General features: G+C 41.6%; 1 protein-coding gene across 1 annotated transcript; it reads right to left on the bottom strand.

Annotated features, from left to right (window-relative positions):
* Window positions 1-25229: 25229 nt before the first annotated feature.
* On the bottom strand, window positions 25230-107281 carry FAM20C (FAM20C golgi associated secretory pathway kinase). The gene is made up of 10 exons (XM_084641545.1): window positions 105627-107281; window positions 103063-103241; window positions 92722-92800; window positions 47779-47871; window positions 44713-44828; window positions 34710-34890; window positions 33947-34056; window positions 28435-28516; window positions 27552-27611; window positions 25230-26362 (listed from the first exon to the last, which is right to left on the bottom strand). The coding sequence occupies exons 1-10, from the start codon at window positions 106181-106183 to the stop codon at window positions 26110-26112; spliced, it is 1710 nt and encodes a 569-aa protein (XP_084497671.1). The 5' UTR covers window positions 106184-107281; the 3' UTR covers window positions 25230-26109.
* Between the last annotated feature and the right edge of the window lie 36898 nt (window positions 107282-144179).

Raw genomic sequence — 144179 nt, forward strand, 5'->3', positions numbered from 1 at the left:
CACACTCTTGCTGTTAATTGCCCTGTGCTAAAACCTCTCGCAACCCCTTGCAGGCACTGAAGGCCTTAAATGGTGTGTGGTTTGTTCAGCTACAGAGAGACAGACCAGCGAGACTGCACACCCTGGAAGGTAAGTTTGGGAGCCGTCTTGTGGCTCATTTCATGGTCTTTATTAGCAGCTGCATTGGTGCTCCATGGCCTGTTAAGGAAATGTGTCTTTGCATAAAGTCCATTTAATGTAGGCTCTGTGTGGTGGCCCAAGATTTGGCCCTGTGCACAAAAGCCAAATTGTTTCTTTTTTATTAGGCGAACTCCCATTTGGGGTAGCAAAGTGATGCCTCCTCCATGCAAACTACAGTTCCTCCTGCTGAGAACTTGGGTTAATACAGATGAAAAATGTGTGCGATCACATAACAAAACAAAAACCCCTTCTTTGGAGCTCTACAACAGCTGCAGGCGAAGCTTGTTAGAGCTTGCTCACTTTCCGAAATTTTGTTCCTCCAACATGCCAGAGGAAGACGATGTTCTGACTTCAGGCTGGAATAATTGCACTCAAATAAATCAGAAAAAGAGTTTCTGGCTTTCTCTTTCCTGGATGTGGCTCTGGCGTCTAGTTTCAAACCGTTCCTCGATTGTCACTGATTTTACATGGGAGTTTTGCTTTGACTGGGAACAGGCTGTTGCTCTTAGTCATTACGATGTGCTCTGACATGAGCAGAGTCCCTTCAGTAATCAGACAAAACTTTGATAAATAATTGGAGGGTTAAGGAATAGATACCTATAGATAGATATTAACGCCTAATAATTGTGTCCCTGTCATTCCTATCACCACTTTTCCTGTATATTTTATCCTTTTGCTCCACTCTGTGTTTTTTGCACTTCGTCAACTCTTTGCGATAGGGCCCATCTCTTCCTAGAACATGTTGTACTCTACCAAAACAGCCAGAAGGTAAAGGATTGTTCCTCATTGCTCTCTCGAGTTCCCCAGTGCTCAGCTCAGCTGCTTGGTCCTTGGTCTGGGAACTGGATTTGCCCATTTGGGTTCTAAATATTGTTGAGCTGTCCCAGCACTTGCCGTATTTCCCGATTCACAAGTGACCTCAGCTTTATCCACGATTTCATAGTTCACCACTTATCCCTCAGCTGAAGAGCACATTTATTAATAAAGTAGCCTATGCTAATAGCCTAGTAATAAACTGATTAATAGTTTGATACATCCATTGTCACACAGCAAACTGGGAAATGCTTCCCTGCTGACTTAAAGTTTGCTGTTGAGCTTCCTGCGAATATGAAATAAGTGAGCCCAAGAATCTGCATGCAAGTGCCGGCTCCATTTCTGTCTGCTCAAACGCAATAATTAAGCTGAAAAAGTCTTGTGCTGGGTTATGTAATTAAGAGATCGGCAAGGAAAGGGTTAAAACTCACCCTGCCCCAATTGCTGGGCCTAAGTAAAGGGGCTTCCAAGTACTGGGGTTCAACCTGCTTTGGGAAATGCATCAATTTTCCTCACTGGATTTTTTGAGAGGGATGGCTTGCAGGAAGTAGGGCTGTGAAGGTCAAGGAGGATGGATCTTTCTAGAAAGATAACGGGGGTGCTGTGCTGGATGGGATGGTGGGAGATTCTGGTTGCTGGAGTGGGTGGCGTTCAGCTGAAATGAACCTCACTTTTGATTTTTGCTTTGGACTTGATTGTGGAGATAGAGGTGGTTAGGGACTATTTAGAAAAGCTGGACGTGCACAAGTCCATGGGGCCGGACAAGTTGCATCCGAGAGTGCTTAAGGAATTGGCGGCTGTGATTGCAGAGCCATTGGCCATTATCTTTGAAAACTCGTGGCGAACCGGGGAAGTCCCGGATGACTGGAAAAAGGCTAATGTAGTGCCAATCTTTAAAAAAAGGGAAGAAGGAGGATCCTGGGAACTACAGGCCAGTCAGCCTCACCTCAGTCCCTGGAAAAATCATGGAGCAGGTCCTCAAAGAATCAATCCTGAAGCACTTGCATGAGAGGAAAGTGATCAGGAACAGCCAGCATGGATTCACCAAGGGAAGGTCATGCCTGACTAATCTAATCGCCTTTTATGATGAGATTACTGGTTCTGTGGATGAAGGGAAAGCAGTGGATGTATTGTTTCTTGACTTTAGCGAAGCTTTTGACACGGTCTCCCACAGTATTCTTGTCAGCAAGTTAAGGAAGTATGGGCTGGATGAATGCACTACAAGGTGGGTAGAAAGCTGGCTAGATTGTCGGGCTCAACGGGTAGTGATCAATGGCTCCATGTCTAGTTGGCAGCCGATATCAAGTGGAGTGCCCCAAGGGTCGGTCCTGGGGCCGGTTTTGTTCAATATCTTCATAAATGATCTGGAGGATGGTGTGGATTGCACTCTCAGCAAATTTGCGGATGATACTAAACTGGGAGGAGTGGTAGATACGCTGGAGGGGAGGGATAGGATACAGAAGGACCTAGACAAATTGGAGGATTGGGCCAAAAGAAATCTGATGAGGTTCAATAAGGATAAGTGCAGGGTCCTGCACTTAGGACGGAAGAACCCAATGCACAGCTACAGACTAGGGACCGAATGGCTAGGCAGCAGTTCTGCGGAAAAGGACCTAGGGGTGACAGTGGACGAGAAGCTGGATATGAGTCAACAGTGTGCCCTTGTTGCCAAGAAGGCCAATGGCATTTTGGGATGTATAAGTAGGGGCATAGCGAGCAGATCGAGGGACGTGATCGTTCCCCTCTATTCGACATTGGTGAGGCCTCATCTGGAGTACTGTGTCCAGTTTTGGGCCCCACACTACAAGAAGGATGTGGATAAATTGGAGAGAGTCCAGCGAAGGGCAACAAAAATGATTAGGGGTCTGGAACACATGACTTATGAGGAGAGACTGAGGGAGCTGGGATTGTTTAGCCTGCAGAAGAGAAGAATGAGGGGGGATTTGATAGCTGCTTTCAACTACCTGAAAGGGGGTTCCAAAGAGGATGGCTCTAGACTGTTCTCAATGGTAGCAGATGACAGAACGAGGAGTAATGGTCTCAAGTTGCAGTGGGGGAGGTTTAGATTGGATATTAGGAAAAACTTTTTCACTAAGAGGGTGGTGAAACACTGGAATGCGTTACCTAGGGAGGTGGTAGAATCTCCTTCCTTAGAGGTTTTTAAGGCCAGGCTTGACAAAGCCCTGGCTGGGATGATTTAACTGGGAATTGGTCCTGCTTCGAGCAGGGGGTTGGACTAAATAACCTTCTGGGGTCCCTTCAACCCTGATATTCTATGATTCTATGATTCTATGAAACAAGCCGCTTGTTGCCCTTGATTTTGCAAGACATCCTTTGCAGTAAAAACCACCAGGAAAATGTGTAAGCTTCAAGGTAAAAGTGCAGAACCCTTTCCTGCTTCAATCAGCCTGTAACTGGCCTACAAAACTAAGACTTATCTGAGGTATAATTTGCAAGAACAACAATGCTGCTTGGTCCTTCTAGTGGAAATGTGTTGCTCTATCAATCAGGCAGCATTTCTTGCTATTAAAGGAAGCAATTTCACCGAGTGGATGGGCACTGGATTAGAACTCAGGAGACCTGGGTTTAATTCCTAGCTCCTCCCCTGGCCTGCTGAGTGACCTTGGGCAAGTTGCTTTCCCTCTCTGTGCCTCAGTTTCCCCCATATTATTGTAAAATAGGAATAACGATACTGACTGCTTTGTAAAGCACTTTGAGCTATGAAAAGATAAGAGATAAGCGGTACTATTAATTATAATTAAACCATCTCATCCAGAACAGACACAATCTTCAAGCAGCAATATGAGCCACTGGCAGGAACAGATTTTTTTTAAAGAAGGCTAGACTGCTACAGCTCGATATGTAGAACAGCTACCAGGCTGTTTTTCTAGAGTAAAATGGCCTCTTAGTCAATGTAGAATCAGTGACCATACGCTAGATGTGGATCTACACAGTATGGTGCAAACTCAGAAGAGATTGATTTTGCAACCAGTGTTTAAGGAAAAATTAAAAACTATGAGTCCATTTTTAAATATGCAGGAGTGTGAGAAATATATTTCCTCAGACAAAAGTGTTTAACAATGATCCAATGGCTAGAAGATGAAGCTAGACAAATTCAGGCTGGAAATAAGGTTGAGATTTTTAACAGCGAGGGTGATTGACCTTTGGAACAATTTACCAAGCTTTGGGGCAGATTTGCCATCACTGGACATTTTAAAATCACAATTGGATTTTTTTTTCTAAAATATCTGCTCTAGTTCAAACAGGAATAATTTCAGGGAAGTTCTCTGGCCTCTGTTATACAGGAGGTCAGATGAGATGATCACAACGGTCTCCTCTGGCCTTGGAATCTATGAAACGTATGAAAAATGACCAAACACTTCATGTAAAAATGACAAGGAAAAACTGCAAGACAGGAGGAGAAAGGAAAGCGATGGCAAGAACAACAGCGTCCTATACAGAAACTTGTCATTTAATCAGAAGCGGACAACAACGACAAATGGACATCAACCAATATTGTGAAGTCTTAACCTTGTGTGAGCCCTGAATGTAGTGTATGGAGTTTATGCCTTTGTACAGTTTGGAAACTCTTCCATAGCTGTCATGCCAGTAAAGTCTTCTGAACGTGCACATTGCTTTGAAGCTGATGAATGCTCTGCAGTATTAGTGCTCTCAACAGAACAGGAAGACAGTGACATTTTATAAATAGCGTATTTTCTGTGTTTCCATTCTTTCAAATCAGGTGCAGTAGAATCCAAATGATTCTCACCCTTTTTTAAACTGTGATTTATATTGATAGTGATACCAGTTCGGCACTCAGATTGTATGGAGGTAGGAGCCCTAAGCAACCCAGATTTGAGATAAAGTCATGCTATTCCTTTATTCTTCTCTAGATGGCACACTCTGACTAAGAATTCAATGGAGGCCTATGTATTACAAAGCATTAATCGGGGTGTGTGTAGCGAGGGAGGTTTTTATTTGCAGGGGCAGAAGGGCATATTGTTTGGAGCTGAGGACCAGAAAAGCCATTATTTTGAAAACTTCCTAGTTAGAATGAGAGCCAGGTTCTGTATCTTTTGAGTGAACATTTCTTAAGACACAATGCCCTAAACTGCATTGAACCTTGAACTATTTTGCATGCCCAAGATTCTCCCTTTGCAAATTTTTTTTCCTCCCAGAGTTTGAATGCTCAGAATTTTTCCGACAGTTTTAGAACCCTTCCATGGGGGAAGTTGGAAAATATCACAAATGTGAGGGAATTTTTTTGAACAAAGCTGGGTCCAGTTTCCAGGTGAAAATAGCTTTTGAATCAAATCATGCACAGATTTATATTTTCACCAGTTTTTGATGCAACCCTCTCGCCCATTTTATACAGCCTTAAAACAACATTTATCAGGCTGCAAAATCATAAAATGAAAAATGGTGAAATAGTCCATGGGAAGTCCTGTGAAACAAAACTTATTCTTTGCAAAATTCTAATCAGGATTTACATTCTGGTGTCAAAAGTAGGTTCTGCCCTTTGCAGAGCTCCTTAAAGCACATCAGCCAGAGATTACTAGGTTCCTTCCTAGATCCCATTGGTCAGTCGTATCAGGAATCATCCAGAGGTTGTTTCTAATTCACCTCTGGACGAGTAAATGCTGCTGTTCCAAACACAACTGTCTGGCAATGAAGGTGAAACTGATGATGACTTGGAAAAATTGAGGCTGATGGTATTATTGAAAAGAAAAACACGACAGACATCTCTGAAGAAAGAAGGGGAGAGAAAATGGCTGTGCAGGAGAGGATAGGTGGGATAAATCAGAAATTTACTTTTCCATCTTGCTCATATAGTTTGAATTTAGTTACTACTAAATTCAGGTCTGGTACGTTTTTAACTCCCCTTTTAAATGACAGGTTTCAGAGTAGCAGCCGTATTAGTCTGTATCTGCAAAAAGAACAGGAGTACTTGTGGCACCTTAGAGACTAACAAATTTATTTGAGCATAAGCTTTCGTGAGCTACAGCTCACTTCATCGGATGCATTCAGTGGAAAATATAGTGAGGAGATTTATATACACAGAGAACATGAAACAATGGGTGTTACCATACACACTGTAACCAGAGTGATCAGGTAAGGTGAGCTATTACCAGCAGGAGAGCAGGAGTGGGGGGAAGGAGGGGAGAAACCTTTTGTAGTGATAATCAAGGTGGGCCATTTCCAGCAGTTGATAAGAAAGTCTGAGGAACAGCGGGGGGGGGGGGGGATAAACATGGGGAAATAGTTTTACTTTGTGTAATGACCCATCCACTCCCAGCCTTTATTCAAGCCTAAGTTAATTGTATCCAGTTTGCAAATTAATTCCAATTCAGCAGACTCTCGTTGGAGTCTGTTTTTGAAGTTTTGTTGTTGAAGAATTGCCACGTTTAGGTCTGTAATCGAGTGACCAAAGAGATTGAAGTGTTCTCCAACTGGTTTTTGAATGTTATCATTCTTGAAGTCTGATTTGTGTCCATTTATTCTTTTACGTAGAGACTGTCCAGTGCTTAAATGCTTAAATGTCCAGACATTTAAATGCTTAAAGGTCTTAAATGCTATCACTGTGCTTTGAAAACATTGATATTTTTACATTGACTTCGATGATCCATTTGGAGGCGATAGAAGGTAATACGTGCCCACCAGTATGATAAAGTTTAAGGCTGCATAAGTGACTGGAAAGTCATGAGATTTAAGTTCCATTCCCAGGTCGGTTGCAGAGTTTCTGTGCATCTTAGGGCAAGTTGCTTAACCTCTCTGTGCCTCAGTTTCCCCACCTATGATACTTACCTCTCAAGGGTGCTGTAAGATTGAAATAGTTAACAGTGAGCTGAGATCCTTGGATGAAATGTGGGATATTAGCATGAGTGAAAATCAAAATTAAGTGGAAGTAAAGGGCCAGATCCTTGGCTTCAATGGATTTAAGCCTATTTACACCAGCTAATGATCTGTCCCAACAGGTCTGCTTCAGAATACCTGGTGGCACTCTGTTGCTGGGATATTCTTTGTTTCGGATTCTAAAAACACTTTAATTCCTTGTAAATGATGATGATATGCCAAGCCAAAAAATGTTCATTTCCTGCACTTCCAGTGACCTCAGCCTGGACCTGTTAGACCTTTCTCTACCTGGAAGAGACATGGTGAGAGGAGTTACTTCACCAAAGCAGCTGGGAGTCCCTTCAGTGCAGGGAATACCAAACATATGGTTGTTTTTGCAAAAGACTGTGGACTTCAGTCCAGTAGGTTTAAAAATATGTTATCAGAAATGACAGGCTGCTTTTAAAAATGGATAAGCAGAGGCTCGAAGCGCTGCGTGCTGTCATTCATAATTCACCTGTGCTCATTTCCAAAAGAAGATTTGATATTTTTATAAGGTAAATGTATTTTAAATCCATTCTTTAGTTCGCAGTGAATATGTGATTCTCTGAGCTTGCCAGAAAGAGGGGGGCTGGAAGGAGGGCAGACAGAGAGGGATTGATGATTTTTTTGTAGTTTAACCAAGGGTGGGCAAAATTTACCATGTTTGGCCCCATAATTTAGTTATATATTTTGCATCCCTACAGCAACTTTCCTCCAAGGATCCAGTGGCACATCAGAAAGGTGGATGGGTGGATGGGTGTTATTAATCTCATTGTACGGATTTACCTGTTGAGGAAGTGTGTGGAGGGAGTGGAGGGCGGGTGCATTTCCCAGCAATGCAATAGCCCACATGTTCTCTTGAAGCCAAGACAAGTTACGGCCAATCACAAAGTTGCTCCAGCATGCACCAAGGCCTAAACTAGCCCCCAGCAGCTGCCAGGATAATGGCGGCACAAAATACAGCACCCTGAGTCCCTGGGCCAGGCTCAGCTCTGAATAACTCCCCCGAGAGAGTCTATAGATATGTCTTCCCTGCAGAGTTAACTTGTCCTCTTACTTGGGTGTTGCCCTGAGCTGGACCTCCTCCCTCATCCACACACAAATCCGTCTTATCTGAGTTTAGTAGTGTTTTCAACCCAGGCCTGCTGGGCTGGCTGAGCCTGTAGGCTAAAATCCCTGTGAGCTCTCACTCATGCCAGTAATCTGCCCACTTTGTAGTGAGGCCCCCCGCCAGGCTAACTCACTTGAGTGGTGATAGCCCTCCAGTGGCTTTCCATAATTCCCCCTGTATGCCAAGGATAGACAAGTTCTCCCACAAATTGCTGTGAAGGAATCATAGAGCAGTTCATCTTACTGAAGAACAAAAGAAAAATGGGATATGTCCCCCCAAATCCTAACAATACATGTAGGGGAATGCAGCTCCAATCAGGTGGCTGTAACTTGGGTAGCACTTTGCAGGGGGCTGCTCACACCCAGGCTGTGCTAAGCCAGGTGTCCAGACTAGGTGCTGATTACCCGAATGAACTCTGCAATGAAGACATACCCTGATTTATCCAAGGCCGCTTTCAATAGCAGAGTCAGGAACAGGACTACAGTCTAACCAGGACCTGGGCTCCACCTGGTGTGTTGTAAACCTTATCACAGCACACCACCCACCCAGCAGACCATCCGCCTTGGGAATGGGGTGCGAGTGGAAGCGTAGGGTCAACATGATGGACAAGTGGCCGATCCTTTGCTGTCATCCAGGCCTTGGGGATCGGTTCCCAGAATGCTAGTCTCTTTCTTGGGCAGTGTTATGAAACCTGATGTGATGGTGCTTCAGTGCTGATGTCAGCATGTGATTATCACCGCATCTGCTGAACTCAGTCATGTAATGTGAAGTCTGTCTGATGGTGCAAACCAACCTGGATCAGATATGTTGCTATGAGCATTCAAACCATTCACCCAGCCCTAATTTTAGCCTTGCTTATCAATGTGAACAGTGTGTGTGTGTGTGTGTGTCTGTGAATGATGTTTACTCTTCAAGAAAGAGCCCCATTGTTTCAGCCCCCACATAATTAGCGGTAAAGTACTATTAGAGCACCTTCCCTGCACCTATTACATAGTCACAGTGTGAGGCGCAGCCATTAATCAGACAAACTGCTGGAGAGAACTACTAATTGAGAGAGATTTGAGTCCCTGAAGTTCCTTTCCTTTTTCTCCCAGGGTTTAAATATATAATCAGTTCTGTATCATTGGCTCTCATTGGTACATCGGGAGTTTGTATTGTTACACTTCCATCCTGTGGGAGGCCGAGGGGTGTTTTATTGTTTGCATTCGTTGTGTTTACAGGAGTTGTGCACATAGGGTAAACCTTCATACATCCATGAAAGGCTATCACTGCTGTGGGGTTTGCATTCAGTTTGGCTGGGTCCAGTGAAAAGTGGGTGGCTAATATTTCTGGGGGGCAGACTGCACATCCCATTACTCTCATTGGTGACTACACCTAAGGTGCCATGTAGAAGAACAAAGAGTGAGTTCTCTTTCCCCCTTGTTCCTCTCCACTGGCTTACAGTCCCAGCCACAATCAACCCTCTTTTCTTTGTTGGGGAGATAGGCCTGAACACAGCTCAGCACAAATGAGGACAATTGGAGGCATTGGGTGTAAAAAAAGCTGGTTCCGGTTTGATCTCCATACTTGCTCTTTTTTTCTGCTCTGCTCATTTCCCCGCCCCCCCTTTAGGCATTGTCTAGAGCTTAATGATGAAAGCCAGCTTCGTTCCCTCGAAGGATCCAGTGCTCTTGGCCTGTTTAAGCTTGATTGATGTTTATATTTATTAATTGTTCTCCTGAAATCCTACTGATCTCACAGAAAACTCCGAAGAAAGAAACCTTTGATGGAGAGCAGCACATTTCAAAGGATGACATACCCACCTCAAAAATCGGCAGATAAATAGAAGATTGAATGTGTTTGGGTTGGGAAGCTGTTTGTTTTGATTTCAGATATCATCCAATTTAGTTTTTTTTTCCTCCATGCATTTTAAAGAGTCTGAGTCCAGGCATGAGGCTCCTGTCTTTTTGGCTTTAGATATTCCCCTTTCTTCTTTAGGCTCTGTTCAGGTCTTGTGGGTCCTGCTAATCTTGGCTTTAATTAACTTTAATTTTCGGTGTCCAGTGTGACAATTCTTAACATTCACATTGTGCTTTGCAGCTTCAGAGCGCTGTCCAAGCATTAACTAATTATTTCTCCCCTTTTCCCTGGTAGGCAAGTACTGCAAGTATAATGCCCATTGCATTGATAAGCAAACCGAGACAGAGAAGTTTCAAGTGACAAAGCCAGAGAGGGAGAGGGGTGACTGCTGGCATTAGAACTCATAGATTCCAAGGCCAGAAAGGAACATTGTGATCACCTAGTTTGACCGCTGTATAGCACAAGCCACAGAACTTCCCCAAAATAATTCCTAGAGCAGATTTTTTAGATCAAACATCCAATCTTGATTTAAAAATTGTCAGCAATGGAGAAGCCAACACAACATATGGTAAATTGTTCCAATAGTTAATTGCTCTCACTGTTAAAAATGTATGCCTTAATTCTAGTCTGAATTTGTCTAGCTTCAACTTCCAGCCATTGGATTGTGTTATACCTTTCTCTGCTATACTGAAGAGCTCATTATTAAATATTTGTACCTCATGTAGGTACTTATAAACTGTAATCAAGTCACCCCTTAACTGTCTCTTTGTTAAGCTAAATAGATGGAACTCCTCGAGTCTATCACTATAAGGCATATTTTCTAATCATTTAATTATTCTCGCAACTCTTCTCTGAACCCTCTCCAATTTATCAACATCCTTCCTGAATTGTGAGCACCAGAACTAGAGACACAGTATTCCAGCAGCGGTTGCACCAGTAAAATAATCTCTCTGTTCCTACTCAAGATTCCCCTGTTCATGCATCCCAGGACCACTTTAATTGTTTTGTCAGCAGAGTCACTCCGGAAGCTCATGTTCAGCTGATTATCCACCATGACCCCAAAAACTTAAAAGGCCCTGGCTTCCAGTCCATTGCTCAGAGATGCTCACTCCCAGTCAGTCTGGTTCCATTCAAGATACCAGCAAAAGCTTTGGTAACGGTCAATCACTTTTCAATATTGTTTGGGTTGGGGTAAGCACATGGATTTTGCACAAAGCCAAATTGTTATCTGGCACATCATGTGAGTCATATAGGAGACCTACATCAAAAGAGAGTTTTCACTTCCTTAACAAATTGAGCCCCTTTTGCTAATCACTGATAAATATCTTCCCTGCCTTCTTTTGGTTTCCTGTCATGTCTTCCTTATTCTGATGTCCCAGTACCCACAAAATAGCATTTTCCAGTTAGTTTTATGTGCCAGTTTTAGATTACAGCCCTTTCCATTTCCTCTCTCTCTCCTTCATGCTCCCTTCTGGCAATATTCTGTCCTACTTATGGATAAAGCTCTGTTTAGCTCAGTTGGAGAATGTCTCTCACACAGGCTATTTAACTGAAAACTTAGGTCATCTTGCTTTTGTTCAAATTAATGTCACATTTTCCATTCTTAGAGTTTCGTTTTTTTCCATCAAACTCCTGGTAAATCAGGAAAATACCCTCCTGTAATTTCCAGTAGAAAAATGATTTAAACTGCACTACCCTCTCCTCCTGCCTTTAGTAAAGAACCAAATTCTTGTTCCGATACTTGTAAGCATGCTTCTCCCATTGTGACAAGCTCCGCCCATGTGCATACCTGTGAGGCGAATAGATTTGCACAAATGTAAGCCAGGGTAGAATTTGGTCCAGGATATACAATGGGAACTGCACATAAGATTTGACCCAAACCTTTAGACATATTAGTGGACAAAGTGGATGCTTCTCTTCACAGACATCTAGATCCAATGAAATGCTGCAGATGTTTCCATTCCCTTGCAAATCTTTCATGTGTCTCAGGGCACTGGCAGTTTTAATTCATCCCCCCCACCCTCACCTCAGGGGCTTCTGAGAAGACTATGAATGTGTAGACCTCAATAAGTCTCAAGTGTCACACTATACTCCTATCTAAGCTATGTCTTCTCTGGGTCTGGAAGCAGATGACTTCACTCTGGCCTTTATTCTTTATAGTGCCTTTAAGACCATTGCCCTACACAAAAAAGTAGCTCATTAAACATTGGAAAGCAGAGGGAGTGAGGGACCTTTTCTTTGACATGTCTGAGAGGATGAATGAGATTGCAAAAAAGTCTTGCTTGGAGAGAGAAAAACACCACTGTAGTAAAGACACAGTTCTTCTTTTTCGTTTTTTGTACATAGGCTGCTCTGCTAAGCACTGCAGCTAGCTTAAGCAGGCTCTTTTACTCATATAATTCATTAATGCTCCTCTTCGGGTTCTTTTACCAGGTAGATCACCAGGGCCTAAATACCTCTTGTAGCTCTGTTAGGCAGGCCTTTCTTGTGTACAGTGTGTCATGCCAAAGCTTGTTTTGTCTGCTTTTAGTTTGAATGAGTGTATTTTGTTCTCTTTTCACATTTATGTTTCTAAAAAAATAAATGCATCCAGGAATATGGAATTATTGGACAATTTTACTGATACCATGACTGCATATGTCATTATGTATTTGTGTGTCTGACAGAGAGTGATTTGTTAATGTTACTGCAAAAAGAGTCTAGAAGAAACCCTGGCATCAGATTACATGTATGTGCACATCCGAAAAATCTTGGTCAAGCGGGAAACTGCAATGCAAAGTTGTTTTCCATTGATTCTGATTCGCAGATCTTCAGCTGGTGCATATTGTCATAGCGCCACTGAAAGCCGGAGTCGACAACTCAGCATCTCTGGCAAAATGAAACTTTCTAACATAAGGGCAGTACAGGAGGCAAAGCCTTCTTGGGGGCCAGTCTGAGTCTGTGGAATGAACTCGCACAGGAGCTAAGGACCACAGCAGATATCATTACCTTCTGCTCCCAGTGCAAGGGGCACTTTTGTGACTCTGCCTTCTCCGGTATAAACATAGAGCAATGTGTACGCTTAAAAAAATCCCCCAAACCAAAATCCTAACAAAATAAAACACTCCACTGCACACATAATTCTCCCCCTGCAGAGAGGATAAGAGAGAAAATGAGCCACACAAGAAAAATGTTAGTCACATCGCTTAATGCATTACTAGAAGGTGTTCAGATACTACAGTGGCAAGGCAGTATAAGAACCTGAGTAGAATAGAAGAACTTGCCGAGCAGAAGTGGTTGAAATTTGCCATTTGAAGAAAAAAATTGTAATGATGTGGCCATTTTTTGAAACTGGACATTTTTGTAAATAGGCTCGACATTTTCTGTTTTTTGATGAAACTTTGTTTTTCACTTTTTCATTGACTACTTTGGCTTTTGATTTTCATTCTTCGTTTTCATTTTGGAGTTCTGCTTTCAGAGAGGTTCATTGCCAGTTTGGAGTGGCTTAGTGGCTGGGTGGGATTTAGGGAAATCAAACACCATTTAATATAAAAAAGAGATAAAAATAGATTTTGGAATGATTGTTTTTGGGAGGTTCATCGGTACCGCTGAGCACCCGCTGCAAGACCTTCCATGCATCAGCCACATCTTGAGCAGGAGGTGGAGACCTAGATTGCGTTCCATGCATTTTCCTGTTCTTTCCGACATTCCCTCCTATCCACCCTTGCAGTTTCAATCCTATGTCCCCACCTGTACCCTCGCTCTTTATATTTTCAGTATTGGAGGTGGGGTGAGGGTGGGGGGGATGAATTAAAACTGCCAGTTAAAGGGGTAGTCATGGACACAGCCAGGATCTTTGTTTATACTGAAGTGATTTGCAAAGCTTTGAGGTCCGTCAGCATTTTTCAGAAGAGTGTAAACGACCGTTTTTTTCCCCCATTTACAGACACTGCGCAAATTACCATAGCAAGGCATGGAATGACTCTGTCATGACCAACCCTTATTTTCATCATTATTCATGCTGAATAAAGATTGACTTCTTTCTCCACAGTAGAATACTTATCTGATCTATTTCAATGTATGAAAGGACCCTATCCGATGCTCTAGGCACTGTGCAATCATTATGAAGACACCCAATTATCAATGCATCATTTTCGTCGTGATTAAATAGTGGTAATGATGAATAGCCCTATTTATATTATGTACCAGCCCCCCTTGTCATCTACTTTGAGGTCCTCAGATGGAAAGGGCTGCAAAAGTGTAAAATGTAACTGACAAAAATCACACACTCAGCAGCTAATGGTCATGAGATCACCAATAAATTTAGGGTTTGATCCAAAGCCTTTGGAAGTCAATGGAGTCTTTCCAGTGACTTCAGTGGGTTTTGGCTCAGTCTCCACATTTGAAATGTCAAAGAATGTAGCTTTAATAGCTTGCTTTTCCAATCACAATAGACTCCATACTTCTAGATACAGCCAGATTAAGCAGATACATATTCAAATAAGAAGATACCATCGGGGGAGGAAGAAAAATTATAATCATACCCAGTTTTGCTGTTGCATTTGTCCTCTAGGAGCTAAAACAAGATTTCTAATATATTTATTATGAATATTTGCATCTGCTTTGTTGTTTTTGCATAATGAGCACATTCCTGATATTTAAAAATTCTCTCTGTCTCCATGAGATAGACAAAATGAAGCATGCTGTTATTCATGTATTTATTTATTCATTCATTCATTATTTTTACTTGAAACATACTGGAATATATATCTAGTTCCCAGGAAAACCCCAGGGGATCAGAAAAGACTTGGCATTCAGTTGTGAACTCAATTACCACACATCTTATCCCATAAATTAGAACATATTTTCAAAGCCAGGAGAAAATGAAACTCCCAATTTCTTAAGGGTTATAAATTCTGCAAGAGAGAGAACAAAAACACTTAAGGATGGCAGCTTTGTGAAACACAATAGGAGAAATTTAGGGAAGATCCCCTCTATCATTGCTACATCAAGATGAGATGATGCTAGGGGCAGTTCCAAACACATTTTGCCATGTCATGATTTGTTACATCAAGCTGAGATCAGCATGGCAGCAATAAGCATGCTTGACATAGCTCAACATTGGCACTAATATCTGGGACACAAATACGATCCTAGCATGTAAGGACAAGAATTTGGTTTGCTCTTGAGAGATCTAAGTCATCAGCTTTGCTTTTTCTAGCTAGCACAGAACGGTCCCAAAAGATGTTATTTTCAAATGTAATTCAAATGATAAAATTCCATTAGGAGATCCTGCATTCTGTTAGGTTGAGTGTAACAGCCCTGGTGACATCTTGGCACAGAGCCGCCGCTCCCCCCGCCCCCCACATGTTGCATCCACGTTTGTTTGTTTGTTTATTGCCTGAAATATTAGCACATAGGCCCAAGCTCCATGCTTGCTGCTCCTCCCACCTTGTTCTGTGATCCCCCTCACCACCACAGCAATAGGGGTCATTACTTTAATCCTAGGCTTTGAAAAGTTGCATTGGGGGCTTTCTGTCCCTCTTGACTGAGCTGTGCAGGTGGGAAACATGATCTGCCAGTGCCAGGCCCAGCAGCTGCATAGATGAAGGAATTAGGGGTGCTGCAGCACCCTGAGGTTTTATGTGGGGTCCCGGTTGCCAGCTCTGTACCCTGCTCCCTGGCTGCTGGCCCCGTGCCTCGGGCTCCACGCCTGGCCCTCCACTCCCAGCTCTGCACCTGGGGCTCTGGCCCTGGCCCCGGAGCCCCGCTTCTGGCCCCATGCCCCACTCCTGGGGTTCCGCTCCTGAGGCCCTGCGTCCAGCCCCCAGCTCCTGGGGCTCCACTGCTGGGGTCCTGGCCACTGGCCCTGTGCCTGGGGCTCCGTTCCTGACCCTGTGCCCGACCCCCTTGCCCCTGTATGGGTTCCCCCTCCCAGAGACATGGCCCTCAAAGTTGGGGCCATGGGGGTGAGGGGGCTTGGACCGGGGCAAGGAGGGGGCATGAGGTAAAAGGCTTTCAGCACCCCTACTATTAGAAGTGTTCCAGCGTCACTGAGCAGCTGTGTCAAGCAGAGTCCTCTCTGCCTCGAACCATCTGGCAACACACAACATGGATTTTACCTTTTTTAAACCTCTCATGTTTGGGGGGCTGCAAATCCACTTTTCCAGTTGGTGTTGGAGAGCGTGTCACACAGCTGTGGCCCATTCACGTTCAGTGCCCTGTGCTTCTGACCAACATACCCCAAGTCAGGAACTCCTCATTCAGTTCTTCTCATCCCTCTCTGTACTTCTAGTGGGCCCATCCCGAGAGCACCATATACCTGAGGAAAAGACCACATGCATTCTTTCCAAAGATAAGTCAGCTCTTCAGCTAGTGCCGCTCAGCATAGCTCCTATCATCAACCTCCAGTGAGGTCTCAGATCTCATGTTAGCTACTCAGCTCAGTGGTGTCTGTTTTGTGGCACACTTCCAGGAAAATAATAACAACCCATGTTTTAGTTCTGTTATTGGGGGAGGCAAGAGGTTCTTATGCCTGATTCTACAGTTATAAAATCAGCATTCGCTGACAGACATGATGGTATCTAAGCTAACCAGAATTTCCCCCTATAACTGGAGAAATCAGTGGCAAGTGTGCAGCAATGGGTGGCAAATATTGGCTTTTTAATGGCTTAACGAGACCTGGGCACACAGTAGTCTCTAGTGATAGTGAATGTCACCCCTTAGGGACGTCAGTCAAGAGCACCACGTGTCTGTTCCCGAAGTGTCTGTTCCAGTCAGTCTCCTCTCCCCTATCTATAATATCGAGTGTGGCCACGGAGGAAAGACTTGCCTTTGAGACCATTCCACCCTTGCATATTCAGGGCTGTGAAGATGAGGCCAGACATCACTCAGAAGTGATGAGAGGCAGTGAAGAGCATGGAGAACTATTGTATGCTCTGGTGTGATAAGCCTCTTCTGGTCCATCCTCCGGGCTGGCAAAATGCATAATGAATATTAAATTAATGAGTCCTATCATTGCTGCAGTGATGGGGTGCGTGCGTGCGTGTGTATGTGTGGGTGTGTGTGAGAGAGTGACATGGAGGGAAAGGTTTCAATACAGTGACACTAAAGATCTTCCTTTTTAAAATAGCAGATATCTCTAGGTTTTGTTTTTTAAAAAATTAACTCTATTTTGCTTAATCTAAAGGATGTTGCTATTTATATATATATATATATATATATATATATATATATATATATATATATTCTAGTTTTATTACCGATGGTTTCATTGCTTAAAATTATTTGAATCAAGCTTTGTAGAGGGTCAGTTATATCCCTTGTTATGCTGGAAGCTCATTATTTCTTGGGTGCTTGCAGCTTAGAGTAGAAGGCTGAGGACTGAACAGTGGACCCAAGAGATGCGAACAATACCCCAGCACGGCATACACCAGGCTGTTTCACATTGACTTAGACCACTCCAGGGTCCACTGCAGAGGAGTTTGTCCGCTGATAGATAAACAAGAAGTGTGTTGTTTGGAAGTAATGGTGCCTAATCAGTCAATTCACCACAATTTATAGCAAAATAGATGAATGCATAATGCCTAGGCTGTCATGCTGGCGTGGGATGTTGTTAGACAGGAAACATACCCATGAGTCCTCTGCACTGAATGTCTGAATTACCCATTTTGTGGCGCAAAGGGTGGAGACCGGATAAATAAAGGTCTGAAGCTTTTAAAATGCTAATCAAACATGACAGGTCAGAGTTAGGGTTCTGTAATAAGAAGAGAGAGGACATGTGCAATGCTCTAATAAATATGCAGTAGCCTGTTAGTCGGTTTGTATTCTCTTTCCAGACTACACAAGACTAGATGCCTTATTTCTTTTGCCTCTGACTTCTTGGCCTCATTGCTTGATGCCTATTTTATTTATTCTCACCTGTTGCAACACTCTGAACCCCATACAACTAGCTAAAGGGTTATTTCTTCACTTGTAACTACAGAGAGAAACATGAGAGCAAATAAAATGCTGTCACAAACCACTGTTCCCTCTAAGCTGTACGCGTGCACCCAGATCCTAAACCCCGTGCGCACGGCGAAACACCGCACGCACGACAATTTGCACAGAAGAAATTTTTTGCGCATGTGGCCTGTCAAAAATTAGAGGCAACATTGGTCACAACCATCGACTCTTTTAATTTTCAGTATGATAATTTGAAATGTGTTTTCTGAAGGCTCATGCAAGAACCTCAGTTTCACTGATCCTCACAGTCACTGAGGGCCTGATCCAAAGGCCTCTGAAGTCAATGGGAGGTTTTCAATTAACCTCAATGTGCATTGAACCAGGTCGTAAAATGAGAAAATCCTAATGTTCTTCTCTAGGACAGTTCTCATTCACAAGGGATGTGGCAGGATTTGGAAGGGCCATGGAGGGGGAGTTCACATCCTGTCTTCCATGGAAGTAGCCTGTGCATCAGAGAGAAGTGCGCATTTTAAGAGTGGGCCAGGTGAGAACTTGGAGATCCCATAGTCCTGTCTCCACCCATTTCAGAATGAGTTTAGGCTGCTGTAGGTCATCTCTAAAGCCTGCGGGAGGTGGATTTTTCCCTCTTAAATCAATAGGAAGCCCACAGGCTGCACTAACTTGTGCTGCCTGCCAACAACCCTACAAGGCCATTAAGGCAGCCAGGAATCCTTGGAGCTCAGGGACACTCCACCCTCAACTCCTTTCCCATGGCTGTCCCCTCAGTGCTAGCCAGAGGAAGGAACATGGCATATGAGTCTCTCTGGCAGCGTCACATCACCCAGTGATCTTCTGACACTGGAATAATCCCAGAGGTTCACAGCAGTTTCAGGCCATCTTTGCACTAGCGGAGCAGCCCAAAGCTGTGCAGTGGTTTCTTGTGGTCTGCTAGTATTGCCAGGGCGTAGGGAGAAGTCCATTCCAATAGTGCTCACAGCCTCTGTCATGGTGGAGAAGACAGGCCTGCACCATCCTTAATGCCAATGGACATTCTTCACTGGGGCTGTCAGACACACACAGACCCTGTCGTTCTCCCTGGGTCTTTAGCCTGTCCTGTGCGGTGTTACTGTAAATTCTGATCTAGATGAATCATTTATGGAATACAGGTTTCAGAGGAGCAGCCGTGTTAGTCTGTATTTGCAAAAAGAACAGGAGGACTTGTGGCACCTTAGAGACTAACCAATTTATTTGAGCATAAGCTTTCGTGAGCTGTAGCTGTAGCTCACGAAAGCTTATGCTCAAATAAATTGGTTAGTCTCTAAGGTGCCACAAGTCCTCCTGTTCTTTTTATGGAATACAGTGATTTGTTGATCAGATACTTTTTTTTTGATACACCCAGTTCTAATAAGACTTATCTACCTCAGAGATTTTGAGAGGCTCACTTCATTAATGTCTGGAAATTTCTTTGAGATTCTTAACTGGTAGGTGCTACAGGGGCACAATTTATTATTATATATAGACATTTTCTCCTGTAAGGGAGATCTAATCAACTTGTCCAAAAGTGACTTCCTTTCCATATGGGATCAAGATACAGAAACTTGTTGTGACTAATTTCTTCTAAATGCTATTGTCATCCTTTAAATGAAGCTGCAATTACAATGCAGTGACTCTGCCATGGATGCCTCGATTTATAAAAATGAATTTAGGAAAGCTTGTTCAGGCCAAAAAAGCATCCTTTAAAAACGGCAATGCAGTGAAGCAAACAGGAGAATAAATATCAAAGATATATAGAGAGAAGACAAATAATCATAAAATCTTTAAGCATATAACTAAGAAGCCCATGAGAAAGGTCAGTGAGATCATTCGTCTGTGAATGGGCAGTCAAGGAGGAAACTGGGCCTAATCCTGCTTCCATAAAACTCCCATTGACTTTACTGATTAAGAAGGAATTATTTGAAATCAGCAGAAAGGGCCATTTATATGGAGAATGGTACAAACTTCACTCTACGGACTGACTGCGAGAGACTTTTAATTTAGTTATTTGTAAAATTCTCCCAATAGCAGAGACTCTGTGTGCAAGGATAAGACTTAAACCATCCTACCATCAGCATTCAGGGAGGCTCTAAAGAAAATACCACTGGAGACTATGTTTCATAAAGCCAATCTCTGACCAAAAAATATACATTTTTTCAGCTTCTGTGCAGTGTGTCTAAGGTTAGAGAAATAACACCAAGAAACTTGACATCTTGGTATTACATATTTTTTCTCCATCAATGACTTGCATATCAAATTTGCTCAATTTTCAAGTCAAAACAAGATTTGTTTCTAACTGCCAGGGCTCAGTCTGAGATCAGGGCTTCAAGCTGTGTTCCTGGCTCACACCTCAGCCTGTGATAAAAATCCTAGAATGAGCTTGCCATGCTAGTTTTTATTTCTGTTCGGATCTTCCACAGCTGTATATCTTCTGTGGTGTTGACAGCTTTAACATTAATCTTTTGTCCACTATGCACTATTCAGCCTTTGATCTATGCACATAGGGCTGAGAAGATGCACACAGAGTATATGTATTAAGTGATATATAGAGCCTTTTGCAAACATCCAGGTGCTTCACAGAACTGTACATATATAGAGAGCTTCCTCCACTTCAACATGCAGCCACATCTGGAGTGAGATGCAGCAACCATTAGAACAGCACCAGTCCGGGGGTTCTGAGCTTTTAAATGGCCTGGCTTACTGCTAGTGGGTTATCTTGAATTGCACTGCTTTTACTATGTATTTTTAAGCTATGTTAAGGTTACCTGTATGGTTAGGCATCCTTTTTAGCATTTCAATAAATGTAATAAATCAATCAATAAATATCTTACCTAGCTAAACTGGAAGGGGAATTTAAGCAAGCAGAATATGCCTGTCCTAGCTGGAGTGTGGCAAAGACACAAATATAAGTAAACCTCCCAGATCACAACAGTCATACACTTGGAGATTTCAAATCCAGATCTGATGCTTTCCAAATTTTGGGGTGTTCTGATTCAGCCTAAGCTACCAACTCCAATCTGAACTGGATCCAGAGCTGAGATTTTGAGTTTGGGTCTACCTCTAGCTGAGACCCCACTGGCTAACAATCCTGTTCTTGTGTTAAATGTAAATTGTGTTAAATGTAATTTTACTGACGACAGCTATTCAAGGTTTCAGTAATAAGGCTTGGCTGAAAGACAGCACCTCTAGCAGCCTGCTCGTCCTTTAGCACAAGCGTTTTCAACCGTTTTTATAACGTGGAATACATGTGAATACAGACACTGTCTAGAGGGCCTACCTCCCCTACCATTCACCATTCCCTAACGTCCATGGGGTGACTACATCAGCTGCATGAATGGGGAAAAAAAAACCCAGGAAAATATTTAACATATTTTAAATGCAATTTAGCAGTTGGAAATAAGGCAGAACCAATAAAACACATCTTCAGAGAGCTGTGTGGTCACAAGTGGCTCCCAGACTATAGTTTGGCAACCTCTGTCCTAGGACCAGGCTAGCAGATCAGTTCAGTAATGGAGGAAAGAGTCACAATTACTAAATCAGTGCCACCATTGCCAACTTGCACGTAGGTTTCCCCCTGGAGGTCTTCTAACCAAGCCCTGACCAGGTCTGACCCAGCTTAGTTCTTTAGGTCTCTTGAACTATCAAACTGAATAGCTTATATTTTTTCCACACAGTCCCCTGAGCACTGGATGGGTGTTTTAGCGATATAAATACAGAAGCAAATAGTTAATCCAATCTGACAAGTCCACAGCCTGAGGTGGCATAGCTGTAGGCTACCAATGTGCCATTCTTACAGGCACATTTCTGTTTGTAAAAAATACTTGCAAGTAGATCCAGAATTGTCTAATAGGCAAAAAAAATCAAAGACCCTGATGCTAACTTGCCTGGTGCTGCTAAAGTGTTTCCTCCTATATCCATTTTACATTTTAAAATGAATTTGTTTAGACTATGTTTGTGTCTGCCTAGCAAACAAGTGCACCAGCAGGAGTGTTCATGGACACAACATTTTAAGGCAACATTGGAAAAAAATTTATGGGAAGTAAATTTTTAATCTGCAAATGTGTTAGCGCTAGAAATCTGATGCTAAGAATTACGCTTATTCAGGCCCCAATTCAGCAAGGTACTTAAGCATGGGTCTAGCTTTGAACAAGTGAAGCATCCCACTGACTTCAGTTGAAGGCCTCAACACACATGAAGGGCTCCAGTCACAACAGCGAGAATGCTCATGGTGCTTATTTGACAGTCCTCCATCTCTTGTATCAAGTCTCACTTGAGCTCAGCTGCTGCCTGCTCATCCAGAAGGAGACTGGGAGACAGTCTACTGAGTTACCTCTCATTTCCAGCCATTGTTTATTTCCCACACAAGAAACACCTTGTGCTGTTATTACACTGCAAACTCCTTAAGGTAGGGATCTTAGCTACCCCATGCTCTGACCGGTGCTGACCAGGTTGGCAGCATGCAACAAATACTTACTTCACACTAGAACAGTTTATTTGTGAATTTTCTTAGGCGGTTAAATAACAAACAAACAAACAAGTCTCTCTCACATCTTGATTACTCAAGAAAACAGCATCACTATTCCAGGCTGTCAGGTAAATTTGCAATTAGGCATTTTAAAAGCCACACGATGTATCTGTTCAAATATTTACTGTGAATACCACATGCACTTTGCTGAATATGTTAGGTCCCTGAGAGACTATAGAAGCTTCTTTGGGTGATATTCTTCACATATCTTGTGTTACACATTCTAATGTGTGGTATTTTGAATAAAACTGCATTCAGGTACTTTTTTCTATAGTGAATATTTGGCCTGATAGATGTGCAGGACTCCTAAAGAGACGTTCCCCTCTATCATATTAATCCTCCTTAGTTCATGGATTATTGACCTAATCAACAACGACAGCCCCTTCAGAGCAATTGCATCTCATTGCACTAATCTGGCTGTCATACATGTTTGATAAGGTGAACAGCCTCTACACAATGAGCATATATACTTCATCAACCTTAACAACAGGTACACAAGACCACCCCGGTGAAACCCACCCTGTGCAAAGGGACAGCACAAAGCCTAGGTGCCAGTTAAGTCCCCAAAATAGACTTTAAACAGGAGTTAAGTGTTTAACAGACCTTGGGCTGGCTCTTTGCATGTGCGTGGATTTCACCACAACATAGCAAATCCCTTTGTTTGAATGAGGAAAAAAAAACCCGTACATATTTTCACTGTTGAAAGACAGGGACAGATCCTGAACCCAGACTTCTGTCCACGTTGCACCACCAGTAAAGAGGCAGAGAGCTATCCTAGCAGGGCACTGAGTCCTCCTTAGGCTGCTCTGAGCTACGGGGGGAACTGCTTTGGGCCAGAGCATCAGAAAGGTGGCTTTGAGTCACACCCCTCCCCCATGTGCATGTGCAAAAAATAAATAAATCAAAAAGTCAAAACAAGACAAGACAATAATTTGATGAGTTTCCCTCACAGAAGCAGCAAAAGGAAAATTAACACAGGCCAAAATTCTAGTTCCTAGCTTCAGCTCCTACACATTGGTGTGAGCTTCTTGCAAGACATGGACTAAGGAAGTCATCCAAAGCCCATTAAAATTAATTAATAAGAGTCTTTTCATTGATTTCAAGGTGCTTTAGCTCACGTCAGGAGTGCCCTCAATTCCCACTGAAACAAAGCCGAAGGTGCTCAGCAACTTGATGGATTCTAGCTGAGGTATTTGTATGCCCTCTGTTACCAGACCATTTGATTTGAGTATCACAGACTCTGTAATGTACTTATCCTCACAATACCCTTAGGAGGTAGGGTAGTGCTGTTACCTCCATTTGACTGATAAGGAACTAATAGACACTAAATGACCGGCTGAAAAAGAAGGAAGCCTGTCAGGTAGCAGGGAATTGAAACCTGGTCTCCCAAGTCGCAGGCTAGCCACCTGACCATGGGCTAGCCTTTCTTTCATCTAGGCTATTGATGTATGTATCTTAAAAAGGTAATGCTATTCTGAAGGTTAAAGCAGAAGGGAAGCACTTCTGGTTTTTATAAATGTAATAGGTTTGGAAATGAAGCCCCTTCATCCCCACCCCCTTTTTGTTTTTTTTATTTCAAACACAGGAACGCATTTTTTGGGTTAATTACAGAGCTGCAGCATTGTCACACTATGGTCATGCCATATGGTCAAAGTGCAGGGCAGGAAACAGAGAGCAAAGAGTCAGGAGTCTATTGAAATATAGGAATAATGAGTGAATTTTAGTCTAAGATCCCATAGGAAGGCTGTTAATTTAACTTACAGACCAGCAGCGGCTTCATAAAAAATAAACATCCCTCTATAGATTCCCCCTATTATGACTAAGAAATCTTTAAATGGAAGCCCTTAACTGGAGTAGGCTCCTGAGCTACTCCACACTTTCAGGAAGAAGAGACCTACTCTGTTTAGCTATTCCCCAAGGCTAAACTTAACTCTTGAGGTGTACTAAACTTACAAGCTGGAATGAGCTTTTTCAGGACCAGGGGCAGACTTCTGACACAACTGAGCTCCATGTTGGAGAAACCTATCTGAGCTGGGGCAGAGGTGTAACCAGACAGGGCTCTGTAACTGAAATCAGCTCCTTCCCTGTGGAGCGGGCTTTATAGTCTGTTAGTCCCAGGTTCTAGCCAACTGGATTCCTCCGCCTGACTCAAAATGAAGTCTCACCGCTAACAACAAACACTGCAGCTTCTCCTGCTCCTAGGAAAATCCTGCCAATGCACTGTCTACCTCTCTGTTACTTCAGAATAAAGGTAATTAAGAGAAGGAAAGTAATAAAATAACAGTAGTAATAAACCCTGTAGACTACACCCTGTGTTTGCTCTCCTTAGCACTCATTAAAAGATTTGAATACACACAGGTTCAAGGGGAGAGAGTATAGAGCCTTCTGCACCTTGCCCATTGTGGGAATATTGGCATTTTGTGCTTGGGAAGAACAAAGGACTGCTTCCTCGATGCACTCCTAGGCTGGCTGCAAAGGGCAGGCAGGGGGAAGAGGTGGGGATACGGCTCTGTTAAAACTTCTTTACCAGTCTATAGACCTAGCCCAGCACACAAGGGAAAGCAGCTGCACTGTGTCAAAGAGGACTTGGGAAATCAAGGTGCCACAAGTACTCCTGTTCTTTTTTCAAGGAAGCACAGTGGTTCTAGGAGTCATGTTACCTCCCAGAGCTCTTCCTGGGCCAGTAACCAGCTGCATGCGCCTGTATTCAGGGCTATTGCTAAATACCACAATTGCGTGCACAGTAGCAAAGCTGCTGCAGAATTTCAATGTATATTACCCATCTGTTGTCTGCTCTGACACAACCAGCTCTATCTAGAACTGCAAAATGTGATTGCAAATTAAACATGTACTTCCCAAATATTTAGTTAGTGTATACTTTTCCTTTGAAATATATTTGCAATTTAAATGAATCCATGCAGACACTCTGGCTACACATTTGCCATATCTTTATTGCACTTTTACCACATTGCAAACAATTCCACAAAAATGCTGCAAAAGTAAGCCTAGAAGCTGCCGAAAGCAGCTTTTACTCATATATGTATATATTTACACAAAACTATCAAAAGCAAAGTTGGAAAAGTAACAGCCCTACTACGATAGTCTAGAAAGATCAGAGCTGCTACTGTCTGATGGATAAATAGTACAACTTGTCATTTTACATCACTCTGTAAAACCAACATTCAAGTATTCTTGTCAATGCACAGTTATCGAAATCCCCTTCCAGCTAATCACTGTACTTATTATTGTTGTGGCTGTTATTTTTGCTTTTAAAAGTTCACCTGTCTTAACCCTTTAAATGCTGAGTAGTTGAAAAACAAAGCATTCAATTTAAAGTAGGTACAGTGAATGAGAGCACTTAAAGGGTTAACACAAAATACTAAGTGGACTGTCACCAAGAATAAATTGTGAATCACAAAACTATGCTGTCCCTCTTTTGTTAAATTTGGTAGTAGGTATCTGTGGTTTTCATAGATATACCATATATAAATACAAAATATTAAATAAAGGCCTCCTTTCTATACAAAAAGAGCAGGAGGTGTTTTGCCACCAGACTAGAGTCACCTGTCAGTGACTTCAATATTTTCCAAACCTTTTCATATTCTGATTTAGGAACTATTTAAAAGCATCACATTAGACTTATTTTTGTTAATTAACTAATCCTTCACAGAGTCTACACTTTACCTACTTTGGGAACAATTATATCTCATTTTTGAATTCATTGAATTCACAAAGTTGCATACACAGTCTTTTGCAAGACTTTTTTTTATCTTCTTTACTTAGCTAGTAAAAATGCAGTCATATGATTTCACTACCTTTTGGTTGTAATAGTGTTAACATCAGTGTCAAAGTCATTTTCAACCACATTAACATAACCATCTTTTTCTATACAGTCACTAACAGCTTTCAGAACAATCCGTAGCCTCCTGTCCATTGCCTCTAGGTGTAGCTGATAAAGGATGGGTGCAACCTTATCTTTTAATAAAGATTCCTCCATCAAGTGACTTAGTTTGTATTCCTCCTTGGCTAATAACTGTAATCGTAGATAGGTAGACTTCCTTATTCTAGGAATGAAGGGAAAAGGGTAAATCAATATTTGAGTTTCGCTTTATTACATGTGGCATAAAAGACAGAATTGAAATAACCCTTCTCATGATAACGTGGAAGACACTGACATAAGAAAACATGGTACATATGTAATATGTCAGGCACATATTCTTAACGAGTGGCCAACATTTTCAAAATTCTTTAGTCGTTTCAGGTGGCTCAATTTTTAAATGCCCTCTTGAGATGTATTTAAAAGGCCTGATTTTGAGACAGTGCTGATCACCCACCATCTGAAATCGGAGTCCCCTTTGAAGTTTCTCAGGTTGGGTACCCCAAAATTAAGGCACCCAGTATCATTAGTCACATCTGAAATTCTTGGCCAGTGACATTAAGGATAAAATTTTTCAAAACTCTCTAAGTGTGTTAGGAACCTAATTCCCATTTTTCAAAATTTACTTAGGCCAAAGAGACTCGACAATCACAAAAAGTTGAAGAAATCGGAAGTTTGCGCTGGACGTAACTGAAATAGTTTTGCTGAAAATCTCTTTCTACTGATGCAAATGAGGTATGTACATTAAAAAAAAAAGACTTTGAGTAACATTTCAAAGTGCTTACATGACTTAAGAGCCCAAGTCTCATTTTCAAAAGGGACTTAAGTGCCTAACTGTCTCTAAAATCAGTGGGATTTAGGCTCCTAAGTACCCAAAGAGCATCAGTGCAGAACTTTTTAACAAGAACATACTGCCCATAGCTTTTAAATGAAATTGCATGGAAGACTAAACCCAACATTTAGAGACAATTTCTGTGCCCAATAAACAAGCATTTAAAAAAAACCCCAGAAAACAATTAAGCTGGAAAAACATGCATATGAACTTCTCAGGCAACTACAGTACATGGGTAGTGGTGTACAATCTCTATCTGAAAACTCGTCTTCTAGGTCAAGCTCAGCATGGTGCACATCTCGATGGGAAATCCATAGACAGAAAACCTCTTTTGCATCTGTTTTCATCACATTTGACTGCTGTCACTGCCTCAGCTTTGTAAGCACCAATTCAACAAACAGATCGCGTTGGTCAACACTAGATGTCCAACAATACCCAGAGCACCTTAAATGAGTGGTTTATGCAGCACATGGCTCACTCCTGAGCATTTCAGTCCTGCCAGCTGAAAAACAGGGCTCATTACAGATACCAAAATAAGACATACCTGCAGCACTGGGTTAAAGGCACCAATATTGAGAGCTCATCATGGGAATATTTTCCAAACCTATTGAAAAATAAAGGATGAAATGACAAAGGGTATTTCAATGTCTAACCCACAACTGCATCTTTTCATTCCAGAAAATGAAAAACAATCTTTAGGAATATAGGGCCTGATCAGTGAAGGCAATGGGAGTTTTGCCACTGGGCGCATGATCAAGGACTGACAAGATGGGGAGACAATGGTACCAAGTTCCTGAGCTTAGCCCCCCCACCCAAATATCTGTAATTCGGGTCAAATCTGGGTGAAGTGGGAGCGGGTGGGGCCCCAGCGAAAATGTACCCGGGCCTCAAAATTCTCTCAACCGGCCTTTTCAAGCCAAAGAACAAAACAAAGATTGTGTCTTAAATTGATGGGGATTTACTATTCTGGGTGGAAATTGAATGCAGGTAATTATATTACAAGAGCAGAAGAATGGTCTTGTGATTAATGAACAGGACCGAGGCTCAGGATATCCGGGTTCAATCCCACCTGTACCACAGCCTTCCCCTATCAGCTCAGGTAATTCATATAATCTCTCTTGGTCTCAGTTCCCCATCTGTGAAATGGGGATAATAATACTTCCTTTCTCACACTCTTTGTCTGTCTTATCTATTTATATGAAAAGCTCTTCAAGCCGGGGCTGTCTCATATCTGTGTTTGTACAGCATCTAATCCTACAGATCGCTGATTTCAGTTAGGGCCTCTAGACACTGCTATAATACTAATAAATAATAATAATTAATAATGTATACATTTAAATATATAAATTATCTCCATAGCTGTGTTGTCATGAAGTTAGTCTGGCCAAAATTATTCCACTGATCAATAAAATTATTAACATATTTACCCTCTTCCATTATCTAAGTGGATAATAAATGTTTCATTTCCAAACTTTTCAAAGGTTTCGTAGTGATGTCGATCCATGTTTCCTAGAGAATAATAAATCATAATAATAACAATAGCGATAATAATGATAGAACAAAACAAAATAACAACTCTACACTGTTATTCCTAAATGCAAATTGGCAGATAGTCCAGAAGCTGCTTATTTCAGCCATGATCCGAATATTTCTGACTTTCTTAGTTATCTGTGAAAAATTATTGTAGTTAGTCATTATTAGCTATGAAAAATGCTAAAAGATGTGGCAAATTACAGAAGATATTTTTGTTCAATACTTTTTAGCTTGATTCTATATTATCTTCCAACTGAGGACTTAGCACATTAATTGGGAATGCTTTAATATTTATTTCTTTTGATTTATTAAAAATATCACTATCCTTTCATTTGGGAGCTCTTATATTATTTACAATATACATTCTCATATAACAACAGATGATAAATTTCTCATACCATTTTAAGGGCTAAATTATGGTTTGCCCTGTGAAAGTCACAGCGCATAGTTGCTGTAAAAATCATGATCTGGTTTCGAGGTCCCTCTCTCCTGACAGTCCTATCTCTAGTGCAGGCTACTTCTAGTATTCTGGCTGGCTGGCACATTTATGAGAACGAGGCTTGTCTCCGCCCACTCCCACCCTTGCCTGCCCATTCTCCACCCACATGTGGAAGTAGCAGCTCTACAGAGCCCACTCTCCCCCACATGCTGGAACCCACCACGCATGCAGCCCAAGGGAATAGGAGATTTTTGTGCTCCCTTATTCCCCTGTGCAGGTATATAGGGCAAGCTACAATCTTGCCCTAAATAATTAACCTCCCAGCAAACCCTGTGAAATCTCCAGCATCCTCCTCAGAATTCTTCATCTTCAAAAGGCTTGGAGAAAAGATGAGCTTTTCAACCTGTTTGTGATGAACATATCCAAACTCTGGAGGACCAAGTGAGAGGAAGTGAATTCCCTCACTGAGAATGCCCTGCCAGCTATCCTGTCTCTGTTATAATGAGGGGTCCTGCTCAAGCACCTCAGCTGACCTCAACTTCACAGGGAGACAATCTCTGCAATAACCAAATCCTAAACCAGTAAGACCTTTTACAGTTAAAATCAACACTGACACTCCACCTCCCAGGCAGCCAGTGAGCTCACAAAGCACCAATATTGTATTCTCGTGGTGTGACTCTCTACTCAAGGAGCCTGTGTTTACACTGGGCAAAATGTATCCTGTTAGAAAAGGCATTAACTAACATGACTTAACTCACGTGATGGTAAACATGACTTAGTGTCCAGGATTAACCATGACCAGCTAAACCCAGTGTCCTTATCTATGCTAAGGGTGAAATCATATTTAATGTCGTGCTAGCCAAATTTAGGCTGGTAGGTAAGAGATTGAAGTCCAGGACCTCCATGGTAGCATTCTCTGTTCCAGTTCCACACACAGGGCCAGTCAGACAGGCAGAACTGCAGGGTCTGAGACAATGGTGTAGGGAGGAGGGGTTTAGATTTATTAGGAACTGGGAAAACTTTTGGGAAAGGGATAGCCTGTCCAGGAAGGATGGAACCAGATTGCTGGCACTTAAAATTAAAAAGGTCATAGAGCAGTTTTTAAACTAAGGGCTGGGGGAAAGCTGAGTGGTGCAGAGGAGCACATGGTTCGGACAGAGGCATCCCTTAGGGGAAGATCTATTAATGGAGATTCTCTATGTCCTAGTAAAGAGGAGAGGATGGATGATGATAAAATACAGGTAGGATCTGATGAGAAACAGTCAAATGAAAAAGAGTCCCATTCAGTTACAATATGTAATGGCAGATAGCTAAAAAGCGACAAGTTTTTGAAGTGCTTATATACAAATGCTAGAAGTGTAAATAATAATATGGGTGAACTAGAGGGCCTCGTATTAAATGAGGATATTGATATAATAGGCATCACAGAAACTTGGTAGAATGAGGATAATCAATGGGCCATAGTAACACCAGGGTACAAAATATATCAGAAGGACAGAACAGGTCGTGCTGGTGGGGGAGTGGCACTATATGTGAAAGAAAGTGTAGAATCAAATGAAGTAAAAAGCTTAAATGAACCAAACTGTACCATGGAATCTCTATGGGTAGTAATTTCATGTTCGAATAATAAGAATATAGCAGTAGGGATATATTACAGACCACCTGACTAGGATGGTGATAGTGACTGTGAAATGCTCAGGGAGATTAGAGAAGCTATAAAAATAAAAAACTCAATAATAATGGGGGATTTCAACTATCCCCATATTGTCTGAGTACGTCACCTCAGGACGGGATGCAGAAATAGTTTCTTGACACCTTAAATGACTGCTTCTTGGAGCAGCTAGTCCTGGAACCCAAAAGAGGAGAGGCAATTCTTGATTTAGTCCTAAATGCAGCACAGGATCTGGTCCAAAAATGAATATAGCTGGACTGCTTGGTAATAGTGACCATAATATAATTAAATTTAACATCCCTGTGGCAGGGAAAACATTACAGCAGCCCAACACTGTAGCATTTAATTTCAGAAAGGGGGACTACACAAAAATGAGGAAGTTAGTTAAACAGAAATTAAACGGTACAGTGCCAAAAGTGAAATCCCTGCAAGCTGCATGGAAACTTTTTAAAGACACCATAATCGAGGCTCAGCTTAAATGTATACCCCAAATTAAAAAACATAGTAAGTGAACCAAAAAAGTGCCACCATGGCTAAACAAGAAAGTAAAAGAAGCGGTGAGAGACAAAAAAAAGCATCCTTTAAAAAGTGGAAGTTAAATCCTAATGAGAAAAATAGAAAGGAGCATAAACTCTGGCAAATGAAGTGTAAAAATATAATTAGGAAGGCCAAAAAGAAGTTGAAGAACAGTTATCTAAAGACTCAAAAAGTAATAGCAAAATTTTTTTTAAGTACATCAGAAGCAGGAAGCCTTCTAAACAACCAGTGGGGCCCCTGGACAATCGAGATGCTAAAGGAGCACTCAAGGATGATAAGGCCATTGCGGAGAAACCAAATAAATTCTTTGCATTGGTCTTCACGGCTGAGGATGTGAGGGAAATTCCCAAACCTGAGCCATTCTTTTTAGGTGACAAATCTGAGGAACTGTCACAGATTGAGGTGTTACAGAGGAGGTTTTGGAACAAATTGATAAACTAAATAGTAATAAGTCACCAGGACCAGATGGTATTCACCCAAGAGTTCTGAAGGAACTCAAATGTGAAATTGCAGAACTACTAACTGTAGTCTGTAACCTATCATTTAAATCAGCTTCTGTACCAAATGACTGGATGATAGTTAATATGATGCCAATTTTTTAAAGGGTTCCAGAGGTAATCCCGGCAATTACAGGCCGGTAAGCATGACTTCAGTACCAGGCAAACTGGTTGAAACTATAGTGAAGAACAAAATTGTCAGACACAGAGATGAACATAATTTGCTGGGGAAGAGTCAACATGGTTTTTGTGAAGGGAAATCATGCCTCACCAATGTACTACATACAATTCTTTTAGGGGGTCAACAAGCAGGTGGACAAAGGAGATCCAGTGGATATAGTGTATTTAGATTTTCAGAAATCCTTTGAAAAGGTCCCTCACCAAAGTCTCTTAAGCAAAGTAAGTTGTCATAGAATAAGAGGGAAAGTCCTTTCATGGTTTGGTAACTGGTTTAAAAAATAGGGCACAAGGGTAGGAATAAATTATCAGTTTTCAGAATGGAGAGAGGTAAATAGTGGTGTCCCCCAGGGGTCTGTACAGGAACCAGTTTTATTCAACATATTAATAAATGATCTGGAAAATGGGGTAAACAGTGAGGTGGCAAAATCTGCAGATGATACAAAACTACTCAAGATAGTTAAGTCCCAAGAGACAGTAAAGATCTCCAAAAGGATCTCACAAAACTGGGTGACTGGGCAACAAAATGGCAGATGAAATTCAATGTTGATAAATGCGAAGTAATCCACACTGGAAAACATAATCCCAGCTATACACATAAAATTATGGGGTCTAAATTAGCCGTTACCACTCAAGAAAGAGATCTTGGAGTCATTGTGGATAGTTCTCTGAAAACATCCACTCAATGTGCAGCAGCAGTCAAAAAACAAAACAAAACAACAACAAAAAAAAGAACAGCATATTGGGAATCATTAAAAAAAGGGATAGATAATAAGACAGAAAATATCTTATTGCCTCTATATAACTCCATGGTACACCCATATCTTGAATACTGCATGCAGATATGGTTGCCCCATCTCAAAAAAGGTATATTGCAATTGGAAAAGGTTCAGAAAAGGGCAACAAAAATGATTAGGGATATGGAATGGCTGCCATATGAGGAGCGATTAATAAGACAGCGACTTTTCAGCTTGGAAAAGAGACAACTAAGGGGGATATGATAGCGATCTATAAAATCATGACTGGTGTGGAGAAAGTAAATAAGGAAGTATAACACAAGAACTAGGGCTGAAATTAAATAGGCAGCAGGTTTAAAATAAACAAAAGGAAATATTTTTTCACACAATGCACAACCAGAGGATGTTGTGAAGGCCAAGATTATAACAAGGTTAAAAAAAGAACTAGATAAATTCATGGAGGATAGGTCCATCAACAGCTATTAGCCAGGATGGGCAGGAATGGTGTCCCTAGCCTCTGTTTGCCAGAAGCTGGGAAAGGGCAACAAGGGATGGATCACTTGATGATTACCTGTTTTGTTCATTCCCTCTGGGGCACCTGGCATTGGCTACTGTTGGAAGACAAGATCCTGGGCTAGACAGACCTTTGGTCTGACCCAGTATGGCTGTTCTTATGTTCTTAGTTATGTTACTTAGCATGTTTTCTAACATCTTGCTTGCAGTGGGTAGCTGCAGTCTGTACTGGCTTCAGTTTCCAAGTGGTCTCAAGCTGTAGCCCCAGGTTCAGTACATTACAGTAGGCCTAGGATATGTTACTCTTGTCTAGTGTTTGTAAGTATTTATTTTATTTCTGAATGGGTTGCGCATAAAAAAAAATACTGTTTGTGGTGTGTTCTGCATCTTTCCTGCTTGAGAATCAATAGTCCCCTTTTTATCTACCACACCCAATGCACTAGCACACAGGTGTACAAAGATCTACCAATAATGCACAGCCTGGACATGTACATGTAGAAAGCATCCATTACGACGGAGTGAAATTCACTGTAAACTGTATTGCAGAGGCTCGAAATTTCCATGAAGAACATTTTGTGTGACTGTCAAAAAGGACATTAATCATTGTGCTTATTTACAATATAGTTCTAGAAATCTTTGTTCTTTTAATCTGCAGTGATGCAAATATGTCCAAATAAATGTGCAATATTTCACAATTACCCAGGTTGCACATACGAGTATTTGCAATTCTAGGTGTGCATTAGAAAATTGCTGAACTATACAAAACACTGTCTGGAGAACTGGTTCTTACTATAATTAAACATTGCATTTAATTTTAAAAGATCTGAAACATACCCATTAGAAAATCAAAAATTGTCATGTCCATTATATCCAAAATTCTGGTCCCACTGTCATAGGGTGGTGTTTGTTTAACTTCTTCACAATAATCCGGATCAACTTCCCATCTGGAAAAGAGATATTGTTGATCGTTTATATTCGATCTAGAAGTTACTCTGTATCACAAAACCTTTCAGAGATTTAGTTGTACTGCAGTGGGTTAGGATTAGCACATGTACAACCAGTTCTACAGGCTGTTTTAAGCAAATCAAATTCTGATAAAGATTGTGTCTGATGAATGAAGGTAAATTTTCTAGAATTTCTAGAAGAATCATGAGTTTGAGGAAAATATCTGGTTCCCAGATCCAAAAATTAGGAGATCAGGTGTGCCTTCTAATAATTACAAAGTCAGATATCTAAACTACTCAACACTTGTTTAGGACTGACTGCTTCGGTACTGGACACAGATACAGGCCTTGATCCTGAAAAGACTTATCCAAGTGCTTGTCTTTAGACATGGGCATAGTCCCACTGAAGCCCATTCAAGGATCAGGTGTTTCTTCCAGATTCTAAATATTTATTTTTTTCCAAGTACATCATTGTCTAGGGGGCCTGATTTAATGCCCACTGAAGGCAATGAAAAAGCTCCCACTGACTTCAGTGGGTTTTGGATTAGACCTCTGCAGAATTTGTGTTTATTTTTTAATTAACCACTGCTTATTTTCTACCCAGCAATACATTAGCTCTGCTGCTGGAAAGCCCTTTGGTCTCCACTACTCACTCTGCTTTCTTGCGTTTATGGTAGGAGCGCCGCCATGGATTTCTCCAGGTTTTCCTTTTAGCTAAAGACAGGTCAGGTAGGAAAGCAGCGAGAGAACCTTCGATCTGATCTGGTTTTCCACAAAGAGCATGCTCAGTTGAGCAGTAGTATGAGCACTCACCATAGAAACAGATGTTGTTTGCTGACAAAGGAAAGGAAACATCAGAAAACTTTCTCTTTTATTAGTGTTTTAGAGTACGGAAAACACATCGAAATACACAAACAACCACAAAAAAATATATGATTCTGACTCAAAGCCCACTGATGGCTGTGGTAGTCTTTCCATGGCCTTCAATGAGCAGTAGGGGCCTGATCCAGTGTCCACTGAAGTCAATGGAGAGATTGCTATTGATTTCAGTGGGTTTGAAGTGGGGCTTGGATCAGGCCCTCTGTGAATATTTCCAATTTATGTATATTCTAATAAAATAAAAAATAGTTTCCTCTACACTTTTCCAACTTCAATATGCCTTTTGAGCAATATGAGTCCCTACAGACACGGACAGTAAGCTCTAGACTTAACATAGTTCCCCCAAATACAGTACCTGAACATTAGATAATAACCAATATTGCTAAGAGTTTGCTCAGCACTTTCTGGAAATCAGGTCCCTTTGAAATGTCTCAAGTTGGGAACCTAGAAATTAATGTATCCAAAATCAATAGTTACTTTTTAAAATTCTGTCTCATTTCTTCGAACACTGACAGCATTTTTTGGTAGAAGATGTTTTCATTTTACAAGGGAGAATTGTTTGCGATACATACCCAATTTTCCAGGGAATCACAGAGCTAGCTTTGGCAATAGATATGTTAAATTTCCTCTCTGCATGCTGCATTATTCCATTAGCCAACAAACAGAATGCCTCAACAGCAACTTATCATATTTTACAGGGCCTAGTACTTTAAAATCTCACAACTACCATCATATATTTGAATGGTACTAGGAATGCCATAATCCACTTCCCAAGTGAATACACTAGAAGGCTGAAAGATGAGTACTTTATCCCATGAAAGAAACCAGATTATTAGCAAGAAAAGCAGAGTGATGTTCCTATTATTGCTGTTTTACTACAGGGCTTAAAAAATGTACTTGCACAAATGCGTAAAATATAAGTTGTGCAAGATTGTGTCCTTTCCTTACGCTACGGTGCCACGGGGATAAGGAGTAAGAATCTCCACTCTTAGTCCAACTCACAGCAAGGCCACGCAGCATAGCACTGCTGTGCTTGAGTGCTGCTTACAGAGTTGCTGCTCCTGGGGAGCAACTGACTGAAAATGGGGCAGGGATGGGTGAAGCCAGGGCTCAACACGCATCCCTTCACAGGCTGGCTTGCAGAACCTGCTGTCTGCACAGGCAGCTCCATGCTACACCGTAAAGAAGTGTGGCTAGTGACTTTCCCCCTAATGCAATAGGACAGTTCAAGGTCTCTGAGGCCAAATTCCTCCTGGAGCTTGCTTTGGGGTGGTGCAGCTCTGCATAACCATTTCATTGGAGCTTCATGCTAATGGCATGATCTAACCCTGTAGCAAAATAAAGCATCCAAAGTGGAAACAGAATAGTGTGTGTACATAAGGTACATAGTGTGTGTACATAAGGTAGGTGATACAGGAGAAAGAGTAGGGAGGAAGAATGGTCCTTGACAGAACAGTGTTAGCATATTGCATGTTTAAAGAGGACACTCCCTCAGACAGATGTAGAAGCTTCAATAATGCTGTTGTGTCCTTTTACAAAGTAAGGCTGAACATACTTTTAAATTCAGGAGACTATGAAAGTGCAGTAAAACTCGTGATGATGCCATTACTGATTGGAATTGCTCAGGTCTATTATTTAGAAGACAGACTGATTACCATGAAATTGTCTCAAACAATCAGAGTACAGGGTTGATGGATTATTACTTAACAGTTTTTCCTAGTTATTCATTTCCATACATTTTGGTTGTGGGCATCTGAATTGTGCATTATATGGTTATAATTCAGTGGTCACATATCATGCAAATCCCTGTACTCTGATAGGCTGGCAGTTATTATTAGTCAATGAGGGTATAAGAACAATTATATCATGTCCTCAATGTTTACTTACATTGGCTAAGTCCCTTCTGATTTTGTTCCGAAACACAATGCAAACAAATATATATTACATTTATCTTGAGGGCAAGAGCCTTTTTGATAAGTAGAAAGAGAGAGAGAGAGAGAGAGACAAAAAAACAGTAAAAGAAAAAATGAAGAGGTGAAATGATAATAGGAGGAAAAGAAGAGCCAAAAAGATATTTTTGAACTTGAAATAATAATAATAAAAATCTTATGGCAATTTGAGCACCCTCCCTTTAAAAAAAAAAGTTTTTCCTTTCATTTAAAATGTGAGCATTGCCTTAACAATTTCAGGATAAGAATAATAACTTCAGAAGATTTCCCGTAACTCGGAAATAACCACATCCTTGGCTGATAAACCCCTTGGGTTGATTATTTCCTATAATCACCTCAGCCTTCAGTCTTGTTGCGTGTTCAACAAAGGATATGATTAATAGGTTTCAAACAGGAATAACACTCAATTTATCCTTTAAATAACTTGAAACAGTCCTGTAATTCCTATTGAAACACTGGCACCTTTGGAAAATATCTTTCATATTGCATAGGAATACAGCTTTATCTATCTATCTAATCTACAATTTAGCTTAAAATAAACTACTATAGGACTCCACCATCTAAAATGTGAAGGGGGTTTTATTTCCTCTCTTAAGGCTCTCCTCCAAACAGCCACTGTAGCGCTAGTCTGGCTGCAGTTTTCCACAAAGCTACACATGCACTGAAGTTTTTTAGCTTTGCCTTTGATCACGACTGTTAAATCAGGAGGGTTTCATGCCTCCATCTGAACTTTTTTCATAATACATAATGAAAGGGGGATGTGGTCTGAACATTAGCTGAATGCTATGGTAAGCTGCAGTTTACTAGGAAACTGGATTATCGCATTGTACTAGGCAGTGGTACTATTGGCTAATAACTCCAGAGAAAAAAACATTTGAGATTATGCCTTTGAAAGAATTTAATCTAGACAAACTATTGCAATGCTAAACACAAAAGATGATCTGCACAAAAGCACACACAGGATCAGATTGTGATCCTTGCTGCAGGATAAAATAGGGGAGTGAGGGGACATAAAGAGACTGCCTGCATTCCTCCAAGCTTCCTACTTCCTGAAGGGGGCAGTGCAGTGGGAAGAACAGCCACTCTCTAGCTACTACTCCCCATCCTGTACTGATGGGCATGGAGTGGGGAGGGCAGGAGCAGGGAATGGGCAGAGCCTTGGCACAGCTTATTTCCCCCATGGAAAGTCAAAATTGGGTCCATGCTCTCAGGGGTGGTGCTAGGCATAAGCAGACGAAGGGTATGTCTACACTACCCGCTGGATCGGTGGGCAGCGATCAATCCAGTGGGGATCTATTTATCGTGTCTAGTCTAGACGTGATAAATCAACCCCCGAGTGCTCTCCATTCGACTCCTGTACTCCACCAGGCGGAGTCGATGGGGGAGCGGCAGCAGTCGACTCACCGCAGTGAAGACACCGCGGTAAGTCGATCTAAGTACTTCAACTTCAGCTACGTTATTCACTTAGCTGAAGTTGCATAACTTACATAGATTCCGCCCCCCCCACCCCAGTGTAAGGCTAAGCAACTGCTTAGACCAGGGCTAAGCAACTGCTTAGGGTCCCAAGCAGATTAAGTGGGCCCTGCTGAAGTACTACCCCCCCAAATACCCTTCATCTTATTTAATGGGGACTTTTAAACAAGTGTATTCATGTGTGTTGTGTTGATATATTTATTCGTTTGAGGAAATAATACAATTAGTGTTTTAGGGGGAGGAGTAAGGGCCCTCCAGAAAGACTCCTGCTTAGGGACCCCAATGGCCTAGCACCACCTCTGTGTCTGCTCCTGGGTCAGCACAACTGTGTGTTGCCCCATACGTGGGGCAGATTGTAAGATTGCCATCTAGCCCACATGTTTTTATTTAGTCAAGTGTCAGCATTGCCTGTTCATTTGCTGATGTGGATAATCCACTGATATTTGTCTTGATAGTTTAAGATACTTTCTCTATCAAATCTACATGAATCTGCTTACACCCCGGAGGGAGGAAACTTACCATCCGCTATCCTGAACCATAACTGTTTTGTAAAGAGCAAAAGACACAACAATGACACTCATCTGCTGTCATATCCGCTGTACATTTGACCTTTTTTTTTAGAAAGGAATGACATGAAATACCACACTTTGTACTGCAGGATGAATGACTTGGAATCAACTGAATGCAGTCAGCAGCTTTCCATATTTTTAGTACAAACAACCGGGAATAATAATTTGGCATTCATCATGTAGTTGTAGCTAAATAAATCCACAGCAAAGTTTATGGCATATCACCACAGTCACATCAACCGCTGCATGGGATGACAGAGCTAACATGATACATGCTGGCTGCATTGTGCTTTCCAATCAATCATTGTTCTTATTGGGGCATATCCAGCTATTGATTTTTACACAGAACTCCCAGTGACTTCAATGGTCATCCCACACATTGAAGGATGGCCGGATCTTTCCTGTTGTTAGGACAACGGATCTGAAGCAAAACCCACAAGAGTATTTCTTGGTGATAAACTACAGTCAATAACAAGGCCTTTTCTGCCCCCAATTGCACGCTCTGTTGGCCCAGACTTGTGGCCCAGGGTCCCATTGGCTTCAATAGTCTTGCGCAGGGGACTGCAGGATTCTGGCACCGTAGCTCACATTTTAGCATCATTGGAATGATAGAATTGCGTTGTGCAAATCTCTTATGAATGGGCATTTTGCCATTAAAAATATTTCTACCCCTTCCTGCATGCAGGGATTGCGGCAAGGTAGATTGTAATATTATGGTTGTAATATTATTGTAATATTAGGGTTGTAATATTAAGGTTGTAATATTATACTCTCTGAATAGCATTCTTCAAAAGGATTTCTGAAAAAAAAATTCAAAAACACGGATGCTGAATATTTGTAATAATCCACAACTCCCATTAAGATTAATTCAAATAGTTTTTTTAAAAGTCCATTTAAAAATAAGGTAGATCATCTGCATTCCCACATGACACATTTATGGACAAATCCCACCTTCCTATGCTTATATAAGACTTTAACAGGAGCCCCGTGTGAGGACCAAGGGCAGTATTTGGTTGTTTAATATATTGTGTGGGGATGCAGCCAAAGGGGGAGCACAACACATCTGCAAAGGATGCAACCCTGGTGCAAGCTGCTTGCACTCTCCTAGTGCAAAGGGTGGCGGGGTGCATCAGCACTATCGGCAGCATTGGCATCCTGGAAAGGGAGGGGATGTTTCAGATGGGTGGTTGCACTGAAATATTTCTTCTGTGTCTTGTATCAATGTGTTAACTTCCATTTCATTAAATAAAGAACATGAGCAGGAACATTTTGAGGGGCCCAAAATGATATTGCAATACATTTGTCCTATACTTAAGGCATTAAGGCAATGTCCTATACTTAAGGCAATACTCAAGTTGCAGTGGGGGAGGTTTAGGTTGGATATTAGGAAAAACTTTTTCACTAGGAGGGTGGTGAAACTCTGGAATGCGTTACCTAGGGAGGTGGTAGAATCTCCTTCCTTAGAAGTTTTTAAGGTCAGGCTTGACAAAGCCCTGGCTGGGATGATTTAATTGGGGATTGGTCCTGCTTTTGAGCAGGGGGTTGGACTAGATGACCTCCTGAGGTCCCTTCCAACCCTGATATTCTATGATTCTATGATTTGAATATGAATTGACAAGATTTGTGGGTTTTGACAAAATGCCTTGTAATCATAATCAAGTGATCGAAAAATAGGAGTATCAAGGCTCAGCCTGATTATTACAATTAAAATTCAAAATGTATCTGTGCATCTATCCATCCATCTTGTGGCTTTCATAATGTTAGCGGAACAATAATTCTGCTCAGGTAGAAAAGGAACATTTCAAAATGCTTTACAATCAAATGACTTGGCAGTACCTTTAGTTCACTGAAAGTAGTGTTACTTTTAATACTGTGCATTTAGCAATACCCTTGCAATCAAAAGTCTAGAAAGAGGATATAATCCTGAATGTTTACTACAGCAGTACATGAAAAGATCTTTAATCTACCTGCTCAGAATAATAACAGACTCAGATTTGCTATTGTTGGTTGGAAAAAAAAAACATCCACAATCCCCTGGAATTGGTTACTCTGAATGAAAGCGTTAATGCTTACTAGAACTAAAACGATGGCTGACATTAATATGTCTCTTTTTGCTACCTGAAGAAGAGTTCTCTGTAAGCTTGAAATCATGTCTCTCTCACCAACAGAAGCGGGTCCAGTCAAAGCTATTACCTCATTCACCTTCTCCCTTTTGCTAGTAAGTTACTATTCCTTTGTAAGAGTACTAGAGTTTCCATAGCTTCCCCTGCTGCAAAGGATGTAAAATTAATTTAAATGATTACTCGTCTATTTCCATGTCTCATGATCAGACCAAACTGCTTGCAAGTGCACTTTTTCTGCAATGTGCTTTCTCTTGGAATGCAGTATTGACTGACCCTATTGCTGTCCAGTTTCAGGGTTTTACATTTCTCCGCATAAGAATGAATGCTTCCCTGATGTGTAGTTCCAAACAAGAGCTGTCTGGAAGTTATTGGCACAGAAGGGCCAGATAGCCCTGTCCCATGGGACAACACTCGGAGGTGGCCTCGGGCACGGAAACTCTGTTCCATTGCCAGGATGAGGTTTGCACACTCCACACATCATAGAACAAGCTGAGGATTTGGCCCTAACACCTCTTGGAGTGATCATTAGATGCACAAGACCATTTGAGGCTCTGTGCCTCTCTCCACACCCCTACAGCTTGCTGGAAGTGTGGGTCCATTGGATCCCTGCAGCCAGGGATTCCCCTTTAAGGGGTAGTTTCCTAGTCTGGTGGGGACTCCGTGCAAAATGAATGCCACTTACTGCTGCATTGACTTTAAGGGGTGTATGTGCGGGGGAGTTATGTTTATGGAGGAGACACTGTGTCTCCACAGCCCTTAACTCTCCGCATGCACTGGGATAGAGCTGCAGAGACAACATACATTCAGCTACAGGGGGAATCCCATGGAGATCTTGAGAGCTCAATGTGACACAGAGATGTGAAGTATTCCGTGGTTTCTTATTATGTTCATATTGCATGTACTAAATCTAGTCAGTTTAGCACAAAATGCGGCAGAGGAGAAACTTCTAGAGGCAAATCAACCTGTGCCCTGAGAATAGGGGAATTTCTAACTGGGCAAGCTGAGAGCTGTCTTTGATATGATCAGATGGTTCACCACATCATATATCCTGCAGCAGGGGTATATCAGAGCTATGGAGACTCCTTCAACTACTGGGCTGAGGTAGCCCTGGCTGATATCTGAGGCTTCCCACTTGTGAAGCTAGCACTGAAATCAGTGGGATCCTTTCAAATGCGCTATTTAATCTGCTATTTGGGCTTGGTGTTAGGTCCCTGGATTTGTCCAGTAGTGCTTAATTTAGGACCTTTATTACTTCTGAACCCCACATTAATTAATTAATGCCATTTAAGGTCAGTATGAGATACAAGATGCAGGCTGTTCTCACAGTAATGTGAGTCTGGCTAATTAAACTAAGGATTTGCAGAGAATGGCTTTCCAATTCACTAACATGCTATAAGGAAGGTATATTGATTTAGAAAATCTATAATGCAAAAACACACAAGTTAAGCATTTTATTCTCCAGCAAAGCCTGAGTCATGGTTAATAAAATATTTTAATTGCGTTTATCTGAATCACATAAACAGAGGTGGATAAAGGATTATGCTTGGACCTTCCTTTGAATGTCTAAAATTGTATCATGATGAGATAAAGAACTTTATCTTAACTCGCAGTCTTTTCTCTGGAATTCGTTGCTTCAGTTGCTTTAAACTGTTCAGATATTTTAGCATTGTTTTATGATTCTACTTTCAGAAATCACACAAGGTTTCCCTTAAAACCTTGATATGTAAATTGGAAAAAACAAAGGACCATACCCTTCCAAATCTTGCTCACAAGCATGGGAATACAGTGGTTAACATTTCAAGTGAGCAAAACAAACTACATTAATTTAACATTCCCCACCAGATTTTCAGCCTAAATTTTATCTCTAAATTTTGCTCACAGTATTTGCATCCATAATTGATTGCAGTGATCATATTTTGTGCATGAAAATTCACATTTGTCACTCAAGTGCTTGACTGGATTACCCAGATTCCTGTGTGTGTACACAAAGTGGGTGCATACCTTGTTTTGTGAGCATGGTTAATTAGTTGTATATGTAAAAATGGGCACTCAAAACTTGAGGGCAGATTTAACTTTTTGCAGTTATGCAATTTATTTTCCAAGTGAAGTTACTGCTATAAATTACAGCATGTTAAAAATGTGCATATAACAATGCTGTAAATATATCATGATCTCAAAATGTAGACATCACTAATGACTCCATAGGTGATTTTATGTGCACAAGTGTGACACACACAATAAATAGCTATTTTTGTAATGAAAACCCAAAATGGAGGGTTATGGTTTTCATCTGATGCAGGCATGTAACGATTATGTTCATGGAAATTGAGGGGAAGGATTCTCTTGTGATTAAGACTTGGGACTGGGACTCAAGGAATCTGGGGTCAATTCTCAGCTCTGTCAGAGATTTCCTGAATGACCCAGTCACATAGACCCAAATTCAAATCACATAGACCCAACTCAGGAAAACACTTAAGCACACTGCACATCATGTAACATCATTTAATAGTAAAGTCAATGGGAATTAAGCACATCCTTTTTACTCTGTGTTTGCATAGGGAGTAGCCTATGGGGTGTGTGGATTATTGAACTCTTAAGAATGAGCCTTTGAAAATTCAGATGTTGCATTTTATGAGGCTACTAGAGCTGGGCAAATACTGAATAAAGCATTCAGGATCATACTGTGAATAACACCCACAAATTCGCTGCTATGATGTTCACAACCCCTTTTATTGGCTATCCTCAATGTGCAATTTTATTATTTACAAGAATGTTTAAGGAGGTTAATATTCTCCCTGGTCCAGAGGGCCAGAACAAGGGCTATGCACCAGTTAGGTCACAGTTAAACCCTATTCTGAGGATATAAATGGGACTTACATGCTGCATAGGCCTTGTGGTAGCCTTTGGAACACAGCTGATTTCCACCTGGAAGGAGTATCCTTCATACGTATTGCTCAAGTGTCACACTGCCTTGTTATTGATACCGATGTAAATATGTGTCCATGAGAATGTTTGGGACTGAGATGATTTATTCAGTTCCCCTCCCATATATAAAAGTTTCAGCCATCCAATCAGGGAGCAGAAACAATAGTATGTAACCTATAGCGATGATCAGTCATATAGCATAAATAGTAAATGTGCTAAGTGTTAGTTGTTTTGAATAATCTGCAAGTAACTGATGAAAATGCTTTACATAAAACACTTGTTGAATAATTTTCATTAACAAACAAATACACACAAATCAAACTCATTGGATTATTTGTGAATGGTAAAAGGGAGAATGTGGATGAGGTCATATCTTTTACTGGACTAACTTCTCTTGGCGAAGGGGAAGGAAGCAGAGACCTGAAGAAGAGCTCTGTATAGCTTGCAAGGTTGACCCGTCCACCAACAGAAGTTGGTCCAATAACAGATATTACATCACCCACCCTGTGTCTTTCATATTCTGGGATCAGCTCCGCTACAACAATACTGAAAAAAGGGACTCAGTTCAATACAGTATATTGTTTGCTGTCAATAGAGCATGACCTGATCCAACAGCTCCCCTGATAAACCATATTTGTTTTTATTTAAAGGTATATAAAAAGAGACCTTATATTACAATTAAACAATAGGTGTCTCCCTTGTGACGTAAGAAGAGGGCAATGTAATGCATAAAACTACCTGGTGAAATGAAAAATGTCCTCCACAGTTTCTTGTCACGAGTAACATCCCTAATTTCTCTGGTCATATTAACCAATCTACCTGCAACAGGTGGAACGCGACGAAAATCTAGGATCCTGGAAGTGAAATAAAAGGGGAAGTTTACTTTTAAGATTCTTTAAACAACAACAACAACAAAACCTCTGATAATTCCTGCCTCTAAAAACGTAATTGTGATGCAAACTAAAGAGGTACATTATACCCAGAAGGCACCATCTAAATTTTTCTGTGGCCTTCATGTTTCAAAGACCCTCATCAAGTTTAAACCAGATCATCCATGGTGTATAGTATACATGCTCAAGATGTAATGTTAAACGTTCATTGTTATGAGTCCCGATTTAGCCTTATTGTATAAAGGATAAGAACGGCCATACTGGGTCAGACCAAAGGTCCATCTAGCCCAGTATCCTGTCTTCTGACAGTGGCCAATGCCAGGTGCTTCAGAGGGAATTAACAGAACTGATAATCATCAAGTGATCCAAGCAGAATCACTATATGATTAAAAGCAAGAGGATACAATGTTTCATTAAAAAATTAAGCAATGTAATATCCTAGAAATCTAAGATACAAGAGACCTGTTTGTTAGTCCAGTCCAACTCCTCACCAATGCAGAATTGTTCTCTAAAGGACGTTATCCATTGCTTTTTCACTCATGTTTTGAGTGAATCTAGACACGGGGTTCCAATGTCTTCCATTGGTAACCTATTACCCTCATTCCAGGATATCCAGAGAGGCCCAAAAGGCCCCAATCTAACCCTTGTCTGGGTAGCCCTAAAGGCCCCAAACCTAACCCTAAGTGGAGAGCCCTAGGGGCATCAATTCTAACCCAAGAAAGGGAAGCACTGTGGGCCTCAACCCTAACCTGGAAAGCCCTACTGGCCCTAACTCTAAACTGGGGAGCTCTACAGACCCCATGTTTTACACTAGGCTGGGGATCCCTAAAAGAAGAGTTCTGTGAGCACCAACCCTAACCCTAGGTTAACTAGTTTTAGGGTATGTCTACATTACAGCTTGGAGCAAGCTTCCTGACCTGGTAGACTGACTTGTGCTAGCAGGACTCTTGCTAGTGCATTAAAATAGCTACATGGACATTACAACACTGGTGGAGGCTCAGGCTAGCCACCCAAGCTCAGATCAAGGGTGTAGGGTGGGCTTGAGCCTGGGTGGCCAATTCAAGCCTCCATTGGAGCTGCAACATCCCCACTGCTACTTTTAGCTTGCTACTGTGAACACCTCTAATGCAAATTTGTCTAGTAGGCTGGGAGGCTTGCTTCCAGATGCAGTGTAGACGTATGCCTCAGAGCCCCAAACCTTACCTTAGACTAGGGTGCCCTATGGATCTCAACCCTATCTTTAGGGTAGGGAGTTCTAGGGACCCCAACCATAATTCTAGGCTGGGAAGCCCTGGGGACCCAATGCAAACCCTAGGTTAGGAAGCGAAATGAGACTCAATCCTTTCACTAGGTCAGGGAGCTATATCAGGCCCAATCTTACCCTAGGCTGGGTAGCCCAACAGATCCAACCCTAGACCTAGGTCTGGGAGCCCTATGAGTCCCAATCCTCGACCTCGTTGGAGAAGCCTTACTGCCCCCAACCCTAACCTTAGGCCTGGAAGCCTTATGGCCCTCAATCTGTCCTTAATCCCTACCATCCACTACCATAATCTTAGGCCAGGAAGTCCTATATATTGCAATCCTAACCCTAGGATGGATAGCACTACCAGCCCCAAAACCAACGCTCTACCATCCCTGACTCAAACCCCAGGCCCGGAAGCCCTACAGGCCCTGACCCTGACCCTTGGGTGGGCAGCCCTATGGCTCCCAACCCTAGCCATAACTCCAGAATCCCTATTGGCACAAACCCAACCCTATATGTGGAAATTCTATTGGCCCCAACCTTTATCTGAGGCCTGGAAGTCCAAGAGGTTCCAACCCCAAACCTTGATTTGGAAGCCCAACTAGCTCCAATCATTACCCTAATCTGAAATGTCCGATGGGTTCCAGCAATGACTCTAGCCCAGGACAGTCCTCCAGTCTCAATCCTAGCATAAACCATGGTATCCAAATGGTCTCAAATCATCATCCAACCACTGATTGCCACTCATACCTGAACTCGGGGCCTGATGTGTCTCATGGGATCTAACTGTAACCCTTTTCCCAGGATTCCCTACAGTCCCTACCCTAACTCTGTTATGAATTGTCCAAGAGACTCCCACTCTACCCCTAGCCAAGAACGTTTTATGGCCTCCAACTCTGGCCCTCACCGAGGATGTGCAAGAAACTGCAACCCTAATCCTAATCCAGAAAATGCCATGGTCTCTAACTGTAATCCTAGATTCCCAGTAAACCCCACCCATAATCTCTGCACTGTCGGCTAAATGGGCTCCAGTCCAAAGGCTATCTTGGACACACAGATGGCTCCATCAGGGTCCAGCCCTAATCCTGTCCTAGATCAACCAATGGGCCCCATTCCTCATTGTAACTGTGGGCCTAACTATGACCCTAACTCTAAACTTTGTGCACAATGGCCCTCAGCAGCCAGTCCCAAACTCAAGCTTATTAAACCACCATCTCTTATCAACTCTCTGTTCATCATTTATTTTATTCTTCTCTGAGTGCTCTCCTGCTTCTCAATATCTATCTCATATTCACATGCCTAGAACTAATTGAAGTAGGACAGGTTCAGTTATACCAATGCCATGTATCCCCCATGACATGAGACCTCTCCATATGCAACTCAAGGTCACATTGTCATGTGTAGCATTAGACTCTTCTCTTTAATATTGCCTCTAATTCATTTTGACCTTTACTTCTTTTCAGATATCTTCCTCCCAAAGTAAACCTTTGTTTCTAATTATTATTCCCCATTTTCATTCTGTTCCATTCATTCCTTCATGTAGATTGCTCACCCTTTTTATGTTATTTTCTATTTTTAAAGTAACTAAATTTTTTTTCCAGGCAGGAGGATTTGGAATAAAATGCACATCACATTTAATTTTTCTTTTAAATATTATTTCGTTTTACTTACCTGTCCAAATGAAATGCTGCTATTTCAGCATTATGCCTTTCATAGTCTGAGAAATAAAAGAAGTCAGGTGGGGTTTCCTGTTCTCTGGTTTGCCTGCAAAGAAAAACAGGCATGACAAATAAGGATTAGTATTTATAATGAGCAATGCTCCAAAATCAAGCCCTTTGTTCAAGAGTTCAGTATTGGTTGCTTAATCGAAGGCCCCTAAAAATACTTCATGTGCGAATTATTCACCATAAAGTAATTTTATCTTTCTTACTTCTGTAACAAAGTTCTGAATTCCAAGCCTATCCTCCTGCATGAAGGCTGCTGTCACAAGTGCTGTTCCACTCAAGATGCTCGCTCTATTTAACAAGATCTGTTTTATCACTCAAATATTTCATTAGTGGTAGCAGTGAAAAGAATGTCATTTCATTAAATTATCATAAACTGTAATTATAAAATTTCCAAAAGTAATAAAATTTCGCTTTCATCTTTGGCAGTTGTGGAGTTGCTATCTAAAATATGACTCTTCTTTTGTGTTACTTGGATCCAACAATGACATGTTTTCTTCATTTCAGAAGAAATGGAACCATTTCAGTTTGACTGCAATGACATACGTCACATTTCAAAGAACATTAACAAGATTGTACTCCAGAGAAGCGTCAAGAATTGTTGTTCCTACATTTTAAGCACAAATAAAAACTGTTTTTTAAATAGAAAGATAAAGCTCAAACATCAAACTGCTAAAAATGGAAAGATCTTTACATATAACAAAGGGGCAATCTCAGAGCCCTGTGAAGCCAATGGGAGTTTTGCATTAACTTCAATGGGTCCAGGAATTGGCTATGGGATGAAATTCACCCTGTGCAGTTGACCATCACAAGACCTACGACTCCATTAAATTCCACTTATATCCTATTTTGAGGACTTAAATGTGGCTTAAGTGTTACACAGATCTTCTGTAGGCCATCTGCTTGGGGTGAATTTCATCCCAAGAAAACTACCCTATGTATAGGTATTGTTTTTCTTTCTACAGACTTTGTACAGTACAAAGTAGTCCATGCCTTAAATGAAGCATAACTGCAGACACGTAGAGACCATCAACATATTTATTTTCTTGTCACGTGTCATTCAAATTGTGGCTATTTGTGGGCCATAAGCATGCCTACTGAGGGTACAATACTTAGCACTGCAATCGTAATTTTCACACATGTGGTCCCCTGCTCAGCAGAAGTGCTGCAGTGTGGCAATCAAATAAGCAATCACTGCTCTCCATTTGCTCCTGTTGTTGCAAAAAGGCAGTAAAGGATAGAAGCTAGAAGTGAGACCAGGACAAAATAAAACTAATGTTTTTGAGATAGGAACAAGGGAAAAGGTGAAATAGCCACAGGGATGAATAAAGTTGAGTTGGCTTATGGTGCGGTATATAATAAATACAAAACTGCTAGGTTAGCTGCAGCCTCATTGTACAGTTCCATATCAATTGTATGTTGTAACCTCAGTACTAGAGAAATGAGTTTTGACTGTACATTTTGGGAGAAGGAAATTAACATATTTCTACTGGGCAGAAAAGGATTTCGAGTGCTTATTTTTTTCTGATTTTAATAAATTTCGGCAACTAATTGAAAGAGAAAAAGACACAACTCCAGTATTTTGCAAAGCTTACACCATTCACTCTATGCAGCTGATACGCTTCAGAAAATATTACTAATTAGCTAATCAGTACCATCTGCTTTTTATTTTCTCGAGAGTTTAAACATATCATGGTTGTTCCTTTAAAAAAAAATCTTGATTGAGAAAATAAGTCCCAAATAAAGGGTAGATCTTAATCCTGAAAGTGCAACTATCCACAGAAAACCATCATAGTTCCTTACTGCTGCATATCTGACATATGGGGCAGTCAATTCATTACATAGCTGCAGGAATAGTATATTTCCACAAATTTCACTTTTCTATTAGCTCCTTGAAGCTCCAGGCAAAGGTAATGGATATTATTAATTGTAGAATCAGTACTTTTTTCCTTGCAGGCTTAACCTTGTTTATATGGGTTTCTGTACTGTTATACATTTTCAATGCACCATCTGTACTGTTATACATTTTCAATGCACCATCCTCAGGGCCATGATTTTGGCTATGTAGAGGAGCAAGACCAGTAGTGAGCAACCTGCGGCCCATCAGAGTAATCTGTTGGTGGGCCGCGAGACAGTTTGTTTACATTGACCGTTTGTAGGCACGGACGCCTGCAGCTCCCAGTGGCCAAGGTTCACTGTTCCCGGCCAATGGGAGCTGCGGGAAGTCGCAGCCCACAGGCCGCAGGTTGCCCACCATTGAGCAAGACACTCATGGAAATGCCCAAACGATGGACAGGACGCTGAACTCATGGCTAAGTCTGGACACAAGAGTTACCCATACCTTTTAAATCTTGACTTGATGGCAAAAATAAACTACAGACACTAATTATTTAAAGTCCTGTTGATAGTCCAGCTCACGTGCTCTATATAGATACAGAAAAACACCTGATCAGCAGAAGTGACCAGCATGTATATTCTTTCCCTGTATTTTCACAGAAATAATCATTGGGTGCTTTTTGAATTAGGTTCTGATTCAATATAAATCAGAAGGAAGATTTTTCAAGTCCCAGAATTTCTGCAAAGCTATGCAGAGTCAAGTTGGGGCAGGCATAGAAGACCCCACTCAGGGGCCTGAGAATGAAACTCCTCTCCCAAACAACCTCAGCAGGGTCTTCAAATGACCTCAGTGTCCTCACTAGCATCAGAGTTCCCCCAAGATCCTAGCATTCTCTAGTGATCTACTAGCACTTTATTGACCCTAGCTTGAAAGCAATTAGAAAACCCAAGCATCCTTTGGGGCCTGATCCCAAGCTAGAACCCACCTGGCATCCTGAAGCCTTCATCTCTGGTGACCTATTGTAATGTCCCATGGTAGGAACTGACTACTGAAACTTAAGAAGGAAATGACTACCATGCATATTGTAAACAGTCTCTTGGGTTGACTTTGATATCCCACAATGTTATTTAAATGCATGTTTACAGCTAATTGGAGTACACACTGGAAACTGAAAGATTTGTTGACAACTCCTCAGCCACCAATGAGCTGGATGCCACTCTATGTATCTAAAGCAAGGTGTAAGAGGTGCGATGTGCGTGGCACTAGGTACTCTACAGAATTTAAAAGGCCATCTGGAGCTTTTTTGACACTATTTTTTGACAATGCTTTCTTAAGAACCAATGATCAGTTCCCAGGGATTGTGTTTATCTGTGTTATGAAGGCACAAAACAACGACAGGTGCCCACAATTTAAATATTCTCCTTATTCAAGTTTGTATGATTTATATTTGAATTTATTTTACCAAAAATTCAAAACCAAAACCCGTTTGACTATTACCTGGTGTGTGCAGTCAAAGTGCTTGGCAGTGTGGTTAGAAGAGAATTCTCTGGGCCAAATTCTATTTGGATTTGTACAAGTGTAGAGTCAAAGGATCAAATTCAGCTCTCAGTTACACTGATGAGACCCCATTTAGTCCTATGGATTTACTCTGGTTTTAGATAATTGTAGATGAGATCTTAATTTATCACCCAATCTCTAACTAAAGTGTTGGGAAAGGAGTCCTGATTTTTGAATCCATTCCAGGTCAATTAGAATAGTGCATGAAACCACTTAATCCCTCCTGTAGCATGTTTTAAAGCAGAATTGCATTTTAAAAGAAGAGAAATAAAGCCTATTGTTTCTGGTTTATTAAGTGATGGCTATTGAACAAAGACTAGCTCATTAAATGACTAAAGCAATTAGATATTTGAGCAAACAGACCAAGAAGGTAAGACCGCTGCAGAAGTTTAGACCTCTTCCTGATAATAAATTAAGGACAATGGTAGGAGCTGCTCAGTGCCAGCATTAAAATCGCACACCATCCACTATTTCAGGATCTACTGGTTGCGAAGGGTGGGAGAGAATTTCTGGCTGGTCTTCCTATTTTGCAAACAGTTGGAATCCAGTACTCCTCTCCTTGGGGGAAGCTTTGACAGATTTCTATAATGACAAAATGGGAAGTTCTGGAGGAGAGACAGCTGGAGTTCTGCTCAGATTGCATGCAGTTAAAATTTGTTCAATGGCACAAGACCAAGTGAATTACAACACTAGTAGAAGACAAATCAGAACTAGCAACCTTTGTAGAGGAGAAACAAGAACTACCATGAAAAACCAAAGCCACTGAAAATCCTGAACATAACTGGGAGAAAAATAAGAACAAAGCAAAAAGTGGAATTTTAAATTAATGGGAACACATATGGTTTTACCTAAGATGAGCTTTATCAATCATCTGACCTAGCAGTTCACGCTAAAGAAGGGAATAACTAAAACCATTCAAATTAATGAATGCTTTCTGGGATAATGATGGAGAGCTGACTCCATTTTCATTATTATTCCCACACGATTTGTTGTTCAAGAACATTTTGACATTTGACACGACGATTTATGTGTGAAAATATTTGCAGATCCCCCCCAGATTTCAAAAACATTAGCATACTCTTTTTTCAGTCCATAATTTTACACCTTAACTGCAATATTCATTGTTTCCTGTTCATTACTGGCAAGTCATGAATCTCATCCACACATTAAGATCATAAAGCAGTCTCTGGCTCTTTGGCATTTTTCAGAGAAAGCTGCTATAGAAACTAAGTCTTTAGCCTGGTAATCTAAGGCGAGTTTCCAGGACCTCTCTCCTACGCCTGCCTGTTATCAGTAATACCAAAATGTAGGATGCCCGTGGGTTCCTCCTCACCACTCAATAGAATTCCATCTAGATGTCATACTTCTTCAGCACAGGTTTCAGAGTAGCAGCCGTGTTAGTCTGTATTCGCAAAAAGAAAAGGAGTACTGGTGGCACCTTAGAGATTAACCAATTTATTTGAGCATAAGTTTCCGTGAGTTCTTGTTAACTCCTGGAAATGTGCTGGAAATGGCCCATCTTGATTATCACTTCAAAAGGTTTTCTCTCCCCCCACCCCACTCTCCTGCTGGTAATAGCTCATCTTAAGTGATCACTCTCCTTACAATATGTATGATAAACACCCATTTTTTCATGGTCTGTGTGTATATAAATCTCCTCACTGTATTTTCCACTTTATGCATCCGATGAAGTGAACTGTAGCTCGCAAAGCTTACGCTCAAATAAATTGGTTAGTCTCTAAGGTGCCACACGTACTCCTTTTCTTCTTCAGCACAGACTGCGGTAAGTTTCAAATCATATGCATTAGCAGTCAAAAAGCAAGTTAGACATTACTGATATATATAAGGACATACACAGTTTGCTGGCAATCCAGAGACATTCCAAAAGCATCTTTGTATCCAAACAACTGTATTTTAACTAATCAAATGCCTTGTCGTTGGTTTATTATTATGGATTCAGAGGCCCTTTCTTTTTAAATAGGCCATGCTTCCTACTTTTTTTTTTTAAAGGAACACCCAAGAGGAATCAGCAGGATCAACTAAAAGGATTACAGAGGACCAATGAATTACAACAGCATACATGCACAAGGTATCAGTACGGTTGACTGGATGAGTACAACAAACAGGTGTCTATCTCCTTTTGTGTGTCACACTCTGGTTTCAGATGAGAATCTGAGCTCTCTAAGGGCAGCGACTATGTCTAGCTGTTGTAGACCCTTTAGCACAATGGGGCCCTCATCCTAATTGGACATTATCACAATACACATAACAACAATAAGTATTTTGGCAGCAGAGAATGGGATTGTTTGGGGAGGAGCAGTGTTAATTCTACAGCAGCAGGACCAGTAAGAGACTTAACAGGCCAATGAACATTGATAAGAAAGTAGTTTGGGCTTTCTAAAAGATAATTGGAGATTATCAGGGTGTACCCACAGGTATCACTTGTTATGTTCCTTTGATATGTCTATTCCCATTCCCTGTGAAATATTCAAGATGCTTAAATCTTGTTTTCTCTTGACTGAAGACACTTTGGCATAACATAAATACAATAAATAAATACAATGATAAAATACAATTAATATAGTACTAAAATGTGTCACTTAGTACTAGCTTGCAGTTTGACTAACCATTTTTCATGAACTTATTCTTCTGACAGGTTTCAGAGTAGCAGCCGTGTTAGTCTGTATTCGCAAAAAGAACAGGAGGACTTGTGGCACCTTAGAGACTAACAAATTTATTTGAGCATAAGCTTTCGTGAGCTGAATGCATCCGATGAAGTGAGCTGTAGCTCACAAAAGCTTATGCTCAAATAAATTTGTTAGTCTCTAAGATGCCACAAGTCCTCCTGTTCTTTATTCTTCTGACTAGCTGAAGAAACAGAATGGAAGGCCAGTGACGACTTGCAATTTTTTCTTTTCTTTTCTTTTTTTTTTCTTTTTCTTGTTGTTATGTCAAATTGGATGGTGCAGCACTGGAATCTAAAGTGCCCCGAGATAATCTAAAGCTTATTATTCTAAGTGAAGGAGGCAGCCGATAGAAAAAAGGAGGTCTCGGAGCAGCTGCAGTCCTTAGTAGGGCACTTAAATTTTGCATGCAGAGTCGTATCACTAGAGAGAGCTTTCTATCAGCATTTGGCATCAGCTAGAGCAGGTGGAAAAAATGCCACTTAATTTTATAATACATTTTAGGGGCTTAGTATGTCTTTAGGAAGATAAATGATGTTGCTAATGCATTGACATCTACAGTAGCAAAGATATCTGGCGCCTATTTCCAGCTCCTTATGGAATCTTGGCAGCTAATAGCTTTGGCTTTATCAAAGCATTCTGTTACAAAGAGCACTCCTAGGGACTATCTGAGCTGTTTACAAGAACAGAATATGGTCCAGAAAATGAGTGGCCAATCCCGGAATGCAAAGACGTGCAATTTAACATGCTACAAAACGGATGTTTGGCCCGCTCAATTGCTCTCATCCAAATGACAATACGGACTTTTGCAAGATGTTTAGATTTTTCTCATTTCACTACAGTTTTATGATTAGAAAAATGGAAGACTATTTACCTGGGCTGAAAGGCAGAAATTCACACAGGGATGCAACAGTATAGGAATAAATAACAAACTGCTAAAAGGATAAATACCAAGACCATGCTGCTGCATGTGGGCCTCTTTTTTTTCTTTTTACGGTGTACAGAAAAGGAAAGCTTTACAACATGCCCAAAGACTAGCTAACTTAACATGAATAGAAGAATTGCAATCAGATGAATGGTGTCCAGCTAAGGAGATAGAGAAAATTGTATATAGAAATCCTATTGTTATATACAGAAGAAAAACAAACAAACCATGAATGGTCCACTGAACCATCTAAAATGCAGTTGCTGAGATTATTTTTCCTTTCCCACTGCCTTGCCCAATACATCTTCCTTCTTGAATGTACATGCTGGCTCCACCTTCCTACCATGCTAAGTTCAAAGCTTTTCCTCATTTTCAAAGGTCTCCATGACTTTTCCCCTTGGTACATCTCTATCTTCACATCTGCCTGCCCCATTCGCCTTCCCATGTTGCTCTCCTTATTCCACCAATGCTCCCTTCTTGATTGTGCCCCTTGTCTCCTTTTCAGGTGTTGTGCCATCTTTCATACTGTCTTGTACTCAGGGCAGAACATCTCAACAGATGCTTGCCAAACTTTCAAAAGAAGGTCTACACACAACCTGTTCTCTGAAGTGTTCTAGCTAGGGGCCATGTGGTTCTTTGCTTGAGTTCTGTGCTCCACAATCTTTGGACTTGGTCTTTCAAGGTGTTGAACACCATCAGCTCCTATTGCCAAAGTGAGATTAGGTGTGCTCAACACCTTGCAGGCTGCAAATGTTTCAGACTAGGGGCTCCACTGATTCTTTAGCAACAGTTCAGCTATTGTGCAGAGCTGTGCATACTGGCCGGCCTGTATATATATTAATCCACTGGGGTTTTTTGTTTTGTTCATTAGAACAACATTCCAAAATATTAGAAATGGGACAAAGCCAGGACCATTTATTTTAACATCTCCTTCTCTCCAAACTTTAGTGGTTTGGATAATATGGAATCCAGATGCAAACAAACCCTGATTTGGGTATGCAAAACCAAAACTCATCCCAGGAGGTTTTGCAATACCTATACCTCCTCAGGCCAATGATAATAAAATGTTACTCAAATCCTACCCAAAAGGGGTGAAAAAAGAGAAAAAATACAAATATCATGCTGAATAGAACACAAGTTACTAACCCTGACTGTAAAACCCTATAAAACATAACTGGATGTACTGTCGGGGTTACTAACATGTTTCAGTGTCAGAAAAAGCTATGTAATGTTATTTAAGGGTCTCCAACAAAACAACAGAGAAAAATTAAGAGGGTCTTTACAGATGTACATTTTTCCAGCCATGAGATTTTTATTTTCTCTTGTAATGTTCTGGATTTGGGGCCCAATCCTTCCCTGATTTATATACCCTGTCCATTCCATTGACTTTATTGGGATTGTGCTGGGTATAAAGTCAGGGACCCAATTTGGCATACCATCTCTAGTCTAACACCCTATATAGTTTATCAAAGAAAGGGTCACTAAAGCAAAAGATAATTCTGTGAGACAGGGCAGTTTTTCCAGTCATTCTGTGTTGCTTTCAGCTGCACAGAAGGGAATTTTTGATCAGAATAAGAAGCATGAAGTTTGACCAGTTTGGAAAATGTGATTCTATTTCAAGACCTGCCAAACAAGTAGCTGCACTTCCTCATGAGAAAAGCAATGGCAAAACATTAGTATTGGTGTAAGCGCATTAGTGAAGATGTCTAACAGATCCATCATACTTTTTGGCATGAGCAGGGCATTATTTCATTCCCATTCTTTCTGGAACCCACCTGATACACCAATGTCACACCTGCAAGATTTCAAAGCTAAAACAAAAAGTTAGCCTGATGGAAAATATATTGACAGGAAGGTGAGATTTTAAATTCAGAGCTTTTTTTTTATTATTATTGAGAAACCAACTAAAAAGAATACAAAACAAAATTAGATACAAACCATGTAAGACACACTAAACAATTACAGAAAAAGGAATGGAATATAATGATACCTAACTCTAAGCAGATGTATATGTGTACATTTGCTGTGTACAGTACATGTGCCACAAGATCAAATACTCTGCATTCTCTGGTAGCTTCTGACATAATGATATCAGACAAGTAGGATAATTTCTTAAGACTATTTGTCTATACCACCCTTCTTTTCTGCAGCAAATATTTCAGATCTAACAGTCAGGCCTACAGTGTTTAACCATGCATGCAAGTTTAAACAGTTGAGGTGAGGTGAGTTTTTCCAATGTCATGGGCTAGATTCTGCTCTGGGTTATTATTACACCAGTGCAACTCTGTGGAGTACTGGTATGACTAAGGGCAATATTTGCTTTTTTAAATTAAAATATTTAAAATATTTAAAAAATATGCTTTTTAAAATTACTATTCTGTAATTATTTAAACATATATAAAGTACCATAATAGAGGTGGTTTTCCTCACTTGTAAAGGTCCTGACTTTCCCCGCTTAGTGCATCTCTATCTTCACATCTATCTACTCTACCCTCCCTCCCATATTGCTCTCTGTATTCCACACATATATGGTTGGAACTACCAAAGAATACAGAGTATTTGATCTTGTTGTACATGTAGCATATATAGCAAATGTACATGCATACATCTGCTTAGAATTAGGCTTCATTATATACAGACACCATAGTAGAAGCTCAAATTAAATGTATACCCCAAATTTTAAATAAATAGTAAGAGGAGCAAAAGTATGCCACCAGGCCTAAACAACAGAGTAAAAGAAGCAATTAGAGGTAAAATGGCATCCTCTAAAAATTGGAAGTCAACTCATACTCAAGAAAATAGAAAGGAGTATAAACTCTGGCAAGCCAAGTGTAAAAGAATAATTAGTCAGACCAAAAAAATAATTGGAAGAGCAACTAGTAAAAGACTCAAAAACTAACGGGGGAAAAAAAAGAGGGGAAGTACATCAGAAGCAGGAACCCTGCCAAACAACCATTGGGCCACTGGATGATTGAGGTACTAAAGGAGCATTCCAGGAAGATAAGGCCATTCAGGAGAAGCTAAATGAATTCTTTGCATCAGTCTTCACTGCAGAGGATGTGAGGGAGATTCCCACACCTGAACTATTCTTTTTAAGTGATAAATCTGACAAAAACTGTCCCAGATGGTATTCACCCAAGAGTCCTGCGGGAACTCAAATATGAAATTGCAGAACTAGTAACAGTGGTATATAACCTATTGCTTAAATCAGCTTCTGTACCAAATGACCAGCGGATAGCTAATGTGATGCCAATTTTTTTTTTAAAAAAAGGCTTCAGAGGTAATCCTGGCAATTACAGGCTGGTAAGCCCAAATTTAGTACTAGGAAAATTGGTTGAAATTATAGTAAAGAACAGAATTATCAGACAGATAGATTAACATGATTTGTCGGTGAAGAGTCAACACAACATTTGTAAAGGGAATCATGCCTCACCAATCTATTACAATTATTTGAGGGAGTCAACAAACATATGGATAAGGGAGATCCAGTGTATATGGTGTACTTGACTTTCAGAAAGCCTTTGATGAGGTCCCTCACCAAAGGCTCTTAAGCAAAGTAAGCAGTCCTGGAATAAGAGGGGAGGTCCTCTCATGGATCAGTAATTGGTTAAAAGACAGGAAACAAAGGGTAGGAACAAATGGTCAGTTAACAGAATGGAGACAGGTAAATAGCAGTGTCCCCCAGGGATCTGTCCTGGGACAAGTGATGTTCAACATATTCATATATAATCTGGAAAAAGGGGTAAACAGTGAGGTGGCAAAGTTTGCAGACAATACAAAATTACTCAAGATAGTTAAATCCAAAGCAGACTGCAAAGAGTTACAAAGGGATCCCACAAAACTGGGTGATTGGGCATCAAAATGGCAGATGAAATTCAATGTTGATAAATGTAAAGTAATGCATAATGGAAAATATAATCCAAACATATAAAATGATAGGGTCTAAATTAGCTGTTACCACTCAAGAAAGAGATCTTGGAGTCATTGTGGATAGTTCTCTGAAAACATCTGCTCAATGAGCAGCGGCAGTCATAAAAGCTAATAGAATGTTATGAACCATTAGGAAAGGGATAGATAATAAGACAGTAAACATCATAATGCCACTATATAAATCCATGATATGCCCACATCTTGAATACTGAGTGAAGTTCTAAAAAAAGATATATTAGAAATGGAAAATGTGCAGAAAAGGGCAAGAAAAATGATTAAAGGTATGGAGCAGCTTCAATATGAGGAGAGATTGAATAGACTGGGACTGTTCAGCTTGGAAAAGAGGCAACCAAAGAGGAATACTATAGAGGTCTATAAAATCATGACTGGTGTGCAGAAAGTGAATAAAGAAGTGTTATTTATCCCTTCACAAAATACATGAACCGGGGTCACTCAATGAAGTTATTAGGCAGCAGGTTTAAAACAAACAAAAGGAAGTACTTCTTCACAAAATGCACAATCAACCTGTGGAACTCATTGCCAGGGGATGTTATGAGGGCTTAAAGTTTTACTGGATTCAAAAAAGAATTAGGCACATTCATGGAGGACAGGTACATCAGTAGCTATTAGCAATATGATCCGGGATGCAACCCCATGCTCTGGGTTTTCCTAAGCCTCTGACTACCATAAGCTGGGACTGGACAACAGGGGATGGATCACTTGATAATTGCTCTGTTTTCCCCTTTGAAGCATCTGGCACTGGCCACTGTTGGAAGATGGGATACTGGGCTAGATGGACCATTGATCTGACCCAGTATGGCCATTTTTATGTTCTTAATAGCTGCTATTAACAATTCACACACTCACACACCCCTACACATGAATTGGTTAAGTAATTAATGAATTATTATTAATATATGCAATGGCCACTTCTTGGTCAACACTGGGGACCTACAGTGTGACAAGCACGAGATTCTAAGGCTTGAGCTAAACTTTCAGGATGAGAGCTGAAACAAATCCTCCTTGCATCAGGCACAGAGGGCGGTGCATAACACACTTACCAGCAGATTACATGTACACACTTAAATTGTGTGTGTTATTACAGACAAAAGGGTGTATATATAGAGATTTACTGCAAATTCTCTTTCACCTTCCTTTTTTAGATGGGTGGGGAGAAGAGGATGAAGTGGGTATCAAAGCCACACAGGCTAACTGGCTATGCACGTTAGATATAAAGGATTCTTAGCCATCAGCCATAAACCGCAGTGCTTGTATGCAAAATGAAGGACTCATGGTATGAAAAGAAAGACAAGTGCTGGGAAGCTCCTGTCACTAATTTATTTTGTGAATAAGAAAAATCTTAATCCAGAAATAACATTTGATGAATCTTGGAGATAGAAACCTGGCTTCACATACAGGAGTAGGAAGATTAAGAGGCACTTGACAGCACTACAAAACAGTTCTCTGTAACCACATTAATATGGTCAATGTTGTTGCCACAGCAGGGAGAAAAGAGTCTCATAGCAATTAAATAAGCGGAAGAGATCATTAACGAGGGGCTGCAAAGATATTTTGCGCATCTATTTAATGCATCCGCATTAGGAAATTATAACAGATGCAAATCTTTTTGCCTATATAATTTACTTTCTCTTTTAAATGCTTTCATTTTATGAAGAGGGTGATGTGTGCATTTTTGCCATGACTAGCCCATGAAATCTCTCATTTCTCCCCCCCCCATCTCCTTGGAGGCCCTGGTTATATATGGTCAGCTCACCATAAACAGCAAACATGAAAAGTGATACAGCTGCAAAAAAAGTGCTTTGCAAAAAAATTGCCAGTGCAAACATAAGCTTAGTTTGTGCTCATGCAGTCTCAGACTTCCTTCAGAGAAGGAAATATAGAGTATTTTGTACAAATTACACATTTGTAGTGCTCTGGCATGGATGGAAGAAAAACACCTACAAAATCAGAGGTTTAAACTGTCCTTCAGCACAGAGAATGTTGTGTAATATGTACTGTGTCTGGGGTCACCCACGGGTAAAGATTTAAAGGAACAATAACATTAAATGAATTAGAAACACCAACTAGCTCAAGTTTCCTTTGACAAAAAGGGGGAGATATTTTGATTTTTGCAGTACAATGCATGTGCCACAGATACTCCAGATTTAAAAAGAACTACTTCTTCTAGTTCTACATATATTGCCAAAAATAAAAAGATCTTTTGAATATATTGTGAACGTGATGAACTGAAAATCAGATATATAAAGTCTGTCAACCTATTCATCAAGCTCCTAATGTAGCCCCCATCACTGTGGTATCTTACAGCATCACAAATATTAATGTATCCTCAAAATGCCTCTGTGTGACAGGAAAGTTATTCTTATTTTACAGGTGAAGAACTGAAACACAGATATTGAGGGCTCAGTTCTGCCATGAGTAACCTAATCTAGCACAGCACTTAAGATCATACTTAACTTTAAGCACCTGAGTAGTCACTGGGTCTAACCACGTTCCTTACATGCTTCAGTGTTTTGTTGGATCTCGCTACGACACCCAGTACTTTGCTAAATCAAGCCATAGGTGACTTGACTAACGTCACACAAGCAGATTTTGGCAGAGCCATAACCTAGAGCTCCTGACACCTGGTCCAGTGCCTGGACTTCAAGATCACCATGCTTTCTTCTCTTATTCATGGTACCAAATATTTTGGGTGAAATCCTGCAAACCCATGAAAGTCAGTGATATTTTTGCCAGGATTTCACCATTTAGATTTCATTCAGGTTTTTGTGCATTGAGTCGACACAGCACAACATGTACCCAAACACTCAGCAACTTCAGAATAATTAAGTGCACACGAAACTTCTCTTTTGCAATGCTATGTACTATGACTGCTTGTGTAAGTAAGGTGAGGAGAATTTGGCTATAAAGAAGTGCAAATCCTGGCTCTCATGTTTTCCCATGAGGGATACACATTACCACTACTACAGCCCATAAAATTTCTACACTGCCTTCTGACTGCCAGAGACACCTCGGATGAATAGGATGGAGCACAAGGACATGGACACTTGCCCTAACCGATAAGGTCAAGCAAACTCATCTGCAGCCTGACACATAGAAGTTCCATTAAACAAGTGTTGGAGGAAGTAGAAGTTGGGCACAGTATTTACACTCTGTACTTCTCCGATTCGCCATCGCTTTTGGGGTGTATTTCAAAATGTAGCTCAAAGTCAGAATTTCTTCCTCACTCTGTCTCTCTCTATATATATATTAAATGAAGTGCTTGTAATTCTAAGATCTAATAAGAACAGATTTCCATCTTTATTAGCTGTAACATGCAATAAGAATCTCAGTTACATTTTATGGTAGCATTGCAAAATCAATCAATAAATAATAAAAAGACCCTGAGATCCTGGTTATGAAATGGTTTAGTAGCACAATATCCATCTCTCCTACTACATGGTACCTCCATCATCGGTCAACCATATAGCCACAGGTGTGCCTGGAATGTTCCCATTCCCAGTGAGTTCCAAACAGCTGAACATTATGAAAACCAGAATACGGTGTGCCTCTAGGTGAGTGCAGTGCTCTGTATTTACAGTTTCTCATCGCAGGGATAGCTGATAACTGGGTTGTACTGAGCTATGATATTTATTCTGACAAAAGCCAAGTGCCTAAGATTTTTCAAATATATCTGTTATGAATCATTATCAAGTGTGGAACTATATGTGTGTATTTATACACACACACACACACACTGAATATAGAGTGGAATCTACTGATACACAGTAACAATTCTCCTTTCTGCAGAATGCCTCCCCAAGGTTTATTCAACACTTACTAGTAATACCTACTTCTTGTGTAGTGCTTTTTAGATATAGATTTCAAAGTGCTTTACAGAGGAGCTCAGTATTGTTATCCCCATTGTTATTCCCCATTTTAGATGGGGAAACTGAGGCGTGAGAGTGGCTCACCCAAAGTTACCCAATAGGCCACAGCAAGAAATAGAAACCAGATCTTTTAAGTCCCACTCCAGTATTCCATCCACTAAGCCATGTTGGAGCTTGCTTAAGTCCTCTTTAAAAACTCAAATAGGGCTTAACTGAGTCTTGAGTAGCTCACAGTTCTTGTTCTGGTCATCTGCCCAGAGGAGAATTTCACCCTTACAGAACTGCAAGTTTTCTTTCAAGATTGTCTTTGTACAAAATCCAGAAAAATCTTCAATAATTATGCCATAGATGAGAGCAGGCCTGTGGTTACTGCAAGATAATTGCTCCCTAGGGCTAAGCGTTTCTAATCCTTCAGAGGTGTGATTGCCCAATAAAGTACACACACCCTTGAACTTGCTTTATTAACATGCTTTAATGTGTGGCAAAGGGTGATATGCCTCTCTGAGCTGGAAAGAAGATGTAATTGCCTGTTTCAGACTCCCTGGTGGTTACAAAAGAAATGAGAATTGCTTTGATATGGTATGATATTTCATTACTCTAATAAAACAAACTGTTCCACCGCCCTCTTTTTATTGTTATTTTAGGTCTGCTGTACCATTGCCGCTCTTCTGCCTGGCAGCAGATGTGATCTCTGAGAAGGGTATATAACCTTTTCTGTGCTTTTGACTCACGCTGTGACTCAGGGCAAACTTCCATTTCTTCCACTGGGAGTTTTGCCTAAATGAGGAATGTAGATTAATATCCCCATTTACTTCATTGCATCTCCTGTCTTTGTGTGGGCTGCCTCTAACTCAGGCTGTATCTCAGCAGAAAGATGAAACATCCATAGAGCTTTAAGTACTTGTACGTGCATGGGTCATCTACTGCTATTGAAAAGAAAGCACTATTGATCGGTTAATCTGCTGGGTTTTGTTTAATGGATGGGAACACACGTCATCTACCATGGCTAAGCCAGTCTGTTCAAGGTGTTACATGGTTAGGAGTATCATGACATCACTAATTTGTCATTCTGAACATTATTTATTTAGGAGCACAAATCTGATTGACTTCCAATGGACTTGCGCTCCTAAATCATTTCAGTCCAGATCCTCAGAGGTATTTAGCTACCTAGATACCTCTAAGGATCCGGGTGTAAAGTGCTGTTGAAAATCTCGCCCCACATCCTATCTGTTCCAGGCTATCACAAACGCCACTGCTAGCCTGTACTGTAAATCAGGAGCACCACATTACTCACAAATTAGACTGGAAAGTGTACATAAAGATCCGTTCAGTCTCCTATTCTCTGGATAAATGGCTGGATCGCCCTCTGCTAGCCTCCCCAACGCCCTGTACCTGCAAGGGCCCTTGCCTTACGGGGAAGCATTATTCATCCCCAGAGAAATTCAGGCAGTATTGGCAACAGTGCCCTCCTTCGTATTTCCATTGCGGAAGGGGTACTCTGACTTCTCTGAAGGCTGCAGTTAGCGTTTTCCTAGCTCCCCAAACAGAACAATTTCCCAAGAGTCACTGGAGAATTTTTGAAAGTTTTACTAAAAGATCTCGTCTAGGAATTATTGTGGGGAAGTTCTGTGGCCCGTCTCAAACAGGAGGCCAGACTACATGATCACAATGGGCCCTTCTGGCCTTGGAATCTATGAATAGGATGGCTCTCTAAGTTTAATCCTAGTCAGTGGACATTGCCTTCATTAGCCAACTATGAAGGTAGAGAAGAATTTAAGGAGCTACAATACTTTCCTTATTAGACGGACCCTCGGGGTTGGATATTCAAAAAGTGCTCAGTGTTGGCCTAACTTTACCCCCACTGAAGTCAGTCGTAAAACTACTGAAGCCCTTTAAAATCTCACCCTACCAAGAATAAAACACAGTAGGATGCCAGAATAACTATGCTGAGCAACACTAGGTAGAAGGAAATAATCTCTTTCTTTCTTTATTTCAGCAGAAACTCTTGAGGCAATTGCTATTTTATATAAATATCTGCCATCAAGTGAGAACATGTTCAGTGAACTACTGTTCTCAAAGTGCACAGTAGTATATTTGTTCATGCTCCATGGATCACAAAATGTCTACTCCTAGACCTCAAGCAAAGAAGGGTGGGGGAGGGAGTCGAAATACTTACACTGTGGTTTTAATGCGAGTTAAAAATCAGTTTAGGCCAATTTTAAATTAAAGTGCTATCCTGTAGATTGTTTTGTAAAATGAGGATAAGTACATGTTAAGGCCAACTGAGGTAGCTAACAAAAGTAGGATACAAAAGAAAAGAAAAGAAAAGAAAAGAAAAAGGTTATGAAAGTTGTGCAGTAAAACACGTTTAAGTGAAATACCATTGTTGCCAGCAATTCTTTATTAAGCTGATTTATGATACACACTGCTTTTCAGGAGCTGCATATGTGTGGCCATTCTTAGAATATTTAAGTTTTATTAAAATGTCTCTAAAATATGCAGCTTATCTACAGTACAGTGTCATATACGTGTGAAACCCACATGAGTTCTTGATCACTGACATCCACATCTAGTGAGTTATCCTCATATTTTTATAGTACATTTAACGGACCTACCAAAATATGCACATAACAAAATTGAATGATCATCTTATTTTAATACTGTAATTCCAATCCATCCTTGTTCCTCTCCTCTAATATTTATTATTATTTCTCTGGCTCTGATCCAACACCTCTTGAAGTCAGTTGAATGTCTCCCTCTGAGTTCAAGGAGCACTGGATCAGGCTCTTTTAGAGCCATGTCTTATAGTAGGATCCAATCCTTTACACACTAACAGAGCACCTGATCTAATGCCAATTGAAGTCAATGGGAAGTTGCCCATTGATATCAGTAGGCTTTGGATCAGGCATTTGCTTAAGTCAGCAAAACTACACATGATATTAAACACTATATAAATACCATTCAGATCTGGCCCTGTACCTTTGATCAGACACTATGATAAGGCAGGGACCATGGCATACCTAAATTTAGTCATTGCATAAATAATTATTAGACCTAGTAACCATCAGGCTGGATGCCCTTAAAGTGAAATATAAACAAGAAGGGGTGAATTGATTCTCATATAATAATTAAAACTGGAACCTCAGCCCTGTCTCGCAACCCATCAGGCCCTTAGCATTTTTAAGGTTGAGATCTGTGGACAAAATATAATCCACAAATGATATTTGTATGACTTCTAACAAGTCACTCCAATACCCTCCTTCAGTGACCTACAATAGGAGGGAACTACCAGCTGCCCAGGCTAATTCCAATTGAGCTGGGTGAATATCTGAATTTTAGCATAAATATTTGTTTTAATAAAACATTGAATTGGCTCTGGATGCTTTGCTTTCCAGGCACATTCTTGCCAATGAATTTGTTGGCAGGGATATACAAGGAAGCAATGAAATTTCAGCAAATATTAGAAAACTTTCTTGGAAAGTGAATTATAAGCTCGTAATACTGAATATTTGCATTGGACACCTGGTTCTAGGGATTATGCTCATCCAGTCAGGAGACTGGAACGATACTATGTGACCCATTCCAGTCAGAACTAACCATCACATTTCAAATTCTGAACACCAAGCTTTCACAACAAATTGCTCATGTCCACTCTAACAGACCAAGGTTTATTCAGGAAAATTATATGGGAAATAATTTTTCAATAATTTACTCGACAAAGCTGTAATCTGCTTGCTGACAAATTGCAAATAGAAAAAGAGGCTAAACTCATTGAGCAAATTATCCACTGCATATTATCATCCACCATTTCAGGTCTTGACCTAAAGGTCTTGACCCCTTCTTCACCTGCTACCTACACCCTGGGGCCTTGCAAGTCTTTGGTCCCTCTCCCAGGCCCTAGGTTGGGCCCCACTGATCAATTCACACACCTTTCTCTATCAATTTCTCCTTATTGCATTGCCTGCCAGATCCTTCCCTCTCCATTAAAGCTGTTGATCCTGGCTGAAGGATGACCACCCAGTGCATTCTAGGGACATAACTAATGGGAAAGTCCAAGATCACTTCATTTTAATGTCTGACCCAGACTCCTCCAATGGAATGAGAGATCTGCTGAGCCAACAGTAAAACCCACAGAAAGCAATAGTGGTATTTAATCTAAGTTGCCACTGTCAATCCCAAAGCTTGGTCTGGGAGTGTGGCATTAAGGACTTCGTCACCTTCTGCTCCAAGGGCAAGATGCACTTCTTCAACCTCCTTTCTCTAAAATAAACACAGAGCCGTGTATATATTAAAAAAAAACAAACTCACAAAACACAATCCTACCAAAACAAACCAGTAAGATGCATTTACAATTCTTCTTCTGTAGAGAGGATGAGAAAGAGAGAATGAAGCTCTTGTGATAGATGTTAGTCACTTTGCTCAATGTCCTACTGGAAGGCGCTCAGATACGACAGTGATGAGGGCAGTATAAGAACCAATATAGAACAGAAAAGAATAGTGTTGCATGGTGCAGTGGTGGGAGCCAAGACTCCCGGCTGTTATGCACTAATTCAAACCCCTTTATAGTTCGACAGCAAGAGCTCCAGAGTAATGGTACCAAAGGGTCAATCTTTAGAAACTCCCTTTCAATAAAGTTATTTCTTAAACTTTAGTCCAGTGTGAATTGGTGTATCTGAACAAAACACTCCCTATTGATTTCCATTCATTTTTATCTGCTGTGAAGATCTTTAAGGTAACATTTCCAGACACTGGGCAAATAAGGCATCTATTTTTAATGTAGCCCTAGAGGCTAAATTCTGTCCTTAGATATGCGCACACAGCTCCTATTGACTAAAATGGGAGTTGCCTCGACAAATCAGAGCAGAGTTTTTTCTAATGGTTAATGTGATATAGTTTCATCCAGTTTAATTTAGACATTGTTTCAAATCATTGAAAAGGCAGACGGTGCTTGCAAAACAAGTTACTTGCTAGAGGGATGGAGACTCCCTGCTGAAACAAATGATTATTGCTGCACATTTTGCATTTCCAAAGACTTGGTCATACTAAATTATTTACTTTTGCCTTTTAATTTTATGCTTCTGATTGTTTTCCTTGCCCTTGTGCTTTTCCATTTGGAAGCGGAAGTTAGCTACAATGCATCATTAATGATAATGACTACGTATTACATCTGCGTTTGTATTGTTTTTGATACCTCATTCTGCAAAAGGCATCAAAGAGCCAGTGACTGAAGTAATTGATTTTAGTCATAAAAGTTAAGATGAAAAATCAGATAGAGACCTTTTCTTTAAAGCAACAAATCGTTAGGGCTTCTTGAGTCATTCTGCGAGATCCAGCAGAAACTCTTTGAAGCAACAGTGAAATTTCAGGAGGTAGTCCAAATCTCATTTTGTCACCCCTGAGCAAAGGATAGACACAGGGCTTGTGCACTAGTTAAGTTCCATTCAAGCTACAAAAACAGGTCTGTTACAAAAATACACATATAGGATTGACAGATAAGAAAAAGAGACAAACTTCCAAAAAGTGGTTGTGGTCCACTAACAACCAGAATAAGTGCATACAGGTTGGCAAAACTGGTCAAAGTGCTTTTCATGCAGCATCCAAGTAAATCACTCTACCTTGGTGATGGAATAAGTAAAGCACATGGATATATTTATCTGCCTTGTGAGGGTTTTAAGTGGATCACTGATCCACAACTCCCTTGCACAAGAATAACTATGCAGCCAAATGATGGTCAGAATTCATGTGCTCACAGGAAATAGACAGAATGTTACCCTGGATTTTGAAAATAGTGACACCAAGAAATCTCAGGGAATTGTTTTGTATGAGGGTGCCAAACAGAGGCACCGACTTCCTGAGTTTTTTGGGGGTGCTGTACCCCCACTCTGCCCCAGGTCCTGCTTCCACTTCACCCCTTCCCCCAAACCCCCACCCCCTCCCTGCCCCCTCTCCTGCCGCTTCCTATCCCTGCTCCTCCTCCTCACCTCCAGCACACCGCTGAACAGCTGATCACAGCGGGTGGGAGGTGCTGGGAGAGAGCGGGGAGGAGCTGATAAGTGGGGCCTGCCGGCGGGCCAGGGAGTTGAGGGTATGGGGAGAAGCTGATCTGCGGGGCTGCTGGTGGGTGCTGAGCACCCGCTATTTTTTTCCTGTGGGTGCTCCAGCTCCGGAGCACCCACAGAGCCAGCGCCTATGGTGCCATAGAAGAAGAGTGTTGCTTCTTTATAAATGCAGCTACTGTAATGTTATTGAACTAAAAATAACTGTCAATTCTAATGCAAAATTGATCATCCCATAAAAAGGCAGATAATTTTTTTCCTCTTCTAGGTACATAAGTCATTTGCTTTCTATTTGCCACACGCATTTAAACTCTGCTCATGTGTAAGTAATGCTCATATATGATACACTCAGTTCCTTTCTCACGTTCACTGCACTCCTAGCTAACAAATAAGATATTCAGAACTCAACTTTGTCTTTATGTGTTGGATGGTCTTTGTCTTCTTCACACTGCAAGAATTAGCAATTCTGTTCTGAAAAAAATATTGTACGTAGTTAACGAGGGGAGGGGGATTTCAACTGCAAGTTGTGTTCCTAAACAAATATATCTGTAACTAATTTATCACAACCATTTAATTTGAAAATGGTGCAATCAAAGTTTCGTTCTTATCATGGCTATTGACTAAAAGGTATAGCCAACTAATCGACTGTGCTTGCAGGTCAATATTAAAAATGGTCAAGAGACCAAATATAAAGCTCAGCCAAATGTATTGTCTAAAGAGAAAGCAATACGGTTCAGTAGAGAAAGAGTTAATACATCACCTGTCCTTCCCAAGAAGTGGAGTCATGCAGCATGTTCAGTTTACCTTACACAGAAGATGTGCTTCCCAACTTCCCCCTTAAACTAGCCATCTTTGATAGCATGGCCATCTACAAGTTACCAGACTGTATTCACATCCCTTAAAGTTTACGTTTAACTAGCCAGCTTGTGCCAGCTTTGTCTTTGGTGCCTCCCTGTACTCTCTCATCTTTCATTGGAATATTAAATTTCAAACATTAAAGGGGTATGATATTCCCTACTACAAAGCATTCATATATCTTACCTTATTTCCTGGTACCACATTGTATCTTTGTTTCATAACACTCATCCATCTAGCTTTTGACAGTTTTTGTACTTGCTTAAGCCAAGTGCTGAGCTAAACTTATCCTGGGGCATTGTGGAATATATACCTTAGCGTAAGTGAGCAAGAATAAACATAGTACAATTTAGCATGGTTACCCTATATATATATATATATATATATCATGTGCATAATACCTATTAATGTGGTGTGTATATAACCTAGATGCACTGGCTAACATGCCTATCAATTGTATGTATTTGGGATGTTGCAGGGGGAGCAGAGACATGTTTGGTTTAAGATATAAATAAACATCTCTGTTTATTTTACCACTCCAAATCCCAGTACTAGGTTTATAAATTCAATGCCCTCTTTGATGGATCACAATTTAGATTTGAACCACCATGTATTAAGTTAAATACCAGTCTCATTCCTTGCTATAACTATTGCAAACAATTTCATTGTATTTCATTGAATTGAAGCTTTATGTATTAGCTGATGCTGGTTCTGTCACTGTTCATCACACGAACATTCTTTTTACCTGCTGTGTGTGTATAGCAGAAAGAACCCTGGGATTTTTAATAGCATGATATCCTAAGAAGAACTGAGAAGCAGCACAGCATGCCTTGCATTATTTATAGACGGAGTCCTACAAATGGCTAGAAAATATTGTAGATTTCCTGGAAGATAAATATATTCATTACACTGGAGTCTTTCATATAATATACTGCATGTCACTGAAAGAATTTAATTACTATCAAGAAAATATCTCCATTTCACTAGATTTGTAACAACAAAAGTTGTGATACGACACTTTCTAATTCAAGTGCACAAGAGTCCTTGCCCATCCAGAACAAAAGAAAAATAACCCATGTTGATAGATTGAGCAGCGTGTCCCACTGGTGTTGCTAATCAGTAGAAACATCTGAGCTTGAAATAAATTGTTGGTCTTGCCAATTGGGAATACTAATGACAAGAAGCATAAACTATTTTGTAACACCAATTAAAACTAAAGGGAAAAGAGAGTTTTATCATAGAGCAGCAGAATATTTTGGTACTGTGCTTGATTTAAAAGCAGGGCTCCCGTATATGATCTGGGAGCAGATTTGCGGAAAAGGACACTCACAAATTTATAATTGGCAGTTACTTGATGGTGGTGATCGCATAATGCATCTGGGGGATACATGGTTAGCTAGGATTTGGGGTGCAAGCTCCATTTGGGTACTACTCTGGCTGAGACTGGTGATTTGTCAGATCAGGCATTGAGTGAACTTCCTAAGGCCTTCGCCAAAGTCCACTGAAACCAATGGAAAGATTTATACTGACTTCAGTGGGCTCTAGATCAGGCCCTGAGCCAGTCTGCTATATGCAATCTGGACATAAAAAGGGATCTGATAATTGGGAGAATATCTTTTTCCTGAGCCTCAGATACACTTGCTTTCCAGCCCTTACCACCCCTGAGCAGAGCAGCCATCTTGACAATGCCAAACAGCCAGATCCCATGCTAAGCAGTAATACTGCCTTCTTACCTAACAAATTACATTCTACAGCATTCATCAGAGGAAGTGGCCATTTTCTATTTTTCACAGTAAAACGTAAACTACAGTGAATTTCTGTAATTTCATCAGCCTAGTTTACATCCCTACTCTTAGGAGTTCTCATTAGTAATCTGTTCCGAAGTGCCTGTCATTTTAAAAATTCAGAGGCCAAAAGATAAACTGCAATCAGGAAGAAAAAGCACTGTAAGTTACAAAAATAAAATAAAATAAAATAAAAAAAATAAAAATAAAAAATAGACCCCCCCCTCCCACCCAAAAATTAAGGGTAAAATCATACTTGCCTTATTCACACAAATAATGCCATTGACTTATTGGGACCAACCATAAGGGGAAACGTCAGTACTGCCAACTGTTGCAAATCCATCATGAGTCTTGTGATATTTGATGAGTTACTTATAGCCCCACTGGCTGGAATGAAGAGACTGCATGAGAATCACCACTTTCTTTTTTTTCTAAAAAGTACGATTCTAGCCCCCATGGCTGCAGAGAAAAGCTTGAAAACATAAAGCTAGTGTGCTCTAAAGGCTCAGAACCAGAAAGAACAAACAAAAAGAATCAAAAATGTATTTTAAAAAAAATATCATGGTTTGTAACACAATCTCATGAATTTTGGTGGGGCTGACCCATGATTTTTGCATACTGACGGTTGGCGATATTGGGTGAAATTCACCACTGTACAGACAGCCAACAGAAGACCTATGCAAGCTTTAAAATCCCACAAAAGTCCTCATAGTAGGTCATAAATGAGGACATAAGGAATGCACGGTCCTTGTGCCAGCCGTCTCTGTAAGATTTCACCCAAGGCAAGCAACATTTTCCCATAAGTTGGTTAAAATAAATCTCTCTCTTCAATACTGAGAAAAGTTATCAGTGTTCAGCTGACAAGGTTCCAGCTAAATAGCGCTTTGCTAATGATGTCTGCATTTAGATGACAAATCACACTATTTAAATTGCTTCAGCATACACATCCTTTACAAGCAGGGTATCTAGGTAACCATTCTAATGCTGCTTCTAGGTGGGAGGGAGAAGGGAATAGCTAATTTCTTCAGCTAGGTGGAAAATTATTTCTGAAGAGATTTTTCTAGCTTGTTATGGTCAATTTGAAGAAAATCAATTTAAAATACTTATTTAAAATGTATTTAAAATTTGTGGTTATGCAAGAAGGAACAGAATAATCATCATTTTAAAAAACTTTAATTTTCAGGCTTACCCATGCAAATATTTTTAAAATCTATTTTTTCTTAGCATAAAGCCTCTGGTATTTTAAATATTTCAGTATTGGCCCCTGAATAGATAAGGGCATGCCTGAAATATTTTTATGGACGAAAGAAGACATTCAGAAACATGAATGTTGAATTTCAGGTGTAATTTTTAATCACCTTTTATTTAGTTTTACTATGCAATTAGATCTTTAAAAAATACAAGCAACCACTTTTCCTTTTCTCTAGTGACATGACAAGATGAAAGTGTTAATACGTGGCTAAAGATGTGTTTGCATTGATTAGCTACAAAGAAGCTATTTGGTTCCAGGAGAGCACCATTTGGAATTCTGAGTTACACTTGCTCCTTGCTTATATTACTGCTGGTTAAATCGTTCAGAGCTTGCCTATGGTTACATTTACATGGGTGGGGACAGCTGACCCTCTACGGTACTTAAACCCTGCACAGGGCCTGTTCATAGCTCCATTCACTAAATGATCAGACAGATAATCCTCCACACCCTTTACATACTGAAGAATAGGTCTTTCCACTGGCCATTTGTAGATCAGCATGGCAGGCCACATTGGGGTTATGTCAGGAGAGGGAAAAGGAGCTATACAATAGACCCACATCCTGGTCCTGGGTTTGAGTGGGTAGATTTCTCCTCTTCTGCACTCCATCCACATGGAGTCCAAAAACTTGGGCTTTAGGCAGGTGGAGTGGATTATAGTTGCATAATTTTTTGCTGGATTGGGCCCAATCTTACAAGGTTGTTTGTGAGTGAATGTAATAGATGTTTTTTAACTTGGCTTTCCATATAACTCCTGTTGAAATCCTTCCATCATTTTCAAAGGGAACTGGGTCATCTCCTAAATCCCTAACGGCTAGATGTCACAGCCTTTATATTCAGCCGTGTAGGCGCCTGAAAGGCGAATAAGGTCCCTGCTCAGATCACAAGTTTGGCCATGATGGGGAGAAAGGGGCTGCTCCTTCAATTCCTCCTGCCTCCCATGAGCATGTAGACAAGGAAGGGGTAGACAGGTGCAAGGAGAGGGAGAAGCCCTGGCTTCACTGCCCTCCTCCTCCTTCAGTTCACCTGCCTGAGCATACAGCAGGGAAAAAATGTTTATCAGAAGTACCTGAAGTAATCTACTCCCTCTGCAAATTAAAGCAGGGAGCTGAGGCAGAAATGTCACTCTCCCAGTCACAGTTTGCACCCATCTCTGGACCTGGATTGGTGCATTTATGCCTTGCCCCCTACTCAGGGCAGACTAAAGGTATTACGTAGCTCTAAATTTTCATTCCCTCACCAGAGCAATGATAATGTTTAGAGTCTTCCTTGTTGCTCTGCTTAATCTGACTCCCTTTTGTAATGCTGTAAAATTTTAAAATACACATGAGATCTACTGTAATATCAACCGCACAATACAAACAACTTCTGATATCCCTTTCCTTGAAAACAATTTCAGAAAAAGTGACTCATTTACTTCTCTTCTAAACAAGAGAAGTAATATTTTCCATTCCTCCCTGAGAATACATTTAACCAACAACTAAATGTAGAAACGCCTGCAAAGCTTTTGATTCTCTTCATAAAAAAGCAGCAGAGCAAGGGAATAGGTATTGTGTTTTAAAGCACTGTTAGCCTTTTGGTTGACCTTAAAATCAGATCAGATCACAAAGAAAACACAGCGTATGACCTGCTAGAGAAGGTCACATTGAAAAGAAATTCAGGTGGTCTCATGTTTAACAGCTAACCTAACAGAAGCACAAATTCTAGTCACTACCTGGTTCATCAATTGCCACGTATAATGGCTGATGAACTGAAACATCTCACTGCTACAGGATCAACTCCCAGCAGGCTATGGCTGAAGGAACAGCCACACAGTTAGGGGGAAAAATCTTACATCATTACAGCCGCCACTTATTTTATTCAGCAGAATTAAAACCTCTTTGCAGAGAAAACTAGGGGCTTTTTTTCACCCTACAAAGTAATTTTAGATTTCTATAGAGGCTTTCAAAGGCAAGCTAATTAAAATCCTGCTCCTGTTGTTGGATTCATAGTCCTCTCAGTGAGAGCAGTTTTTGAAATTCAGGGTTGTATTTGATTCCTTAGAGCTCAGAGTGCGAGAAAATTCCTACCACACATTCACAGATATTAAAATGGATTTGATAACACCAAAATACCTTGCAGGCTAGCAGGTATCAGATATAATGACCCATTGCTATGAAGAACCAATGTAACATAATTTCCTTTTTTTAAATGAATGATTCTTTTTCTGGGGATAGAGAAGCTAATAAATACAGCAGCAATACACTTAGGTAAGAGGGTTCAGTGTGTCCATCCTACTAAACTCAGAGTAATGAATGTAATGGGCAGTGGGAGGGATAGCTCAGTGGTTTGCGCATTTGTCTGCTTAAACCCAGGGTTGTGAGTTCAATCCTTGAAAGGGCCATTTAGGGATCTGGGGCAAAATTGGGAATTGGTCCTGCTTTGAGCAGGGGATTGAACTAGATGACCTATTGAGGTCCCTTCCAAGCCTGATATTCTCTACATATATGCCTTTAGATTTGCTTTTATATATAAAGTTGAGTAGGGTTAGATATAGATATAAAAAAAACCAATTTAAAGGCAGCATCCAGACACAACCTTTGTCATGGCCATGCAGGATGAAAGACAAGTGGCAATCGATGTGCTCTAATTTATACACTTTACATACAGGCTGCAACTTTATACACTTAACATAACCAGGAATACCCAGCAATAAATCCTACAGAGCAGGCCTTCATTCTTTCCTTAATCGTTTCCATCTATGTGGGAATACTGCCATCAGCCCCTCTTCCTTCCCAACGTGGTCCCAGCCAGCCCATTGCTGGGACCCCACCACCATCCCCTCATATGAGGGTTAAGGGGGACTGGACAAAAAGTAGAGGGTTGTCTCTCAGCTGTGACCAGAGGTTGGGAGACCAGGATTCTTAGGGGATGCCTCCCCTTAAATCCACTTCCAACTCCTGTTTATCAGGAAACGACAAGTACCTGCTCCTATAACGAGTACCTGCACTGGACACCTATCAAAAGGAAGTGCCAGCAATTAGCTTGTCTGCTTCCCCCCTCACTGGGTTTTCAGATAGTTAACAGTTGCCTCCCTAATATCAGACAAAAATATATCCACTCCCCAGCTGGAGCGGTATACCCCATTGTCCCTGGATAACACAGGTACCAAATATGAGATAGCCAGAGAGAGTCCCTTCAGCGTATAAGTACCCTCCCTCACCCCTTGGTGCACATGGTGAATCAGTGGTCCCACCTCGTCCAGCCCCTTCCTCTTTCCCACTTGGATCTGCACAGTTAAGTCTGTCCCCCCAATTCTCCTCCTTCCTAACCCAAATGCAGTGGGGACATTTAAAGGCGCTCCGGGCTGCTGCCAAGACAAAGGGTCCCTGCATCCAGTGGTGGTGAGTAACTCAGACTCATCTAGGGCTGAGAGCCTCAAGCCAAACGTGCCTGGAATACTAGTGTTTGTTTTGGCCCCCTCCTTACCTAACAAACGATTATTACATTTTATTTTTAAAAGTTAATTCAGGCAACTGCCAGCAATGTAGGACACCGGGAAGGTGTAAAGTGGACAGGGTTAATCTATTCAATCTGAAGCCACAGGGGCAGGGGGAATGTGGTACATGGTGCATTGTGGGTGAAGTAATGTGAGCTGAATAAAAGGAACAAGGCATGCCAAATATTCTTGCTGCTCAGAACTGCCTGTCATACTAATGCCATCTTGTACACTGGGCAGGGCTCTTCCCCTGACAGATGCTGCAATGTGGCAATAGAAGAAGCATTGGGACTACAACGGATGATGCAAATCTTGATAAAGCACTAGCTAACAACTGATAGGTGCATCCGCTGAAGTGAGATGTAGCTCAGGAAAGCTTAGGCTCAAATAAATTGGTTGGTCTCTAAGGTGCCACACGTCCTCCTGTTCTTTTTGCAGATGCAGACTAACATGGCTCCTGCTCTGACACCTGGCTATATCCGCTGATTGACACCACTGTATTATCGGTATTGGAGACTTCTCAGCTGGGAAAGCCTTTCTGGAGGCTATGAGATTTGTGGACAAGCAGATAGCAGAGGTTCTGTTTTCAGACCCTGAAGGCAACCCCCTCTACAGCCCTGAATGACTGTATTGTATATCCTTGAAAAGCAAAGGCAGGGAAGGGAAATAAGTAGAGCTACAACTGTGGTGTTCTCTGACTTATGAGACCATTCCAGGCTACTAGGCAGAGGTGTGAGATTACATGTGCAAGCTCTAAACAATTAGGGACAAGTTCGTTTCCCAGGTAAATTTGTATAAAACTTGACTGAGGTCCACAGAGTCACTCCGGATTCACACGGGTGTAGATGAAAGTAGAATTTGGCCCTTTTGTTTCAGTCCTACACAATGTTATGGTGCAAGTTTAGACAGTGTTTTATGCAATTTGGTCCAATCTGGGTGGACGGAAGCAAACCATTTTATAAACAACTTTTTGGGAAAAAATACTTTAGGTGGGCTTTTCCTGTCCGGAGGCAGGACCATACCATGTTAAAACTGAGATGACAGAGCACTAGACTGGGACTCAGGTGACCTGGCTTGCTGGATGACCTCTCTGTGCCCCATGTGTAAAACGGGGACAACAGTACTTAGCTCCTATGTCAAGCACATTGAAAGCTGCTGAGCCAGAACATTATAGAAGAGCTAGGTATTGTTATTACTAATTGTGTTGAGGAACCATGCTTATACAGAGACAATTTTATACTGTAGCTGGAACCCTTATTGCTCACACATCTAAACCCTGTATCTCAGGGGATAAGATGAGATGAAAAGACAATGAAAAAAGAGTTTTTCACCAACCTCAGCGTAATGGATATGTATAATTTGCATGGGCACGAAATCATGTTTGTATAGCGACTGCCTGGAAATGAATGTGGCAGAAGTGAGGGGCTATAAAAGATTTGCTTACTAGCTCTGCCCTCTTTATGAGCTTCTTTGGTCCAAAGGACATGCCTGTCTGAGAGGGACCTGTGGTGTAGTGCAAACATAGACTCAAAGGAACCATAAAGTCCAGGCCCACAACCACAAGAAGTTCCTTCCTCCCCGAGCCCCTCCTGACTGGATGAAAGCCAATTAGTGAGCTGTGAGTCAGCATGGAGAGCACACAATGTGTGAGAGTAACTGAGCCTAAGGAGTCTTTGACAGGTCCCACTCAGAGCGTTTTCCTCACTTTCCCTAACTTACTTGCAAGCACTGAGGCAGCGAAGCAGGTTGTGGTAGGCTGCTGCCTGGAACCGCTGTTCTCAAGGAGATCCTGAGGGGGAGGCAGGCTGGTGTCCGCTGTTCGCTGTGTTGCTGAGCCCCCTGGATGGTCTCCATCAAAATGGAAGGCAGCTATGCCTCTGACTGAAAGCGAGTGAGGAGCTTCTCTGGATTAGTGCACCCTGGGAGAAGCATCTAATTCTGAAGGAAGCAGCCCCAAGCACTAACCCTTTTTCAGTGCAAAATACCTGGGGAAAATAAAGGGAAACGCATTTCCATGAGGGAAGGAATCCCTCCTAAAAGGCTCCTCCCCATAGGGTGTGGAAGAGGAAAAGTCAGCTTTCCTCAGTGGAGAGGGAGACAGATAGCGGGGAGGGTGTGGTGGACACCCACAATTTAAAAAGCATGCTGACAGGACGGTAGGGATGGAGGGAGAGGCGCTCTTTCTGTAATGTCTCTGGTGTGATATTAGACTTGGACACAGCTAGCACAGACCATAACCCAGGAGGTTCCTTTCCATTGCTTACTCACAGATCGCTCTGCAATTGCATGTGTGTAATTGGGTCCAGCCAGCTGCACTTCGTAGTGTGGGCAATCACCCAGTCCCTTAAAGGGACAGTCCCGTACTCTCTCTCTGGTTGGATTAGCTAGAAAGCCCCATGACTATATTACTTCTGTCCAGAGCAGTGAATCAACTGCGGGAGACAAACATTTTGTGACCATGAATGCTAAAATGTTCTCCCTGAATAAAGAGCTGATGGATGAAAGACAACACCTGAACCTCTCTTATATTTAGTTTACAAATCATTCAGATTGGGTACCGGACCTGTTTAACTGGGGTTTGTGAAATGTCAGTGTGCCTGAAATTATACACTTGCCACTACAATGCCATCTATACTGCCAAGGGGAAAACCAACATAAATAACCCTAATGTACTCTGTGTCCAAACTGGATTTAAGGTGTCCTTATTTCCTTCTGCGCCTCTCCCTGTGTAACTAAAGAGAGATAACCTCAAGATGGACAGCCATTTGGACAGTCACAGCTAGAAGTTCTGCCCTCATTACCCACACCAGATGAACATGAACGGTCTCTTGGCAGCCAGTACATTCATGCCCATCTGTTTGGATGGCACTGTGCCTACTCACAAGTTGTCAGACACTTTAATGGGTGCCAGAAGAGCACGGATTTGAATCGGTAGCCAGAATATGTTGCAAGAGCCATCTCTTCTGCACTGAGCCCTGCATCTCTAACAGCACAGAAACACTGGCTGTAAACATGCCTCCTTATGCTTATGGAGTTACTCCTGTTTATGCTAGTATGAGAGGAGAATCAGGCCCATAGTACTGTACCAGTAAATGCATGGACTTTGCATCTTCTTCTGCCTGCAAACAAAGCAAGGCTCTAATGTAAAGAGTACCACAGTAATACGTAAGGAGCGGCTAAGTGTTAAAACACATGGTGGGATAACGCCAACTCATCATGGTATAATCTGAAACCCAAAGGACTGACTCTCTGAGGCTAAGACACAAGACAAGCAAAATTACTGAGAATTACTTAGTCAGTGCAGGCTATGTTAGGCAGAGCAACTAGGGCACATTTTGGGCCAGATTCTCAGTTACTGCATTCCTGTGCTTGGGGCAGGGATGGTGGAAAAAGTAGGAGTAAAAATGGTTTTAAGATATCTTTCTGCTCCCTCAATTCTGGGGCTGTACAGGGCCCTTCTCAGCACCCCTGCCATGCATGTTAGAGCAGCCTCAGGACTGCTCTAAATGATGCTCTGCTTACTAGGTCCCTCTGTGAGCCCTGAGAAATAGAGAATAGCTATAATGCAGTGCACTCTTGCCACACCCTCAACTTGCACACAGCACATCCCTATTTCTCCCCCTACATCTTGGACTGGGAACAGGTATGCCTTATGCCAGTTCTAGGGTTGCCAACTTTATACTTGCACAAAACCGAACACCCTTGCTCCACCCCCTGCCCCACTCCTTCTCCGAAGCCCTGCTTCTTCTCCGAAGCCCTGCTCCTTCTCTGAAGCCCCGCCCCCGCTCACTCCATCCCCCCTCTCTCTGTCACTCACTCTCCCCACCCTCACTCACTCACTCATTTTCAGCGGGCTGGCTCAGGCGGTTGGGGTGCGGGAGGGAGTGAGGGCTCCAGATGGGGGTGTGGGCTCCAGGGTGGGGACTAGGAATAAGGGATTTGGGGTACAGGAGGTGGCTCTGGGTTGGGGTAGGGGTTGGTGTGTGGGGGGTGGGGTGGGCGGGAAGGGCTCCAGTTAGTGGTGCGGGCTTTGGGGTGGGGCTGGGACCAAGGGGTTGGGGCAAGGGGTTGGGGCACCGGAGGGGTGCAGGCTCCAGGCAGTGCTTACCTCAGGCAGCTCCTGGAAACAGCAGCATGTCCCACCTCCACCTTCTATGCGGAGGCACAGCCAGGCGGCTCTGCACACTGCCCCGCCTGCAGGCATTGCCCCCACATCTCCCGTTGGTTCCTGGCCAATGGGAGCAGCGGAGGTGGCACTTGGGGCAGGGGTCATGCTTGGAGCCCCTTGGCTGCCCCTATGCCTAGGAGCTGGAGGGGGAACATGCTGCTTCCGGGAGCTGTGCAGAGCCAAGGCAGGCAGGGAGCCTGCCTTAGCCCCTCTGCACCGCCAACCACACTTTTAACAGCCCGGTCAGCAGTGCTGACCAGAGCCACCAGGGTCCCTTTTTGAGTGGGCGTTCTGGTTGAAAATTGGACACCTGACAACCCTTGTCAGCTCTGTGCCATCTGCATCCCTTTGTGGTAGGGGCATTCTTTGCAGAGGCTGCTTCTGCCCTCTGATTTACATTGACAGGGTCCCATAAAAGGGCCTTATTATAACAGAGAATCAGGCCCCTTTATTCTAGAGAAGAAAGATCCCTGATAGTGGGAGGCACAGCTAAATGTCAGAACAGAGAAGACTTACAGCACGGTTCTCTCTCTGAGCATGCTCTGTTGAAATGCCATCGTGGCATCACATGGATCTTCCTCCTATATCTGGGTATGGGAGAAAACGTGGCTCCTTTTTGGTGGAGCTGCCCAAATTTAAATGTTCAGCTTAATGAGAGTTGTACCGAGAAACACTTAGCTCCTAAACATAACTGAAGTCTGATAGTCTATGTAAACTCTGTGGCTTAAATGACAGGAATCAGATTTTCTGCTGAATAAAGCTCTAAAGTATCAGATGAAAAAGAATCCTTATCTAAAAGGCTTAGCCAAATCATATGATCTTCCATACACAGTAATGTAAATGACAATATAATATGTTTCCTTTTGGACGTGGGAGGGTAATGATTGGATAATATGACAATAATAATAAGCTGGATGTGAAATTTTATTACCTTGCATCACATCACAGGATTACAACAAAACCAAACAACTACAAACTAAAGAAAATATAATAATGATTAGATTTGCCCCTAAATGAGAGAATTAATATAGCATTTTCATCTCCTTTTTGTTTTGGTGGTAGCATTTCCAATAGGTCCAAAATACAAGCGATAGATATATTGACAAATTCACTTATTTCTGAAGTCAGTATTTCTGCCAACTTTTATATACGTCCTCTCTCACTCATCTCCTTAGTATTTCACTGGCCAGGTAACTATCACTGCAGCTGGAAGCTGGACCACAGATTAGCACGATTTACAAAGAGGTTTTATAATGCTGACAGAGGATCATCTTGATTCTACTTCTGTGAGTACTATCTGGCTTACGTGTGTGAGATATTTTATCATTCATACCGCACGAATGAATGCATTTATTTACAACTGTTCATATGCACACACAGAAAATTTATTTAGGGCTTCTTTTTTATTCTTGCATGCAAATTAGTTTTTCAGGCTCTCTCAATTTTACACACCCATATGAAGAACATTATCATAGGCTGTAAAATTGTAAGCAAAATTGTACTATCATTATTGTGATAGACACTTGATATGATAGGAATGTCCAGAAAGTCTTAAAGATATATTTTAACACATTACTTAGTAGGGTTATTAAATGAAATTTTTTTTGTTATGTGAGTCACTGGCAGCATAATTTGGGCAGGCACTGTGCAAGCTCTCCTAAGCTTCTCAGCTCTGCCAAAGCCCTTCTGTCTTGACCTGCATCACCCTCTTATTTCAGATCTGGGTCTCTCCTGAGTGGAAGCTACCACTCATGCTACAATTGCAGGTTGGTTTTTGTGTCACTAACCAGTGTGGGACTGTGTCAAGTAAACTCATCTGGCTCCTGACCTTTGGCAGATTTGGACTGAGGTCTCCAGAACCTATAGATGCTGCCTTGTCACCCCTGCTTCACCAACTGCTATTTATTCCCTTTTCCTCTTTTGAAAAGCCACATGCAGGATGCTGACTATTACTAAATAAATATGCAGAAATGGGAAATAAGTTATGGAAGATGGAAGTTCAAGGAACAAACATGAGGATAAAATAAACAGTTTAAAGAGCCAGATCCCCAACCCTCTCCCCGCCTGCCCTATTCCCCTCCTCCACAGCAGTGGAAGGTCCCAGATGCAGCAAAATCAATACAGTTGTATTACATGAAGGGACAGGAGGGAGATGGGCATAGTGGATTTGTAGACTCCAAGCAAGGGTGCCTGCACCAGCAAGCTCTGCTCCATGAGGATGGCCTGCACATCGGTATGAATTGTGGATGCAATGTGGCCTAGTAGATAGAACACAAGACAGGAGACGGGCGCTCTATTCCCAGCACTACCACTGGCCTGCTGGGTAACCTTGGGCAAGTCATTTCACCCTATAGGTAAAATGGGGTTAAGAATGCTTATCTCCTTTGTAAAATGTGTTAGCAATACTAAGAAATAGGTATTACTAATATGCAGAACTTGCTTACTTGAAATGAAATACTGACAGCTCATCTTTCATGGAGTAACGACTAGGGTTGCCAATTTTGGTTGGACGTATTCCTGGAGATTTAATCACATGACATCATCTTTATTCCTGGACATTCCAGGCCAATCCTGGAGGGTTGGCAACCCTCATGACAACATGGCACTAATTAGTGAATCGGGATCTAATCTCTGACAGTAAACTGTCATTCAAAGCAGCAAGCATAGCAAGTTGCAAACCCACCATTACCTCTTCACTCCCAAAGACTAATTAATTAGAGTATAAACACCTACGATGGAGAGAGCTAATCAATAGAGTCCTAAAAAAGCCAAAGGCATGCTACCAGTGTAAAACAAAGCCACCTATTTAGTTACAGCCCAGAAGGCAAACAGGTACTGTCAGTGCCTACATACTGTGGTGACTGGTGCGATATAAATGCCTTAGTTGGACAAGAGTACAAAATAGATGTTGTACTGTTCCTGGACCATTAACAGATCTTTCCAAGCCTGCTGGAGAGGCTAGGGAGAACCTCAGTTTTGTTGTAGCCACTGTACGAGGCCCATTTCAGGATGGATCATTTTGGGAAGACATTGATATCCATGGGGGTGGGGGGACAAGACCATCGGTTTGGGGACACATATACATTCTAATCCTACATCCTATAAATCCTTGTGAAATTGGGCAGCAGAGAGTTAGAAAAGGAAGTGCTTATCAGGGGGACATAAACATTTCTACCCCAGAACATCCCACTCAAATGCAAGGGATCCCAGTCCAAGACTAGGGTTCCTAGGTGCTACAATAATACAAAGAATAATCAATTATTAATTATTATTATTAATAATAATAATAAGACGTAAAAGGCTTGCATGCAGGCACACCTTTCACACAGGCACATTCCAGCCTTGACTCTGCAGATGCTATTAATTCTGCCACCTGCCCAAGTTGCCTAAGTCCCCAACTTCTCACTGCTACCACATGCCGTCTGCCATGACACCCACCTTTGTCAAGAAGTGCTCATTATACAGAGAGCATTGCCGGAAGGAAGCAAGTTGCAAGAGAAAGAAATTCCTAGTGCTTCCACAGAAAACATTCAATTTGCTGAAAACACACGTCTTGAGTGATTGTTACAACAGTCGGCTGGAATGACCCATAGGATAATCCTGAATAACACCACTATGGGTTGAGCACAGTATTGCAGGTGTGGCGAGACAGGAAAAGGTGTACCCTATTTTCCTTGTCATGGCCACCAGCCAAGTGAAATGGTCCAGTTCTGAGCTGGCCAAGTGGATTTTAACCAATGGGGCCCTGATTTCACTTAGAACCTCTAGGAGCTACAGTTCCATGACTACCACTCATAACACAAAATATATGTGCTGTGACATCATTTCAACGACATCCACAGGAGAACAGTTCAATGAAAACCCTTTCTAAAGATAATCAAAAAGAACGGGTGTATCTTGGGATTACACCCTGATGATACTATGATAATAAACACACATCAGGGATGTTTTCTTTAAACTCATTTCACTGCACTGAATAATCCTCCTCTAAGTTACCTTGAGTATGAAAATGTTTACATGGGAGTCAATATCTAATGATATTTCTAAAAAAACTTAGAACAAATTGCACTATGACTGAATGGGTCTAGACACCAGCCAAGACTTTCATTTCCAGAGGTGAATCTCCATGGCAAGGATGGAATACACGGAATGGGCAATATGGAGGAGATTGCATTCCTATTTGCAATGGTATAGAGGAATTTAGTCTGAACAGGGCTATCAACTTGGGCCCTCTTCAAAATCCCATTGAAAATACTGGAAATTCTCCAGTTCCATTGAAAATATTGGAAATTCTCCAGTTGACTTCAATGGTCCTTGGACTGGGCCCCCTCATGATTGCTAAATCCATTTAAAATTTGTATTGAGATGATTTTTATATGGAACAAGTACAGTCTGATGAAGATATGATCAGGAGAAAAAGTAACTTAACACGCAGTATGTAGGATGTTTAAGTAGAAATTCTGTTTTATGCTGCTACATGCGCTGGAGAATTTACAAGCTAGGGGCCAAATCCTGCTGTCCTTATTCAAAGTCATAGTCACATCCCACTTGTACTAGTGTAAATTTAGCATAACTCTCTCGGCTTCCTCCAGATTTACACTGTTGCAAGGGAGATCAGAATCTGGCTGTGAGTCCATACTCAGGCAAAAGTCCCAACAGGGATTGGGGAGGTTAGAACAGTGGGATTTGTCCCTACAGAGCCAGTAATCTCATGTATGGGGCCCTTGGAATGTCTGTATATTGACTGTAGCTCACGAAAGCTTATGCTCAAATAAATTGGTTAGTCTCTAAGGTGCCACAAGTACTCCTTTTCTTTTTGCGAATACAGACTAACACGGCTGTTACTCTGAAACCTGTATATTGATTGATACTTGCATACACACAATGAGGTGTTTCCTTTTCATAATTTTTTGAGATGTGATGCCTATATATTCTAAGCAGGCAGATAAGATCTGAATATTGTGATTATCAGTTTCAACCCTTCATATCAGTTTGTCACACCATATGTCCAAAATAACAGCCCCTTACAAGGTGCTAGATTTCTGCAGTGAGAACCACAGTAAAAATTGCTTCGAGCTGATTCACCAAGCAGAGTGGTTTTGTTTGTGCCTAGACCATGGATTGCTTAGTAGGGCTTTATGCAATGCATTCCAATCTGCCAAAGTGATAAATCTGACAGGCAGATGGAATAGCAGCTACTGTATGCATATCTTACTTCTGTAGCTGCAATTTGATTTAATTGCTATGTTGACTTATAACAATACAAGGACTCAGCAGGAATTTAAATTTGACCCCTTTTGGAAGGGCACGTTCTGTTCCCCTGCCATGGCCTCCGGCTAGGAGGAGCTCACTCTCCCCACTCCACCCTCCCCCCGCCTTAGCTCCGGCCCAGGGAGGAGTTCGTTCCCCTCCTCTCCCACCACCACCTTGGCCCCAGGGCAGGAGGAGTTCTGTGCCCCCGACGATTAGGGTGGGGCTTGCCCACCCTTGTGCATGCCCTGTAACAGCATGTTTATATTGGATCCCTGCCAGCTGAAATCCAACAGGTTTGCAAAATGTATTTCCTCAAAACAGCAATAGATGCAATGGAATAAGGCAAAGCAATCATGCAGTGTGTACAGACAATTGGCCCTGATTCTGAAGTTCACATAGGCCTGTGTGAATCAGAAGTCATGCCAATGAAGTCAATAGAGTAACACCAGCGTAAAATAAATCATAATCAGGCCTAGAGGCTGTATTTCACAGGTAAGTAGTCAAACTGCAACTTCAAAATCTGGACATAATTGTAGAAAATTAAAGCAATTAACATTTGTTTCTATTAGAGAGGTTTTATGTCCTATATAATGCCACTATCCTAAAATGCAAGTATTTGTATAGCACTCTCAAAGGGCAAATCAAAGAGAAATTTTAAGAATGCTACTAATTGTTTATTTGTAAAAGTGTGCAATTTAAAAGCCAGTAAAATAGCTGTCCTTTGCCAACTAAAACAACTATATTAATTTCCCTACTACCTTGGTCTGAAATAGGCCAACTTTAGTGACCTTCAGACTATGGTGCAAAGCCCCTCCCTTTGAAAGGAATTAGAGGAGGTCTGAGAAGATGGCCTTTTTAGGGAATTATGAGATGGGGATGTATTTTATTTTATTTTATTTTTTCTGCCTGGCTATTTTTTCATTTCGTGGGAACTGCCATCATTTTATTTCATCTGTTGTTACAGATAGTATCTGCAAGGATACTTAGAGCTTGTCAAAGATGAGAAAGTGCATAGTGTTAACTCAAGTGCTAGTTAAAATATGTTACTTGACAGGTCTCTCACACGACACATCTTTCTAGTAAAGACAAATCCTTAGCCGCCAGGACTCCTATTTTTAAGATTACATTGGAATAAGTAAATAATTAAAAATAATACAATTCTTGCACCTGAAAAAAAAAAGGGAGTAATGGACACTGATTAGCTACAATCTTTTATAGAGGACTATAATGATCAATCTATCCTGTATTGGTACTTACCAAAATAATGGACTTATAAGAAAAATATGTACAAAAAACATGTAAGACTTAATTTTAACCTCCTTACACCACTGGAAATCTGGAATAAGATTCTGGTTTCATCCCAGTTTAAATCCAGAGTGACATCACTGATTTCCAGGGCACTTCTCTGGATGAAACAAATAGGGGTCTACTGACATTATTCTAAAATTCACAGATTCCACAGTGAATAGTGCCCTTTGTATAGGTATTTTAGAAACAGCCTGTCAAATTGTACAGGAGAGATATAATTCTCTATGAAATTCTATAGGATGGCTCCAAAGAAACCTCTAGAAATGATATTTTATGTTCAGTTCTACCTGGGAATTTTGCCATTGACTTTGATGAAGCAGGATTTCACCCTTCAAAAAAAAAAAAAAAAAAAAAAAAAAGCCTCCAAGAGAAAAAACCTTATCTCTTTTGTTGCTAAGCCAGCTGTTTCACTCCCCCAGTTAACAACAACAAAGAGAAAACAAATAAAAAATATAAAAAATAGGGTAGTTTTTAGCCAGATAAGCCAAAAGTCTTATAAATCTAGGACTGTTCTCTCTCTCTCTGAATAAGTGACATAAGGAATCTTGACTTGAGACACTGCTGGGCATCTCAATAAATTTTGTTAACAAAGCTAATACAGTAACAGGAAGGAACATTGGGGTTGGTGCGGTTTTGGGGTTTTGTGATGATGACAGTAATATAGAACAATACAGTTGTAACAGTTACATATTAACTGTTCGACACATTGCAAGTACATTCAAACTTCCCTTAAGCTTTATTTATCACAGTAACATTCTCTTGGCAATTAAACTCCTCTTTTCCTGATTTTGCTCTGTTTGCCTGAATAAATGACCTGATGGTACAAGATTTGTGAGGCAACGTCAAACATTTAGCACAGGGGATGCCAAGAAGAGATTCTGGTTTCTCCATTTCCAAATACTGGCTGTGCTGAAGGATTCTTTCATGAGTTGGCTCACTTTATAGATGTAATCAACAAAGAATTCAGCAGCTGTGAAATGCAAACTAACCAAGGCCTGCTCATGAGTTCTCCAGGAGTTAGAACAACTTGCCAGTTACATTTCACTGCAATGCTGCTGCAGAAACCATCTCTGAAGTGCAATGGAATATCCATTTAGTTAATAGATACCTGCCTGCCTTAGTAAAGAATTAGCATGTTCTTCTCATTCCACCCCATTTGAACCAATATAATTGCAACTCTGAAGAATACTGAGCAAGTCTAGATGTGTCAAGAAGGGTTCACTGATATTACAAATGGAATCAAGTACAGACAGGGGGGCTGTCCCCTCACACACTACCTGAATCTGAGCCCTGCAGAAATAAGGGATTTAGCTTTAAACTGACTAGAATAATGGACAGATTGGGACACTTTTGATCATGAATTTTCTCTGGGAATCAAGCTCAATATCCTGCTGTCTCCAGCCCCCTCTGGTATGTTAAAGAGTAACTCAGTTCAAACTTCAAAGACAGAGTTGCAACTCTTATAGTCTTCATCCCTTTATTTGACAGCTGAATTGAGGCCATAGTATTTATTCACAGGCAAGAAATGCTATATTATTTAACTGCTGTTCAGACTGGGCTAGAAGCATGGTTGTTCACAGGGAAAGGCATATCCACTCAGACGGAGACAAACACATCACTAGTCCTCCCCACGTTCCATCTCTGCCGCTGGGAATATGCATCCCACAGGATCTTCTAAAGGCTAGAATAACTACTGTGCACATCTCCAGAAACAGAAGAGGAAATGGTCCTGGATGACCTATGGGACTTCTTGTGTTGTGCATACTCCCCCTTACGTATTGATCAATGGAATGCAGTCATGGGGCTTGTAACACAATTATGGAGGAAGAATGCAGGGGTCCATTATGCAGGTGACTTTCCTGACTGTCAAAGCGAAAGCCTCTTCAACTTGCTGATCCCAGAGCTGAGAGTCAGGGAGGTCCATAAGACTCCTTTAAAGGTCTTCCTTGGCTGTGACTAAGGTAGGGAGGAACCCGACCATTGTATTAGCACTGATGATGCCCTAAGAACATGTAGGACATCCTTTGACATTATCCACATGAGTGTCATTGCCATATGACTCGGGCTCCACCAAATCACCGGCCATGAAAAACACATCACGGATCGTGAAATCTGGTCTTTTGTGGGCTTTTACCATATACTATACAGATTTCATGGGGGAGACCGGTGTTTCTCATACTGGGGGTCCTGACCCAAAAGGCAATTGCGGGGGGGGGGGTCACAAGCTATTTTAAGGGCGTCGCAGTATTGCCACCCATACTTCTGCACTGCCTTCGCAGCTGGGGGGAGGCTAGTGGTGGCTGTTGGCCGGGCGCCCATCTCTGAGGACAACACTCCACCAGCAGCAGGGCAGAAGTAAGGGCGGCAACACCATAATAGGCCACCCTTACTTCTGCGCTGCTGCTGGCTGCGGCTCTGCCTTCAGAGCTGGGCTCCCGGCCAGCAGCCGCCGCTCTCCAGTGGCCCAGCTCTGAAGGCAGCGCACTCGCCAGCAGCGCTGCAGAAGCAAGAGTAGCAGTACCACAATCCCTGCCCCCCTGCGATAACCTTGTAACCACCCCACATCTCCTCTTTGGGTCAGTGACAAAGACCCTACAATGATAACGCCGTGACATTTCAGATTTAAATAGCTGAAGTCATGACATTTACTATTTTTAAAATCCTGTGACCCTGAAATGGACCAAAATGGACTGTGAAATTTGGTAGGGCCCTATATTTGGCACCTTGCCTGGGAAGGAGTCAGGCTTGGGTGGCTACATAAAGTCTGGACCAAAAGCGATATCCCCTCAAAAGAGGGAACAACTTAAATTTGGGGAAGGCTCCTTTCTGCTGGATAAAGCCCTTCCATGGGAAGTCCTGTAGATTTAACAGCTTGTATTTTTAAAGTTTTCGGATGTTCAGTTCCATGGAAGGAAATCACTCTGCATAGCTCACCAAACAATTCACAGGAAATAGATCATAAACTGCGGGAAATTGATATAGTCCCATTGAACTCAATAGAGCTACAGTAAAAGCTGTTTTATCCAACACTTCACCAACCAAAAAGCTCTATAAACCGGCATTTCTGATTTTCAATGAAATTCTGGTTTATAGTTGGCATGGGGCCAGCAGGGGGTGTGGAGCGTGGGCTCTGGGAGGGAGTTTGGGTGCAGGCAGGGGCATGGGGCACCGGAGGGGCTGCGGGGTGCCGGATCAGGGGGTCACTCACCTCGAGTGGGTCCCTACAAGCAGCGACCTGTCCCAGTTGCTCCTAGGCGGTGGTGTGGCAGGCAGCTCTGCCTGCTGCCCCCGCCCTGCCCCAGGCGCTAGCAACGCACTCCCATTGGTTAGGAACTGCGGCCAATGGGTGTTTCGGGGGGCAGCGCCTGCAGGCAAAGGCTCAGGCAGTGTGCAGAGCTGCCTGCCGTGCCTCCGCTTAGGAGCAGCCAGGACAGGTCGCCGCTTGTGGGGAGCCACCCAAGGTGAGCAGCCCCTGGATCAGACACCCCACACTCCATCCTGCACTGCCCCAAGCCCGCTCCCACACCCAAACTCCCTCCCTTTTAGTTAATGGGCATTTTTCACATACCAGCACCCCCAATTCCCCCAATATGCCGGATAAAACAGCTTTTACTGTATATTGATTTGCACCAGCTTAGGATCTGGCTCCCTGTTCATAATGAAAACAAATACTCGCAAATGTCCTTAATAAAAATACTAAAGCATTCTACAGCCATCATGTGAACTACAGTCGTGTTGCCACTGTAAGATGGAGTGTTTGGGAACACCGTTGTGGAATGCTGCAGTGGTTCTTGTTATAAACATGTATTTAATGCAAAATCAGTTAGAAAATAACATTTTAACACCCTCGAAATCAAGCTGAAGGGGTGATTAAAACATAGTCATTTTCTGCTATTGTCCCTGTGGATGGCAATAATTGCTTCTGTATAGGAAATTGGTTATACATCCATTGTCATCCATCATCTTGCCAGTGGTGTATATAAAGCAGTACACATAGTAAACTTTTGATTTAACCTCATTAGCATTCCCAGAGCTACAATGTCACAGCAATGATAATGATTTAAAATATCTGCATCTAAGTAAATGGAGACAAGAAGAATCTTGTACCATGTGGAAAGCCACCAAGGCCATCACTCTCTTACCTAATAATTAAAGACAGCTAGGCCCTGTCATGTTCTCAGAAATTTCCCAGGGAGGGTCAGAAATGATTTGGAATAGTGATAAAATGTGTCAGGTAAAATGTGCAAGGAAGGGAATGGGGGCAGGAGTTGAACCTCAGTTGGTATCATCCAAACCCATGCTCTGAGCATTGCTTTTATAGTTCCAGTGGTTTGGGGATGGTCCAATTAGGACATGCTTTGGCAACATCTCCCTTCAGACTTTTCTACATCATCTTACGTAGATTCCCTCTCAGAGATCTGAGCCTCCCAGCCCCACAAGAGGAACCAAGAAGAATGTGAATCCAGAGGAAGCCAGTCTGAATGGGAGGAATTTGGGAATAATGTGGAACCACTGGGCCTTTGCACAAACACCTTGGGGTTCTGTGGATGATCTGAGATCCAGGGGATTTCTTCATAGATCTCAGGACACGTATAAAGGAGGTTGATGTGAAGGAAACTCAGTTACTTGTTCCTTCTGAAGTCCATATAAGGCCTGATCTACCTTAGGCACTTATATGGCTTCCATTACTGTGCATTTCACAGTCTCTAATGCATTTATTCTCACGATATCCCTGTGAGGTAAGGCACCTCCCTTTATTATCACCATGTTACAAATGGGGAATAGAGGCACAGAGATATTAACTGAAGTGCCCAAGGTCACATAGGAAGTCTGTAGCAATGCAGGAAATTGAACTCAGGTGTCAAGCTAACCCCCTGCCCACTGGACCATCCTTCCTGTCTACATGTACAATACAAAACAAATACATACTGAAAACCATGTATTCTGTGCTGCGTTATTCCTTTACAGACCACCTTAAAGGAAATTAAGTGAACTTCCTTATAGGGGGAACAAAGAAAGGAAATGAGTTTATTATTCTAGTGATACCCACTGACACAGAGAGTGAATAGCTTCATTAAACATTCTGCAGCCTCAAGTGATTTTACTAAACCCTGTACACTAAGCACACGATGATTTTCATTATTACAATACAAACATATAGGACCTGATTCAGAGCTCACTTACATCAATTTTAAACCTGTGCAACTCCACTGACCTCAGTGGCATTACTCCTGCTTTACACAGGTGTAAGTGAGAGTAAAATCATTTCTGTTCCAGCCAAGTCTTTTCTCCTCACTTGCGCTTCTCAAAGAAACTCATTTTCACAGCTACAATACAGCCTTAGCAAACAGTAGAGTGCAGCTCTAATACCAACAGCAATAAATCAAAGGATGAAATTATAATTCATCAAACACTATTAATGTCTTCCTCTCTAATAAATCGATTCTGAAAACCTGGCCAGAACTTGCACTCTTGTGGTAACATTTCTAAAATAAGTGATGTAATACAAACTGCAAAATATCGGAGCAAGTTTGTTTTGAATAAAGCTCCACATAAGAAAGGAACTTTGAGCACATCCTGTATTTTTGTGGGTGGAAGAATTCACAGAGAACAGTGTGCATGACATGACATATGAAACCACAATATACCTGCTATCATCTAAGGATCTAATCCAAACCCCACTGTAGTCAATGCAAAGACTCCTATTGACTTCATGTGGATCAGGCTCTAAGAATGTTGAAACTCCTCATGCCTCCTCTTCTTAACATGCCTACAATTTACATTCAGTGGGAAGCTTAGATAATTAAGCACCACAAACTTAAAAGACATTCTGAGTGATCTTATAACAGCTGTCAAGACGGTAACATGCCACAGCTGTGTAGAGCAGCTTTAAAATGGAGCAAATCATTTCTTACTTACTTCATTGGTTTAAACAATGCTTGTCCATAATTTTGGAATGTCATGATCAGTTTTAGTTGGGTGCCTCCTGATTTCATTGCTGTGGGAGAAAAGTAAAACAATTAAAAATCACAGTGTACATTTCTACGTACAGTCAGCAGTACAGTACACTGAAATAGCACATCTCTCTCTCTGTCTCAATCTAAGCCTTTATATTGCACTCATCATTGTGGTGTCTGAACACCCACATATACGTTTATAGGGCACTCCAAAACATAAAGACTGAATTAGAGGATGAGTAGGGGAAATGCTGTCTAGTGTAACTGCTCAAACTGACTGAACTGGAGTGGAAAGGGAATCCTGCATCCTGCATCAGCTTTTCCATTATTGGCCCGATCCTACAAGTGCAGAAACACCACTGGCTTCAGTGGGAGTTCTGAATGCTAAGCGTGTGTAGGTACAGGTCTCTAAATTCTCACTTCCCGCACTCCCTAAGTTCTTTTGACTTGCTACCATGAAAAGGGTGCATGATGGAAGAAGAGATTGGGTGTGTCTTGGAGAACACCAGAACCTTGGCTGTACAAATGGGTGAGGAGCAACCAGCCTTTAATTAAAGGCATGAATAGATACAATTGCAACTCCTATACTATGCTGTGATTAGTTTAAGTATTTATTATTCCTGATATATATATATATATATATATATATATATATATATATATATATATATATATAATCTTTTATATTCTCCATGGGCATGATCCAAAGCCATTGAGGTCAATGGATAACTATGCATTGACTTCAGTGGGCTTTGGATCAGGCCCTGCATTAGGTGATCTGTACATAAGCAAGAGGTGACTTCAATGGAAGTTTTGAGTAAGGACTGAATAGTGACTGCAATTCGGCTCATGCTGCACATTGTAGACCATTTTTGCTTGACTCTCAAACACCAGCTGATGGTGAATTACTGTAACACTGACATTTACTGTTAGCAAACGGCACCATTTGGACAATATCACTTGAACAATTGGATGATGTTGTTTTTAATCCTGGACTGATACTTTTTTTGTGTAAGTGGGAAAAAACATGTCACTTAAAAAAACACACAGTACATGAATAAAAGAGTTCTCAAAGAGTGCATCTTATCTGATGATATGGTTAGTCAAGGGAGGTAAATATACACTTCAGCAGACCATCTGCTCTCCCACCAGCCAAAAACACTTTGAGTAAATGAAATGACCTACACCCAAGCTCTTTAATTCACTTCTGCATTGTGCAATGATGGCCATGTCAGTCATCTCAGTGTACGCAATTTAGTCCTTTTTAAAGTTTCCTCTGAATGATCAGATAATCCCCTTCTTTAGAAATCAGACAAAAAAGGTATAAATTTAAGAACTACGTAAAATGTCATATTATCTTTTTCATAAATTTTGCCTTAAAGCTGGCCTTATTTGGCATGTCTAATGTCTACATTTGCTTTCCCTAACCAATACCATTTGCTACACGTCCTATTAATTACTCCTCTCTGTGCCTTATTACTGATGGGTCACCAGCTCTCTTTCAGTGCTTGTAATCCATATATTTTTGCAACAAAATGCTATGCAAATCTGGTCAGTTTAATTACTCTTCTTCTGGAAGAAAATCCCTCCTGCATTGCTATTTTGCTGACCCCTGCCTTCTATTGCATTACTCGGCTATCCCAATGGAACAAATAAATAATTAGAAATTAAGGGGCATTAAACAACTCACACTGAACAGGTATACCAGAAACGTGTGGTTTTCATATATTAGGCTCACTCTGCTGTGCAGAGTAGGTTAGATCCTCATGTACACCAGAAGGGAAGGGGGGACGTATAGATGGTTTTCCATCCACAAACACCTGAATCCTGGTGGCAACTAGAGCCAGTTCAGTCCCAAGAATAAATTAGAGCAACCTCAGGCTGCTGTAGTATGTGCTATCAGTAACATCTCAGGATCATTGTAGACAGCTTACTCTGGTAACAGCTCTGCTACACACCTAAATTGTCATCTATACTGAGTGGTCAAGAGCATGTAGTGTATAATTAACTACCCCACCTATATACCACCCAGGAGTCCCCAGCTGGCAGTTTAAACTAGCCTTCCATCACATTTCACTGCCAGAATAGTGTAAAGGACATAGAAAGGTGCCAACGTTGTGACTCTCATTGGCCAAGTTCTATTGTCACGTACATCAGTTTAAATCCAGAATTCTCCATTGACACCCATAGCGTTGCTCTGAGTAACAGAGATCAGAATTGCATCCTTAAGCTTAGATCCTCAGCTGCTGTAGCTCGGTGTGGCTCCCTTGCCAATGGCGAAGTTGCACTGATTTACACCAGCTGAGGAGCTGGCCCCTTGTCGCTTAAGTTTTCAAAATTGGTCTTTTTTCCATTCAGTTGCTAAACAGACAAATATGGGGCCAAGTCCTGCAGTCCTGTTCACTCTCCACTTCCATGACAATGAATGAGAGTTTTGTCCAAGTCATTCTTGTAGGATTTAGACTTTTATTCAAGGAGCAGTGTTGAGCCATCAATTGTTAAGCAAAACTCCCTGTTGACTTTCATGAGGATTTCTGTTTATAAATCGATGGCACAATATAGCTATGTATTCGCAAATAAACATTTGTTCCAAACTTTATTTTAAAAAGTATTTAATTGACTGAATGTAATGCATATAAAAAGTCCCCAGCCAAAAGAGGCTGTGGAAAAGGCATCAACTACAACATGGGAATGATATGGCCAAAGCAGAATCAGTGTTTGAAAAGCAGTGTCTAGTTTCATATCCCTTCACATAAAGCCGATTTTGCACCATTTCAACAGAATATTCCTATTTTACAAAAATTCAGGGTTCTACACCTGGTGTGACCTGGACCTGGTACAATCATTAAGAGTTGTGCAGTCACATGATCAGGAAAGCCTATATTGATTGGGAGATTGTTCAAGACCAAAAGGGTGCAGAGATGGAGGAAAAAGAGGAGATTCCCTCACACCAGTTTCTAAACGCACAGCTTGGAATACTCTAAGTTTACTAGGATGCCTAGCACGGTAAAGCAGCACAACAGATTGTTATTTGGCTAGCAACCTCAGCAGACAATGACTTTGGCAACAAGAAAGGGGAAACCTTTATGAAAGGCTCATGAAAAAAATTGCTCTGATTTGTTACACATGCGAGGCCTGATTTCCAGACAGAAAGAACAGAAGAAAGAACAGAAGAAAGAACAGAACGAGGAGTAATGGTCTCAAGTTGCAGTGGGGGAGGTTTAGATTGGGTATTAGGAAAAACTTTTTCACTAAGAGGGTGGTGAAACACTGGAATGCGTTACCTAGGGAGGTGGTAGAATCTCCTTCCTTAGAGGTTTTTAAGGTCAGGCTTGACAAAGCCCTGGCTGGGATGATTTAACTGGGAATTGGTCCTGCTTTGAGCAGGGGGTTGGACTAGATGACCTTCTGGGGTCCCTTCCAACCCTGATATTCTATGATTCTATGATTCTATGAACAGGTCCATCCTTTGTGTGAGGGTGCAAGGTGAGAAGATTAAAGGTTCCCTCTGGGCTTGTCATATTCACCCACAGATTATAGCCTGTACATGCTAAATTGGCCGCAGAGCACTCTGGAGCACAAGGACGGCTGGAGTTTTGTGCCACTGTTGAGTTTAGATGTAGGACTTCACGCCTCCCAGCCGGCCCCCTGCAACGCAGGGTGGATGGACACGTTACACACTGATTGAGGGTGGCACAGCAACCGCACTCCCCTTTTGCTTCTAGGGGCATTGTGCCTTGCCAGGGAACAATCTGCCCAGGCACTCCAGCAGGAGCGATGCAGCTCCACCCTGTCCCTTACGACGGCTCCCAACAACTTTAACCCAAAGGCTATACATACAGGTGCCTACCTACATATGCAAAAGGGAGGATTGTTAACATTAATTATACAGTGCCATAGTTGTGCATGACTCGTCGCAGATGAGAAAGAGATATGGTCTGAATCCAATGTGCTTTCAATCTACGGTCTTGAGCCTGCAGACAGTGACATGTGTGCTTAACTCTGGGATTGGGTGCATGCAGAAACCTTGATTTCCATGGCTCTATGTAGTAGTGCATGTCTAAAGCACGGCTCACATTCATGGAGACTTTATCTGAACATTAGGCCTCAAGATTTTTCTCCTCCCTTTAATATCAAGCCTGCTTGCTTGGCTTCTTTTCATTTTCTGACATATATGAATCAGACAAGGAACATTCCACTTGCCACTTTTGTTTCTCAGTTCAAACATGTTTCCCTTTATATTATGCCAAGGAATAAGAGTCCAATCATGTTCTAAAGCCTTGTTTGCTTGTTTGGAGATGCCCTTGAGACTTCAGCTGCTACCCAAATAAAAATTTCATAAGGATTTATAATACACAGGATTAGAACATACAGTATTCAGAGAAGAGCACATAATGACACTAAGCCATTACAGCCTGTCACGTCTATGATCAGCATACTAAGACATTTCTAAGAAGGCCTTAAAATATAAGGCTGTTCTGACTCCAAAGATGTCCTCCAGTCAGGGTCATAATCCACATTTTAAAAAATGTCTGAATACGCCTTTATGTTACAGAGGATGAGCAGCTCTGGAAAAATTCTTAAAAACTCGCTGACACCATAAAGTACATCTTGAGTCAACTTTCGTCCAACAAGTCTCGGACATATTTATATAATGGTAAAAGTAAATTCCAGTACAAAGATGACGTTTAATCTTTAGGCAATTCAGCTTGTCAAAGAAAAAATTGAAAGCTAAAGGTTAATATACTCCAGACTTAACATCCTCTTTCATTTAAGGTATTGCAAGAATTTTATGGCCTGATTTCAAAATTTCAAGAGGCTTTGGAACAAATCCTCAGTGGGGTTGACTTTACTGGGGACATTTGGGGATAGAGGGCCTGGTCCAAAGGCCACTGAAGTCCATGAGCATCTTTCTATTGATTCTTCTGGGCTTTGGATTAAGTGTATAATGATCTTCTCCCGTGCTCACCTGTCATCCTTCTCCCATGTGTCCCAGGGGTTCCTAGTCAGTCATAACTCCAACTTCTCCCTCATCTAGTCCCTCCTGAAAACACATGTCCATGTTTTCTGCAAACCCTACACTTCACCTATGTGAAGTGTTAAAATAGTAAAACCCTCTATGGAACTTATGAGATGTATGTCACCATGATCACTCAGTCATGTTTTTGTAGCTGTCCGTACACGGTTTCCTGCACCATCCTCTAAAGCATCTTGTACGGACTGCTGTCTGAGACAGGACATTGGACTGGATGAACCACTGGTGTGACCTAGTATGTCATTTCCTGGATATTGTTGCAACCCAGCCCTCATCCTCCCAATCCATTTAGAGGTATATATTTACCTTTGTAAATCAGACCTAAGTCGAACATAAACACCTCAGCCTTGCTAGCAGATAATAGTCTGCACAGCCTAGATGCTTGTTTCCACACAAACTGTAATAAGGAACAAATTTCAAAACAAATTCAAGTCCCAGTCATTTTCTTAACTTGTTCTTGCTCAGCCACTGCTGCTGACTCATTTGTAAAGGCTTTCAAGATGATAAAAGCAGTTTTAAAAGGCGGAGAGATCGTCCCAAGTCTTTGCTGTACATTTTTAAGGTCTTCCCCTCACCCCATTCAGGCCTGTAAATTGAATCAATCTGCTGATTCTTGGCAGATTCATTGTTTTCTTATAAAGTAAATCAGTGGCGCTACATTTCATCATGTTTTTCACACATTCTTTCCTTGCCTTTTGACAAGATATTTATCATTTTGTTGAGAGCCAGGATCTGGGTTCAGTATTCATAGCACTGTCTTTTATTTTGCTGTTTAGCCAACGTCTACCTTCGTTAATTGTGCCATTGATCTACCACATCAGTAATTTTGTGCTCTAGCGTTCTAATTATTGCCTGCACAAATTGAATGCATCCTAGGCTTTAGAAATGATCTGAATCAGGTAATGTTCCCAAGGCCTTTCAACCAGGGAATTAAAAAAGAAAAGAAAAAACCCACAGAAGCCTGTTTTGCTCACATGCAAGCCAATGGCGAAACTCCTGTTGACTTTAATGGGAGCAGGATCAGGCCCACAGTCACTGAACTGATGCATCTAACTGCTCTATGCCATACAGTGCTCCTGGTTACCCTGCTCATGCTGCTGCTGTGATTATGCACATGCATAAATGTGCAGGGGAATGGCTAATTACGGTAATTTGTGCAGGACGTAATGGTAATTCTCAATGCAAAGCAGGTGTGCAGTTCTGAATGCGTATGTGGATGCATCTTTTCTGAAAACTGGGTTTCAATATTCAATTGAAAATATTAATGTTTAGGCTCCAGTCCTGCTCCCTTTTAAGTCATCAGAAGTTTTGTATTGAATTACATGAGAACAGGGTCAGGCCCTTTGCATTGAACAGAGCAAACACGTACTGATAGGTAGGGCTTTGAATATATACTTGGCTTAAAGCTATTCTTAACCCTGTCCTTTTCAAGGCCACCTCTGGGTGTCACTGTGGGAACTAGATGTAATGTTCAGATTCCATTTTCCATAGTGGCATCATCAGTGGATTTGTTCCATTTAAACTTTAACCTCAAGGAAATGTCACCTTGATGCTCTCCGCTCTTGTGAACTAAGCAGTAATTGCGTCTCTCACCATTTTCATTTTAAGGTAACTGTATGGGTTACAGAATCTTGCAAGCAGTTTTGATTGATCCAGAGCTGTCTATTTGGATGTGACGCTTTCCAATTAATAACATTAAGCAGATACAGCTGACTTGGCTAAGAAGGCAGTTGAGCTACAGTTCAGGTTGCAAACAGTATCAAAACCTGCATATCAAAACCACATAAGCCTATTAAAACCTATACATAACATATCAAAATATTACAAAACTAGCTGTAGACATGATTCCTTGCACTAAAAGGACTGGATAAGATAATAGCTTTCCAGCTAACTTCTAGGATTCTATATATTTAATTGCACTGAATGTCAAAAGAAAATGATGATTCTCAGGCAGTATGCAGATTTCAATTTGTTTTACACTTTTAACCTGGTAGTCATCTTCATAGCTGCCGTTCAAAACCAAACCACGAAAGGAACCATGCAAATTAACTTGGCAAATGTGCAGAATCATGTGAAACAATGTAGTGATCATTCATGTGTCATTTGATAATACATGTCAGACTTTATTCATCCATTCAAAAGCTTTGGAGTTCTTATTGCTTCTATGCACAAAAAGTGAAAAGTGGGCAGCTGTTAATATAATTAAAAAAAAAGCGCTAAGAATTTGCAGTGTAAGACAAAACATACTACACTCCACAAATATCAATAATATAAAATAAGGTTCTTTCTTTCTTCAAACCTTGCTATAACCTTGTTCCCAGAGGAACAAACATGGCTTGGTTGCCAGTGGTTTGGGCCGGATCCTACCATCTTGATGCAGGCAACCCTCCCACTGTCCCCAGGATTGGGCCCCCTGATTTTTATAAGCTCACTTTAAAGGGCTAGCTTGAGTTCATATCTAGGAACTAATCTTTACCTATTTTTTTGGACAGAATTTGCACTTCTTTGGTTAAGGAACATTGTCTAATGAGATGCAGTGTTTAGTATTTTTGTATATCCAAATTGCAAGGCATCGTTGGTGTAAATGACTCTTATTTAGAATTTTATTGCAGCAACATCTTGAGGCGCCAAACCCATTGTGCAAAACACCATACAAGCATATAACAGAATATCCCATATGCAATACATAATATAATAAATATGGTTTTGTGCATCTGTAGCACTTTTCCTCAGAGGATCTCAAAGCCCTAGCAAATCTTTAATTAATTAAAGCCTTACACAACAGCTGTAAGACATATAAAGTGAAATCAAGGCCACAGTGAAGTCAACGGCAAAATTTCTATTGGGCTTCATTGGAGCTGGGATTTTTCGCTTATAATTTTTATAATCATTTTGCTGGTAGGTAAACTGAGGCAGAGAGAGATTAAGCAACATGCCCAAGAGTACAGAGCAAGTCAGTGGCTGGAAGAGAAGTAAACTCTAGTATTTCTGATTCTCATTCCCCTCCTTCGATCACTAGCCAGCACACTCTTTATGACATTGTCCATTTGATAACCATTACATTTATGTTCACGTCTGAGCATGCTACAAGCCATGGTTTTCCTTTGCATAACCAACATACACTATATTTAGATCTTGGAGAAAAATATATAGTTCAGTAAATTGTGAAGCTATGCTATTCAGCAGTGCAGTATATTCAGCAGTGGCCACTTTAGTCCAAATGCATTTTGAGAGATGCATGGTCCTCTTACAGCAAATCAAAACACGGCTGGGCAAGCATTTCAGATGCAAAGTCTTAAAGGTCCTGGGGTTAAGCAAAATTGTTGCCCTGAAGCTGTGCAAGGTGATAGATCAGGGAAGTGATACCACCACTCTCCAGGGTGTAGGAGGGGTAGGAGGGGACCCAGTTTACATCTCTTTCTCTTCCATCTCCTGATCGATAAGTGAGGAGTGCCTTTAAAATCAGCATAGTAAGGAGTTGTGCCCACTCCCTAATCCAATTGCAAGATGAATATTCTGTACATCATTCTTGACTGAGTGAGTGGGTCAGGAAAGGGGATTATCGTTCCCCACCCACAAGACAAGGCAGTAAAAATCACCTAGAACTTGTTCCACTGCAAATTATCCTTGTTATCCTGAGGCCTAGACTGCAGGAAGATGAAAAGCATTCGGTATTATCTAAGACAGTGACTGCTATTTCTATTATGTTAGGTGTTATCTAAAGGGGGCATATATACGGCACAATTCTCAAACCTGGGCTCCTTAATAAAGCATCTCAATCCAGAGGTGGGGCAGAAAACCAGCATACAGGTTCATACAAATGGCATTTATTTATGCACCTTACTGTCAATTTGATCATTCAGTACATTGGTCTGGACATCCTGTTAAGGCAACATGGTTTGAAAATTGCTTTCTTTGGGTGAAATTCCCCTCTAAGCAGAGCACAAGGCCGAAGCACTATTTAAGTTCCACTTAAAGCTTTGGTGTGTCTCTCTGCATAAAGTTGAATTTCATCACATAGCATTCTCCAAATCATGGCTCCTGCTGTCTTGACTAACTAAATCAATCCCTCCTTGCTGATCAAGAATCCCACTTAATCCTAATACTGTTCAGAGAAAACTATGGTTCACGGGATGGAAAATGTAACCATTAGGCCCAGTGATGCTGATTTAGTGGGGCAAAATTCCCATTGAAGCCAATGGAAGTTTTTACTGAATAAGATTGCAGGGGCAAAGCCCGGTGATCTAATCCAGTAGTGGAAATATAGATTATCAGCAGTTTTGTAGAGCTTCTACTATTTCATCATTGTGAAAAGTTGAAGAGTACTTAGGAAGTTGGTGTTTAATAGAAATTGCCTAATTTTTTTATGTGCCTAAACCAACTGGACAATGATCAACCACCAGAAATAAATTATATTAGCTATTTAGAATGTCAGGACCATGGTTTTCTTTTCTTTTGTTGGCAACTATAAAGCCATATTCAAGAGCACTTAAACCTATCATTAACTGACCCCACAGCAAATATTTCCATGTGTTCCAGACCATTAAATGTACTGAATGGTCAACATAGTAACATCTCAATCATGGGTTTCTAAACGGAACAAACAGAGTTGAACTACGGACCCCATCCTGCTATCCTGATGCTTGTTTCACTGTCTTTTGAAATCAGTGTAGATCTGGATGTACAAACACTGCAGCTCTGGGCCTTAAAGCTACAGCAGTGCTGGAACACAATGCAGATTGGCAAGAGCTATAGAGACACTGCACTGTGTTGTTTCATTCTTTAAACACCTTCTGCAGGTGAAGATGTTGCTCTTCATCCCACCCACCCCCTCCCTCAGGATTTTTTTTTAACACCAAACTCTTTGTTCAGAAAATTCAAATAAAATAAAAAAATCAGACTGGAAAAAATCAACTTATTTTTTTACAGTTTAATGAGCACTATTCAACCATGTTGTAACTGTACCTCAGAAGTCAATAGGTTACCTCAGGGATGAATCTGGTCTAATATGCTTTGCAGCTAGAATCTTGCTAGCATCCACAGCAATACAAACGGCTTCTCAAATATTCATGCAACACGGAACTGGCAAGATATCTTTATGAAGCCTCTTTTATATTTAACAAGGAAAATAAGTGCAGACTAATGTAGCCAGGAAGCAATGTTTTAGGAACATCAAGTATAAGTAATGGAAAATACTCATTAATATTAAAACAGCAACAAGGTTTTGAATAAGTAAATAGTCATAAAAATATATGTATCTGAACCTACCAACACTGGTTATCTTCTGGGAGACCAGGTCTTGCAGCAAAGCCTCAATTGCAGGATTGTGTCTGGAATACAACTCATATCGATTAATACCAATGTGGAATTTTAACCAGTTTGGGTAGGAATCTACAGATGTTTCTGCGGTGGGTAAAAATTCTTCATCTTCATTACCTTCATTTTGCCTACCACAAAAAAAAGTAGAGAGAGAGAGAAGTATTATTATTTTTTATCTGCCGGTTCTCCTCAAAGCAACTTAAAAGAGGGCTTCAGAATGCAATGATGTGAAAAGCAAACAATGTAGAAGTGAGAGAAGGGTTTCAATTTATCCCTGACATGGATTAAAGGCCTGCTTCCACTTCCAGTGAAGCCATTGGGAGCTTTGCCATTGACCTCAATGAGAGCAGAGTTGTGACCTAAACTATTAGTGCTTGATCCAAAGACCATTAAAGTCAGTGGCAAAGCACCCATTGACTCCAATAGACATTGGATCAGACCCTTATGAAATAATAAAAACGTTGAACTCTGTGTTATACTGCATAGCACTGTCCTAAAACTCCAGAAGAGTGTTGGTTGAATTCAAAGTAGCTGTAGTATATTTTATTTTTTAATCCAGGGTACAATGTTAAAAAAACAAACCAGTGTTGTTTTTATTTATTGTACAGTTGTTGAAAACAACTTGAACAAGTTTAAGACAAAAATATAAACGTTATCCCAAATCTTTATTTAACAATTAACATGTCCTGAAGTTATTTGATAATTGCGATGTTACATTCAGGACTTATACTTCATATTCCTTTTTTGATTTTATCATTCCAAGGGGACGAAAGGCAGTGAAATAACTTTTGACTACTTCCTAAATGCAAATTCTATTTCCCATGTCTGCAAGAAAGCTTGCTTAGCTTTAAGCTATTGTCATAGCAAAGAATGTTATGAATTAATGTTAACTGCTAAATTTGATTTTAATTATTTAAACCTTGGGAGCAATAACAAGCGGAGCAGCAGTTATATTGGAGATCCCATTGCTATCACATGTCTTGACCGTCAATTGTACCTTTAGCCATCTCTACATTCCGTACATTATTGTCATATGCTGGTGACAGAGATTTTCCAGAGAAATTGGAAGTTTTCTAAGCTAGTGCGCTTTAAATTTGATTTTAATTATGATACATTGAGGGCCTTTGTGATTCATATAAACTTGAGGTTGAAAATGAAAACATTTACACTATATTGTTAAAGATTCAAATCTAGGCTGGTTGCTCCACTGCTTGTCAGAGCTTTTGCATGGCACAATAAAGCTGTTTAAACATTACAGAGCCACTGTGTTTGAAAGAGGGTGCTGTTGTATTAGAGACATGCCTTTTGATTTTTCAGCCTTTCAAGTTTCTAAGCATTTCTTATACATCAGTGGGGCAGAGAATTTATAGATGATACCAAATGCATTAAAAGTTAAAGACAGAAGCACTGGGCTTTAGAATGTCAAAAAATAATTCAGAGCAGAAAATGTATCAAAAGTCAGATCCCGAAGGTTGAAATCCCATTGATATCTGTATATTATGGACAGTTGTATGACCTTTGAAGTCAATCTCCCTGCTTCTGAGAGAAGTTAATATTTTATTGCTCTGTCTTCTGTTCTTTATTTTGTTAGTTTGGGGGGGGGGGGGAATAACCAGGAAAGCTTATGCTCTAATAAATTTGTTAGTCTCTAAGGTGCCACAAGTCCTCCTGTTTTTGTTTTTTTTTTAGTTTAAACATGTTATTTTCTTATCCCATTTGTGATACCTGAATTATATCACTGAAGCTTTCATTTAATCTGAAATAGCTGTTACTCCAGTCTTGTAAATGACCTGTTAGAACCTATATTTCTTTACAGGCACAAAACAAATATTAATTTTATTCCCAGCTACTGGCTTTGACATATTTTGAAACCTACATCATAACACAGCAAATAGTCTCCGTTTTCTACTCACAATGCTATTTCTACCTTCAGGGTTTTAATAAGAAACAATAGTGCTTCTTAAATTATATGTAATAAATGTGGTCTATTGTGTTGTTTTTTTAAAGTACTCAGTAGTCTGAACACACACATCAGCTACGGTACGGCAGCTGCTTTTGTCACTTACAATTCTGCATCCCGGCAAAGCTTTCTGACACTGGAATGTAAGTAAGTGAACTGCACTGCCATTTCAACCCCTGGGTGCAAGAAGAAGTGGCTCTCTTTCCTTCAAGCAAACAGGATATTTTAAGGTATTGTAATGGAAAGGAAGAGCTCAGATCCACTTGCCACACCAGTGGCTGTTCATCAGTAGCTTTACTCTGAGCAAAGTGGGAAGTCACTTCCCACCAACCCAAGGCAGGATCATAACGTCCCCAGTTTCAGGATAATGCCACATGAACGTGACCCAAATTCTCTGCTGCCGGGGAGAAATCAGGCCTCGCCGTCGCTAGCCTCGGGGCCTGATCCTGCGCCCAGTGAAGCCGGTAGCAGTTCCTCCCCCTTTGCTTTCAGTGACAGCCCGCTGGGGACCCACAGCTTCGAGTCCCCACAGCCCCAGCCCCGCTCTACTCACCAGTCCTGGTTCTCGGCCGCTTTCGGGTTAAATCGGATATCGCTATTGACGTTAAACAAGACATCCTCCTCCGCCAGCGCCGGGGTGGCGATTTTGTAGAGGGGCTGCTCGAAGAGAGCCGCGAGTTTGGAGTACCCCTGCCCCCCGGGCTGGGCGTTTATACTCCCATCTTGGATGAGCGGCTTATGCCCCAGCTCCCGGCTTATGCCATTTTGTTCCAGTCTCTTAAAAGCTTCGGCTTTCTCCGAGGTCCCGGGGAGCTTCTCCAGCGAGTGGGAGGTGAGGTTGGAGCTGGGGTCGCTGCTGAAATCCTGCAGGATCCGCAGCGTGTGCTTGTTAGGCCAGCCCGGTTCCGAGCCGCCCTTAGTTCTCTGCTTCCCCCAGCCCTGAGCCTCCTCGCCCGGGGGGTCAGAACACGAGCAGCCCGTCTTGCCCTCCGTCCTCGCCGCTCGCTTCTCCAGCTTTGGTAACAGATCAATCATGATATGCATTGTGCAAGCGATCAGAAACACCATCAGGATCAGCACCCTGAATTTCCGGACTAAAATCATCTTCATGGTCCAGGGTCCTCCTAATAAATTATAAGGGGAGGGGCAATTTAAATATTTAAGGGAGCTCTTTCACAGAAAAAGCGTGTGGGTCTTGTTTTGTTTTGTTTTGAGCGGAGCGAGAACAAATAAAACCAATCAAGTGGATAAAGTTATCTCCATCGGCTGTTCGAAATAAATATTCAAAAAGCAGTCGGTCCTGGCGTCTGAGTCTCATCAAGTACTGAGCAAAAAAAAAACCAACAACCGAAAACCAAAAAAAACCGCCCCAAAGCAAGTCTTTAAAAATCAGTAGGAATACAAACGCCAGCAGCAGTTCAATTCATAAACCCAGCTGTCCATTTTTTCTTTTCTTTTCTTTTTATGACAGGGATCACAACGGTAAAGAATAGGGATTATTGAAGAGACACCAACATCTGAAGCTCTGATTGGGTAAGAAAAAAAGACAGGAAGGGGGAGGGGGTAATAATAATAAAACCTATTACAAATAAAAGGCTTTCAGGGGAAGCAAAGATGATCCATAATATTTAGATGTGCTGGAAACGCTGCCTCCCATCCTTTGAAATTGACCCGTGATGCAGTAGTGAGACACACTCTCTCTCCTCCGCGAGACTGTTTAAAAACATTGGCTGGAAAATGATTTTCTTAGACTGTTTCCAGATTCTTCATCCATCGCATCCAGTGCTTGGGAGAGAGAAATATTCAACTAGGATCAAGTCAGTATGGTTGCTGGATCCAAGCTGGGGTTCCGGGTTTTTTTTTTGTTTGTTTGGTTGGTTTTGGTTTTTGGTTGCAAAACGGTCTGATGGCACTACTGTACCGTAAAGCTTAAATATGGCACGAAAAAGGAGAGAGATTAGAGGATAGAAACTAGCGCAAATCGGTAGCGGTTCTTCTTGGCGAGGGAGGTGCCGTCTTTGATCTCTGCTGGGTCATACAGATCTGCCTTGAGAGAGAAAGAGGGAGAAAGGGAGAGGCAGAGAAAGAGAGGGACAGAGAGAAAATAAAGAGAGAGCGAGAGAGAGATCTTTGGCAGGTGCAGAGTGAAAACCCCTTTCAGCTACACTGACTGCTTTAGACTGGTTGGACTAGGAGCGCTGCAGCTCCAGCCTTCAGTGGGTGTGTTAAATATTGTGAGCAAGCCATAAATCCAGACGTCATAGTTAAGAGATTGGCTAAATAAACGTTACAATGATAGTAACAGGAAAACCTCAACCACAAGCTTTTCTTTCTTCCCTCCCCTCTCACCCCCCTTCTACTGCAGCTCCAACTGGGGCAAAGAGAGGGCGTCTGTTTCTCAAAGGTTTTTTGGGGGGGAAGGAGGGGGAATCTATGCTAATAGCATTGCAAAGTATTAGTACAGTCTGGCTGCCCAGACTCAGGAACATGAATTCTGCTATGTCATTGTCTGGAGGGGAGAGAGCATTTTCTAAAGCAAATCTGCTTCTTTCTCTCCCCTCCCCACCTCACCCCTCTATAACAAGGTCAAAATGGAAAGCTCCGCTTCTGTTTCTCCGAAGGAACGGATGAATAATCTTTCTTTTGAATCTGGATCCTCTGGTCTGTAACAATCTTTAAAGGTGCTGCAGCGTAATAATCTATCCCTCTGGATGCTGCACATGCTTACAACAAAGCTTAATGGAAAAGGAGAATAGGTTACCAATATTGTCCTCCATCCAGAAGAGATTCTGAAAACTGACCAAGAGTTTCTAATAAGATAAATTAGAGAGGAAGGATAGGACTGAGACTCGGAAGATTTGGGTTCAGCTCATGGCTCTGCCACAGATTTCAAGCGTGTCCTTGGACAAGCCATTTTGGCCCAGATTCCCCTAAGGCATTTAGGCACCTAGATCCCATTCAAATTAGGAGTTAGTTTAAACACCTTGGGGGATCTGGGTCTTTAATCTCTCTTTGCCTCAGTTCTCCATCTGTAAAGTGAAAAGGGGTACTTGTGGCACCTTAGAGACTAACACATTTATTTGAGCATAAGCTTTCCTGAGCTACAGCTCACTTCATCGGATGCATTCAAAGTGAGGCTAATGATACTCCATTTGTCTTGTCTTTGGGGCAGGGGCTGTCTCTTACTGGTGTTGCACAACAGGGCCTTGATATTGGCTGAAGGCTCCTTGTCATACTGAAAAGTAATGAAAAATAATAATAAGCTAAAACACTTATATCCACCACTTGCTATCTTTACACAGGAGCACATAAAAGCTGTATCTATTTACTTATTTTGACATGTAATGTGTACTACAAATGCATCCCCACACTCTGAACCCTCATTATAAGACTGTTAACCCATCAAGATATATTACAGTGCCTTGTGCTTGCATTAAACATATACCTCTGCTCTTATAACATCACCACACTGGAAAACTTTGTTTTCAAAGGTGGTAAATGACTCTGAAAAGTGCAAGGCTATGTAAGTCCCAATCCTGCAAGCTGTTCAATGCAGGTGTGCCTTTGTGCTCCTGCAAAACATTATTGACTTCAGTGGAGCTTGGTGTGGGTGCAGTGGTCCATCCACATGGACCGCCTTGCAGAATTGGAACCATCGTTTGCATAGAACATTTTGAATGCCGTGCTGCCATATAGCAATCTGTACCTTGACAAGTTCTCACTCTGTGTGTGGAGTGTGGAGCATAATCTTTGGTAGACAGTCCCACATTTCTATCAAATACTAGCAAGGGTAGATAAGTCTTACAGTACATCTTATTGAAGTAAAGCTTATTGAACTCCTGACGGGAATTGGGCATTATCAGTTTGTAAAGAATACCTAAAGAATGTGTTTTTTTGACACTGCAAGCACAATATGAACAGGATATATATTCTGGGGCACATCCTGCTGGCCTTATTTAGGCAAAATTCCCACTGAGAACTGGATTTCCTGAACTCTGCCACTGATTTGTTAGAGATGTTGGGCAAAGCATTTACACCTCTAAATGCTTCATTTAGCCATTCATCAAATTTGAGAAATAGTATTTAGCTACCAGAGGATACCTCCAGGAATTTGCTTTTAGATCCGCTTAGTCATAGTTCCACTGGCCCTGTGCCCCACACCTCCCCTTAGACTGCCCCCCAAGCACAGCTGGCTCACAATCCTTCCATGATATTTTAAAACATGGCTGTGGAATCTACCACTCTGAGATCATCATGGAAAATCATGTTTCGAAATGGGCAACTGGTGATTTGTAGCCCATGGCATAACTAAAGTGTTCAGGGGAAGATGGCAGGAGAGTTAGTGTAACGGAGCTGTCTCGACCTCTGAATATGAATATCCATACTTTCAAAGGGTTGTGTTTCTTGTAAGTGTAACCATGCAGAGGGTCGTGGGGAGTGAAGATTCCCTTCCTCCTTTTGCTCCACCATGAGCTGTAACAGATTCTTCAGCACCCTGACATCTCCAGCCTCTGCAGTCCACAGGCATTAGAATGCTCATCAAGGCACCAGTGCCCCATAAGCCATAGACACCCCATTGGCTCCCCTTTTGCATAAGCCTTAGAAGGCTCATCATCCCCCTTCATGGGTATTTTGCTCTTCAGTGGACAAGCTTTTCAAGTGATTCATTGCCATTTTGAGGTTTAATCCACAGGGAAAAGGGCTAGACTCAGTTTTTAAAATGAACACTGAGGTCTCCAGCACTCCTTTGATTTCAGTCTAATCTTGCCAGAGCCAAAGTTCCTTGGAGTCATTAATAAAAAAGAGTTGCTTTAATTTTTTCATCACCTTTCTTTGCTGACAGGTTTCAGAGTAACAGCCGTGTTAATCTGTATTCGCAAAAAGAAAAGGAGTACTTGTGGCACCTTAGAGACTAACCAATTTATTTGAGCATAAGCTTTCGTGAGCTACAGCTCACTTCATCGGATGCATACTGTGGAAAGTATAGAAGATCTTTTTATGCACACAAAGCATGAAAAAAAAGGTGTTTACCACTACAAAAGGTTTCTCTTCCCCCACCCCACTCTCCTGCTGGTAATAGCTTATCATACACATTGTAAGGAGAGTGATCACTTTAGATAAGCTATTACCAGCAGGAGAGTGGGGTGGGTGGCGAGAAAACCTTTTGTAGTGGTAAACACCCATTTTTTCATGCTTTGTGTGTATAAAAAGATCTTCTATACTTTCCACAGTATGCATCCAATGAAGTGAGCTGTAGCTCACGAAAGCTTATGCTCAAATAAATTGGTTAGTCTCTAAGGTGCCACAAGTACTCCTTTTCTTTCTTTGCTGAGTCACTCAGTTACAGATCCCATTTCTGTACTGATTTTTGTGAGATTCCACATGCCTGAAATTACACCCATGTATAAGTGTTTGTTGGATCAGATCCATAGAGATATCAATATTGTCATCAACGTAAGCATCCTCTACTTTAAAGCTTTTGTTGGAACTTGCAACAGGATTGTAGTTTACTACGTCAATTGCTAATTGCTTTAAGAGATTTCCCATAATGGACAACAGTCTCTTCTTCGTAGACTCCCAATTAAATGTTTGTGCTTTTAATGGGTCTGAATAAGAACAGAGATGTGGGATTCTTTAAACACACTATGAATGAGTTCCCTTATGGTTGTAGCTTATCCTCTGCTTCTGCTAGCGCTGATGTAGGGTAAAGGACACCAGGGAATCCTGCCCTCAAAAACAAGGAAATGCTGATGGCTACTGTTTATCTCACTCACTTCTCCTATATGTCCTGGGCTATTCTTGTGTGGGAAGGAGGATATCCACACTACCTGACATCATACCCTTCTCAGCCTCATCTGACCTTTAGGGAACCTACTACTTCCTCTTGGTTCATGGCCCCATTCTTTGTGGTCTCCTTCACCTTCATCTTTTGCAGTCTATAGGCTCTGAGCACACTCATTTCCCTTTTGAACTGCTCTGTGCCTCTCATGATCAGGTCTTTTATATTTGGGATGACTGGGCAGTGCCGTCCAAAAGAGATCTTTAATTAGTGTCTTTATTCCATGTAATAAAATATATAAAAAAGTCAAGGAATTCTCCGTGTTTCCCGACTTTGATATTTGGAACCCTATATATCCATAGAGGAACCCACCTCCTCTGTGTTACTCACAAGGCATTTGCCCATGTCATTCTCAAAAGACAGCAAGTTATTGCTGAATGTGTATATCCAGAGACTCAGTGTGGCTTCCATGCTGGTAGATCATAGAATCATAGAATATCAGGGTTGGAAGGGACCTCAGGAGGTCTTCTAGTCCAACCCCCTGCTCAAAAGCAGGACCCATCCCCAACTAAATCATCCCAGCCAAGGCTTTGTCAAGCCTGACCTTAAAAACTTCTAAGGAAGGAGATTCCACCACCTCCCTAGGCAACGCATTCCAGTGTTTCACCACCCTCCTAGTGAAAAAGTTTTTCCTAATATCCAACCTAAACCTCCCCCACTGCAACTTGAGACCATTACTCCTTGTCCTGTCCTCTTCCACCACTGAGAATAGTCTAGAACCATCCTCTCTGGAACTACCTCTCAGGTAGTTGAAAGCAGCTATCAAATTCCCCCTCATTCTTCTCTTCTGCAGACTAAACAATCCCAGTTCCTTCAGCCTCTTCTCATAAGTCATGTGTTCCAGACCCCTAATCATTTTTGTTGTCCTTCGCTGGACTCTCTCCAATTTATCCACATACTTCTTGTAGTGTGGGGCCCAAAACTGGACACAGTACTCCAGATGAGGCCTCACCAATGTTGAATAGAGGGGGACGATCACGTCCCTCGATCTGCTCGCTATGCCCCTACTTATACATCCCAAAATGCCATTGGCCTTCTTGGCAACAAGGGCACACTGCTGACTCATATCCAGCTTCTCATCCACTGTCACCCCTAGGTCCTTTTCCGCAGAACTGCTGCCTAGCCATTCGGTCCCTAGTCTGTAGCTGTGCATTGGGTTCTTCCGTCCTAAGTGTAGGACCCTGCACTTATCCTTATTGAACCTCATCAGATTTCTTTTGGCCCAATCCTCAAATTTGTCTAGGTCCCTCTGTATCCTATCCCTCCAGCGTATCTACCACTCCTCCCAGTTTAGTATCATCCGCAAATTTGCTGAGAGTGCAATCCACACCATCTTCCAGATCATTTATGAAGATATTGAACAAAACCGGCCCCAGGACCGACCCCTGGGGCACTCCACTTGACACCGGCTGCCAACTAGACATGGAGCCATTGATCACAACCCGTTGAGCCCGACAATTTAGCCAACTTTCTACCCACCTTATAGTGCATTCATCCAGCCCATACTTCTTTAACTTGCTGACAAGAATACTGTGGGAGACCGTGTCAAAAGCTTTGCTAAAGTCAAGATACAATACATCCACTGCTTTCCCTTCATCCACAGAACCAGTAATCTCATCATACAAGGCGATTAGATTAGTCAGGCATGACCTTCCCTTGGTGAATCCATGCTGACTGTTCCTGATCACTTTCCTCTCATGTAAGTGCTTCAGGATTGATTCTTTGAGGACCTGCTCCATGATTTTTCCGGGGACTGAAGTGAGGCTGACTGGCCTGTAGTTCCCAGGATCCTCCTTCTTCCCTTTTTTAAAGATTGGCACTACATTAGCCTTTTTCCAGTCATCCGGGAATTCCCCCGTTCGCCACGAGTTTTCAAAGATAATGGCCAATGGCTCTGCAATCACAGCCGCCAGTTCCTTTAGCACTCTCGGATGCAACTCGTCCGGCGCCATGGACTTGTGCACGTCCAGCTTTTCTAAATAGTCCCTAACCACCTCTTTCTCCACAGAGGGCTGGCCATCTATTCCCCATGTTGTGATGCCCAGCGCAGCAGTCTGGGAGTTGACCTAGATCAACTACTGAGATAGTCTTTGCACTAAGGCAACTACAAGAAAAGTATCAAGAATAAATAAACCTCTCTCCATGGTCTTCATAGATCAGACTTGGCCAGCAGAAAGGGCTTCTCCCAGTTGCTAGAGAGAGCTGGTTGCCCCCACATCCTTCTCAGTCTGATTCAATCCTTGCATGATGACATGAGGCCAACAATACAGTATGATGGTGATCTAGGTGACAGCTTTGAAATCCACAGTGTTATCAGACAGGGATGTATTTTGCCACCAACAGTCTTTGGTATATTCTTCTCTCTGCTGCTTTGTCATACTTTTTCATTTGTGCTGAGGGTGTGCGTCTGCATATGAGATCAGATTAAATATTGTATATCTAAGAGCAAAAAAGCAAAGTTAAACACCTGATGCTAAGATAACTTCTTGTTGCCATCAGTGCAGTGCTTGTTGCACAAAGTGCAGAGGAACTCCAGCAACTTTGTAATAGCTTTACACACATGATGATTTTGGACTAACCATCAGTTCAAAGAAGACCATTATGGGACAAGTTGTGTGGACAGTACCACACGTTTTAACTCCCTAAAAGTTGTGCACAAATTATGCTATCTGGGATCATCTGTGTCAGATAACTTATCTCTAGATGATGAGCTTAATTCTTGGATAAGAAAGGCAGCCACCGCATTTGGACAACTGAACAAAACTGTGAAATAACAGCAAACGAACACTGAATACAAAGATATGGGTCTACCAGACGATGTATTCTGAGCATGCTGCAGTATGGTGGCCAGACTTGGACTACCTACGGCATGCACAAGAGAAGTCTAAGCACCTTTCACACCCACTTTCTTCACCATATTCTAAATATCAAGAGGGAAACTTACACCAAAGTACTTGAGAAAGCAAAATTGCAAACTCTAACGACTATTCTTAAACACAGACCTCTCTATTGGCTTGGTCACTGCACTGGATGGATGATAGATGCATTCCAAAGGATCTCTTGTATGGAGAATTTCAGGATGTTCCCAGGCCAATGGTCCAACCTAGGCTCAGATTCAAGAACATTTGCAGTAGGGATTTGAAAAGCTGGATATCAGAAGCTGGGAAGACGCAGCTACCAAGAGGCCACACAGAAGGGCTATGCTGCCCCAGGGAGTTAAAGAGCTGAAGAGATGTGGCTGAGAGAGATGCAAGCAAAGAGGAAAGCACAGCAGGTCTCAAGCACATGTCGTGAGCCGGCTTTATCCTCTGGCTTTGCACCTTATGCCCGCATTATCTGCGATAAGGACTCTTGCCTATGAATTGGTCTTTTTAGCCACTCACAATGCTGCAGCATGGCACACAGTAACTGAACTGCTTTGGTGCTTACACCTTCGTCTTTCAAGATGGATGGCTGCTGCTGATTGCTATATCCACCAAAACGGTGATCCACTAAATAAACATACAGGGGATTAAGGGGCTGCTTACACTCTCTCACTGCCATGTGTGGGTGGGTAGGGCTAGGGATGATCTTAGTTTATGTCTGCATTCCAAGCATTTGCCGTACCTGTACCTACAAGGCTGACAGAAAACAAAAGATTGCATTTACTATTTTCTCTCATTCAAACTGGTGCATCAAACAGGCTTTGCTCAACAAGCAGATTTATGTACAGCCACAGGGCCAGTATAATACTACCAAGCTTAGATCGGTTGTTGTGGGGTTGCTTGGTTTTCTGGTTTTTGTTTTTATTTTGGAGGCATAGAGCTCAGTAAAGAAAATGTAAATGTTTCCCCTTATCTAAACTCCAAGACTGCAGATTGAACTTTAGTACAGGGCCAGCAGCTCTTCATTTCTGCTGTGTTGCTTGTTGGATGAACATTACCCTTGATAATTCCTAGCATTATGTAAACAAGGAAAGAATTAGCCCTTAATGGAATATTATGACATTAATACATTATTGCATGCAGATCATTTCAATGAACTGAAGTGCCTTCCATCCTTCTATTATCTTCATTTGATTTTTTTTTTTTTTTTGGCTATTGCAATAAATGCAAGTCCTCTGCTTTCTCTGAAGTATTGTTTGATTTGTTTTGAAATTTCACATGAAATAGCTGTCCTAGCAATGTGCCATTGATTTGCATATATGGAGAGGGGGGATAGCTCAGTGGTTTGAGCATTGGCCTGCTAAACCCAGGGTTGTGAGTTCAATCCTTGAGGGAACCATTTAGGGATCTGGGGCAAAAATTGGGGCTTGGTCCTGCTTTGAGCAGAGGGTTGGACAAGATGACCTCCTGAGGTCCCTTCCAACCCTGATATTCTAAGATCATGTCATGAGTTAACACAGAGCATCTTTTTAAAAAAAATATACACTGGCTTTCGTTTCACTGTGCCCTGTAAGCACATGGAAATGCAGGGGGCTATTATCTTCATAAATCATAGCATTTCTTCCTCCTTTCTTTTGAGCATGAATTAACAGTTGCTGATAAAGTCTAAGTGGAATCTTGATCTATCTCATTTATCTGCTTGCATTACTGAGCTATGAGAATGGCTGGGCTACATGACAGTTTATTTTGGTAAGTTAATTAAGCACAGGTTTTTGTGAGTACACATACTGAGTCACTAAGGCCCAGATCCTCAAAAGTATTTAGGCTCCTAGTGCCCATTGGTTTCAATAGGAGTTAGGTGCCTAAATACATTTGAGGATCAGGTCTGTTTTGTTTTCTGCTGGCTTCTTTACAAGCTTGTCCTATAAAGTTCAAACAAAGTGGGGCAGATTGTAAACTAAGCCTGGCTGAAAATTTTCCATCAAAACTTTTTGTTTTACTGGAAAATAAGGTTTACGGCAACATGAACATTGTTGCAGAAAGTACCTTCTGGTGCTGAAAGTTCTGCTGATCTGATGTTGCTTGCACAGTCTCTTCTGCAGGTAGTGTAATTGTACACAACTAGGGTGCAGATGAATAGATGCTCTCCCTCCCCAAACAAGGACCAGGCTGCTCACTCTTTTGTGAAGATACATTGCTATGTCCTGTGTTTATTTTTATTAACACACACCCAACAAGCATAAAATGGGGATTGCATATTGGACTGCTACACTATAACCTAAGCATTTTTAAGGTTCATGTTTGAACCATCGGTCTCCTGGTTTTCAAAAATAAGATCCCAAACACGCATCCTTATAATAATTCTGATTGCTGGCTTGTTTATGGAAGATGAGCTTCAAAAGTTTGCAGTTCTTGTATGCTTAACAGTAAAGCAAACATACCCACAGCATCACTTTCATTGCTTTCAGCATAGGACCTAGTTAGATGCTCTATATTTTCTGCCATCGTGTCCAAATCTCCCAGAAAATCAAATACACTGCCTGGCTAGTCATCCCTTTCCCGTAATGGTTTTGCTAAGGTTGATTGCAGGTGCTTTGAGCTAGGAGCCTGAGCTAAATAGTAATGAAAGGAGTGACATATGATAGGCTTTCATTGTTATAAGTGAAGCTGGGCTACCCTGTCTCAATGTCACAATGCCAGGCAAAGTTTAGCCCATTATGGGAACACATCACTGACTTTGATTGATTTCAGAGGGCCAAAATCTTCAAACTACGGCACATTCTCATTTCAAATGTACACTTTCTTTTATGTATGTGTGCAAATGTTTTGTATGACCTAAACTGTATGTGCAAATTTAGAAACTGTTGGAAAATGGGACCCAGAAAATCCATTTGCTTGACTGGGTCAATGAAACAGAACCCTTTGTCTGTTTATTTATTACTGAACAGCTGTCACAATTGCAGAGATAGGGTTAGATCTCCAGCTGCTGTAAATTGGCAGTGATTTCAATGGTCTAATTACACCAGCTGAGGATCTGGCCCAGAATGTTTCAGTCTTATCTTGAGCAGAACAAAGAATTGGCAGGCTGTATAAAAACAAGACCTGTTATTGTCATTTCTAAAGCAGTTTGATTTGGGCTATGCAGGTATGCACATTTCCTCGATTCATTCCAGTGTAGCATAATCTTATATATTGGTATAAAGTAGTAGGTCTGAAAACTTCACGTCTTAAGTAATAGGATGTCATATAGAAGAGATTATCTTTTAGGAAAATGTGTTATTATCTAAAAAAAGATTATTTTAAACTAAGTCAAAACAAATTATCTTGACATGTCTGACGTAACAGCGTACACAATTTGAATGATCATAATTACATCCTGCTATATTAAAATTGATTCCTATAAAAAGGTGGGAAATCATATCTATTGCATTCCTTGTGGACTTTCGTGAAACATTCTAAACTCAAACAATAGCATATGTGTGTATGTATATAAATTACAAAATGTAGCTCAGTAAATTACACATACAATCATTTTTGCAGATTGATTGATGTCAATGGAGCAATGTCAATTTATACCTGGAGAGAACGTATCCTTATGTTAAATGAGAATATATATATATTCTGATTTAACACATAGAGATTACTCAGTGAACAAATAAACTACCCTTCCGTGAGTAGTGTGTGTGTATATATATACATACATATACATACACGCTACTCACGGAAGGGTAGTTTATTTGTACACTGAGTATTCTCTATGTCATAAATATAAAGGGAAGGGTAACCACCTTTCTGTATACAGTGCTATAAAATCCCTCCTGGCCAGAGGCAACATCCTGTTACCTGTAAAGGGTTAAGAAGCTCAGCTAACCTGGCTGGCACCTGACCCAAAGAACCAATAAAGGAACAAGATACTTTCAAATCTTCAGGGATGGGGGGGAAGGCTTTTGTTTGTGCTCTTTGTTTACGTGTTTGTTCCCTCTTGGGACTGAGAGAGGCCAGACAGAAATCCATCTTCTCCAACTCATCCTAATCCAAGTCTCCAATATTGCAACCAGTAGAGGTAAGCCAGGCAAGGCGGATTAGTTTATCTTTTGTTTTATGTGAATTTTCCCTGTGTTAAGAGGGAGGTTTATTCCTGTTTTCTGTAACTTTAAGGTTTTGCCCAGAGGGGGATCCTCTGTGTTTTGAATCTGAATACCCTGTAAAGTATTTTCCATCCTGATTTTACAGAGGTGATGCTTTTACCTTTTCCTTAATTAAAATTTTTCTTTTAAGAACCTGATTGATTTTTCATTGTTCTTAAGATCCAAGGGTTTGGGTCTGTGTTCACCTGTACAAATTGGTGAGGATTATTATCAAGCCTTCCCCAGGAAAGGGGGTGTAGGACTTGGGGGGATATTTTGGGGAAAGACGTCTCCAAGTGGTCTCTTTCCCTGTTCTTTGTTTAAAATACTTGGTGGTGGCAGCATGCTGTTCAAGGCCAAGGCAAAGTTTGTACCTTGGGGAAGTTTTTAACCTAAGCTGGTAAGAATAAGTTTAGGGGGTCTTTCATGTGGGTCCCCACATCTGTACCCTAGAGTTCAGAGTGGGGAAGGAACCCTGACACTCTATATTTCTGCAAGCTTTTTTTCCCTTTTGTTGCTGTGCAGTTTTGTTTTCTTATGGATGTTTTGACTCCTTATCTCGAGTCTTTCTCATCTTGTTGACTGAATTTCTGAGGCAACTTGTAAAATCTGAAGAAGTCAAAAATATTTTATCACATTGAAAGAAATGCACAGTATCACATGAAGAGTACCACAGCCTGGAATATAAAATGAGTGGTACGGTCCTAGAACCCTTCTCCTATCTTTATTCCCAATCATGCAAATACGTATTCATATAATTTTAACCAGAGTAGTAGTCCCAAATAAATTCAGTGAGACTATTTATGTTCACAAAAGTTTGAATGATTGGGGTCTTAGAGTGAACACATGGATAGTGATTCAGGAAAATACGGAAGCAGTACTTAATGTTGACTTCAGAGGCATCACTCACATGCTTAAAGTTGAGCATGTGCTTAAGTGCTTTGCTGAATTGAGTCCATATAGAACCACTCCTATTGGAGAGCTATTGTTACTGACTGATAGAATGGGGTGGGCAATTTTAATCAGAACAAAATGATGACATGGTTTATTATTTTCAGTTTTCTGATCATCTCTATGGGCAGGCAATTCCACTGCATCCACTGTCCATCTGGAAAAAGGGATTTTGAAAGGAGCCGCCTGCAAAGGACATTTGAACTCACAATGATTTTTTTCCCCACAAACAATGACTCTAAACAAGGGATGCCACTAAAAAGACTGTTTTTAATACAGTGCAACAATTCCCAATGCCCGCTCTCCAACTCCCTCAAAGTAAATAATTATAAGAGCAAAACCCAAACCTGTGTTAAATAATTAACTTGGTGTGAGTTTCCTTTCTGATGGATTCCCTTCCTCCCTTTGCTTCAGCCTGGTCCTTTCTGTTGTTCCGGTGTGTAGATCCTCATACCATTGTAATCCAGACACAGCTGGTAAAGGCACAAATTCTAATCCCTGCCTGCACGATATTTTTTGTAAAAAGAATTCTCCTTTGCGCTCTGAATTAAACCATTATGGCCCATGTTAATATGTGCCCATTAGTGGCCTGGCCCTGCTCTTATTGCTTCAATGGGAGTGTTGCCATTGAATTTTAATGGGAGTAGGTACAAGGCCCAAATCTTAGGCTCTACCTCACTGTGAATGGGATGTGATTTTTAGAAAGCGTATTCATTTTATTGTCAGCGTGTTCAGCTTTGTCTTGGTTTGGTTTGGTTTTGTGAGGGGGGGCGTCATCATATTCCAGGGCCTAATAGTATTTTATTTCTTGAGTTGATATGATGTTTTACGTGAGCCTTTATTGCGTAAAGTTCTTGCATCTTTTCCTTGTTACGTCTGTACACGGTGCATGCTTTGTTGCGAGGAGACACTGTATATGGTTTTCACTGTGGAAGATGTGCTGTGATGAAGGAGGGGTGGCCTGATGGTTAAGTCACTAGATCGGAATTTAGGAGATTTTGTGTGGGACCTTGGTCAAGTCACTTAATCTCTCTGCACCTCGGTTCTCCATCTATAAAATGAGGATAATAATAATTGTTGTCTACCCTGTCTCTTCTGACTGCAAGCTGTTTGTGGCAGGGACTGTCTCTTACTACGTTTATACAATGACTAAGCACAATGGGCCTTGGTCTAAGTTGGGCCTTCTTGGCACTTGCTATAATAATAATTATTAATCTATGTACCTTACCATGAGTACTTTGGGTCCATGGTGAAAACAGGCCTTTCCTTACCTTCTCTGTCAGAAAATAAGAATGTTGAACAGTTGCCAAGAAATGTGCAGAGATATAACTCTAGGGTGGGCAGCAAACATGAACATTAAAAACACAAAGTGAAAGTGGTTTCAAGTGCATGCTTTCCCCCCTCCTCAGGTGTTTGATTATCTAGGTAACTTTTTTTTAAAGGGTTTCCACGGTTATTTTGAAACCAAAGAAGATAATATCAACTGTGCTTTGTTCTGGGTCCTCCATGTGTAATGTACACTACAGGGTAAATAGACCTGTCTGGTGGATGACCTTTGACAAAAAAAAAAAAGAAAAAAACAAGTTGGATTCTCACCCATCCCCACTAAGACTGCAATCACTGCAATGATTCACTGACTTTACTGCAATATTATAAGTCAGGGGCACAGGGACAGGGTACAAATATTTCTGTGTAATGCAGCTAAGTAGTTTATCGAGTTTTAGTCCCCCTCAATTCCTTTGTTCTTTTCATTTCCTAACAAAATGTCGTGGCCTTTGCACAAGGAAGCCAAGCCCACAGGAGTCAAGCATTGTCCATTTGAAGTGCCGTCATGAGAAATACAGTCTTTCTTGTTATTAAGATGAATTGAATTCTCTCCCTGTAAAGTTTTTCCTATTCTCGTTTGAATTAATGCTCTGTATACGGCTGTCTCTTCTGATTTCTGTCCTTTCTCACTGGAAACCATGTAGAACAGGCACAGACCAGCTCAGATCATGTGTTTGAAAATATTTAGGCAGTTCAAGTAAAATTAACTAGATAAGTGCCTACCATGATGCAACCCCTGATCTCAGCTGGGACCTCTTGAGCATGGTTGCAACATGTATAAATACAATACAGCATTGACGCTGTTTCTTCTACTGCTAATATATTTCCTGAGCACAATACGCTTATTATTGTGCAATAATAAGACTGCAGTATTGAGTCACCAGAATACTTGTCCTATGGACGTGTGTGTCCATCTGTCTTCTTTCTCTCTCTCTTCACAGAGTGGGTTATGCACAAAGCCTGCAGTGCGGAGCCCCACAAAATGCATCTTCACCTCTCCATTGCTTAGTAGACATGCACATACTGCTATCCATCTCAATGGGGTGCAGTATGCTTTTCCCCGAATGCTCGGTCTACTCTGCTGATGAGTAGAGCACAGTGACTAGACTTCTGTGTGGCTCGTGTATAGGCACGATGCTCCTTTTCCCCTCCCTACCCACTGCGCACCTGCACAAGGGCTGGCAGAATCTAGCACTGTATGTTTGGTTGATCTTTTTCTGCACGGGCCTAGTTTTTGCTTAGGAGTGGAGCCCTTCAGAAGAAGAACAAAACAGTTTCACTTCACATTGCCTGTGATGGGTTGGATCACAGAAACCCCCTGGGAGCTGCCACCTGATGTGCCAAGACTACTTCTGTTCCTGCTTTCGGGCCAGTCAGCTTAGGACTTCAGTGCCCTGCCTGGTTTGAGCCAGACCCACTAGCCTGCTGCAAACCCAGACTCAGGTCTGAACCATGTCCCTAACAGCTGTAAGCTCAATTGAAAGGAGCTTACAGGAGTGTGCCAGTCTTTAACACTCAGATGCCCAACTCCCAGTGGGGTCCAAATCCCAGATAAATCCATTTATCCTGTATAAAGAGTATAGAGGGTAAACTCATAAATTGTTCACCCTCTGTAGCACTGATAGAGAGATATGCACAGCTGTTTGCCCCCCCAAGTATTAATACATACTCGGGTTAATTAATAAGTAAAAAGTGATTTTATTAAATACAGAAAGTAGGATTTAAGTGGTTCCAAGTAGTAACAGACAGAACAAAGTGAATTACCAAGCAAAATAAAATAAGATCCGCAAGTCTATGTCTAATAAAATTGAATACAGACAAAACCTCACCAGTTCCAGTAAGCTCTCTTTTACAGACTAGCCTCCTTCTAGTCTGGGTCCCACAAGCACTCATACCCCCTGTAGTTACTGTCCTTTGTTCTAGTTTTTTTCTTGGGGGAGAAGCGGCTCTCTCTTTAGCCAGCTGAAGACCAAATGGAGGGGTCTTCCATGGGCTTAAATAGACTTTCTCTTGTGGGTGGAGACCCCCTCTCCTATGCAAAGTCCAGCTTCAAGATGGAGTTCTGGAGTCACCTGGGCAAGTCACATGTCCATGCATGACTCACAGTTTTTACAGGCAGCAGCCATTGCCCACATGGTATCTTGAATGTCTCCAGGAAGACTTCTTATGTGGATTGGAGCCTTCCAAGATGTATTGTTCTTAAGTACATCTTGACTGGGCACTTAACTTTGCAAATTCCTTTCTCCAGGACCTGACCAAATGCTCTACTAGGGTTATTTAGAAATCAAGCCAGTATGCGGCCAATATTCATAACTTTGAATTCAAAAATGATACATGCATACAAATAGGATGAATAGATTCAGTAGATCATAACCTTTACAGAGATATGTTACATGGCATATGTAGCATAGAACATATTCCAGTAATGTCATATATATTCATAAGCATATTTACATAAAGTCTTATGGGGGGCACCGTCACGTCACATTGCCCTTTTGCGAATCAGTGTTAACCACTGGTGTAAAGAGGTGCTAGAGGAAGCCATTTGCAGTGCATAATAAGTTTTACTGGCCCTGCAGAACCCAGGAGCTATGCTACATGTTCGAATACCAACTATTGGCACCTTATCTGTTAACTGTTTACCTATATACAGACACAGAGTACTCCTGCAACAATTACCACCCCTTGGGGCTAGGTCTTAGTGGGCCCTTTGGCACATGGGTGCTTTCCTTCCTTGCAAAACACAGGCAGTACTGATCAATGCTAAATAACAGCCAGCCTGTTTGCTTTTTTAATTCCCTGTTTCCAATCTCTTCCCCATTTGGTTGAATATTCAGATTCCTCTTCAGCCATAGACACTAATCCTCTCCCTTTTGGGGCCACGCTACTCCTTTAAAGTGGAGACCTGGACTCCACCGAGCCATAATGCTTTCTATGCCAGTGACAGCGGAGCAGCATGCTGAGCATTCTGAGGCCATTTCCCAGCGTGGGGAGGTGACCAAGGCTATGTACACACTACAGCTTACGTGGGTTATGTCGCTCAGGGGTGTGAATCAGCCATCCACTGGAGTGATGTGAGTTACACGGACCAAAGTGCCCGTGTGACCAGCTCTCCTGCTGATACAGCTACTGCTGCTCATGGGGGCTGGAGTGATTAAGTTGCCGAGAGAGCTCTTTCCCATTGGCTTAGAGCACTAGCCGTGCTACAATAGCAGAGCTGTACCGCTGTAAGCTCTGTAGTGTAGCCATACCCCCAGTTATGGATGTCTGAATGACTCAAGAAGGAGAGCTGCATGTGCCAATTATTTGCCTTGTCTCCCTTCACACTGACAGGAAGGGAGAGGTAAATGTTGGCTATGCAGTATATAGTTTTCCTTGACCGACAGCATAAAATATTACTAAAAGGATTAATGCTGAATCACAGGCCCGGCTGTTTCCTTTCCCCGGGGGTGCTCAACCTCCCCCCCCACTTAATCTCTTCCCACCCCACCTCTTCCCACCCAGTTCTGCCCCCTCCCTCGAGTGCACCCCATCCCTCCTCCTCTCCCTCCCTACCAGCGCCTCCTGCATGCCGTGGAACTGCTGATCGTGGCAGGCAGAAGGAGGAGGAGGAGTTCATTGGCGGGGACACCGGTGGGCAAGAGGCTCTGGAGGGAGGAGGGGGGACAGCTGGCTGCCTCTGGGTACTAAGCACCCACTAATTTTTTTTCATGGGTGCTCCAGCCCTGGAACACCCACAGAGTCAGCGCCTATGTGCTGAATAATTCAATATTTTAACCAAGCTAAAAAACAAAAAACAATCAATCTTAACAGTCAGGTGCATGTAGGTCTGAAGGAGAGGAAAGCCACCTGCCAAGTGTATTGTTGTTTAATTTTGTTCTTTTCAAAGCCTTGAATTATTAAGCAGGAGTAAATGGCTTGGTTAAGAAAATTCAAGCCACCTTCTAATGCTCCATTAAAACTGGCTACTGGCTGGGGCATATAGATCCAAATGGCCTGGGTCATTTAGTAACAGAAGTTTTCTTTCTGTATATCACCATATTCTGGCCCTGCAATGGACCCTGGTGCAGAAGAAAATTGGTTTCTGCTGACTGGACATGTCTACTGAGTAACTAAGGGCCTGATCCAAAGCTCATTGAAGTTAATGAGAAACCCTGAAGTGTGTACACCCCTCCTTAAAACTCACCCTTGAAGTGATGCCTACAAAAAACCTGACAACGGTTAGGCTGCTGATATGCTGAAGCCACTGACTATCATGCTGACCAATATCATCTCACTGGTTTCTTGTACTCCCTTGCTGTTCTGTCTGTATCCATCTGTTCTCTCTTCTCTTTTACCTGGATCGTAAGCTCTCTGGGGCAGGAAGTGTCTTTTTGTTCAGCACCTAGCACAGTGGGGTCCTGGTCCATGTCCTGGGCTCCTAGGCACTGTGATAATACAATTCAATGATCATGATAATTAATAATAATGGGCCTTTGCTTGTAGGGATTGATATTGCAAAGTGCAGAGCATAACTGTGAGATTGCTGGGTTCCCTCATCCCCACTGCAGGTCGTGGGAGTTGAGGGCATTCTACACTTCACACGAGGGCTCAGTTGCTTGCAGAATCGAGCCTTAAAAGCAAAGATCAATGTTCTTCAGAGCTTTTGTAACCTTCACACTATGTGAGGCCCCAAATATTTTCTATTGGCTTGAACCCATAAGGACCAGTGTTACATTCCGACCATCATAAAGAAACACTCTCATGAATACAAGTACTGTGGAAAATGAAGCGGAAATTATTATAATTTTTAAAATCATCTATTTTGTAATAGGTGTATACTAAATCAGTGGGGCCCTCATTGCTACCTCATTACCCATAATAAATATATCATCAGTCACAATAATAACACATGGAGGAAAGATGTAGCAAATCCTAAAATGCTTCAAAGACAGCAAATCAAACCTGGGAAGGTTAAAAAGAAAGCATATGGAAAGAAGCATTAAAAGGATAAACATCAAAGAAGGAACAGAAGCACATGGAGAGAAATAAATTAAAAGTACAAAATGTTTTATAATGAAATAATGAAAATAAAGAACATGATGAATTAATGACACAGGGAAGAACAAAGAATATGAGATGCCTGCTTTGAGTATCATTTGCATAAGTGCACATGGTCGACCGCAAACACTGGCTTTGTATTTCCTATTCTATTTTCTCATATTGCTTGTGATTCCTTAAAACAGAAGGAGAGAATTAAAGGTGCCATACTGTGCCTTGCACCTCTGGTATCTTAGGCCTGGTCTACACTGGAGGGGGGTGGGTTTGGAGAGCTAAGGCGGTCTAAGTTACGCAACTTCAGCTACGAAAATAGCGTAGCTGAAGTCCGACATACTTAGAGCTACTTACTGCGGTGTCTTCACTGCAGTAGGTCGACTGCTGCCATTCTCCCATCGACTCTGCCTAAGCTTCTTGCTCTGGTGGAATACTGGAGTCGATGGGAGAGCGCTGGGCGGTCGCTTTATCGTGTCTTCACTAGATGCGAGAAATCGACCCCCAGTGGATTGATCGCTCTGGAGGTAAGTGTAGATATGCCTTAGAGTAAAAATATGTCTATAGTACAGCAGTCCAGCTATTAGGGTGACCAGATGTCCCGATTTTATAGGGATAGTCCCGATTTTTGGGTCTTTTTCTTATATAGGCTCCTATTACCCCCCATCCCCATCCCAGTTGTTCACACTTGCTGTCTGGTCACTCTAACAGCTATGGCAGTGCAACAGTCCTGTAGTGTAGACACTTCGTACATTAACAGAAGGGTTTTTTCCATCTAAGTCTTAATCCACCCCTCAGAGAGGCAATAGCTAGTTTGACAGAAGGATTCTCCTGTCAACCTGACTGTGTTTAAGTGTGGGCTCAATCAAGCTAACTACATTGCTCAGGGTGCAAAATTGTTCACAGCCCCAAGTGACATAGCTAAGTCGACCTAAGTTTTAGGTGTAGACCATGTCTAAGTCTACACTGCAATCAGATGTGTGACTACAGCAAGTGTAGACATACCTGAGCTAGTTTTCGTTAATGATCCAGCTTGCAGTGAAGCTGCAGCAGCATGGGACCCTGGGCATGTACTTGAGGATTTAGCCCACGTTATTTGAGCTGGAATGTGGCTTTGGGTGGGGGCAGCTCCCACATTCCCTGCAGCTGCTCTGGGTGCAGTTCCGCATGCTGGTTACCCAGGACAGTGCGGGACGCGCCCACGGGCCTGGAGCCTGCAGGTGACGGGCTCTGCACCTTGGGTGGTACGATTGAACTTGGGGTGCTGGTCTCCCCTGTTTGCCTGTGGGAAAGGACTGGTACAAGGGCTGCTGAGCTGCCCTGGGTGAGCTGGAGGGGCTGGGCCGGACATTGCCTGCAGAGGATCTCTCCCTGCCTATTCCAGTTAGTGTAGCCTGCCCCGGGGCAGCAGAGAGAGGGCAGCTTGTCTCCAGCCCCCACTGCCCTTGGATTATGCCCACAGGAGCTGCAGCTGAGAGCTCCCTGTGGGGAGTGAAACCATACAGCACAATGAAAAGTGTTTCTTGGTATTAGGATAGGATTTGGGAGGTTCTCACTGCAGTAGTATTTAAGGACTGGGTGAAGGTTGGTTAGAGGCAGTTCAAGAGAGGGAAGGACTAGGGCCAGCAGCAATGGTTCCATCAGTGTACAGATCCTCCAGTCCCCTAGCCACGTGGAGTTGTGTGAAGGCTGTAGCAACTTTCCCACCAATAAGAAAAGGAGTACTTGTGGCACCTTAGAGACTAACCAATTTATTTGAGAGTAACATGGCTGTTACTCTGAAATTTCCCACCAATAGCTTCCTTGACTCTGTGGACCCAGGAAAAGCAGTTGGGCATTGGCATGAGAATTAAAGCCAATTCTGCAACTGCTTTAAATGTGCAATTCCCACTGCAGCTCAGTGCACAGAGTCAAGCATTGGCTTTGGAAACTACATACAACAGGTGTATCAGGGGTATGACAGATGCCCAGAGGTAGCTCAGGGTAGACACATTATGGCATCAGCACAAATATCACAGAACTTATACTATTGCCCACCTGCTTTCTTATTATAAACCTGTGACAAAATGGGAATATAGTGGTCAACAGATCTTCTGAGTCCCAGAACTCTTTTATCTTAAAGAGCTGCAAGGAAAAGAGCCAAAGACCCTCTGTGCACGACCAAACATTTTGGTTTATTCCTGGGGACGAGCAGCTTTTAAAACAGCTGTGAGGGGGTAAGAGCATTATAAGGTACTGAAGTGCAAATGGCTACACCCAAGGGGAAAACACTGGCACTTTGCGTTTCCTGGTGTAGTCGTAGCTTCTTTTCCAATATGAGATTTACTGAGATCATGTTCATATGCAGCAGCATTTTGTCCTCCACTCATTCATAGCAACAGTGGGAAGCTGGCTAGGATTGTTACCACACTTCTGTTAGTACCACAGGGCAGGCACTGTCTAAAGTAATTTAGTCCTTCACTTGCTGGAACCTGATAACCAGAAGGGCTGAGAAACAGAAGGAAGAAGGAGTAAGAGAGGAGAAAAGAGTGCAGCTTAGAAAAGCAGGAGGGACGGCAAAATGTTCCTCATTCTAATTAATAGAATGATCTCTGGCAAATTATTTTATCCACTACTTTTCTCTTCAGACCCTAGCACTCAAGGGGCAGGTAAATATATTGACTGCTATAAGCCCAATTCTCCTGCTGCTGTAACTCCATTTGGAGTAATGGTAGAAATCAGAGAATTTGCCCAATATGTTGAATATGCAACTTAGTAGTATATACGGGCCCCAAGTTGTATGTTTCCTAAGTCTTCTTGATTCTCTTTCTTTCTCTCTCTCTCTCTCTCTCTCTCTCACACACACACACACACACACACACTCAGTCCCTGATGTAGAGAGAAACAGCTTTCCAGCATGAACATATGCAAACCATATTTCTTCAGCAATAATCTCCCATGAAAATTAAAGCTCTAAATGACATTGGAGATAAATCAGAATATAGGTATTGCAATAGGTTAGGAATATGCTGTAGGTCTGGAAGGCCTATTCTACTGACTAGCAGTAGTAAAATACGGGAAAGAGGGTGTGCCAGCAGTCAAAGTCTGCGGCTAGACATCTGGAATTCCTGGGTTCAATTCCAGCTCTGCCATGCCTGTGTGACCATTTCAATGTCACTTACTTTCTCTGTGCTTCTGTCTGTAAAATTTGTACAATATGTAGCATATATAGGAGAGCTGAGAGAATAAATTACAAATAAGAGAGGCCATATTGCCCTAGTATTTCTGCAGTTCATTTAAGTCAGTGTTTTCTTGATATGTGTACTTTAAAGCTATGTCTAGCACCCCTAGAGTATATGGACACATGCCCTTTTTAGAGCCAGATTAAGAAACCCTTACTCAAACCATTAAAGCCAGCGGGACTTCTTGTGTGCGTAGCTGCACTTCGGTATAGATAAGGGTTTCACAGCCTTGCCCCATGCGTTTATAAATCCAAATAAATAAAATAAATGAAAATAAATAATAGACTGACCCTTCAAATGCCCTTGAACATTTTTTAAATAGCATATTTAATCATATCATCTGCTTATCTACACAAATGTATGTGTACATACACACAGAGCAGTGTTACTCAATGCTCAGTCCATATGTTTCATGTACAATTCTGGACAATAGCCAGACCAGTAAATAACTGACTACTTTGCTTTTGCATGGAAATCAGAAACACAACAGCTGTACTGTATGTAGAAAAGAGTTAAAAAGTAACCGTCTGTTTGCAAGCACCATGCTAGCCTTTAAACAGAGTAAACAGCAGATACAAAGTAATGTTTGGTCACTATATGCAGATTAAAACATGTCTCTACTACTGCTGGAAATTCACAGGCTTGTTTAGTGGAGCTGTGAACTGAACAGTAAGTTTCACAAACAGAAATTCCAAAAGCACTTTAAGCACCCTCTTCGTGTTCAGTCACTCTTACTGCAGTGATTGGTAAAAATCCCTTTTATAGCCACTTCTATAATATAGTCTTTCTTTAGTGAATCTGAAAATGTGTAATACTACTAATTCTCACCCTAACCCTATCAGGGAGGTAAGTATTTCTATACCTATTTCACATGTGGGCAAACTGAGACACAAAGAAGTTAAGTCACTTGGTCAGGGTTACACAGCAAGTCAGCAGCAAACTCAAGCTCCTGATTACTAGTCCCCTGCTCTAATCATTAGTTCACACTCTTTCCCACTTATAAATCACTACGATACAGTAATACGTTAAATTCTATTCTCAGTTAACACCAGAATAAAATCAGAGTAATTCTACTGTGCTGCATAACTCCAGATTAACAGCAGTGCAACCAAGAGAGGGATTTGGGCCTAAGAGGTTAATTAAAGTGTTATCCTAAATTGTATATCTTCCAGTGGTTTGTCCTCTGTGCAGCAGCTGTGTGTCTTTTGTGTAAGCCATCCTGACAATTGGTATTTGTAAGTTGTTGCAATAAAAACATTTTCTCAGCTTGCCCATCTCCTAATACAAAGCTAAGGCTTTCTTTTCCATGTCACATTTCTGTTGTAGGGTTCAACACAGTGTTAATCTGATCTTGTTTCCATGTAAAAATATTGCACACACATTCCAAAACAATTCTTAGGAAACAGGGCTTTTACCAAATAATCCAAAATACTGTTTTTAGAGGAGTCCGTTTATCTGTATGCTATAATTTCAATATAGTATATTTTGATTCAGTCGGTTACTCTGGCTTAACAAAAATACACAAACAAAACCCCCACATTTTTCCTTAGGGTAGAGTGCTAAAAAAAGACCCTTGAAACACCACAAGTTCACAGTGATGGGCCATGTTGGAGAAACCAATATTATATCTTTCATCATTTGTCTAGTATGCTAAACCTCTACTTTAGAAACACAGGGCAGTGCAGTAAAGTGAGTCATGCATTCTTCAATGTAATTACCACACACTGCAAAACCAAGGCTGCAGCAGTCTAAACCTTTTCCTGTCTGTTCTCTTTCCTTCTACTTTCTTTTCAAAGAACATATGCCTTGCAGAAAAGCTATGATTGCATCACTGATATAACACTGTTCAAAGTAGATGTGATTCAAAAATACATTATGACTAAAACTAAATGAGCAAAACCTCCTTTGCATAGGAACTGCCTTATAGAGAAGCCTTCCCACAGGCACTTCCGTATAGAAAACTTTTATCCAGCTGGTATCTGTAGTTTAGTAATACAACCTGGTATAGCTTACCACTGCAAAGTCAAGGAAATTGATTTGACAGATCTGAGTAAGTGGTACAAGAACATTTCTTTTCATATGCATTTGAATGTTCCAATGCATTTTGTTTGGATAGATTTTGTACTCATATGTTTTCTTTCCACACATATTCTAGAAAACAAGCTTTACTTAGGTGAATGCACATGACAAACTAGTTTTAAACTCATGTGCTCATGTATTCATTGAACAACCAATCCAGCAAAGTGCTTAAAATGTGCTTAACTTTAAGCACAAGAGTAATCCCATTAATTTCCCTTGGCAGAAGCAAGCCATATACATGTATCTTCAATCATACAGCTAACTAACCGCAGTACAAATTGCAAACTGTGAATTTTACGCTCAAAGATCTCATTTCAAATTCATATTGATTCAAATTCATCAAATTCATATTATTGTTAGTTAGTTAAATAAATCATCCAACCAGGGGACAGAAACAGCACTGCATGACTTATATACATAACCCAAACCAATGTGGATTTCAAATGATGTATATGAGGGAAGAGAAACAATACCATTTGATTTGTGTAACTAATCAACGACAATGCAAATTACCATTAAATGTTTGCAGACTCTCTGTGGAACAGCAATTATTTGTGGAAAACATTTGTGAAAAGTTTTAAAAGCATTGAATATTTTTTTCAGTTTGTTTCTGGACAGTACAGAAAAAGGGGCAAAATATAAAAAATAAAGTATTTGGCCACCAATCGTATTTGAGGATCATTTGCAAGAAACAAGTTTCATGGTGGCATGCTATTAATGATGGCAAAAAAGATTATAGTCTCTTAATTTGGGCATATTCACAATTATTGCAAGTAGGATATCTGAGGACCACTCGCTAACAGCTGAGGCATTATATATTTGAATTCCTGTCTCCAGATAAAGGTTGGCAGTCGTAAATAATATTGTAGTATAAGACACATCACGTTATGTATGTGCCCTGTATTTCCAGAAATATCCCTTCTTCTCTTTTCCATTCAATGATTCTATCACCCTATTTCAGTTAGGAAAGTTTTAATGAGGACAATAGTATACCATGATTTGGCTTAGAGCCCAGTTCAACTAACACTTCTGCACTACTTATATGAATATTGTTTTGCCCATTCAAGACAATGGACTTACTAATGTGAGTAATTTCATGCCTGTGCAGAATGGGACACTTTTAGTCCCACCGTTCCTATATTCCAGTTACATTACTCACATACCTCAAAAGGCCACTGATTCATCTACGTAATTGAATTCACCAATCTGAATTGTCTGACACATTCCCAGAGGAGTGCCATTTTTGTACCTTCCAAAGCTGTGATTTAGGGGATATACAATGGAGACTTGTTAATTTCACATTCACTCTGCAATGTGTCAACATGTGTCGATTTCTGTCAGCATCTCCAAAAGGGCTGTGTTTTAGGAACAATTGTAGGAGTGGTGATTGCAGCAGCTAATGCTGAGATGCAACATTATCTCCAATAATGGCTCTGTTATCCTGTGTCAGTGCTCTCCCTTTGCTCAGAGGTTGAGTCAAAAGTTCAATATATCAAGAGTATTTTTCCTCAGGTCATGGAGATGTTGCAGCTAAAATTTCTGTCCCTAACGTAAGCTCTATATATGGAGGCAGAAATACAACTTCTCAGAGGCCCCTATTATTTTTTGGTATAACTCCATAGATGTGCATGGAATTTCAAAGCACAAGTAAAAACAGTTTCCCTGTCCAAGAGTCTACTATCCAGATGCTGGTATAGCAGGAGGAGATAACAACACACATAGAGGACAAGGAAGGGGTGGGATGACAGAGAGGGCAATGTGAAAACAGAGTCCTGTGGGAGGCTACTGTATTCATCTTGGTGATTCCAACTTCCTTTTTTTGGGAGCGGGGGATAAGTTCGTTTTGGTAGCAGCCAAAGCTTGTGTGAAAGCTTAAAGAGGAGGCTTTGAGAAGGGACTTAGACGAACTTGCTGAGGCATGGTGGATTGGGTCAGGCAGGATTATTCAGACCTAGGGCCACTGAACAGGATGGCTTATCATAGAATCATAGAATATCAGGGTTGGAAGGGACCTCAGGAGGTCATCTAGTCCAACCCCCTGCTCAAAGCAGGACCAATCCCCAACTAAGGCTTGCCCTTGGGCTGGAGAACCTGGGTCTAAGCCAACCTTGATTACAAGATGAGACCTACCTGAGAGGAGTCAGCGATCCCAGTATTAAAGGTAGCAAGAAGTTGCAGGTAGGGGTGAGTGGTTGAGCGAAGCAGCTGGGACTGCAGAGGCAGAAGGCCTGGCAATAAGCTAGGGAAGCCCAGGAGACCATGTGGAGCTGGAGCTGATGAAAGACTTCGTGTTTGTTCAGGACTCTTGAGTTCTGTTTTTGAACCTCCGTTGCTGGCCTAGTAAAGACTGAATTAAAGCGTTGTGGGCTGAGAAGGCAACTGGAAACTTTGTGAGTTTGTAAAGGGCCCCTTAAAGGGGAAATAGTGGTGGGTGGTAGCCATGCTTACTGTAATTATAATGGTTGCCTTATGGATGGAAGAACAATCTAAATGCTGCACTATTTACAGTTGGTCGATTAATGTCAAATGCAATTACATGGGACCCTTATACTCTGAGGACTCGATCTTGCAAGGTGTTGAGAATTGGCCCCTGTGCTATAGCATGGAGAGATACCATACTTCCTGCAGGGGCAGAAACAAAAGAACCCAGAACAGGACAGTGCGAGGCTGCAGCCAGAGAGCAGCAGGAAGTGTTGTTCCCTTATTTTTGCACATGGTTTCCATTCTTGATAAAGGGTTGATCCTAAAACTGGTTTGTTTGTCAGTAAGATATGACAGCCCCAATCCAGCAAGCACTTACATATGCAAATAGTCCTGTTAGTTTCAGTGGAACTACTCCTGTTTAAAAGTAAGCAAGTATTGAAGAGCTTTGCTGGATTGGGCTCTGAGTGCTCACCACCTTACAGGACTGGATCCTTAGTAGTCGTTGGAGTTTTGCTTTGTACCCTGTATACCGTATGCTTTTGTTTCATTATCTCTTTGCATGTGTTCTTTGTGTTGTGATTTCAGATAAATGCACACAGATAATGCATAAAAATGGAAACAATAAATCCTCCACAGAAAAAGTGGAGAGAGGTGACCCATTGACCCCATTCATCGATAACAATAACTCTGAAAAAGAGTTATTGCAGTATGCAGCCATGAAGCCTTGGTGGCAGTTAAACATGGAGATTATTGACACTGCATGATATGAGAATGCTCCTTGGGAGTGGGTGAAGTATATCACTTCAAAGTGGCTGACGCACATGAGTTACTAAGGCCATGCAGTAAGAACCCTAATGGGGTTGTTGGTCCATATAAAGTTACTACCGCTGCATAATTGCTATTTTTTGTAACATGGTTTATTTTATATATCTTATATAAAATATATAAAAATATACAAAATATGTATCTGTTCAGCGGTGTGCAGGAGGCGCTGGAGGGGTGGGGGACGTGTGGGGATGGGGCGCACTCAGGGGAAGGGGTGGAATTGGGTGGGAAGAGGCGGGGTGGGGGTGGGGGCTTGGGAGAATGGGTGGGGTGGGGGCTGAACCTGGGGCGGAAAGAGGCAGGGCAGGGGTGGGGCTTGGGGGAAGGGGCCTGGAGTGGAGTGGGGGGTTGAGCACCCCCGGGGCCCAGAGGACGCTGGTGCTTGTGGTAAAAAATGTTTCATTTTGACTTTATCATTTTGTTTAGAGTAATATTTTATATACTACGATAACATTTCAACGTTAGTGAAATGAAATGTTTTGCTGTTTTGGAATAAAAAATGTTTGGAATTTCGGATTCTGGAATATTTTGACTTCTTCAATTCAACACAAAAACCAATTTTGAAATGTCGGAATTGCCTGCAGAACATTTTCCAGTCAGCTCTACGTAGGACCCATGCGGGGTGCAAGAAAGGAACAGGGATTATGTGATTGGAATTCCAAGGGAGATGGAATTCTTTGGCCTACCCCGCAAACCTAGGCTATCCATACGAAGGCTCTCCCTACAGGCTAAGGGCCTGCACGTGTTGTTTTATTTAGATTTCATCTAAAAAAATAAGTTGTTTAATTTTTGAGAGATCACAACCACCTCCGTTTTGTTAGCGATAAGTGATAAGGCAGGCAGAATTGGCTGCCTGGCCACCCGCTTGCATGCCTGTGTCAAACCAAATTTGGTTCCTCCTGAAAGCTGACCTCCTTTCTCCCGTCCCACTCATCATACAACCGTCTCAGTCCACCCAGTTTGGCTTGAGTTTTTCTAACTTACAAAAAACTCAACATACCATTGTTGAGGATGAAAGCTCTACCCAGGTGGGCTTTGTGGGTAGCTGTGTCCAGATTCCTACTGCTTGTGGGCTGGAAATCCCATCACGACACCAGTGAGGATGGGTAAGGAAAATGTGGAGAATCTGGGAAGCTGCCCCTAAGAAAACTCTGTACTAGTTTTTTTCTTTTGTTTTTGTTTTTTCCAGCATAAGACCCAGTAAGCCCAGTGTCAGCACAGAGCAAATTATGAAGGCCAGGTTACAAACCCAGAAATGATGGATGCACCAAATAGAATTAAAACTAATCCGCCAGATTCTGAGCCCATTACTCATATTTAGAGCTGGCTGAAAACTTTTAAACAGTTTTCTGTCGGAAAATGCTGATTTGACTAAATAGAAATATTTTACAGGAACAGGGATTTCATCAAAAATTTGGCAAGAAATTAGTTTCAATAAGTTTGGCAAGAAATTAGTTTCCCTTTGATCATCTTTAATATTGTATTGTATAAAAATGTCAAAACAATAAAGTTGAAACAAAATGTTTCAATACGGGTGAAGCAAAATTTTTATGGAATATTTCATTTTGTGAAAAATACTGAGACTTCGACTTTTCAGCCCAACTGGCGACCAAACCACATTTCAAAATCTCAGAATATGGACTCTGTTTATATTAATGAGCAGTGTGTGTGTACTGCTCCCCTTTCTTGTTTTAGAAGCAGAGTGGGCAACTTTCATGATAAGTGGACTGACCTCTGTTGCAGTTTTGATAACACCTCTGTGTCAACAGAGCAAACTCACAGGGGTAGCAAGCTAGCTATATTTACACTCTCAGAAGGTTTGGTGCAGTTGTCACAACTTGTCAACAGTTAGTGGTCTGAATGGTTCACAGTCTGTGTAATGATACGTTGCTGATACAGTGCCTGGCACATTTACAGTGAAACAGACAGTTTGTGACTGTTGTGCAGTAATCAAATACACAAAAGCAGCTACTTCCTTTATCATTAATAATGACAATCATATTATCCATAAGTAATAATGGTAATTTAATCTTTCCTTTCTCTCTCTCTCTTTCTTTTTCGCTGTCGCCTACAATAAAATGAATTGTGTAGATGGTATAATTTCCTTTCTTTCTTCCACTCTGCAACTTTTCAAATGCTCTCCAATTTTAGAACACTTAGAAGGCAGCAGAACTGCAGAGTTTCATGATTACTTTTGCAAAGTGGGAGAAGATTTGAAAAGTTGCAGAGTGGCAATGGGGTGCAGGGAGGAAAATGACAAAGCCCAACAACCTTGGACATTATTCATTGTTTTGCAATCAGTGGCAGAAAAGGGGGGGGGGGTTGTGGGGAGGAGACAAGAGGAGAAAAACAAATATTCAAAATGTTGATATTTTAACAGTGCAAAAGTGTTTTGGGAAAAAATGGGGGGGGGGGGGGAGTATTCCAGTTTGAATCCTATGAAACAGAAACAACTTAAAAAACTTGTGCAAAACTGTTTTCCATTTTTTTTTTTTACCAACTCTGTGGGACATAAAACAAGCAGGCTCACTCCAATTATCTATATTTCAATCAGTTGTTAAATAGGAGCTGTGAGGTGAAGTGGGGAGGAGAGGAGTGAGCAAATGATTTAAAACCTAGATTTTAATTCTTTGTCAACTGAAAGTCTCCATCAGAACTAGGAGCTTGAGCTGCTAAACTATGAACTACAGGTGAATTTTTTTTTATGTCATTCATTTTTGGTATCATCAAAACCAGAAAATACAGACCTCTTGTCATCTAGTTTTACTCATAATTTTGTCAGAAAAAGACTTTCAATAAGTCTTGGGCTCCTAAGGCCCAGATCCTCAAAGGTAGTTAGGCACCTAGTTAATCACCTAACTACCTATGAGGAGCCAAGCCTACGTGTGTAAGAGTACATCTACACAGCAAAACAAAACCCCAAAACCCAATGGAGGCAAGTCTAGGAGCCCGGGTCATGCAGTGTAGATGCTCGGGCTGGAGCCGAGGCTCCAAGGCCCTCCCTGCTTGCCAGGTTTCAGAGCCCAGGCTCTAGCCTGAGTCTGTATAGCTACGCTGCTATTTTGAGCCCTGCATTGCAAGCCTGAGTTGCTTGACCTGGGCTCTGAGACTCGCTGCTGTGGATCTTTTGTTTGCTGTGTAGACATAACGTAAGTCACTTTTGTAAATGGGACTTAGGCTCTTATCTCATGTAGGCCATTTTGGAAACGTTTACTCTAAATCTCATTCTTCAAGAGTGCGTTTCTCTCCCATGAAATTTGATATTTTCTTTTTTTTGCTATATCACATTTTATTCTTTCTAGTTAAAGTATACTCCATGTATCTGTTCCAGCTCTTCCATTAACGTTAAGTAAAACATAAGACCAAGTCAGCAATTAGAGGTGGATTGTGTTAAACGTGTACAATTCACTTTATCAAAACAGATAAAGTAGTGACAACATCTTTACCTTGTAAACCCTCCTTTAAACCTAATACTCAAAGATAAACTGCAAAACTATTATCCTCTAACATTTCTGCTTGCCATTGAATTATCTTTTCTCAAGTAAGAACTACTGGATAATGAGTTGAAACTGTTTAAATTAAATCTATCTTTGATTCAGCTCTTTTTAAAAGCTGATAATCTTTTTGCAGTTTGTCTAATGACCCCTCAAGTTCGTTAACCTTTGGAATTACACTATCTAATTTTCATCCATCTTCTAAATCAAAGTATAAGTATATTCAAAACAACGTCTTCATATTCTGGATAAAGTGCTGCATTCTCACTAGAGCCTGGAATTCTCAGTAGAGCTCCTCTCTGCCTCTTCCCCCAACCTGCCCGCCTCCACTCCCCACCCCTCGCCTGCCTGCTGCTCGCTCCTCTCTGTGGGGAAGAGAAGCAAGTGGTGGGAGGGGGAGCTCGGGGTAAGAGGCGGAGCAAGGGCGGGGCCTTGGAGCAAGAGGCCAAGTGTGGGCAGGGCCTCATGGTGGTGTGTGGGTGGGGCTACAGTCTGGGCACTGGTGGCCCCCTCACTTCTAGGGAGCTTCGCTTCTGGCACTCCAAAGGTGATGGGCCGGTGTACCTCCACAGGGATGTGATCCACACCGGCATTTGCCCTCCTGCATGGTCAGCCTTTTTTGGGGAGGCTTAGCCTCCTCCACCCTCTTATATGCACTGCCAATGCCCTTTGCCAACAATTTCTAACATTCCATTCGCTTTTTTGACTGCTGCTGCACATTGAGCACACTAACTGTAAAAATACTCATGGCACAAGGCAATTAAAAATTATAACCCTGGAGCCACATTTCAAAAAGAAAACCCTCAAAATAACACCAGAAAACAGTGCTTATCGTGTATGAAGCTTGGACACTAAAATTAATGCAACTGGGATAAAGAACAGATTTTGCCAGGCAAGTAAATACACATGCAATTTTATGAGTAGACTGAATACATCACTTTATAGCCATTACATTAATAAGATTACTTATATTTGCACTGACACTAGCTGGTTTTCATTTCTAGCTGTATATGCTCTTGTACAACAAAAATGGCACCAAAATTTGTCTTTTTGTGCTCAGTTGCCTTTCCTTCCAAAATGATATTCAATAATAATGCTAGAGATTTTGTAGCTTCTAGGTATTAAATCCCAGTTTTTATTAGATGTTTATAGACATTGGCGTGGCAGCAACATTATACAGCATGTGAGTGCCACGATCATTCAGCACTGACTTCCAGCTGATGTCAGGTAATCGCCTTCAGCACCTTTCCTTCTTTGGCTCTGGCAATGGAAGTCAACCTTCCTAGTTGCTTGTTTGATAAGCCTGTCAAAGGCAGGAGACAGATATGTTTCCCAGCTGTAGCACCTAGTTCTCAGTTGTTACTGTTTCTCAACTCTCTCCATTGCTGGTTATCATAAAAGCTGTGAAAAGCCCGAAAAGATGTTAGCGGATGAAGCTGCTGTTCAGCAATGTGATCTTTTCTATGCAGTGGGATGTATTCATCCTGGACTTTAGGGTGAAGTTTGACTTGTTGAGTTTAACTCCGGTGAAGATAGATGAGGAAAAATTCAGTCCAGTGCGTTATGAGACGTGTTTCCTTTAAGATTTTTAAATGTCCTTGAGACAATTCCTGTTAGATAAATATTTTAGGTTGGTTTTGTATAAGTAAAGCCCTTCTGATAGTGTCAGGGCTTTCCACTTGCTGCCTTACTTCATCTTGTTGCTTGCCAATCCCCAAACACATCCAACAAAGCCTTTTCAGGTCAACTAAACTGTGGTCAGAAGCGAAGACTCAGGAAACTTCAGATCCGAGTAACTGAGCAGCCTGAAGACAAGGTGTTTTTCTATTCTGTCAGAACCGTCTCATGGATGATCATTTGTGGGAATTTGGGCACATCAGTAGCCTTCAAACAGGAGGGCCCCGTCCCTCTCTCACTGCATGAGACCTGCCTCCATACCAGATCCCTCCAATTGTGGACAGGAACCAGCCTTCCTGTGGAGCACTACTTTCGACGGGAGCTGGGTATTGAGGCTCTGTAGAGCTGCCAGCATTTCTTTTATGGCATACCAAGCTCCTGTTCATTGCGGCAGTGCCATGTTATGAAAGAGCTGTACAGATATATGCCTGGCCCAGAGGCACCCTCTCCCGTCTGGCTTTACACATGTGCCAAATATGTAGCTACATGGGACCGTGGTCTGCTAGCTCCCCTTCCAGCACACAACTGTGATTTTCTGCTTCTGTTAGCCTGCCAGGATGACCCCTCCATCTTGAACCTCCTCCTCCCCCCAGTTCTCCAGTGACAAGTACTCTGCTCCCGCCAACCCTACCTTCTACCAGCTGCCAGACTCCTCTCCAGGGAGAAGCTCACCCATCTTGCTTCCAGAGGACAAAGCCCCTCTCCTGCCGGTGCCAAAGATGCTACACTGCCTGAAGGAGTCCACTTGAGGGTCTCAAAATCCTTAATTCACACAAGGTCCCACCACAGAAAAGCAGCTCTGCTGTAACTCTCACCCTGCTCCCCTACCCTTCTGGGTAAAGAACAGGCAGCTTCCCTCCATTTTGCTCTCTCAGTTCCCCCATCCCCACTAAATGACAGGCTCCCATTGCTCACCCTTTTCTCCTTGGCCACAGGCCCCTCCCTGCTGCCTCCTTGAAATCACAGGCTAACTGACTCCTCATTCTCTCCGCCTCAGTGACACGGGCCCATACAGCTGTTCCTGAAGTGGGGATGGAGCTCTGCACTGAGGCTGCTCAGACTCTGGGGACGCTATCGTAACTGTGCCCCCAAGGGGAATGAAAGGGTAGCTTCTGAGTCTGTGCAGCTCTTGGTCCTGTGCTATACTTTCAATGGAGGGAGAAACTTTCTTAGCCGCTAGACCTTCAGCTACCTTCCCTGCACTCTAAGGAGCTGCTGTCCTGACGACACTGGACACTGCCAGTCCCTCCTCTCCTCTGACTTCACTTCATGGTGCTGCTGTGGAAGGGCTAGAATCTGCCAGCCCTGTCTTCCCTTCCTGATTCATACCCTCTCTCTGCTGCTGGAAAGAGGAAGAAAAGAAAATCCATTTCATTCATAGAAAGAAAAAAAGGAAGAAAACATTGCCTGTAAGTGAAATTATCCCAAACCCCTGAGTAGAGAGGCACATTTTACCCTGTCTATGGCATAGCAGGTCTGTGCCTTTAAGGGCTGAGCTTCCCAAACAGAGTCAGGCACAATGAAACTCTTGTTGCCCCATTAGCCCCTCATTGTCGGATGGCATTGTCTTTTGGACCAGATGCATAGACCATTTTGCCACTACTCCAATTTATAATGTTTTCTATGCACTTTCAAAACTCTTGTCCTTGTGAACAAAGATGCACGTGTGAATTATTAAAAAACAAACAAACAATGCTTTGCATTTCTTCACCGAGGATTTCAAAATCTTCTGAAGGGGTTCATGAATGAAACCTCACAATGCCTCTCAGGGGTAAATATTATTATCATTTTTTATAGGTAGGGAGTGTCAAGAGAGATTACATGACTTGACTAAGGTTACATAAGAACTCAGTGGCACAGATGAGCATAGAACTCATGGCTCCTGGCTCCTAAGTTTGTATGCTAGCCATTAGGCAATCACTTATAAAGGATTCAGAGAATACTCAAAAAAGAAGAAAATGTGGATAATAAAATAATGTAAGTCTTGGCACTTCCTACAGAAGCAGCTGAATGTTCAGCTGTGATCAGCTCTATTACGAGGAGTGTCTAGAAACAATAGTGTCTCTAATAATTGATGAGAGAAGAATTTGATTCTTGGCTGATGAGCATTATACATTTCTCTTGTCTGCTAGTTCATTGTGCAGGTCTGGGCAGTGTGCAGGGATTAAAAAGAGACCATATTATTGGAAATATTTTAGGCCCATCAAGAACGTTAACAATTATCCCAGTGTCCTGGATAAAAATAGCTCACAGTATAGATGAATGGAATAGGAACAGGCTCTTTCATTTGAACTTCAAATTAAATTAGGGAGCAGTTACTCTTGTTCTCTCCCCCCCTCCCCCGATGACAGTGTAGTAAAAGGATATTTCTAGCTGCTGTGCCTTCTGAACGACTAGAGAATGCCCCACCTTTGTATTAGTTCTCAGGGTGGAGACTATGGTGTTCAGAGATCACTCAGCTTTGCTTGCAAGAGCTCTTCTTTGTTCTGTGAATAACCTTAAGAGCTTCACAGTGCCCTGCTCTGACTCCATCTACCCCTTGTAGATCACCAACTCTAGGGTACAGATGTGGGGACCTGCATGAAAAACCTCCTAAGCTTATCTTTACCAGCTTAGGTCAAAACTTCCCCAAGGTACAAAATATTCCACCCGTCGTCCTTGGATTGGCCGCTACCACCACCAAACTAATACTGGTTACTGGAGAAGAGCTGTTTGGACGCGTCTTTCCCCCCAAAATACTTCCCAAAACCTTGCACCCCACTTCCTGGACAAGGTTTGGTAAAAAGCCTCACCAATTTGCCTAGGTGACTACAGACCCAGACCCTTGGATCTTAAGAACAATGAACAATCCTCCCAACACTTGCACCCCCCCTTTCCTGGGAAATGTTGGATAAAAAGCCTCACCAATTTGCACAGGTGACCACAAACCCAAACCCTTGGATCTGAGAACAATGAAAAAGCATTCAGTTTCTTACAAGAAGACTTTTCATAAAAATAGAAGTAAATAGAAATAAAGAAATCCCCCCTGTAAAATCAGGATGGTAGATATCTTATAGGTAATTAGATTCAAAAACATAGAGAACCCCTCTAGGCAAAACCTTAAGTTACAAAAAAGATACACAGACAGAAATAGTTATTCTATTCAGCACAATTCTTTTCTCAGCCATTTAAAGAAATCATAATCTAACACATACCTAGCGAGATTACTTACTAAAAGTTCTAAGACTCTATTCCTGGTCTATCCCCGGCAGAAAAAAACAGCATATAGACAGACACACAGACCCTTTGTTTCTCTCCCTCCTCCCAGCTTTTGAAAGTATCTTGTTTCCTCATTGGTCACTTTGGTCAGGTGCCAGCGAGGTTACCTTTAGCTTCTTAACCCTTTACAGGTGAGAGGAGCTTTCCCCGGCCAGGAGGGATTTCAAAGGGGTTTACCCTTCCCTTTATATTTATGACACCCCTAAAGACACATGCCCCAATCCCACAGAAAGGATAAAATGTGCCTTTCTGCTCAGGGGCTGGTGATAATCACCATCCTTGAGCATAAAGACTTCATGGGCTAGAGGCCAGATTAGTGGTGGGAACTAGGAGTTAAAATAAGGGAGAAGTGGGAAGGAACAGAGCTCCCCTTCCTCTCCTGGCTTGGTAAACAGGGGTTCCTCTTTCTTAGCTGGTGTGGTGAGAGCTTCCTGTCCTGTTTTGATTTCCATTAACCACTGATGGGAATCACGGCCCCTACCCTCTCCTTACTTGCTAGCAGAGCTGGCTAGTCACCAAGGATACGTCTACACTGCAGCTAGTAGGTGTAATTCCAAGCTTGGGCAGGTGTAGACATGCTAGCTCTGCTTAAGTTAGGGCTCTAACAATAGTGGTGTGGCCACAGCAGCACAGATGGTACATCGGGCTAGCTGTCCAAGTACATACCTAGGACCTTGGATGGGATTGTACTTAGGTGGCTAGCCTGAGCCACTGCTGTGACTGCATTGCTATTTTTATCACACTAACTCGAGAAGAGCTAGCACATGTATGTTTACCTAAACTGGGAATAAGAGCAGATGTTGCATCATCTTCTGGGGTGAAGAAGTGCCTGCATCCCTTTTCATGGTGGGGTATCACTGTCCCTTCACAACTGCTGCCTCGGAGGTCATGCCCCCTTACATTGACCCCCACGATGGGTCTGTTTCCTAAAAGACACTGTAGAGCCTTACATTTTATGTCTTAGTCTTGAAGGGTTTTTTGTGATTGCAGTTTAGCAGCCTGTATTCCAGTCCCAAATTTTAATGAAAACCCTGATAATATTTACAGAACAAAACGACGTTAGTGTCAATATTGGGGTCCAAAAAGGCCTAAAAATATTAAAAATATATATCTTCCTTCTAAGGCATTTAGGTACTTATATGGCCGCCATTATCACAGCGCCTCACTATCATTAATGCATTTACCCTCAAAACACCCCATTTTTGCCTAAGAGAATCAATAGGCTATTCCTAATATCCTTAAGTGCAACTCAAAGGAGACCCCTACTCTCCTCTTGATGATTGGAAGCATTATTCTTTTACATTTAAAAAAACAAAACACACCAATGTTGCAGCCTGACAGTGTTATAATGCAATAACTATCGGAACCAATGTAAGCTAAGTCCCCAGTCCTGCAATCAGATCCGCAAGGACAGAGACCCCTTGCCATCAGTAGGGTATTATGTGACTGCAAGGTTCCTTCAGGGCCTAAGAGAGCAGCAGTTACTGGCTGACTCATTTTATCTTTGCAAGAAAGAGAAAATAAGAGTGTGGCTCCAAGGAAGAATTATATTTAATATTTAATGAACGTTTAGAATGTTTTGTATAGTTTAACAGCCTAAGCTCTCACATCCCTGGAGTTCTTTCCAAAAGAGCGAGAGACTCAGAGAAAGAAAGACGTTAAGGCAAGCAGCAGGCGAGTTGTTAGAAGAGTTAACACAGGAGTGTCAAATGACTCCTATTTGCCGCTCCGTGTTAGCACTAGGCTGCAAACTGTAGCATTATCACCAGTGAGTATTATTTGAAACCATCATTTAGTATCTGTCAGTACTGTAATATTTTTTGGCCAAAGGATTTAAGTGGAAAGATGTGAGTGAGTGCGTGCCTGTACTTCTGATGAATTGTAATTGTAATCTCATATAAAGCACTCCTCAGCTTGACATTTTGAAAGTAAGGGTGGGTTGGCTGATTCCTAAAATTAATTATAATTCAGACTTTGGAGTGTGAAAAGG

Source organism: Lepidochelys olivacea, assembly GCF_965140295.1.
Source record: "Lepidochelys olivacea isolate rLepOli2 genome assembly, chromosome: 10".
Lineage (NCBI taxonomy): Eukaryota > Metazoa > Chordata > Testudines > Cheloniidae > Lepidochelys > Lepidochelys olivacea.

What these genes read in the sequence shown, in the direction of transcription:
- FAM20C (XM_084641545.1), bottom strand. Translation starts at nt 106,183, where the DNA reads ATGAAGATGATTTTAGTCCGGAAATTCAGGGTGCTGATCCTGATGGTG. An exon ending in CCAGAAGATAACCAGTGTTG is followed by an intron (nt 92,801 to 103,062) that starts GTAGGTTCAGAT and finishes TTTCTCCCACAG; the next exon opens with CAATGAAATCAGGAGGCACC. An exon ending in GCAGCATTTCATTTGGACAG is followed by an intron (nt 44,829 to 47,778) that starts GTAAGTAAAACG and finishes TTTCACTTCCAG; the next exon opens with GATCCTAGATTTTCGTCGCG.